The sequence below is a fragment of the Mytilus edulis genome, chromosome 3, assembly GCF_963676685.1.
Source record: "Mytilus edulis chromosome 3, xbMytEdul2.2, whole genome shotgun sequence".
Classification (NCBI taxonomy): Eukaryota; Metazoa; Mollusca; class Bivalvia; order Mytilida; family Mytilidae; genus Mytilus; species Mytilus edulis.
In genome coordinates, this window is record NC_092346.1 from 50,069,089 (window position 1) to 50,213,267 (window position 144,179).

General features: G+C 32.6%; 8 protein-coding genes and 1 long non-coding RNA gene across 12 annotated transcripts in view; 2 read left to right on the plus strand and 7 right to left on the minus strand.

Moving 5' to 3' along the window:
* The window catches only part of LOC139514342 (probable methyltransferase-like protein 24), an 8,716-nt gene extending 2,218 nt beyond the window's left edge, over positions 1-6,498 (minus strand). The window contains exons 1-6 of the mRNA XM_071303449.1: positions 6,105-6,498; positions 4,575-4,690; positions 4,114-4,242; positions 3,037-3,111; positions 1,769-1,892; positions 1-1,179 (exon numbers count right to left, since the gene is read on the minus strand). The exon at positions 1-1,179 is cut by the window's left edge and continues 2,218 nt beyond it. Of these exons, the coding sequence (XP_071159550.1) occupies positions 814-1,179; positions 1,769-1,892; positions 3,037-3,111; positions 4,114-4,242; positions 4,575-4,690; positions 6,105-6,383 (1,089 nt within the window). The 5' untranslated portion in view covers positions 6,384-6,498 and the 3' untranslated portion in view covers positions 1-813. The remainder of the gene's footprint in view (positions 1,180-1,768; positions 1,893-3,036; positions 3,112-4,113; positions 4,243-4,574; positions 4,691-6,104) is intronic.
* A 4,488-nt stretch (positions 6,499-10,986) lies between these two features.
* LOC139514337 (uncharacterized) lies at positions 10,987-24,105 on the minus strand. The gene is made up of 12 exons (XM_071303436.1): positions 23,976-24,105; positions 22,920-22,994; positions 21,778-21,869; positions 21,181-21,448; positions 20,821-20,891; positions 19,875-20,472; positions 18,384-19,412; positions 17,890-18,174; positions 17,037-17,324; positions 16,173-16,463; positions 15,506-15,649; positions 10,987-13,966 (listed from the first exon to the last, which is right to left on the minus strand). Exons 1-12 carry the CDS (start codon positions 23,977-23,979, stop codon positions 12,894-12,896), a joined length of 4,218 nt encoding a protein of 1,405 aa, XP_071159537.1. The 5' UTR covers positions 23,980-24,105; the 3' UTR covers positions 10,987-12,893.
* Positions 24,106-31,395: 7,290 nt separating this feature from the next.
* Positions 31,396-32,242, minus strand: LOC139514347 (uncharacterized). Its single transcript, XR_011662601.1, has 2 exons — positions 32,044-32,242; positions 31,396-31,792 (listed from the first exon to the last, which is right to left on the minus strand). It is a non-coding gene; the product is annotated as an uncharacterized lncRNA (long non-coding RNA).
* Positions 32,243-46,439: 14,197 nt separating this feature from the next.
* Positions 46,440-55,175, minus strand: LOC139514338 (toll-like receptor 5). Of its 2 annotated transcripts, none has more exons than XM_071303437.1 (3): positions 55,036-55,175; positions 49,135-52,832; positions 46,440-48,198 (listed from the first exon to the last, which is right to left on the minus strand). In XM_071303437.1, exon 2 carries the CDS (start codon positions 52,800-52,802, stop codon positions 49,170-49,172), a length of 3,633 nt encoding a protein of 1,210 aa, XP_071159538.1. In that variant the 5' UTR covers positions 52,803-52,832; positions 55,036-55,175; the 3' UTR covers positions 46,440-48,198; positions 49,135-49,169. The 2 variants fall into 2 exon arrangements, with proteins under 2 accessions (XP_071159538.1, XP_071159539.1); XM_071303438.1 differs by having other exon boundaries at positions 46,444-47,197.
* A 4,082-nt stretch (positions 55,176-59,257) lies between these two features.
* On the minus strand, positions 59,258-62,616 carry LOC139515299 (putative leucine-rich repeat-containing protein DDB_G0290503). The gene is made up of 4 exons (XM_071304867.1): positions 62,496-62,616; positions 61,983-62,270; positions 61,177-61,692; positions 59,258-60,330 (listed from the first exon to the last, which is right to left on the minus strand). Exons 1-4 carry the CDS (start codon positions 62,614-62,616, stop codon positions 59,258-59,260), a joined length of 1,998 nt encoding a protein of 665 aa, XP_071160968.1.
* LOC139514340 (uncharacterized) lies at positions 59,749-70,995 on the minus strand. Of its 2 annotated transcripts, XM_071303440.1 has the most exons (10): positions 70,635-70,993; positions 68,861-68,935; positions 67,083-67,174; positions 66,427-66,694; positions 66,067-66,137; positions 65,134-65,731; positions 62,496-63,549; positions 61,983-62,270; positions 61,177-61,692; positions 59,749-60,330 (listed from the first exon to the last, which is right to left on the minus strand). In XM_071303440.1, exons 1-7 carry the CDS (start codon positions 70,636-70,638, stop codon positions 62,933-62,935), a joined length of 1,725 nt encoding a protein of 574 aa, XP_071159541.1. In that variant the 5' UTR covers positions 70,639-70,993; the 3' UTR covers positions 59,749-60,330; positions 61,177-61,692; positions 61,983-62,270; positions 62,496-62,932. The 2 variants fall into 2 exon arrangements, with proteins under 2 accessions (XP_071159541.1, XP_071159542.1); XM_071303441.1 differs by lacking the exons at positions 59,749-60,330; positions 61,177-61,692; positions 61,983-62,270 and having other exon boundaries at positions 62,613-63,510; positions 70,635-70,995.
* A 23,773-nt stretch (positions 70,996-94,768) lies between these two features.
* On the minus strand, positions 94,769-101,245 carry LOC139514346 (ubiquitin-like FUBI-ribosomal protein eS30 fusion protein). 2 transcript variants are annotated; one of them, XM_071303454.1, is made up of 5 exons: positions 101,125-101,245; positions 100,035-100,116; positions 98,871-99,009; positions 98,524-98,579; positions 94,769-94,938 (listed from the first exon to the last, which is right to left on the minus strand). In XM_071303454.1, exons 1-5 carry the CDS (start codon positions 101,175-101,177, stop codon positions 94,813-94,815), a joined length of 456 nt encoding a protein of 151 aa, XP_071159555.1. In that variant the 5' UTR covers positions 101,178-101,245; the 3' UTR covers positions 94,769-94,812. The 2 variants fall into 2 exon arrangements, with proteins under 2 accessions (XP_071159555.1, XP_071159556.1); XM_071303455.1 differs by having other exon boundaries at positions 101,019-101,139.
* LOC139514339 (E3 ubiquitin-protein ligase RNF8-like) lies at positions 101,189-114,641 on the plus strand. Its single transcript, XM_071303439.1, has 7 exons — positions 101,189-101,377; positions 103,460-103,576; positions 105,764-106,270; positions 107,275-107,667; positions 108,366-108,570; positions 109,271-109,642; positions 110,813-114,641. Exons 1-7 carry the CDS (start codon positions 101,261-101,263, stop codon positions 110,851-110,853), a joined length of 1,752 nt encoding a protein of 583 aa, XP_071159540.1. The 5' UTR covers positions 101,189-101,260; the 3' UTR covers positions 110,854-114,641.
* A 4,295-nt stretch (positions 114,642-118,936) lies between these two features.
* LOC139515301 (cartilage matrix protein-like) overlaps positions 118,937-144,179 on the plus strand; it is a 26,024-nt gene continuing 781 nt past the window's right edge. The window contains exons 1-13 of the mRNA XM_071304868.1: positions 118,937-119,117; positions 119,519-119,554; positions 121,362-121,397; positions 122,874-122,915; positions 124,256-124,813; positions 125,855-125,902; positions 126,898-126,924; positions 127,759-127,872; positions 129,791-129,836; positions 133,084-133,097; positions 135,868-136,428; positions 136,674-136,739; positions 143,798-143,911. Of these exons, the coding sequence (XP_071160969.1) occupies positions 119,051-119,117; positions 119,519-119,554; positions 121,362-121,397; positions 122,874-122,915; positions 124,256-124,813; positions 125,855-125,902; positions 126,898-126,924; positions 127,759-127,872; positions 129,791-129,836; positions 133,084-133,097; positions 135,868-136,428; positions 136,674-136,739; positions 143,798-143,911 (1,729 nt within the window). The 5' untranslated portion in view covers positions 118,937-119,050. The remainder of the gene's footprint in view (positions 119,118-119,518; positions 119,555-121,361; positions 121,398-122,873; positions 122,916-124,255; positions 124,814-125,854; positions 125,903-126,897; positions 126,925-127,758; positions 127,873-129,790; positions 129,837-133,083; positions 133,098-135,867; positions 136,429-136,673; positions 136,740-143,797; positions 143,912-144,179) is intronic.

Consider the following 144,179-nt stretch of genomic DNA (forward strand, 5'->3'; position numbering starts at 1 on the left):
AGTTGTAGTGTTTAATTCAATAATTCAAAAGAATCATTTGAATTAAAACTAATTTAAAAGATTAAGACTGAACATTAACCTTTGCAGAGAAAGTAGAATACATTAATCTATCTTGGCTTGTTTCTTTCTTCAGCATGTTATTTCAAAATATATTTTCAACACTATTAATGCAATGCCAATTCATTGAAACAGAAAACAATGTTTTCAACATTAAATATTTCAACATTAAATATACCAGTCTGGCTGAACAAACCTGATATTAACTGTTAATGCAATATTTCACTCTTGAGGTTAGATTAGTCAAACAGTTATGTCAGGTACCTCTGACTTAATGAGTTTCAATTCAAATGTAGTATCTACAATTGTAGCATAGTAACCTGATAACAATTATTTTTCAGATTTAACACCAATATCGTTATTAAAATGTACACCTTAAAATATAAATAGTAAAACAGATTTTCTACACAATCTTTTCTTGAAAAATATATCAAAATAAATTTTTTATGCATCCATAATAATTTCAACCTTTACTCCAATGTCAAAATTATATTCGACACTAGTGACAAATGATAACAAACTTATGATGGGACAAATCTTTCCACGTTTTATCAAGGTGTATCTGAGTATTTTAATTTGCATGACACTGCATTTTAATCTGTGAAAAAACTCAGAAATAAAACCAGTTGCATTAAAAACAAAAAGTGTGTTGTGTCCTTAATTTTCAGTATTCCTTCAGTAAAAAGATATAGAGCAAAAGAAGCCAAACACACAACAGTCCAAACTCTGAAAAATGTGGAAATCATTGCATCTTAATTATACAAAAGTTGTTGTGTAATTTGGTGTCACAAAATTCATGTTCAAAAAATGTAATTCATAACAACAAGACCTTTTCTTCCTAGTGATAGGAGAACCATATTCTCCAAAAGGGTTTAATCTATAATTAAATTGTCTGAAATTATAATCTTCTAACTTTCTTATTGTATGGTACATATAAAGAAAATCATCTTTTCCTGAATTAAATTTTACATCTTTGAGCTTCTTAAAATGTTGATAAAATTCATTTGTATGAATTTCAAAACCAATCTGTTTTACATTCTTAAATGACTTCTCCCTCAGTAGATTTTCTAGTACAGCCCATTCCATGTATTCAATGTCAAACTTCAGGTAGTCAATGACGGTCTACAAAACAAACATTTAATGTATTCAAGTTAGATATGTTAATTATTCTAAATAAAAATAAAATGATAACAAAGACAACAACACCCATCAATTACAGAATTACTGCATGGTAATTGATCGGTGTTGTCTTTATTATAGCAAGGTAAGTTTTTATTCTGGTCGACATGTTTCTCCATCAAGCACAATACATGTATTACATATGAAATCAAACAGTGAAGTATAAATTTCGCAGTTCATGTGGTTGACTTCAGGTGTTGGTTCACCATATATAAATAAATGTAAGTAAGTGAAATGTGTTAACAATTTCATTCAAGGGCTGTAACTCCTAAACAGATTTGATCAACGGTTTCAGCAACATTGACTTTGTTTTTAGATATTTTGCCTTGTGGATGATTTTTGCTATTTAAAGTCTTTATCGTTGATCAATCTATGTCAATGGTAAATAGATCTTTTTGGTTTTTATCATGTAAGCAAAATTATGTGATTATAAGGACTTTTAAAAGTATAATAACATACATATGAAAGTTTGGATGATAAAAAGACAAAGTTCAAAGTTTACAAATAATCTATAAATTGTTTAGTTACTTACGTCAGAATGTCCATGTTCTCTCAGTATAGTTGAAAATGTTTTTAATCCTTTACCATTTCTCCCTGCAATACCAACTTGTGCAAAGTGAATTCTAGGATGTAATTTCTCAGTAGGTATTGGTATACTGCAAACATATTTGTAATCAAGTTATTTTACAAGTCAGAACTAAAACCAGTTGTTCTATCATAATAACAATACAGCTATTTTCCTAATGTGTGTGGTTTAAAGATTTAGTTGGCTTGCTTGCCTTTTTTGTATAAATGTTGGCTCAAGCATCCAAAAGTATTATACAAGCCAAAGCCTACCCTAAATATTGATTGCAATTGTACAACTTAATTACAATGCTTGTGCAAACAGTCATACAACCAAAACAAGCAAGCCAACCAATCCTTTAAACTACATGCATAAGGAAAATAGCTGTAATCTATTTCAAACCTAAAACTGGGTAATACTTTGCCAACCCTGAAGCCAACCAATCCTTTAAACTACATGCATTAGGAAAATAGCTGTAATACAATATATTTTTATAATCTCTTTTATACAAAGTAAGATCTTGAGTATCAGAGAGAAAATGCAACTTTTTTTCTAATGTTCATTCAACATTCATCTTGGAAGTACCAAATGGGCAATCAATAAAGATATGACAAAAGGGTGTGTCTCTAAAATGTTGGTCTATGGAAAAATAAGGATGCAAAGATTTCTATGTTACTGTAGATGTATGTCGCTTGTAATAAAATATTTAGCATTAGGGCCAACCTGTGGTTAAAGCAGTATTCAAGCCCCTATGATTAATTTATTTCTTAATTTTAATCATTATGCAAGTCAAATTCAAAACTTATGGAGAAGACTTTATAAGTATATTTTACTCGTGTCTTATCCATTTTGCTTTAATTCAGCCAAAAAAATCATGAAAATATGTTTAAACTAATACAAAACATTCATGGTTGGATACAGATAGTTTATGAACTTTACAGAATTTTAAAATGTATACTTGAAACAAGTAAGCTATATATATATATATACTTGTCTATATTCTAGAATAATCTGGAAAAATCAAGTACTGTAAATTTACAAATTATTGTGTGCATTTATTGCGATTTTGTCTTTTTAGACTTAAATGCAATTTAAAATTTTCGATTTTGAGAAAAAATTCTGTTTAATTCATATGAAATGTTTCAAAATGCGAGTTCAATTTATTGCGTTTACAACTCTGTCGCATTTTTCGCAATAATAAAAACAAACTTCTGAATTTACAGTAGTTGTCTTACCTAGGATCAAATGAATACACTGTACAATTATATATTCTGGCCGATACTCTGTCAAATCTCCAATCATTACCTATTCTATAAATATATAATATTAAACTTTAATTAATATGGAAGATTTTTCAATTTTTTAATCTCATAAAGGGAGACATTTGTCATTTATAATAGTAGATATTGTTTATTTCAGAATTTTATGTGTATTCTTTACAAATGTAGATATATTTAAAGAATAATCATTCAATAATATTCCAAGAAAAGTCCTGACTGAATGACTATTCAGTCAAGACTTTTCAAGATACAGTGTTAAAATATGCCATGGTGTATGCCACCAGAGCAGTGGGAACTGTTTATTATCAGTGTATCTGCCTTCAATTTTGTTTTTTAGTAGGATTTGTGTTACTTGATATTTCATTTCCATTGTTTATTTCTGTTGACCTTTATCAATGTGTTGGCTTTCCTTGTATTTTTGGGCATCTATTTTCCACTGCATTTGTGGTTATTTTTTATTTTCTCAAATAGACTAAGTTTCTACATCATAATTATAGTGATTTGTTTGGTTAATACATGCAGTAACATGTATCCCCCCCTCCCAGTGGAAAATGTTTGTCTTCTTTTTAAACCACATCAATTGTTATTTAATGAGGGCCCTCATGGGGTTTTTGATTATGTGATTACTTGGCCGTTTTTTTTAATGATTATTTGATTATTAAGCCAAATATTTCATGATTATTTGATTACCTAGGACTGTATTTTTAGTTTATGATTATTTGATTACTAAAGATAAGCAAATATTTAATGATTATGTGATTATATTGATTGATATTGGCAAAAAAATGGTGATTATGTGATTACTAGGACCCCCCCCCCCCATGAGGGGCCTCTTTAATCCTATAATACAAACATTTTGCCACTTGAATCGTTAAAATTTATCTTAAGGAGGTAGACCTAGGTTAAGGGAAATAACTCTTAAAATCATCAGTAGGTTTGTAAGTTTTAAATTACCTAAATTAAAAGTTTAAATAAGATGAATAAGAAATACATTATGATGTTAACATGATACATTGTATAAATAATAATTACCCAAATGAGTAAACAATACATGGTTCATGAAATCCAAATGGAGGAGACATACAAACATTCCATCCACCATCATGTTGAAACCCTACCCTCTCATCATTTTTACATATTACATCTTTTGTTTCTAAGTAACTGTAACAAAAACAACATATAACATGTAGTCTACATCTTTTAAAACTATTCCTTTAAAGTCTTTGAACTTCAAAACATTTTTTGGAAAAATCTGTCACTAAACATGAAAAGTATGTGCTCTTTATAATAATACTGAAAACATGACTGATTTACTTGATGTGTTCTTTAAAAATAACATTTGGATTGGCTAAATTTTGTTTGCAAAGAAGTCAAATTTGAATTAAGCAACTGCTAATAAACTTATAGTCTTGGTCAATGCTTCAAATTTACAGTCAATATTCTTATTGTAGAAGTAAATCTTATTCCAATATTATTAGACATGTATTTCTTACTTAAAAAAATTCTCTTCTACCATGCCATCTGACATATTCTTTGTGAGAAATATTGGAGGATTTTTCATCAACATTAATTCTGGTTTAAATGGTGGTTTAGGTGTTGTGGTAGCTTTCTGAAACATAAAAAAAGACATGAAATTCAATGATCATGTATAAAAATCTGAGTTGCAGCTCTTCACAAATTATAAATTGTGAATGTGAAATTTGCACTGACTTGTACATGACCTTTTAATGAAAAATGAATTAAATGATGATAACATGTACAAAATGTCTATCATACTGATGTACTTATATACATGTACAAAATGTATGTCAGCATCAATATCTATCTTTGAGGTTTTTATAAATATACATTTATAAAAATTTAGTTATGGTGCAGTCTGGTGTACATGTATCTGCACACCTTCACTTCATTCAACTGGTAAAACCAATAATTGGATAATATTGTGTGAATACATGTACATTCATAACATACTTTTATTTCATTAAATCTTGTTTGTATGGTTTCACCCTCAAAATTATGTGTAATATGTGTCCAAAATTAGGGAAACCCCTGTTCTGAGAGTTTCACCAATGTCTGGCAATTTCGTGCATGCCTTCCAAAAATAGCTACATTTAATTTTGATTAAAGGAATGATTTTATAATACTAAATATAGCTGAATTTGAACTAAGCACACTGCCAAGGATGCAGAGCAAATATTATTTCAATCTGATATCAATTTGACTTAAATAAAACAAATTTTATCTAATGAAGTAATTTTTTTAATGGAAATTGACCAAATATTGAAAATCATGGGATTTCAGTTATTATTTAACAGACACTCTTGAACTTATCAATTTTAATCTTTTTTTTATCCCATCAGAAAGCTAAATAAATAACAAGAACCATTTTTTTCGTGTTACTGCGTTGATATGACGAAATCAGCTAATGCACGGTATCACTGGCTGCACGGACACCTGGGACTCCACGTGCACTGTACTCATACTTCACCAAATCTTAACTGATTCAAAAAAAAAATGTACAAGCCCATAAAAACAGTTGTTCGTAAAATTATATAAAATTTTCATGGCTTATTATGCCTCTTATTAGGAAAATTTTACTTGCAGACACCAAATTAAAGTGGGTCTGGTCATAAGGGATGATAGGGCATGTAGAACTTAAATAAATTGATGGTTAAGACCAGAGAGTAATTTAAGGGTATTCAAGATTAAAATTCAAATATGTGTGCTTTTGCTTTGCATTTAAACTTTTATAAATTGTACTCCCAATTTTAAAAGTCAAATGTATTTGTTGGACAAATTCTTGGTAATTATTTTTTTATCAATTTTGGTCTGGGAGTTTAAGGAGTGGGATGCGGGAGCATGGAAGAAGGAATCAGGGACCCCCTGATATATTCAAATCTGTTGTCAACACATATCATAAAGTATTCTAAAGGTTTTGTGACATCCTCCCCTTTCACAGGAAACAAATGCCTTATATATAATAAGGCAGATGATGCAGAGTCAACATCCCTCGTTTCAATCACCTTTTTATTGTGTTCCATGTTTTCTATAAAATTTAGTCCAAGTTCTGGTATATTCAATTTTCCTGTTTTCAACATGTTCCTGTGCTTTTTTTCTTCTTCAGTCAAGTCGTTTTCATCAAAATTTTCTTCAACAAACATAGACTCTACATTGGTTTTACGTGTGTTTTGTTTATTTCCAGTTTGAAATAAAAGAAAAATTCCAACAAATGCTATAATTGTAATTAAAAACACAATCTTCCTAAATCGACCCATTTTAAAATATTCTATCATTGAAGTCATAATCTGCTTTCATCAAAAGTTATATATTTCATGTTTAAAAGTTTAAAAGACTAAAATGTCAGCATGTTTTAAAAGAAAGTTACAGTTTAAAACTTTTTGTTTTGTTTATTCCGGAAGTATGAACGCAAATTGATACAGCATAGGACCCAAAACTATTTACCTATAACCAAAAACAAAAAGAACGGACGTAAATAAAAGTTAGGATTGAGAGAAAAAAAAATCGGGGTTACACCGAGGGAAACACATCAACCAAAAGAGTATGCAATGTGGATTTTGTTTCTAAAAAACAAGGTCAGAGGTGAGTGGTTGAGTTTTTCACTAACTAGTATGGTTCATTTTCACAAGATGTTCATGATATACTGCTACCGGTTTGGCATGACACTGCAGCACACAGGAAATCTAAATCTGTGCAGCTCATTGCTTGTTAAAACGGGTAGAAAAGCACTTTTAAAATAAAAAAATAAAATTGGACCGAATAACCAATGCAAGCTATTAGAAAAATTATTTGACTCCCTAGTTGTGCCTACTGCCGCTCTATACGGTACTGACGGTAGTGAAGTATGGGGAATAGGCAGGCAACACACAGATTCAGATCCCTTTGAACACTTGCAGTATACATTTATTAAAGAAATTCTAGGAATACATTGTAAAGCATCAAATGCTGCATGTTTAGCCGAGCTGAATAGATTGCCTTTATATACCAGAATAGAATTTTCAGCAATAAAATATTGGCTTCATATACTCGAGTCAAATAATTCACTTGCCCTAAAAATATATAAAGCAACTGAAAAAAAATAACTCTTGGATAATAAATATGAAAAATCTTATTTCAAGACTTGAATTTCATTTTATTGATCTAAATCCTATTGATATTAAAAATTTAAAACCCATTCAAGAGAGAAGGTTTTCGTTGACAAGAATTTCACTGGGCAATTGAATTAAATGGGTTAGATAAGGACTGAGGTACCTGGTGATCGTAAATTCTAGCTCTATTTATTTTGAGGCTTTAGGGAATTGTGCCTTACAGAAGCACATACGTTCGAGTTTTCACATTAGGGAATAATCACAAGATTATCATTCTTTGTGGAGGCTTTCAACCTAAGCTTGTTAAGATCATAATTAAGATTCCGAAACTTTCCCCTGGGATCATACAATGATGCGACAAATTCACATTCATTATAAAGACCTCTATTAACGGCGGATTCCTGATAACTCGTTGAAAAACATTACTAAATAGGAAAAGTTTGAAAATTTTCTGTATCTCTCTGCAAAAGCTTATACATCGACTTCTTACCTAGACCGAAAAATGTTGAATTTGTGTCGCAACCTGTTAGGGCATGTGTGAGGGGGGATGTGTAGCTGACAGTATATTCACTTGAAGGTCAAAACGACCGACATATTTCATGGACTAGTACGAAAAGCCTTCCGTCTTCTAACTTTTATGTGGATCCCGTTTTGAACCACAAAGCTTCAGCATTTGCAAGTTAAAAAAAAATAGTGAACACTTAGCACTAATACTTCAGTATCAGAAGATTGTACAATAATATGACCTTTAGTTCTATTTGAGAACAGTTTGTCATCTGTATACGACGAATGTAACAGTATTTTAGTGTCTTCTTCTTCCTGTGTGCTGTATTTATAAATCAACAGAGTTTCACACACCGTCACATGAAAATCTGTTTTAATACGTGTGTGGTATTGGACTCGAGCGTCACTGATGAGTCTTTTGTAGACGAAACGCGCGTGTGGCGTATATACAAATTTAGTCCTGGTATATATGATGAGTTTATTGAAAACACCCGCCACGACAGAAAAAATCACTCAGTCTCCCTCTATTAAAAGGTGAGTCTTCAAAATACCGCTTTATCAAGTAATCTGATATTAAGTGATTATATTTTTTTTCTGCAATACACATAAACATTCTTCAATCTTGAATTGCTCTTTCTTCGATAACGTGATACACTTTTTGAGCTCTAAATGAAAAAGTGCGACGGAGACTTTTCGTAGCTTTTATTGAAGGCTTTATAACATATCGATCAAAAACAGCAATTACTGTTCCAAAATTGAAATGAAATGTCAATAGAATTTTGAGGTAGGTTTTTACAAGCTCACCAAATGTGTTACATTTCTTTGCATGTATACCCTAAATATTTCCAATACCATCGTGTATCAAAACTTTGTTCTTTATGTGCTTTTTAGTTAAATATTTGTTTGTTTTGAGATTGCTACACAATGATGACTGCTCTACCCATATTTTGACTATTTGAACTATTATGTCTGTTTTGTTCACCCATCGTTGTAAATATCATGGAACTTTAAGCAACTGTCATACAAGTGAGAGGTTTAGCGCTATAAAACCAGGTTCAATCCACCATTTTCTACATTTGAAAATGCCTATATCAAGTCAGGAATATGACAGTTGTCCATTCGGTTGATGTGTTTTTGCGATAAGACGTGTCACGGTACTTGTCTATCCCAAATTCATGTATTTGGTTTTGATGTTATATATATATGTTATATTTGTTATTCTCGTGGGATTTTGTCTATGTGTGTTACATTTTAGTGTTATGTCGTTGTTCTCCTCTTATATTTAATGCGTTTCCCTCGGTTTTAGTTTGTTATCCCGATTTTGTTTTTTGTCCATGGATTTATGAGTTTTGAACAGCGGTATACTACTGTTGCCTTTATTTATAATTTTATTTTGCCATTTGATAAGGGACTTTCCATTTTGAATTTTCCTCAGAGTTCAGATTTGTTTTTATTTTACTCTTTTGCTTATCATAATATTGGTATTATAATCATCAAACGACAAATATCTCTTTAGTCTTCGTTTAAAATTAACGGAGGTTATAAGGGCGTTTGATGAATCGTTTTAATACTGAAATACAGCTTTAGCCAAAGAGCTGGAGGTATTTTTAAGCATGAATTCACGGTCTCCGGATTGATGTCAATATCATCAGCTCCATCTTGTATTATACGACCACCTTCTTCGAAAGCAGCAATACCATTTGGTATATAAGACATGTCTTGGATTCTGCCTATTTAAAAATACTTCTTTTATTCCTAAGAACGTCCGTGTAGTATTTTCGGCAAACCACCACCATAATGTTGGCTGTTTTGTCGACCGGTACAAACTCAATCCGCTTTGAAAGTTCTTGAAGTTTATTTCTTATTCTGGAAATAGGCGTATTATGTACCTTTTTACACTATTTTTTTACAAAAAGAGGAGAGAGCGTTTGTGACCTGACAACACTGTTTCGGCTAATCTGTTTTAGATGTCTTTTTTCCATCCATTTTATATATAAAAAAAATATGCACACCAGAAAAAGGTTACGACCGAGCAAAAAAAGAAATCAGATTAAGATATGGTCTTTGCAAAATTCAAAAATCGTTTTAGGCTGCAGTTATCATACCGATCCATTAAAGGAAAAAAATAAGCACCTTTTTTTAATTTGTCGCTACACTTATATCAATACATTCATATCAAATAACTTTCTAGCAATACATTATAATAAAAAACACTAAGTGTATTTCTAACTTTTGAATACAGGCACTTGTCTCAGAATTTTTTTTCTTTATACCTGTTTTATTAAGATTCATAAACAGAAAAATTCTGAGACAATTGCCTTTGCTTTTAATCCAATATATAAAACGAGGAATTGTGAATAGTGGTACATTACAAGAATATATAAGAAGCTTCCCAACGTTGTGCTTATTTCGCTTTCTGTATACGGTTTGATTGCGTGAATATATTTGATTGACTTCAGGAACCTACAATTCAGTCGTTGGTTCCTGTCTTGTTATATATTTTTTTCGTCAATTTTACTGTTATGAATAAAACCGTTAATAGTTAAGAGCACATACATACTTTGAAAACATGTCCCAAAAAGACAGCCGTTATTAGCATCTTGTATTGTAATGTTATACACATAACTATGGATTTTTTTTTAACTCGGACAAGTTCGCATATTTTTCAACAGGCGTTAAATACTATTAGTTATCTTGGTGTAATCTGGGGTGTACAGAATTTTACACCGTTGTTGAAAATTCATACACCCTGAGGCGCAGCCGAATGGGTGTATGAATTTTCAACAACGGTGTAAAATTCCGTACACCCCAGATTACACCAAGATAACGAATTTATTTCTTATGAACATTTCCTTTACTCATTTTGAAACCAGGATGTAAAATTGAAAAAAAGGTAATGAAAAATTTACAGTGTAACGTTTTTTTCAATGTCTATGTTGCTGCGCATTGTAAAATACTTTTTACTTAATTTTTGGAAAAAATCAGAAAAATTTTGGGTTCTTTGAGTTTTCCGGAATTTTTTTTTTTTAAATATATTTTTTTTTTTGAAATTTTTAACATTTTATTTTGATTATTATTTTTTTTTTTTTTTTTTTTTTATTTTTTTTTTCTTGGCAAAAAAAAATAAAAATTCTGAAATTTTTGACAAAATTTTATTTATCCCGGGGTGAACCAGGGTGGGGTGTTATTTACACCGGGGTAATTAACCAATCAGATTGCAGTATTTTTGCTGCATAAGAAATAATAACTTTTCTGAATGCTGTTTCGTTAGTCCAAGGACATATAACACTTTAGAAAAAGTTTATAACAACTATTTATTAAAAACAAATAAAATATACAATAAACAATTGAATTAAATAAATTCTTCATTTCTTTTGCAAACAAATAATAAATACAAAACCAACATTGAAAACAAATAATGTATACCAAAAACAACATTAAAAACAAATGATATATACAAAACAACATTGAAAAAAATATATATACAAAAAACAACATTGAAAACAAATAATTTATGCCAAAAAAAATCAACATTGAAAATAAATAATATATACAATAAAAAACATTGAAAACAAATGATTTATACAAAAAACAACATTGAAAACAAATAATATATACAAAAAACAACATTGAAAACAAATGATATATACAAAAAACAACACTGAAAACAAATAATATATACAAAAATAACACATTATTGAAAACAAATAATATTTACAAAAACCAATATTGAAAACAAAGAATATGTACAAAAAAACAACACTGAAAACAAATGATATACTGTGGATTCATTTATTTTCGTGGGTACCAATTTTCGTGGATTAAGAAAGACTTGCATATTCGTGGATATTTAATTTCGTGGTTTTGCTGAAGTCTGCATACAAACCTATAGAAAATTATCATTCGTTGAATATTTAATTTCGTGGTTTGACTGTGCCCACGAAATCCACGAAAATTGGTATCCAACGAATAATAATGAATCCACAGTATACAAAAACAAATAATATATACAACAAACAACATAATTGAAAACAAATTATATATACAAAAAACAACATTGAAAACAAATGAAATATACAAAAATCAACATTGAAAACAAATAATATATACATAAAACAACATTATTGAAAACAAATAATATATACAAAAAAAAAACCCATTGAAAACAACTAAGATATACAAAAAACAACATTGAAAACAAATATATATACAAAAACAACATTGAAAACAAATGATATTAACAAAAAACAACATTATTGAAAATAAATAATATTGAAAACCAATAATATATACTAAGAACAACATTGAAAATAAATAATATTTACAAAAAAACAACATTGAAAACAAATAATAATTACAAAAAAAATAAAAATTGAAAACAAATAATAATATATACAAAAACAACATTATTGAAAGCAGATAACAATATCTAAAAAACATCATTGAAAACCAATAATATGTTCTAAAAACAACATTAAAAACAAATAATATTTACAAAAAAAAAAAAATGAAAACAAATAATATTTACAAAAACAACATTATTAAACACAAATAATATATACAAAAAAACAACATTACTGAAATCAAATAATATTTACAATAAACAATATTGAAAACAATTAATATATACAAAAAACAACATTTAAATCAAATAAAATCTTCATTTCTTTTATATAACATAAACACAAAATAATAAACCTATACTGGTTTGCTTGCAGAACCTTAAAATACAATTCTGAATATCTATCATTGATCAAGGACAGATAACGCTTTGTTAAAAGTTAGGAACAACAATTTATTAAAAACAAATGTAATATACAAAAATGTTTAAATAAAAATAAAACACTCAATTTCTTTCATTTAATATAAAACATGTAAACAAAAAACATAGAAAAATGTAAACAAAAACATATTTTCTTTTAATAAAATCTTCCTTTTTTCTTTTAATACATAATCACAAGATAATAAATGCATATTTGTTTCTTTGCATCACATTAAGATAGAATTTTTTAATAATATTTTGTTAGCCAAATGACAGATATCACTTTGAAATTTATTTTAGAACAACGTGTAAAAAGTATTAATACATGTATATATACAAAAAATATTTCAATTATTTAAAATTTTCATTTCTTTATACTTCTTTAACATAATAACCAGACAATAATAAGTGCTTTTATTGTTTCCTTGCTATATAATTAGTTAACCTGAGTCGGAGCTTTCATATGAATCTATAATAAAATCGTCATTCATTTTTAAATTCATTTCATTGCGAAAGTTTCTCCCAGCAAAAGAATCGCTTGACATATCATCACTAAAGTCATCATCAGCGTTTCTTTTCCTCTTTTCGTCTGGAGATTGTAATAACTGTTCTGAAATGTGATTTTTACTGTCGACACGATTCTCGGCTGATTGGTCATCGGAACTCTGGTATGGATCTATATAGAATACTTCAGCGTCTTCCCTGAATCGGACATGTTTAAGGCAACTTGAAAATTGGTCGTTTGAATCCGCGTTAAATTTCATATCTGACCCGCTTAAATTCTCATTGCTTAATAATTGTATATCCTCTGCGAGTTCAAATGATGGCATTGAGAACGAACCGGTACTGGAATCACAGTGCGTTTCGGATTCGGCTGGTTTTGGTTCAGGCCATTGCATGGATTCTTTTTTTATGACTTTTGCTTTAATCTTTTTCTTCCTTTTTGATTTCTTCTTGCCTGATTTAGTGCTGCTATCTTTTTTATCAATCGTTTCCTGAATAGGGAAAAGTGGATCCAGCATCCCTCGACGAGGAAGAGAAAAAAGAGGGGCTAATAAAGGTTGTGACGGAGTTTTTAAATGATCGTACGCTTGGTTAAATGGTTCACAAGGATATATTCCAATTTCAGTTTTCTCTAGTCCTATGGCCTTTTTCTCAGCGTATGGTGTACTAGTAATTATATCACCAAGATGTTTGTTACTTTCTATTTGACTAACTTTATTGTTGATTTTGTTCTTAGATGTTTTCCATTTTGTCAGTTCTTCTTCTGGCATATCTATAACTGACCCATCATCAGATATTTCGTCGCCGCCTCCATCCGTAATAACCAATGCCCCATTATATAACACTCTACTACCTGGTGTTCTGAATCCAAAAGATGGATCTGCCTTTATGTCAGACAATGCATTATCATGAAATAAACCAATGTCTTCATTGTGAAAACATTTCCTTGAAATGTCATTTTTCTCTGACAGACTATTTTCTAAAGTGCTCTCAATGTGCATCTTTGTACCTAAAATGAGATCAGACATTTAAGCATGCTTTAAGATATGTGATAACAAAGAACACAAAATGATGTACAGAATTAAGTATTTCAACTGATGCATATATTACAGAATTAGCCAATGTACCATTAGACATACAAGCATATAACAAATAAAAAGTTGTGATTGATAATCGAGAAAAGAATACAAGATAAGGTATACTTCCAAAGGCAATCTAATTAAAATATTGATCTCTGATTACGTTATACTACATATACTACATAACGTAATCAGAGATCAATATTTTAATTAGATTGGTTAAAATATTGATTTCTGATTACGTTATACTACATATGTAGTAGTATAACGTAATCAGAGATCAATATTTTAGTTAGATTAGTCCAAAGGAAAATATATGTCATATAATCCATAACAGTCAAACAATCCATGATAGCGCCCGTAGACTTCCACTTTACCATTAGGAACCCTTGGTCAACTAGCAAGAAGCAGCAAAGATTTATCAGAAATCATAAATTTAGCATTTCTTTAATTAACGAGAGAACTTAATAAATAAAAGTAGTGCAATAATAAGGAAATAAAACAAAAGAGTTATTTAAATCAGAATAGATGCGATATATTCAGGTGTAAATCGCACAGAAAATAGTGATCATTATTTAAATCAGAATAGATGCGATATATTCAGGTGTAAATCGCACAGAAAATAGTGATCATTATTTAAATCAGAACAGATGCGATATATTCAGGTGTAAATCGCACAGAAAATAGTGATCATTATTTAAATCAGAATAGATGCGATATATTCAGGTGTAAATCGCACAGAAAATAGTGATCATTATTTAAATCAGAATAGATGCGATATATTCAGGTGTAAATCGCACAGAAAATAGTGATCATTATTTAAATCAGAACAGATGCGATATATTCAGGTGTAAATCGCACAGAAAATAGTGATCATTATTTAAATCAGAATAGATGCGATATATTCAGGTGTAAATCGCACAGAAAATAGTGATCATTATTTAAATCAGAATAGATGCGATATATTCAGGTGTAAATCGCACAGAAAATAGTGATCATTATTTAAATCAGAACAGATGCGATATATTCAGGTGTAAATCGCACAGAAAATAGTGATCATTATTTAAATCAGAATAGATGCGATATATTCAGGTGTAAATCGCACAGAAAATAGTGATCATTATTTAAATCAGAATAGATGCGATATATTCAGGTGTAAATCGCACAGAAAATAGTGATCATTATTTAAATCAGAATAGATGCGATATATTCAGGTGTAAATCGCACAGAAAATAGTGATCATTATTTAAATCAGAATAGATGAGATATATTAAGTTGTAAATCGTACAGAAAATAGTGATCATTGTGCTCTTTAAACTTTTATAATATTAAGCTTTGAGTTTCGATTACTAGAAAATTTACGATTTGTAATGTGAACGCATGACTGATGCGATTTTGAAAATAGTCCGCAATGTAAGTTGAATATATAGTTCGTCTATATGTAGACGTAAATTTTTTTACTACTATACCTTCTTTCTCTTTCGTCAGGCTATCACTTGCAAATTGTCTTTCCCTTAAAGCACTGCTTACAGTTTCATCATCACTTTTAGTTGTCATGGCTTTCTCAACATTCTTACTTTCTGTGAAGACCATGTCATCCAAGTTGTTTGTACCTTGTTAAGAAAAAAACATGTATCATGATTGCGTTCATTGTTGTTCTGACTCCTACGTTCTATTGGCAGTATTATTTTCCTGTGGATTCATTAATATTCGTTGAATACCAATTTTCGTGGCTTTCGTGTGTACAGAGGAACCACGAAATTAAATGTTCAACGAATTACAAATTTTCTTTGGAAACTAATGTAGACTTTGCCAAAACAACGAAATTAAATATCCACAAGCATGCTAGTTTTCCTGAATCCAAGAAAATTGATACCAACGAAAATAAATGAATCTATAGGAAAATAATACTGTTAGATTGCTCTCGTTATTACACTTTTTAAAAATTTAATTATATAATTAATCAAGAAGCCTGCTTATTCTGAATAAATGTATAAACTACTTTATTGTACTGAACATAGAAAGTCTACTAGACAAGCTCTGTTAGTATAGAAAGACCATGTTCTGGATCAACACAGCAATGAAAGCAATCATCACATGCTAAAATTTATTACATGTTGTAAAAAGTACACCTACCTGTAATGAGTTCCACTGATTTTTTATTCATTTTGAAATTTTGCTGTCTGTTTTCCATTAGGTTTTCGTCCTTTTCGTTTGGCAAATCATCATCGTTTACATCATCTGGATTGTCGTACCCAAAGAAACTGTCAAATGATGCACTGCTAACAGTAAGCGATTCTTCATCATTTGTATTTTGATCTTTTTTCAAATTCACACCATCAGAGGGCAGAGTATTGGTGTCACAGTATAGGTTCACAGCTTTCGAATTATCAATAGGATGCGTTTGTTGTAAGCTTTGCTTTGTCCCTGGAAAATCAAAGACAAAATGTAAAATGTGTCAATTTAACATGTATGCTGGCCTACTGATGTGGTTTGTTGCATGCACTGTTACAATGAGATGACGGCTTCTGAATGAGATAGTGTTTGTCATTGCAAAGGTGGTATATGTCAATTGTAAAGACTGAAAAGCCAAACAGTTGTCTTTTCTATAAAGACTTAAAATTATGTTTTAGATTTCATGTTCATTGATATTTGATATTTGATACGATATATACAATAGCGTTAACACGAATTGTTAAAAACTATAACAAAGTAAAACCGCCAAAAACACCCGTCGACTTTTTTTTGCAATGCAATGGCTGGTGGCTGTCTCATAGTTTCTAAAATTAAAATAGCGAAATAGGGGTATGATTTTCACAGCTATCCACATATAGTCCAAATAAAGATTGCTATACATTTTTTATAAACAACTAAGAATCCGACTTATTCTTTATTAATGTATAAATTACTTGATTGTTCTAGAATTACATAACGCAGCATTGACAGAAATCACCACGTACTAGAAATGATTTTATATTATAGTGTAAAATGTAAACCCACCTGTGGTGAGTTCCGCTGATTTTTCATTCACTTTAAAACTTTGCATGTTTTCCATTACGTTTTCATCCTTTTCGTTTGCCAAATCATCATCGTTTACATCATCTGGATTGTCGTACCCAAAGAAACTGTCAAATGATGCACTGCTAACAATAAACGATTCCTCATCATTTGCATTTTGATCTTTTTTCAAATACACACCATCAGAGGGCAGAGTATTGGTGTCACAGTATAGGTTCACAGCTTTCGAATTATCAATAGGATGCGTTTGTTGTAAGCTTGGCCTTGTCCCTGGAAAATCAAAGACACAATGTAAAATGTGTCAATTTAACTTGTATGCTGGCCTACTGATGTGGTTTGTTGCGTGCACTGTTACAATGAGATGACGGCTTCTGAATGAGATAGTGTTTGTCATTGCAAAGGTAGCATATGTCAATTTTAAAGACTGAAAAGCCAAACAGTTGTCTTTTCTAAAGACTTTTAAAAATTATGTTTTAAATTTCATGTTCATTGATATTTGATACGATATATACAATAACGTTAACACGAATTGTTAAAAACTATAACAAAGTACAACCGCCAAAAAAATCCGTCGACTTTTTTATGCAATGCAATGGCTGGTGGCTGTCTCATAGTTTCTAAAATAAAACTAGCGAAATAGGGGTATGATTTTCACAGCTATCCACATATAGTCCAAATAAAGATTGCTATACATTTTTTATAAACAACTAAGAATCCGACTTATTCTTTATTTAAATGTATGAATTACTTGATTGTTCTAGAATTATATAACGCAGCATTGACAGAAATCACCACATACTAGAAAAATTTTATATAGTGTAAAATGTAAACCCACCTGTTGTGAGTTCCGCTGATTTTTCATTTACTTTAAAACTTTGCAGGTTTTCCATTACGTTTTCATCCTTTTCGTTTGGCAAATCAGTGTCTTCACCATCTGGATTGTCGTACCCAAAGAAACTGTCAAATGATGCACTGCTAACAGTAAGCGATTCTCCATCATTTGTATTTTGATCTTTTTCCAAATACACACCATGAGAGGGCAGATCATCTTTGTTAAAGCATTGGTCCGCAGCTTTCGAATTGTCAATAAAATCTTTCTGTTGTAATCTTTGTCTTGTTCCTGGAAAATAAAAATAAAACACAATATGTAGAATGGTGTCAATTTACCTAGTATGTTGGTTGCGTGCACCGTTACATTTGGATTATTGCTTTTAATGAAGCAGTCTTTGCCATTTCAAAGGGATCATATTTAGATTTCAAAGACTGATTAAATGTAAGGTTCAAATGACTATGGCTAAAACACATAAAATTATTCAAAATTTCTCATACCTAATATACTACATGTATTTCTTGTTTTAGCCTCTCCAGCCTCAATTAAATAAATTATTGAATGGGCATCGTCTGTTGCTCCACTATCGTATTTTATAAGGCTTTCGACCATGACATCTTTCGTCATTTTGGTTCCATTTGATTTGCTTTCTGTATACGTTTCTTGATTATGAATTGGTTCTTGTTTTTCGTCACAAACATCTTTCTGTTCAACAGCTAGTTGAAATCCAGTTACTATGTGTATTTCGGAATCCCCTCCATAAGGTTCTTCGCTGAAATCCGATTCATACGGAGGGTATTCCGAATCAACTGTTTCTGCAACGGAGCTTTCTGATTCCTCCTCACAAGTGTCCTTTCTTTTAGAATCTACATCATTGATATATTCATTTGTTGTCGTTTCTTTGTTTTCCGTATCGTATCGTAAGTCGTTATCACATATAGGTCCAATCTGAAATAAGCCCTTGCTTTCCTTCAGTGCTTTCTTCCGTTTTAAGTATGCACCAACGGCTAGGACCCAATAAGCTGTGTTAAGAGAGCGTCTATCTCTGTCTGCTTCTTCTCTTGCAGTCATTTCATCTGTGTCAGAAGAAGATACTTCGTTTGCAATTGCCAAAAATGTTTGATTCCTAAGTTCACCGTTTACTGCTTTCTGACATTTTGCAATTTCAAGTTCCATGTTGTCTTTATCGCAATCGTCACTTTTGTTTAATTCATCCGGCTTATAACTTTCATCGTTATTAAGCCAATATTCAAAGTCATCATAGGTTTCGCATGAACTTGATTCTGATACTGACCCATGACTATCAAGCACATCAGACTGGTCAGAAAATATTTCCATGCTCCTCTCGATATATATGTTTTCGGTAGTCTCAGCCAATTGTAAGTCTTGTTTCCATTTCTCATTCAGTCTTCCTAAAATGGTACGTTTATAAGCCTGTTCTTTTTCATCTATTTCATTAGTAATATAAACTTTCACTTGAGCTGTACGTTCTGAACCAGGATTAGAAATATCACATTTCTTATTACGTTCTATAAAAAAAATATTAAACGACCGCTATATTTATGAACAAATATTTGAATGTCAAAACAGTTACTTGCTGTTAAAAAAAAAGAAAACTGATTGAAAAAAATTAAGTACATGTAGTTCTTTTTAAATGTTTATTTCAAGTAAAAGATAAGAAAGAATTTGAATAACATAATATACTAGTACCTAAGAACTTACAATAAAAAAAGTATGGATAAAGCGCTTAATTCTGTGTTGCTAATATAAAAGTGTAAGTGTTCAGGAACAGAGAGCTATACTATTTTATAAAAAGTCAAGACTAATTCGTATTTAAAGAAACAGTCCGGTTTTTGCTTAGTATGTTCGGATGTATCGAAATAATTAACTGTTGATAACATAATCAGGATTTAGAAGCAATTTGACAGATAAAACCTGTAGTTATTTCAAATAATGCACTAACTAGTTACTATAATACTGATGTAAATTACCTTTACAGCAAGAGTCAGCAAATAACATTTTATAATCCTCTTCATCAGTTTTATTTTCCCCTATTGGAGCCCCATGAGCTGCCGAGGGTACACTGTCTGTATCTGTTGAATTGTACATATCGTGCTTCTTCAGCCACCTCTTGAAAGCTCTCTCTGACCCACAAGAGCTGATGGACCACATAGAGCTGTCGGTATCAAGATCGGATATTACTGGAGGATTTTCGTTTATATAGCGAAGATCTAATTTGTGCACAATCAGATTTTCTCGAAGATACTCATCATCTGCTAAATCATCATTAGATTCTGGGGCATGGGCTGCCCAGTTGTATGGAATAGCACTAATGGTCGTATAGTAAGACAAGGTCGAGGGATGTGACATGCAGGATTCTGTAGGTGTGAAGTCGCTCCTGTGAAACTCAGACCTATACATTTGGCCTCCTGATAAGGCATATTTGGTTTGATGAGTTTTTGTATCCCGGAGATCTTCCTCAGAAGAAAAATATTCAAAAGTTGTCGGTGGTGATATGCTCTGTATATTGTTGTCCGAGCTATCAATTCTTGGATCTCCGTGATTTTCTTGCTGATCAATCGGATTTGTCTACAATACAACCAACACATGTGTACGAATTAAAGATGCTAATGGGGTAGATGCCAACAAAAACGCGAAAAAAGCTATGCCAAAATTTAAATTGTAAAAAAAAATGGTTCGCTTTCATTTTCTACAATTTTACTGGCGGTTATCGAAGTCAAATATACTTTATAATTGACATTTCCACAAAACATGGTTATAAGACATAATTTCGTATGCAGTGATTTCACACAGATGTCAGATGTTTTAACAGTATATCTTATCTATTCATTATCATTTCTGTAAGGATGTTGGTTTGTTTTAAATAGTTTAGTGTCCTAATCAGGTATTGTTTTTTTATTACTATATCATTCTTACCTTTGTGCTATTATTGACTATTCTATTCAGTGCTGACTGTAAGAAATCTTTGATATAACCAACTGCATGATCTGAAAACCAAAAAAAAGATTACACGGTAAAAAAAAAACTCCACTCAAGTAACAATCAATCTAAAACTTTTGATAGAATAAAATAAGCCACAAAAAACCTAACATATCCAAACCAAATGTTTATAGAAGATAAGCTAATCTCGGTTGCTCTTGGAATGAGGAAATTCTCACAGAAAATAAACGATAACAGCAAAACAAAAATAAAAATCAACTGTTAAAAATACAAGAATGAATTTTTTCTTCACTTATAACACTATAATTGAGGGTGTATTTATTGTATCAATAATACCTGGTACATTAACTAATGCATCTCCCATCAATGTTGTCAACTTGTTGGTACTGACTGTATTATCACTTTCTGTTTGAACAGAGGCATCCACAGTACACGTCTGATAGGTTTGGGTTTCTTTGTTTTCTAATTGACTAACAAAGTATTTCGGAAGGATATCCTGCAAGATGGCTGTTGCTCTCAACAACTTGTCTCCATCTGACTCCTTGGTGGACTCGTACTTCCTATTTGACTGCAACTCAGCCTGTGAACGGTTGTCATTGAAATCCTGAAAAAGAAGTAAAAATAATGAAAACTAGGTGAAAGTACAATGAGCGCACTAAAGGATTAATATCATAGATATTTTTTTCATTTCTAATCAACCTTTGCGCCATATACTAGTAAAGTGTGACCGTTGGATTTGTGTTCATGAAACATAATTCCAAAATTTTAAATGTTGCCTCAAATAACGGATATTGGAACATTAAATGATACCACTGGTATGGTATAAATCTTTTCATTATCCATCTACTATTTAACTTAGTAACTAAACAATTCTTCATTATTTGAATTTTAAGAATAGAAAACATAAATAATGGACGCATTTCCAAAACTTACCAAACTTAAACATTCGTGTGCTATTCTTCTTGCATCTGCAATATTCTGTTTAAACTCCTGGTCCCTGATTAGAACTTGAAACATGTTCAGTTCTGTAAAAACGGAAAATAAATCATTGTGTCAACTCTTATTCTTTGGTGATAATTGTCATTACTTAAAGATGTTTTGTGAAAAGTAATATAAAAAAAATGTTTCTATTAAAAAAAATGTAAGTATGCTATGAACATCAATATTATTCATTTTGTAAAAATAATCCATTTCTCCATTTGAACTGTACACTTAACAACAAAATTATTTTCATTTATCTGTGTACATTACGGTAAATTGCGGATTTTTGTACAAGGTTCTAGATGTTTTTTCTACAATTGTTTTTAAAATATTTAGCAGCAGTGTAATACTATTACTTTAAACATCCACCCTTTATTTTTATTGATTTTGTATTAACATTGTAACATAGATCAAATTTATTCGTTCAGTGTATATTCACTTGTGTTAATATATCTTTTGATTGATTAAAGCCATTTCAATTGATTCTTTATAGTGTGTCTTTCTATGTTGTGATGTCACACTATTGTTTCAGTTAAGGGTGAAGGTTGGCACCTATTTAAACGTTTAAACCCGCTGCAATATGTTTGCACCGGTCCTAAGTTAGGAATCTGATATTCAGTGTTTGTTGTTTGTTGATGTTTTTCATAAGTGTTTCTCGTTTTTATATAAATTATACCGTTTGTTTTCCCGTTTGAATGGTTTTACTCTAGTCATTTTTGTGCCCTTTAATTGCAGCTTGTTGTTTAACTGTGAGCTAAGGCCCCGTATTGAAGACTATACTTTGATCAATTATGGTTTACTTTTATAAATTGTGACATGGATAGAGAGTTTTTTCATCGGCACTCATATCACATATTTTATCTAGATACACTTACTAGAAATGTGCATTTGGGTACAGGTTAGTGTAAAAGTTCGTAATGTGAAGATATAACTGAAGCTTAAAATTTTCATATATTAACATATGAAGCAAGATCTAACTCCAACTTGTCATTTCAAGCTATCCGCTTAGTAAAGCTATGCGTGTTTTGAGAGCATACTAACGATTTGGTGTCATGGAGAAACAATTGCGAACATTGACCCATCTGCATACTTACGTTTTGGTGTCATAGGACCAGTGATTTTCATGATATCTATTAGATATCCAGATAGTTTACAATGCTCATGAATATCTGAAAGATATAATGATACTTGTAAATCGGACATACCCTTGTGTGTGGGTGGTGAAAGAGTAGAGGGATGCAACACAGTTTCTGTCAAATCCCTAAAAAAATTGCAATGAAATTATTGAATGATAAAAAATCGAACTGTTAGCCGTATTTATTTCTCAAAAATAAATATAAAGCAAACAATGACAGTATTTGTCTGTTCAATGAAACTGACTGTTTATCACTTTGTTCATTAAGCTGTATTCAATAACTTAGTCATGATAACTTAACTATAATAGTAGAAAAGATGCTCTGAAAAGTCCGAATATCACACCACTTTAAGGCACTTATGTTATTTCTTTGAGTCTGTACCGTCGAGTCTGTTTGGTACGTGCTGCTTTAATTTCAAATAACAGAATTTGCTTGCGATAGTATTTTACATAAAACTATTCTATATGGAATGAAAGTTATTGATTACGACCTTCTTTTACTTTAGGGGTCCCAACCCATACAGAGCTATACTACTAACACTAGCCCTTACCCTAAAACCTAACCCTAACCTTAAACATCCCGCCGATAACTTCACAGTAAAATCTTCAAACAGAACACTCTAGATTCTAATCTTACCCAAAAATAAAATAAAAAGGAGTACTGAGAAAAGAACGCATTCATATAGGTAACGCATTAGTACCGAGACAATATCAGAAACAGTTTTTTTTTTGTTTTTTTCTAATCTTGTTAGTTCATATTGGCACATAAGCTGCTAAATGTTATATAGATATTAGCATATAGGGATTAAAAAGATATTTGCAGTATTTTTGTGGATTTGTTTTTATAACACAAGCCTGTTATTTGTGATTTTTCTTTAAAACGAAATGAAACCACTCTTTGTATTCAACAGTATATATAATCATCGGATGTCAATGGAAAAATGTATTGAACTAAAAAAAAAAGATAGGGACACGATACTACATGTAAATGAATAAAGAATATATAGTAACTCACCCATTGTTGATTTTCATCCACAATCGGACAGTGTGTCGTACGATAATTAACGATAAACGATAAAAGATCGCAGAGCGGGTTGCTAGAAATCTGTACGCAATGACGAATTTTTCGCAACTGACTTGGGCGGAAGTCGAAATTTACTTGGAAACGTTCTGTGACGTTGCTTCATTGTTAGCAAAAATAATTATGAGAACTCTCTCAATATAAACCTCTGTAGATATAGCATCCTTCAACGTTGCAGAATTGTTCGAGACTGATAAAATTCGTATTAACAAGAAAAACGGGTCGGCATTCGCTAATGTTTCAGAATAATTGTTTGACCATTTCTAGTAATTCTTAAAGGACGGACACAATGACAATGAAGTTACGCACGGCATTGGTGCCACTCAGCGTTACACAAAGTTCCCAATGAATCTCGACTATTTTGACGTTGTTCCAAGACAAGATTCAAAAGTTTACCTTACTTTAGCCTACTCATGTGAAAATGCTGCTTAAAGTGACCGTATAATTTACATTGTCCTAACAAGCATTAATTTTGCACAGATTTTCGATGTTGCTTCTTTATATGCTTTAGTTTTTCAAGATGGGCTATAGATGCAAAGTTATATATATATATGACAAAAAGTTAAAACACAAATTTTAAAAACGCACAATTTTTAATTTTGTAAAATATTGTCTCCAACCAACAATTTGAGGTCTTGTAGTATGATTTAAAATCTATTTTGTATATTTTTAGGCGTCTTTTATCTTCAAAATGTTTTGAAACTTAAAAACTTAGTTTGACAGTATGCGTGAAACAAATGAAGGAAAAATCAAAGGCTAACGCTTATCTCTTAGGACGAGCGTGCTTCCAACATATCACGTTGATTGTGTTTACTGTAACTTTCGATGCCTTATTTTTTAATTCTCTTTTATATTTGTGTATTTTAAGTTTAATCTCTTTTCGTAAAATTTAGCAATGTTCACCTTTGCCAGAGCATGATCTATCTTAGCTATTTTAAAAATTGTTAATATTTCGTTTCTTTTTTCTGTCTCTTTTCTCCAATTACACGTTTCTATTTTTGCTGTAATTTGGTAATTTATCTTCCTTTTTTCAATTTTCTTAAATATTCAAATGCTTATTACATTGATATTGTTTTAGATGTAGGTGTAGTAAATCGCAAGATATTTTTCTTTTCATGATCTCATTTTATCAATAATTTGTCTATAAGTCCGTTTTATTTTATTTTTATGAACATTGGCTTTTACTAACATTATAATTCATGTAATTTAATTATCGTTTAAGTCCGCAATCTTAACATCAATAACAATTTGATGGACAATTTTAAATAGCATATTTTTACATCCCTAACGCACACTGGGTAAGGTTGTCTTGCGAGAAAACGTTCTGTACTGGTGATTCGGCCCTAGCTGACCGGTGCTGGTGATCATCGAAAATATGTAAACAAAGACGAAAATTATGATTTTTGACGTTTTTTCTCAAAAAGAATGGAAGGAAACAGTTGAGATTTTTTAATTTTGTTTCTTATGGGTTCATAGGCAAATTATTAAAAATGTGACCATCTAAACTGTGTCAGTGAGCGTAACACAAAAATGCTCATTTTCAGAAAATCTAGAACTGAAAAAATAAAACAAAAATGCTCCTGGAGTCCGCTTTCTATACCCAAATCCACACGACAAAATTATTTTTTGAAAAACTCGTGCTGATACTGTGCTGGTGGGTCCTGTCATTGTGCTGGTGGGTCCTGATACGGTGCTGGTGAATTGGATAAACAGTTGGTCATATTTGAAACAAATGTTACAAAATCAATAAAATTGGAGAGATAATTGTATTCAATCGGATCTGTGACTTTTATTTTTACTTTTGTGCATCCATTTGGCTGTTTAATAAGCATTTTCAAATAATCGTAACTTATATTACATAAAGACCAACATCTTCCGTCCAATATCAGATGAAGATATATCTAATCAGAATAGTTTTATTCAAGATATTAAAGCCCTTGACTTGATGATTCTCTACATAACATGATATGTTAACTAACACAATTCTAAAATGTGCTTAAAGTATTAAAAGCGACATTTATAACGACAATAACGCTTTAATTTATTTCAGTTAAATATATGAGGTGAGACAATTTAACTACTGGTACCTCTAATTTCTTCTTGTATATAAATACACGGTCTCCAATAAATTTCGACTGGGTTAAAAACCCACCTTGACTTTCTTTTCAAATATTGCTGATATAAAACCAGCTTCTATGGAACAAGATGTGAACAATTGTAATTCAAAGTACGAACTTCAACAACGAGCAAAACCCATAACGTATCTAGCTATAAAAATGTACAGGATTAAAAATAAATACCATCGGCTTGATTTGAACTACAAGTTTAAACAAAATACAAATATGACAGAAAGCAACCATCGACAACCACTTGTTTTTGGAAACTCTTGACAGGCCTTAACATATAAAAAAGAAAATATGGTATGATTGTCAATGATACAACTCTCAATAAAAGACCAAATGACACAGAAATTAACTATTTTAGGCGCCCCACGGCCTTCACTAATGGACAAAGTCTATACCGCATACTCATTAACATGTATGTTTGCGCTCCACACACTCCTCCCTACCTCCACTGACCAAACCAACCCCTCCCCCTTTCCTCCTTTATTGGTATAGTAATATAACAACATAACAATTTAGCACATGAAATAATAACATAAAGGCACATATTATTGAACAACAAATACTCTCAGCTACTAAAAGCTAGTTCTGTAGTAGTTCAAAGCCGGATTTTCACGTCCACTCTGTTTTTTGTTAGATATATTTATATTTGTATCCATCTGATGAGTTAAGCCTTTTTCAACTGATTTTTATAGTTTATTCTTATGTTGTTCTGTTACACCACTGTCCCAGGTTAGAACTTAGATCTACGGTTGGGATCCCCCTAACATGTTTAGCCCACCATATTCTGTATGATTGTGTCTGTACCCTGTCAGGAGCCTGTTTTTCGGTGGTTGACGTTTGTTGATGTGTTACATGTTGTTTTTTTTTTTTGTTCATTTGTTTGTACATAAATTAGGCCGTTAGTTTTCTCGTTTGAAATGTTTAACGTTTGTCATTTCGAGACCTTCTATAGCTGACTATGCGCTTTGGGATTTCCTCATTGTTGAAGGCCATACTGTGACCTATAGTTATTAATTTCTGTGTCATTTGGTCTCTTGTGGAGAGCTGTTTTATTGGCAAGCATACCACTTTATATATGTTCCGGACCATATGAGTATTTGGACCATACGCGTATGGTCATGACCATATGGGTATATACTCATATGGTCCGACCGTACGCGTATGGTCGGGGTAATTAACACTCTGTTACAGTTTACTTTTAATACTTCTAAACTCTTCATATGGTATGACCAATCATTAAAAAGACGCCATCATATAGGTTATTTTATTATTATATAAAATAATTAAACGATTAGCTAAATAAAAATAAAGAAGTTTCACAAAGTTAATTTTACTTACTTGTCAAAACTATAATAAACACATTTTATACCGATGGTCATTACCGATTTGTTATTACGAGTGAATGGCAATATGTCGACTTAAAAAAATAAATTCCAAAAATTTCGTAATGAACTGTTACACAAAAAGTCACTGGAAAGTAACATAGTTTATTCAAGTTATCTTGTGAGTATGGTGTATTGCAGTCATGCTACGATATTTGAGATCTAGAGCTTCTTAAAACCACCGTCGACATATCGGATTAGCCAAAGACCTCGGTATCACTGTACGCAGCTACAAAAAGGCTAGCTTTTCACTCGCAAACAAAAGGTGTAAATGAAAAGGATTGAGCACAACCAAGACTTGCAAATGCAAAACCGTCATGATACCGGTTGGAAATAAATGTCACCCCAAGTCTACATGCAAGAATGTAAACAGCGATGTAAACTAACTATGGCTTCAATATCTAATTTTTACGTAGTATTTGAATTACAAAAATAATACATTGTCATGTAACCATCATTGTTTTTTTAGATTAAGTTTTTGTATTATTGAAACTTTTATAATGTAATTTAAAAAAAAAACATACCTATATGGTCCAAATACTCATATGGTCCAGCCCGTTAATAACCAAACGAGTATTATACTCATATGGTCCGACCATACGCGTACGGTCGGACCATACGCATATGGTCGGACCCGATATGAGTATACGCATATGGTCATGACCATACGCGTATGGTCCAAATACTCATATGGTCCGGAACATAGAGAATAATACATGGCAAAATCCGTATCATATGTCGTATCATCCCGAGACATCAATATCAGCCCAAGGGCCTTTAGGCCCGAGGGATGATATTGGTCGAGGGTGATACGACATGTGATACGGATTTTGCCATGTATTATACACTTTATCATATATTTCAACAGAAGAGTATTATATTATATGAACTGTTTTCTGATCCATAGCACTGGGTTACCTTCAGTTCTACTTTTGTCTTGTTTCAAAGGCCTTAAAAGAACTGATCAATTACTTATCCGAAGCACCTGGGTTACCTTACAATTTGCGTGCTGTTGTTTTAAAAATATTTTGTTTATTATTGTATTAATTTGTTTGTTTTGTATTTTTCATAGTTGCATTTAGTGTGCCAAAAAATATGAAAACTTGACGTTCGTGACGTCACATACAATATGAAAACTCGACGTTCGTGACGTCACAAACCAAACAATGACGTCATTCAAAAAATTTACCTATTTTGAGGAAAATTTTTCTTAAGCCAAAAAAAAACCAAAACTGACTGTAAAAAAAAAAAAAAAAAAAAAAAAGTAGGGGTGTGATAAAGGGTAGGGGTGTGATAAAGGGTATGCGATAAAGGGTAAGGGTGTGATAAAGGGTATGCGATAAAAAGGGTGCGCATCAAAGTTGCGCGATATGGATTAAACAGCAGGCTATTTATCACATATGCAAAACTACTGTATTTACTACTAAACATATGATAAATATATATAAACCATGCATGACAGACTGACGAACAAACGTAGTAAACGTTTTATTATGGCAAGCCGTTCTCGTCAAAACTATGTTTAACCCATTTTTTCGAAAAAAAATACACACCGAGATTTAAAAACCTAAAATAACACACTGAGAAATCGAAATTACACGCTGAGATTTAAAAAACTAAAAAAACACACACTGAGAATTCAAAATTACACACTGAGATTTTAAAAAGACACACTGAGATGAAATAAATTGAAAAACACACACTGAGATTAATATGCAAATTACTAATGAAAATTCATGAGATGAATAATTCAACAGATTAATTATATCTTGACCTCAAGAACTCTTGTCATTATAATGAAATGCAATTCCTTCAACCAACATTCGTAATAAATTTCAAGACTTTTATATGCTATAATAGACACTTGAGTAAAAATTTCACTGCGTTCTTTGTATTTTTGCAGATTGTTCCAATGTTTTCTTACAATTTCAATAATAGTTTTTCACCATTTGGTTATATTTTGTGATAAGAGTAAGTGGGTATTTTTCTTGTTCTTGTATTTCTAAAGTCTTTTTCATAAATAATTTGGAACCAAATCGAAGGACTAACGAGTTCTGTCCCCTAGTTGTTTTAAGCTTGTAATAGATTCAGATTAAGTATGCTAATTAGATATGTGCGCATAAATCTCAGTGTGTAATTTTAAATTCTCAGTGTGTAATTTCAAATCCTCAGTTTATTTATTCTCAGTGTCTTTTTGAAATCTCAGTGTGTAATTTTCAATTCTCAGACGTGTAATTTATAATGTTCAGTGACAGTACACACGTGTTTTTCATTTTTGTAATCTCAGTGCGTCTTTATGAAATCTCAGTGTGTAATTTTTAATTCTCAGTGTGTAATTTTTAATTCTCAGTGTGTAATTTTTAATTCTCAGTGTGTGATTTGAAGTTTTTAAATCTCAGTGTGCTTTGTTGTAATTCTCAGTGTGTAAATTTTTCAAAAAAGGTTTCAAACATAGTTTTGACGAGAACGGCTTGCCATATTTTATCAAGTCTCACAAACTCAGTTTTCCGAAGAAATCATGATACGTATAAATGAAAATGTTAAACTGGGTCTAGCAAGGGTAAATTTTTGTTATATAGGGTTGCTAATTATATTTAGAAGACAAACTGCTTGATGTGTCAAAAAAGCTTATAAAAAAATTGAAGTAATTGATGTACACTGCATTTTTCATATCTGTTAGATACTTAGAAATGCAAATTCTGAAAATCGATACCAAATAAATGATTCTATCATAACATATATAAGCCAGCATAATATGGGACTTAGGTCTTATAGAATATGACTATCTTATATAAAATGTATATAAGCGATTTTAAACTGAGTCCTGACTATAAAGTGGCACCTTGCTAAAGTTCTTTAGTCGGAAATGAACTCGAGGCATATATCATACAAACTTTCCTTCGATATTTTATTAACTTAAATTTTTATTATTTAACTTATATTATGCCATGCATATTTCATACGACGGACAGAACTAGTTCATTCATTCAACTCTTAGTTTCATCATTATCTCAGAATAAACTTCCTATAAATTAATAAAATTATGTCTGTCCAATTTGAAGAAAAAAGTAGACTTTTCTGATAAAGTTTTCAATCGAATTGCCTTGATAACACGACTTCAACAACTGTTTCAATTTGTTTGCGGAGCAGTATCAATTATGACTGTATTCGGTAATTTCCGATAAAAAAATTACCGAATCTGAACCACCACCATCACATACATCAATCATCATCATCACCATCACCTTCATCAACAAAAAACGTATAATATTGTGACCACTGCATATAATGTTGGGACCACTATATAATGGTGTGACAACTGCATATAATGTTGTGACCACTGCATATAATGCTGATAATCAACACAAGGCAGTCATGGCGTCGTTCCATAATTTAACCTTGATCAATGATCCATGTAATGAGATTGACATTGAGTCAATCATGGCTAAAAGACATGTAGACTGGCAAGGGATATTGGATTTAGACCTGACAAGTCAACTGTTGGCACTATTTTTAATTTTACTTGGAATAATTTCGCATACACTTTAAAATAAACAAAAACTGTATTGTTCGTTTGTGGACTTTCGTAAAGCGCTCTCATTTATAAACTATTGTAACTTGAATCTTCTTTTTTCCTTTGATCTTTTTATGGAATAACAGAGAGACGACAAGCACGTACCAAAATGTATGCTCTTAATTGAAAATATTATTGCATGAAAGGTCACATGGGCCTATACAACTCAATGGGAAAACTGCCATGAAATAACCAACAACACTTTAACCAATATTGCACGAGTAAGCTCCGCCTCCTTATGAAACGATTACGCCTACAAAAAAGCACATACACAAATGTCAATTTTATTAGAATTCTTATAATAAAATACAAATCTTTAAATCTGTGTAGGTTTTCTCCGCCAGACAGACAACCAAAAAAAAAAATGTAACGTCTACGAATTAATTTCAAGATAGAACCGAAAAAAAATTACAAATTTTCTATGTACTGTTGAAACATAAAATCCCCAAAATTGAACATAACATATTGAAATGAAGTTTTGTTCAAATGCAGAGCTGTAAGTAAATCTCCTAGGTCAAATGTTCCCAAGTGGTAACGATCCACAGCTTGAGAAACACTCATGTTATAAAATGGTTCCATATTTGGATGAATTTGCGACAATCTTATATTCTCCTCTATTTTTGACGACGCGTTGGCTAACGACATGTCTTCCTCGACTTCTTGATGAACCTGCAAAACAGTAAAACTCGTTTTAAGAGAAAGAAATAACTATATTTTCAAAAATAAAGGTCCAATTTAATGGGGCATATAAATGACATTACATCACAGTAAAAAATTACCGACTCCCGATTAAAAGCACATGTAATTTGAACATGGACTCCCCTTTTTGGGGCCCAAGGTAAAGACAACTATTTTCGATTGGGGATCGTGTAGATAGTAGAAAAGGTATTGTTATTCAATTTAAAAAAAATAATACACACCTGAGAGAGAACCAAATCATCGCTATGTTCATGTTCAATTTCAAGCCAATCTGGTAGAGACTCTAAGGGTAGAGAGAATGCGTCTGCCATCATCGCTTCCTTCAGAATCATGCTGTTTGTTAAATTTTCGCGCCAAACGTGATTTTTTTTTCTGCACGGACTGTCATGGGCGTGTCATTCATGTCACAAATCATTTATAGCAACACCTTCCTCTTTAGCCAAATAAACTTCTCACGCTACGCGTTCGAAAGTTTATTTGTCTAACTTGGAATACTATGCTATAAATATAACTTACACGGCCGACACTCGGCTAACCGAGGGATTGGTCGGTTAATCTAGATTGAGTATACGGCTATATGGGCGATTGGTCTGTTAATCGAGTTGATTATACGTCTGTTAAGAGTAAAACGCTTAATTTAATGTTAAACTCTATTAAATATACAGATTTTTGGCATGTTATAAGAACCAAATCAAAAAAAGAAAAGTGTCTGACAAAATGATATCTATCAAAGAACATTTTGCACTTGTAAAAACATTCTTAGTCTGCGCAGTTTTCAGTAAAACTAAAAGGCGTCGCGCAAGTATGTAGTATTTATGCTTATACGCATAGCAATTTTTTTTTAATAAAAGGCGAAACAAACAAATTTAGATATCATTTAAAGGACAAAAAATAGTACTGTGGTTCTAAAAAATAAATTGACATTAGTAAATATTTCATAATTGTAAAATAACGTGAATAATACCACGTTTTAGTGAAAATTATGGGAATAAACTATGTTAATGGGTTGGACAATTGAAATTGTGTCAGTTAAGAGTTATTTAGCCACGACAATAATTTTGCTACCTTTATATTTTCCCCTTGAAAAATTTAAGAATGAGATGTTCCTGAGTAAACAAAAATGACAATTAATACGGTGCCACAGTATCCTAGAAAGAGCATTTTTATTTTGACTTTCTTTGCATTCTATTGAAGGGTGTGTCACTTCAATACAGCGTGATATGGATTGGCCTCTGGAATTTGCATGAATTTTTTATTGACGTTTTCAATCAGCCTTAATTTTTGTGTCTGTTCGAAATAGCACGTTCTCAATTCCGACTGAAAGTGTCTTTCTAATACAACACAGGGTACATATAACGTGTTCTCGTTCTCATATGAACATAATATTTGTCACTGGACGTTAAACCCTAATACGCCAGTATCATCCAATTGGTTCTTTTCTTCTATTACTTAATCATATGTTGTTTACAAATCATTCTAAAGAAGTCGGAAAGGAGCGAATGCAGCTACATTTGATTATTTTAAGATTCAATTCATTTTATTACGTTTAGTTCCTTTTTTCATAAGTGCAGAGGAGAACTACAGTTGTCTATGGTGGCCGGTGAATTCCATTCGCGTTTTCGCGTTTTCGCGTTTTCACTTTTCATATTCTATAGGGCGAAAACACAAAAACACGACATCGCGAAGTGGAAAAGGCGAAAACGCGAAAATGCGAAATCGCAAAAAGGCGAAATCAGTTTCGTGTTTTCGACTTCGCAATTTCGCCATATAGAATATGAAAGGCGAAAACGCAAAATGGCATTAACCTGCCACCATAGTTGTCCGCATGTAAACTTCTAGAATTTGTCACTAATATAAGTACATCGCAATCCGTTACTGTATCAACAGCCATCGGTGTTTAATGTGTGTATTCTTAAACAAGTATCATTTTTCTCTGGTTTTTAGCAATGTATCACTCTCTACTGTCCTTATCTATTATTCTATATTCTGCGTTTCCATCCAGATTCTCGTGTATACCAAGAGGGTCCGGATTGGGGGTATTGTTTATTTCTGTATTCATTAAATTGTTATGTCATGTTTTTCTACATGTTATTTATCTTACTCATTATTCTTTCTTTATTTTACATATTTTGTCATCCCAATATATTTTACTTACTTATGTTTAATTACATTACGACGTTTATCTCTGATTTATATACTGGTTACCAATGTAGGTTACAAATTTGTGTCATTCATGACAATTAAACAGAATCAACATGATATATGCGATCATTCTTGGATGAAATTAATAGTACTTTAATATTAAACTTTTTGAAACCATTTTTATCAATTTTCAATTTTATGTGTTGTTTCCGTATATGTTATGTTTCGTTGCTCATGTGTTGTTTTCGTATATTTTAGCCGCTTGTCTTGAGCCTACCCATTTGATCCGATAACACCCCATATAGCAATAAAATTATACTTTCATTAACTTTTAATATGCCATTCATAACTCTTAACAGACCAATTAACAGACCGGGTTTTATACATCCGACCCATTAACAGACCAGGTTTTAAATAAAGATTGATTTATGTTACCAAAATACAGTTTTCGTGTAGATTTTTCACACAATGATATCAATATGGTTAACAAACATAATGCCTTTCTTTTTTTCGATGTTCAAAATATTGAATGCAAGTACATTTAACCAATGTGTCATTTTGTGTATATTTTATGTGTGTAAAATGTGTATAAATTTATTGATGAGTGACCCGCCTTTTCATTTTATAGATCGTACATCGAAGCTAGAAAAATAATAATGACACCACTGAATTCAGTACATTGAATTTTTTTGTTAGATTTTCTCGATAACACCTGATTAACAGACTTTAGCCAACCCGAATAACAGACCAACTGCCGATATAGCCGCATACTCAATATAGATTAACCGACCAATCTCTCGGTTAGCCGAGTGTCGGCCGTGTATTACGGAGTGGTGTTAGCACAAAGTTGGTAAATATGGTAAGATCAGTATTTTCATCTGTAAAAATGCGTGTCAAAGCTGCCGATTAACTGTCCGACTCGTTCGAAAAATTTCTAGGAGTAAAACAAGGGGAACCCTTATCACCTCTACTTTGTTTTATTTTCTATAAATGACTTGATTGAAAACATGAATAAAAGTCCTTCAGCTGACATATTTAAAATTAATGAAGTTTTGGTATACTTAATACTATTTGTAGACGATACCATATTTTATCTTACAACCTATACATTTCTGGGAATAAGATTGGTTAAAAGCGTCCGCGTGGAAACCGTGTATATTCCATATCAGGGTAGTAGGGAGGCGGGGTTTATTTCATACACGGTTAGTAGTGATGTTACGTCCCTTTATAAAAACAAAACATAACTGAGATTTTTTTCTTCTTCAAGGTTTCAACAGACCAAGAAATTGATGATGAAGATTGAAATAAATACATAAAACACATTTTAACCAAACAAGTTGTTATTGTTGGCATATCTTTTTGCGGGATCGTAAGGGAAGTTGTTTCTTAATGCTTACGGTATTGAAGACTTGCATCATTTTGATAGGTCACTAGTCTAAATTTCACACGTTAAGATAGTCGGTAAGATAAATTCGTTACATAGTGGGCTAGTGACGTAAAGCAGTCATTCCCAAAAAATGGGTACAATTCGAATGAAGACACTGTTAAAAAATAAATTTCAACTGAGCAGAGAGAGAGTGTTGTTTTCTTCTGTGTCTATATCTAGTCTGTCATTTTTTTAATTTTTACTTACACCATTTTAGTTGTTTTCTAGTTTTAGCATTTTTTTGTAAGACAAGGTAAGTATGAACGTATTGGAGGTTAGTGTTGTATAAAGTCATCGTAAAAATTGCATTAGAGAAAAACACAAGATTTAAATCCAGGCTCATGTGAAATGGATTACATTTACCACCATAGCAAACTGATTTATACGTATTATTCTGTATATATTGAAAGCAAATGCCAATTTTAAGGTCTGAATTAATATAGTGTTTAAAAAATAATTCAAATAAGTAGTTTTCACAACTTATTTAGTAATAAATTTAAACTAATGAAATGTTATGCTGTATAATATTTTAGTTTCATAATACAGCTTTCCCGGAAAAACCCTATTATTTATGTTTTGAATCACTTGTATGTATTTTTTATGCTTGTATTAGTCCACACCCCCATCTTTGTTACGGAGGATGATATCCAACCAGTATCTGAATGCTGATACATAGTAACACTTAACTCTTTAATCCTAGCTTTTCTAAACAATTTATTGACATTACAAACTAAAAAACTGTTTTCTATCAAGTTATATGTTTCTTTTAGTGAAATGGACTTGTTCTTGTCAAAATCTCCGTAACGATTCATGAACTTTCACTCAAAAATATGTTTTACCTAAACCGAATACTGTTCAACTTAATTTTATTAGCTCTATACAGATAATGTCATCTTCCTTCACACAATAATGTATGTATTATACTCAACTATGAAGTTTTGGAGTCAAAATAGATTCTTTTCGAAAATTTCTATCCTCCGTAACGACATTTAAAACCTCCATAACGGACAATTCCAGTTCTTACCAACAGCAAACATATAAATGAATGTAAATATTGGAATTAAATGACAAACAAGACAACAGAATTAAACATTTTTCTTAGTAAATCGTTATCTAAAAAGAGTAAAGTCCTGTTAGAGAAAAAAAACCTTTTTTTCCTTAAATTTCTATCCTCCGTAACGTAAATCAATGATGTCGTCTATGATTGACATCACCTTTTGATTTTTATTAGTGATAATGGATGAACTGATTTGGTATCTATAACAATGTACAAGAATTTCAATTGGTATGATCGTGTTTTCATGCATCTTTAGATTTTTGTTATTTGCATAACCTCCGTTACATTGATGAGTCCTAAATAATCTTGAAAATGTTTGCCATAAACCGCTGTTAAAGTTATGATTGTCGTCGCAATTACACAAGTTGTGTTGTAGACTATTTCAAATCTAAGAAAATGGCTGATATATCGTTTATTAAAAGTTATAATGTTGCTCACATAATAGGGAAAAAACAAGTTAACATACCTTTCTCAAAACAACATTTTTTTTCTTAAAATCTGTATTTTGTTTGTCTGTTTCCTTTATAATAAACGATGTCTGCTACAAAAATGACTTTCGGCAGTGTCGGCAGCCGCTAATACTGATAAAAAAGTCTCACAACTTAACTGTAAATAACTGCGTCACGGAGGTTATTTAAACGGAGGTTAGTTTTATTTACATTATACATGGAAATATGTAACAATATTGTTGAGTTGCTTTCTCAAAACTGATTATTGAGAAGCTTTATGGGTGCTTTCAATGAAATAATCATCATTTTGATTTGTTCTTGGTTAGTGCGTTCCAAAATACGCGTTACGTAGGTTGGATTCTTATATGCGACAATTGAAAAAAAGAGAAAGAGAAGATTTTTTTTATTTTTCGTTTCATTGCAATAAAAGTTAAAGGCAGAATTTTAAAATTTGATGTATCAACTTTGCTTAAAGTCACTTTGGGCATGATTTCCAATCATATAAATATGTTTTGACTGTACCTAAAGATACGTTACGGTAGGTTATACGTTTATCGGCGACATTGGTTTAATGGGTAAATCAAAGTGTATATTATAACTTTTGATTCTAAAATATTTTTGTGGATAAAAATCAATATATAGTGTCAAATAAAAAAGCAAATATAATCATGGTTTAGATGAAATAAAGTATTTTAATTCACACCGATATTTGGAGTTTTTCTTGGCGACATTCGGAATTCGTGTCATTTCCGTATATTGAATAGAAAATCACACAAATATATTTACGATATACATCACAAAAGAATATAATTTTATTTTAGTATACATATTAATCACTTAGAACACGAAAAAGATTATCTGTGACATATGTTAAGCTTGCATTTTGTGGTTATTTGCCGGCGACACTGAAATTTTGTAATTGTACCCATTTTTTGGGAATGACTGAATACAGTATATTTTATAGGATATGGGGTCAGTAAATTTCATATGGGGATTCGAGCATCGCTCTCACCTCATATGGATTTTATTGACCCCAAACTACCGTATTAGAGGGGGGACAAGGGGGGTCCCAATAACAGCAAAACAGCAAATTGATTTGGCTCATAACAGATAACAAGGAATTAAAATGGACAAAAACAGATAACAGTAAATGAAATATTAAAATAATTCGGTCTTTGACAAATCAGTATTTCTTATTACGGATATAATCCTTTTTATCACACATTTTGTACTGATATGTACGTTTTTGCATGGCCAATAATAGCCGGAAGTCAAGGTTGGTTATCAGCCCTCAGGGCCGATATCGATATCAGCCCTCGAAATCCATATCAAGCCCCCGAGTTTAACTTCCGGTAACCTGTCAATCAAAGGCTATTTGTAAACAAGTTGAACACAATGAAAAGAAATTTAAAAAGTTACAAATGTGCTGTAGAAGAAAAAAGTAGAAATCAACAGTGAAAATCACAAAAGTTCCCGTAAAATTTTGACGTCATGAGGAATTTAGAACAATATATGACGCCACATTGGAATGAGTAGCGATATAGGATTCTTCCTAAGCATTTTTTAACATTTGTAATGTAACACTTTAAAGTCGTTTAATTTTTGCAATTCTTAGAATTAGTATATTTATTGTTAATTATTTCTGAAACTTTTCACAAAACGTTGTTAACCTACTGTGATACGAACTTTTTTTTAACTCACAGTGATACATTTATCTTTTTTTTTTGTTAAATATCTTTTTGATTTTTGATGAAATATCAAACATAATTAGGTGTAAGCTATTTGTTTTCTCCTGCTTGAAAATATGTGATAAATAGATTATGACATGTCATTTTCCATATGGTCCATGGTATCAGCCCACGACCCATATCAAGCCCTCGGGCTAAAGCCCTCTGGCTTGATATGGGAGTCTAGGGCTGATACCAGGGCCATATGGAAAATGCCATGTAATAATCTATAAGTAATGCATTCCATTTTCTAAAACTTTGTTTTTAGTATTAATTTATGTATCTAGAATGTGTTTAAATTACTACTCAATATATTATAAAATTTTTTATACGCTCGTTTACGGAACGTATTATGGTATACTGTTGTCCGTCTGTTGTCAACATGTCGGACATTAACTCAAAAACTCTTAAACCAATTTGCATTAAACTTTGGGAAATTGTTTATATCTATTGACGTGAGCTCCCTTTCTGGTTTTTTTTTTTTTTTTTTTTTTTTTTTTTTTATAAATTTTAGATTTTAAGTTTCTGGGTAATGGGTTTTTATTCAATAAAATTGGTGGTTTTTTTTTCAGTTTTCTAATAATATCTCAAAAATGCTTTCACAAAGCAAGGAATTTTGGTGAATTGTTTATATCTATTAACATGAGGTCACTTTCAAGTTTTATAAATTTTAGATTTTACGTTTCCAAGTTAACGGGTTATATTAATTAAAAAGGGGGGATTTTACAGTTTTCAGACATTAACACAAAAAATGTTTTCAGCAGTTCTCATGAAACTTTGCTAAAATGTTGTTGTAAACTTCCTTTCGATTTTTATTAATTTTAGATTTTATGTTATTGAGTTAAGGGATTTTATTCATTAGAAAAAGGTGGTATTTTGTAGTTTTCAAAAATAACTCAAAAATGCTTTCAGCAGTTCTCATGAAACGTTGGTGTATTGTTTATATATATTGACTGAAGCTCTCTTTGTTGCTAATAAAAAATGACCTAAAAGAGTTTGAATATTCTGACTTTTTCTAAATGACCATTTAATGAGGTGTGTGAATTTTTCTTAATAAGACTGTGAGGCAAAGTGGTATATAGGGTAAAAAAATCAAAAGCACCAATTATAAGCATGCAATTTATACATAGTTTAGTAGGGAAACAATTGCTTGAAACGAAATAAATCTTTGTTTGTAATGAGTTATGTGCAGCTTCGGACCCAAGTACATGGTTGGAACTTTCATTGTACAATGCATTTGGTTCTGCTTTGAAAAGAATCACAGAGCTGAGTCTATGTACCATGTTATATAAAAGGTTAAGTGGTTGTTAGGACCTAGTCCTTAATTGAGATCCTTGTCAGATATTCCTGGCCATATGTTTTCTTATTTGTCATATTAAGAATTGTTTTAATTTAATATGCTCGTACGGGAAACAAGGAACATTATTCTCATACAAAAAATTAAGATAATTCTAAATACACGTTCATAAAAAAAAGGAATTTATTACAAAGGATAATCATAAGATATACTTGAATTGTCCTGGACCTCACTTCTGAGATGGGTATATGTTAATGAAATCCTTCTCTGAATACGGGACAAACATATTAGAAGTATTAGACCCCAAAGTCCAATGATCTTCAATTTTTACCGAATATTGACTGTCAAAAACAAAAAGGCTAACATTCCAATTTTCAATAACAGTTAACAGCAAATACATTATCACAATAACAGATAACAAAACAAGAGTGCACACACTGAAATGTCTCGCCTTCTTTACTAATCATTGATATTATGTTGATAGTCCTAAGTATTAAGCTTTATTACAACTGTCACATAAACGTTACATTAACCAAGATAACTAAACAAAGACCAATGAACCATGAAAATGAGGTCAAGGTCAGATGAACCATGTCAGGCTGACATGTACAGCTAACAATGCTTCCATAAAACAAATATAGTTGACCTAATACTTATAGTTTAAGAAAAATAGACCAAAACACAAAAACTTAAGACTGAGCAATGAACCGTGAAAATGAGGTCAAGGTCAAATAAAACCTGCGCGACTAATATATAAATCATAAAATATTTCCATACACTAAATATAGTTGACCTATAACTAAACAAAGACCAATGAACCATGAACCATGAAAATGAGGTCAAGGTCAGATGAACCATGTCAGGCTGACACGTACAGCTAACAATAATTCCATAAAACAAATATAGTTGACCTAATACTTATAGTATCAGATAAAAAGACCAAAACTCAAAAAACTTAACTTTGACCACTGAACCATGAAAATGAGGTCAAGGTCAGATGACATCTGTCCGCTAGACATGTTCACCTTACAATTATTCCATACAACAAATATAGTAGACCTATTGCATAAAGTATGAGAAAAACAGATCAAAACACAAAAACTTAACTATAACCACTGAACCATGAAAATGAGGTCAAGGTCATATGACACCTGCCAGTTGGACATGTACACCTTACCGTCCTTCCATACACCGAATATACTAGCCCTATTGCTTATAGTATCTGAGATATGGACTTGACCACCAAAACTTAACCTTGTTCACTGATCCATGAAATGAGGTCGAGGTCAAGTGAAAACTGTCTGACGGGCATGAGGACCTTGCAAGGTACGCACATACCAAATATAGTTATCCTATTACTTATAATAAGAGAGAATTCAACATTACAAAAAATCTGAACTTTTTTTTCAAGTGGTCACTGAACCATGAAAATGAGGTCAAGGACATTGGACATGTGACTGACGGAAACTTCGTAACATGAGGCATCTATATACAAAGTATGAAGCATCCAGGTCTTCCATCTTCTAAAATATAAAGCTTTTAAGAAATGAGCTAACACCGCCGCCGCCGCCGCCGCCAGAGCACTATCCCTATGTCGAGCTTTCTGCAACAAAAGTTGCAGGCTCGACAAAAACTAAAAGCCCAATAACAGCTAACAAAGAATAAGACAATAACAGCTAACAGCAAATATATTTTCAAAATAACAGATAACAAAGAATTAAATTGCCCCATAACAGCATAACAGTTAAACCCCTTGCCCCCCCCCCCCCCCCCCCTCGTATTAGGTCACTTGCGCACTATGTAACTAATAATGTGGGAAATCTCCTGAAATTCTACAGGAACTACTTGATAAACTTCTTTTTTACTGTAATAAATGAAATACATAGAAGTGAATACTAACAAAACTAAAGTTGTGATATTCAAAAATGGCTAGCAACCAGTAACTGCAAAAATTTCTACAACAACGCAGAACTGAAACATTGGTATGCTGATTCACTCTAATGGAAACAAATTATAAACATAGAAGCGATAAGCTTTACAAGGTTCACGATCTTTGGCAGCTCTGAATAATTCTACAAATGGTTTATACTTGACGAAGAAAAAGAAATGTGATTTGTTCGATAGTATGGTTGCGTTTGTGATCAAATAGGCTTCGGAAATTTGGGGTTTTCATCATGGAAATGATGTTGAAATTATCCATAACTGTTTTTGTCGATCTATTTTGAAACTGGGTAAAAGTACGTCAAATTGTTTTTATATGGCGAGCTAGGGCGATTGCCAATGTAAATAGTTAGAAAAGAAAAATTTGTAAAATACTGCTTAAAAATTTTAACTAACAAATCACAAAGTATGTATGCTATCTATATATTTTTACTCACAGATGCAAATAATGTTAAAAATAATTGTATCTCTAATGTTCGTAACCTATTGTTTAGTATTGGTTTAAATTTTGTATGGTATCAGCAGTCTGGTATAAACATATCTTTAGATGTAATAAAAACTAGAATAAAAGATTATCATATTCATAGCTGGTTTGCATCTATCTATACAGGATTGTGATAAGCTTACTATGTACAGAATTGTAAAATTAGATGTTTGTTTTGAAGCCTACGTAGATTATAATTATAACTCACATTTTTTCACAAATCTACGTAGTGGTATTATGAAGTTTAATGTTGAGGTTAGGCGATATACAATATACCTAGAGAAAATAGATTATCTACTTGCTGTAATATGAAATTTTTTGAAGATGAGTACCATTTTAACTTAGAATGAAATTCAAAACAGTGTGGCTGTGGCCAAAGATTGACACATTAAATTCATCCATTGACTGGGATAATTTACGTGAACGTTTGTCTGTAACGACCACTGTTCACGACGTACCTACGATAGACATTTAAACTGTGGGGTCACTAAAGGTTTCTTAACACCTTTAATTATAAAATAATTCGAAAAATTAATCAGGAATAACCTTTATGTTTTGATTTATATAATTGATATAAATCAAAACCTCGTGTTATTTCTGATTAATTTTTCGAATTACTTTATTAAGGTGTTGAGAACCTTTGGTGACCCCATAGTTTAAGTGTCTTTAAAAGGTACATAGTGAGCAGTGGTCGTTACATACAAACGTTCACCTAAATTGTCCCAGTCAATGGATGAATTTAATGTGTCAATCAATGGCCACAGCCACATTGTTTTGAATTTCATTCTAGTGTGTCTTGTATATAGATTTGTACGGCTGCAATTTTTACCAAACTACTTACTGTTCGTCGCCAAATGTGACAAAACTTAGGTATTTGTATCAAACAAAATCTAGATCTTTAGTTGGAAAATTGTGTAATTATTTGAAATTAGCCTGGCAGATTAGACCAAATCTAATTAGTTGATTATTCGTCTATTGTATTATCCTATAATATTGTTCTCTGCTGTTTATTTTTTGTCACAATTTAAACATGGTCATGTTGCTATAGCAGGTAGCTACTGCTTTGCAAATGAAGAATTAATTCAATATGCTAAGTTGAAATATAATGATAAAGGCTTCATTTTGCACCCAATCATATTATCTTAAAAAAGAGGCACCTAATATAGTGTATCATTATCAGATTGGTTTAAATGTTTTGTAGTAAGGGAGCTACCATTTGATTTTTATGGGGGGGCTAGGATGAAATTTGAAAAAAATAGGCAGGACAGGAGTTTTGAGTAAAAAAAAAGGCAGGATGAGCAACTTGGTAAAAAAAAAGGCAGGATGACAATTTGTGTAAAAAAAGTCAGGATAACTAGTAAAAAAAAAGGCAGGACCGATTAGAGTAAAAAATAAAAAGGCAGGACAGAGATTTCAACTAAAAAAAAAAGCAGGACAAAATTTTTCATCCTAGCCCCCCCATAAAAATCAAATGGTAGCTCCCTAATTGCTTTTTTCTTATTCTGTTTGTAAGGTATGAGGATTGTGACGACCATTACTCAAAGGTTAAATGTCGGTTCTAAGAAAACGAAGAAACATAATCTTACGACAAATGAAGACACACGAAATTATGTAAGAAAATTAATAAGAAATGTCGAATTGCTAAACGTTTGAGTAAACACATAATAAAGTATAGTTGACCTTTATCTAGCGAGATGCAAATAAAAGCAACAGTAGTATACCGCTGTTCAAAACTCGTAAATCCATGGACAAAAACAAAATCGGGGTAACAAACTAAAACTGAGGGAAACGCATTAAATATAAGAGAACAACGACACAACATTAAAATGTAACACACACAGAAACGGACAGAGTATTAGTCAAAATCTTATGAGAATAACAAATATAACATCAAAACCAAATACATGAATTTGGGATAGATAAGTACCGTGACACGTCTTATAGTAATGTGAATTCACACTAAAAAATTAGAGAAAACAAACGACACAACGGAAACACAACGTTAAAATGTAACACACACAAAAACGAACTATAATATAACAATGGCCATATTCCTGACTTGGTAGAGGATATTTTTAGAGGACAAATGGTGGGTTGAACCTGGTTTTGTGGCATGTCAAACCTCCCTCTTTTATGGCCATGTGAAATATAACATTAAAATGACAACCCAACATTACAGGACTACAATATAAATAAATAGGAGAACTCAATTGACAAAGAAACACACGAATAATAGCTAACAATAGGCAACAAGTTTAAAATTTTAATACGCCAGAAGTGCATTTTGCCCACACAAGACTCACTAGTGACGCATAACGTTAGATACAAAAGTTTGAAAGCCGAAACAAGTACAATAAGCCGAAACAAGTACAAAGACCAAAAGTTCAAAAAAGTTGTGCCAAAAACGGCCAGGGTTTTCTGTTAGGTACCAGAACATTCCTATTAATTGAGAATAATTTATACTTTTGCAAACAGTAAATTTTATGAAATGACTATACAAAAGATATACATGATAAAATTGAAGTATTAACTAATTACAGGAAACAACCGAAATACATTACTTAACCCGACAAAATGCAACACAAGAAATAGATACAGCCGAATAAGTCAAAACCTCAACGCCAAGTAACGTCATATTTGAAATTGTAAAAAATGACAAAAAAATGACGTCACATTTGAATTTGTAAAACAGATCATCAAAAAATGAAAAATGACGTCACATTTGAATGATTAAGATAGAATTAGGATTGATTTAAGATTATATTTGAACTAAATACTGATATTACATTTAATAACAATGCACATTTCAATACTTATTTATAGCAAACTAAGGTAGCAATTAACTATATTATATAGCTATGTTTTAAATCTAACTTCAAACGTAAAACATCGTACATATTACGTTGAACAAAATCAAATCTAATAAATGAAGGCGGTGATTAATTTTCTTTACCATAAAACAAACCAAACAATACCAAACCTTATCCCTTTTCTACCACATAACACGTAAAACACATAATAAAACAGCAAAAATAGATAAAAGGGAAGGAAGATAAAAAAAAATTCAAATGTGTCCTAAGTTTGGAATATGCAGTAGTTGTCGTTTGTTGATATGGTTCATAAATGTTTCTCGTTTTTTCTTTTTTTAAATAGATTAAATCGTTGTTTTCCCCGTTTGAATGGTTTAACACTAAATATTTGTGGAGCCCTTTATAGCTTACTGTTCGGTGTGAGCCAAGGTTCCGTGTTGAAGACCGTCTTTTGACCTATAATGGTTGACTTTTACAAATTGTGACTTTGATGGAGAATTGTCTCATTGGAACTCATATCATATCGTATATCTATGTATAAGTGGTAGAGTGACGTCTTTGGGAATAAATGGTGTAACTTTGTAATTTTTCAAACCATAACGACTGCATAACTCGCTTGCTATATGGAACCGTTCACCGAAGAAACTCATCTACAAAACATATACATAGTTACGTCACTGCTCCATTCATAACTACAACGATATCATTTAGCAATCGTACAGTTTACCAAAAAATGGAACGACTGAAGATGACGTAATTAAACTCAATTGTTCTTATTTTCGATTTTTCTGCTATAGGCTATAGTTGGTATTCACGTTATTACCACTTTATAGTTTGGTCGTGCAAAAACTACATACAACAATTTCAAGGATAACATTATTTCCTTTGTCTTAGGACATGTGAAAACATTTGCAGTGAGATTAAACGTTTTAAAGGTACCAAACCTTATCCCTTTTCTAACACAATAGTATAACATCACAACATAGTACCAAACCTTCTCCCTTTTTTGACAACATCATGCCAACCTGTGTTGCTTTAGCACATCACATAACCTGTTGTCAAAATGTTACCACATTTGATTTATAAGGGGACACTTGACAGTTTGAGTTGGTATTTCTATCGGAATAGACGAATAGGTTAATCACAATGATTCAATGTCGTACTCCAAAGAAGAGTTTTTTGTATAAAATGTTAACACGTGCATTTGAATTCAAAATGAGACGTTTCACTACAATTATCAAAAAGAAAGGTTCAGGTGTCCTGGATGGTTATATAAAACTTAAAGTCACCAGCAGCACATTTCTTTATTTTTATTGTTATTTATCGTTTTGATGTTCAAACTACAATACATTGCTACAAAACATGAATTAAATATTGTTATCATGCGATTAATATATACTGTGGAATCATTTACATTCATTGGATACCAATTTGCATGCATTTCGTGGGAACAGACGTAGGGAACCACGAATTCAAATTTCAGCGAAATACAAAATTCTAAAAGGAATGTTTAATATAAAAAAGAAAATGTGGTATGATTGCCAATAAGACAACTATCCACAAAAGACCAAAAATGACACAGAAATTAGCAACTATAGGTCACCGTACGGCTTTCAACAATGAGAAAAGCCCATACCGCATAGTCAGCTATAAAAGGCCCCGATAAGACAATGTAAAACAATTCAAACGAGAAAACTAACGGCCTTATTTATTTAAAAAAAAAAATTAACGAAAAACAAATATGTAACACATAAACAAACGACAACCACTGAATTACAGGCTCCTGACTTTGCCAAAACAGAGAAATTAAATATCCACGAAATGTCGTATCCACGAAAATAAATGATTCCACAGTTATAAGGATTTATAAGTTTTCAATGACAATATACAATATTTGATCTTATAAATACACTGGACTTCATTTTATATAAAATCATATTCAAAACAAGTTGAATTAACTCAATAATCCACCACCACATCAACTCCGCCTTCCAAACTATCTATAAATAACTTGCGCTTGTCTTTAGAAAGACATCAGTATTCTAAAAAAAAATAAAAAAACTTACGGAAGGCTTGCACAAATATTAACAGTCTGTCTAATTATATGATCGGAACATAGTTTATACAATACTTTGCCCGTAGAATACATTAATTATAATCTTAGTTATCATAATTCAAAGATCTCAAAAGTCACATTGTCTTTATTCAAAAATATTCTTCAAAAAACAAAATACTACCAATTTTAAAAGAAATTGATTTATTTACGTGCATCAAAAAAAATATCCTCCATAGTTTTTATAACAAGCACATTCATTAGCATCTAGTTAATAGATCAAATACATCAAACGAATCTATATCTTTTACAAGACAACACTTATGTTAGACCAATCTATGTACAAATTTGCATACGGAAGTTTGTAGTTTACATTTGATATTACATTTAAAAGCCAGTGCACACATATTCTGTCAGTTTTTACAATAATTTTCATATACTGTGGATTCACTTATTTTTGTGGGTAACAATTATCGTGGATGAAGGAAAACTTGCATATTCGTAGATATTTAATTTCATGATTTTGCTTAAGTCTGCATATCAGCCTGAAGAACATTTAATTTCGTAGTTCAACTGTACCCACGAAAGCCACGAAAATTGGTATCCAACGAATAATAATGAATTCACAGTATAAGCCCACTGTTCTGAAAAGGGAGGAACATGTCACTGGTCGAGAAATATAGAGGCGAAAGATACTAAATGGTCATTCAAACTCATAAGTCGAAAATAATCTGACAACGCCAATACTACACGAAACACACCATAGAAAACTTTGAAAGAGCAGCTATACAAACCCCACCAAAAACTGGGGTTGACCTCAGGTACTTTTGTAAGATAAAAATATTTTTCAAACAATTTACTTATCGACATTTGTTCTTTCTCATGTTCAAAAACTAATCCAAATGAGCTGTTATTAGGTGACATTATGTTGCTGTATTTACAACTCTTTCCAGTTTCATGGTATTGCAAGTTCTATACTGAATAAAATGTCTACAAAATTAAAATTTCGGTTATTTTCTAAAAAAAAAAGAAGCATCATATATCAATCTTATGTTCCAAGATCCGTAAAAAAAACTACTCGTAGTGTCAACATTGGTAAAAAGGTTCAATCAAATAAATAATAATCCTGTAAAGCTAATAGAGAGAAGAAAGCATTGAAAATACGTTTCAGATTCAGACCATCCTCGTTAGAAGATGTTTGAATTACTTTGGATTTTATTTCATAGTAGTTGTTTTCCAAGTTTGTTTTCTTGGCAAAGTGACAAATACATGTTTTTATTTTAACTGATTTAGATATAATTAAGGAAAGAAAAAACAATAAAACAATAATGAGACATAAATGAATAATTATTTCAATCCTGGTATGATGAGCTCATTTATTTATTATTATAGTGTTTGAGCTTTTGATGAGATACTTTCCGTTGAATTTTTTGAATATTCCTCGGAGTTTGGTATTTTTGTGAATTTAATTTCATTCAATTATTTAAATAACTTTTTTAAATATCTGAACTTAATTGATCGCCTGAAATTATTTTCACCAACGTATTTCAAGACATTTAACTATTGGTTTTTTTCCTGGTATTATTTACACCTGCTTCGTTTTGTAAACCGACTTTTTTTCAAGGCGTTTGCTTTTTGAGCCCTAGTTTGTGAAAACGCTTTTTTTCTTTTTTTCTTAAATATCTCGTTTATACTTCTGCTCTATTTGGATTTCGTTTACGCAATTCAATTAGTGTTCAATTGTCTTCCAGCAAAACGGTTTATGAGATTTACATTGGTCAATTACTTTTGCCTAAATTTATATGTTGCTCATGGTGTTCATTTTTTACGAAATAAGGTAAGAAACGATTCTGAAACTTATAACCTTCTTTGAAATTGCAAGCATTACTATATTTGGATATACCTTTTCTTTTGTTTTTGTTTTACCTGATTGATTGGAGACTTTTCCTATCTATTCATATTTAGATTAATTGTGCAATGTCGGTTGAGCCATTAGAATTAGTAATGGTTTGTTCGTATTGGTTGTCGATTTTAGCCTCTTCATCTATGTTGTCCTCAAGCACAATATCTATCGGATCACAATTAGTAATCGGCCTTGAATCAAGAGCCATTTGCAATCTTTTCCAAAATTCATTGTCTTCTTTTTCATCATCTTCTACGTGTTCCAAAACTATGTATTTTTGAAAATAACTTTCAAATTCCCTTTCTATTCGCAAGTTAGTTTGCAACCCTCGACATACAACAATAAGATGATTGTAAGCTTTTTCGTCAGTCTTTAGTCGTGCTGTTCTAAATACATATTTTCTTTCCTCGGGAAGATTAACTGTAAGTGACTGCTCGCTTTCTAGTTCTTCATTTGTGATTGATTGCCGTTGTTTGACCAATCTTTTCACCGATAAAGGTTGTTGTTGTGTTGGTTCATCATTAGATTCTTTATGTAGTTCTAGTTTGACATTGCTATGATTTGATACAACAAAAATAGTATGTCTAGCTTTATCTACACATGTTTCTATGCCACACCAGACCGATGTCCCTGGGTGAATTTGATCAGCAGAAATAATCTTATATTTTTCCATGTCTCTTAATTTCTTTACCAATTTGTTTTCAGAATAATCTTGATCTTCATCAGAATAGCTAACAAAAACATCAAAACTGCTTTCTGTATCACTTACATTGCTTGTACCAAATATGCTCTCTTTAATGTTCGATCTTAATTCAATATTGTTATTTCTATGGTTTGGAGTTTTGTACGAAGATAATCTATATCTAAGGTTCTCCCAAAACAATAAGCTATCAGATTTTAACTTCTGATGCAATTTGTGGTACCTTTTGAAATCTTCGATGATTGCTATTCCGTCTACTTTTGTATCTCCCATTGTAAACCCTATCAAAAAATCTAATCTACTTTTCAGTTTATGTTCGCTTGCCGCATAAGTGGAATTTATGATATTAACATCAAGGTCCTTTGTCAGTAAAATAAATACGCATTTACTATGATATACTGCGTTTCTTATATTAGCTTCCCATGAATATCCAGGGATGAAATCTATATTTGAATAACAAATATTACATTCTTGGAGAATTTTGGAGTTCTCCAATATGAAGTGTTCAAACTTCTTCGAATAGATGAAGGTAATATCAATTGTTTCGTAGTCTTTGCAAGTTTTCCGATCAAATGGATGAAAGCCAAACTTAACATACAATAAAACTTTAATTGTCTGCCTAAAGATGATTGTTAAAGTAAGCAAACACATTGCTGCCATACCAAGTACTGCTCCTATAATTTCCGATATGAAACTCTCTACATCGTTTTTTGTGCATATAAATCTCTTGTCTGCAACTTTCAAAAATCTTTCTATTCCATTCGAACTTCTACATGTTATATCTTTGAGTCTTCGGAGTGTTAGAATATTTTCCAACATCCAGTGCTTGAACCATAGTGAGTTGCAGTCACAGAGTAAAGGGTTATGGTCTACATATATCATATCTAAATCAAGATTGTCAGTATTTTGCGGTAGATAACTAAGTAAATTGTGGTCCACTCTCAAATATTCTAATATTTTCATTTCACTGAATACACTATCTTTTATCTCTGTTAAACTGTTATTGGAAATTAACAGTTGCCTCACATCTTTGAAATATTGTCTGAAATCTATAATTGAAATACTATTGTTTTGTAGCCATATATCAATAACACCTGGAGGTACAATTGATGGAATCGATGACAAATTGGCGTTTCGACAGTCAACTATTGTAACACTTTGGTTGTATCGCAAAAAGCATTCACACTGAGCTGGACATTTACTATACGGTTTCTTAAAGTACGATTCCTCTAGTTTGATATCAAAAATTAATCTTCCTCGAAACTCAATAGGATATTCACACACCCATTCATTTAGAAAGTTTCGATTAACAGACCCAGCACCGTTATCATGATAAACTTTTATAACCGATAAAAGTATAACAATATCATTAGAAAAACATGATATTGGATTATCTGTTAAAACAAAGCGAAAGTAAGATAACACTATTATTAGATTTTTCGTTTTACGAAAACGAGTTGTATCGTTATCTCTCGCCAGCTCTTCTACCCAATCAAAACCTGAAACTTTAGATCCTGTTAAATCGACTATTTTCAATACATATTCTGAGGTTATCTGTGGAGTTGACTGTAAGTTTACACCAAATGAATATTCTGTTCCTGCTGTTATACTCGGTACTAGAGAATAGTCATCAATACTTTCCAAAATTTGCAAAAATCTAGAGAAAGTAATGTTGGTATATTTTAAATCCACTTTCTTTAATCCTCTGATATAAAATATTACGACAGGTAATTCAATAAAAGGATTGTAATTCAGATTTATATAACTTAAAGTATAGCTGTACATCGGAAGATGAGATTCCCTGATATTAGTTATTCTGTTTCCTTCCAAATCTAGAGTTTCCAGTTGATTAAGTGTAGAAAAGATATGTTTTGGTAAAGTTTCTAGATTGTTATAAGCAAGACTCAGAAACTTCAATTTTCGCATGTCATTAAACATGTTATTTGTTAATAGCTGTAGCCGATTTTTGCTCATATCAAGATGCTCAACATTAAATTGGCCGCTAAATGTCCCATTTTCGATTTCAATGATGTTGTTTTGGCTTAAAATTATAATTTGTATTTTATTAGCAGCAGATAACATATATGATGTTATCTTAGGCAAATGATTACCTGTTACTTTTACATAGTGAATATGACCAGAAATTCTAATATGTTCAGAACCTTGGAAATAACATGATTGCAGTTCAACTCCTCTGGTATCTCCATAATCTGGAATCGTTGCGTGATAAATCGTCAAATAGTAGTACGCCGCATTACTTATCAAGTCAAGATCTATCTTTGATGTGGTATTACTTTTTGAAAAACTCAATTCTACATGGGCTTCTAAACTACAATTAGTAATGGACATAAATGTTAAATTTGGACATTTGTTCTGTAGAAATGTAGTATTAACAGTTCCGTTTCTACACGTGGATAGAAACATTTCCTTCATTTCAGGAAACATAGCTTGATAACTTAAAAGGTAATCCAAGTTGTTCTGTATATTTCCCTTCATATCGAAAATCAAAAGACCTTTCAATTTATGGAAAGCAAACAAATTTGATGGAATTTTCGGGTTCAAACTTGGAATTGTAAGGTTTTGGAGTAACAGATATCTAGCGTTTGTTAATTCCAGGAGCAAATTTATTTGGCGTCCATCAAGCTGACAACCTAATATAAAAACACTGCCAAAAATGTTAAGAGGAACAATCGGTTCTGAAGGAAAAACAAAATATACTTTTGTTTTACCATCACAAGCAAAAATCAATGTAACACCTTGGAAACTATCCTTTCTAATATATTTATCTGTAATAACCTTAGGATTTAAAATACAGTCCTGATAAGTCGGAAATACTTGTACAGTGATGAATTTCAATGGTCCATTCTGGGAACTATTCTGAGTCATCCAATAATCTGAGTGTTTGGTCTGTAGACCAGTTGTGTAGTTGCATGTTAAATAGCTTTCTGACTCCACAAAAAGAGAGAGGATAATTGACGTTGTCAGTATCATTGTAGCGTGTTTGCTTTTATTCCTAAATATCTGAAAATGAAAAGTAAAATTGAGAATGGAAATGGGGAATGTGTCAAAGAGACAACAACCCGACCATGGAACAGACAACAGCAGAAGGTCACCAATAGGTCTTCAATGCAGAAATTCCTGCAACCAGAGGCATCCTTCAGCTTGCCCCTAAACAAATATATATATATATACTAGTTCAGTGATAATGAACGCCATACTTAACTCCGAATTATACACAAGAAACTAAAATTAAAAATAATACAAGACTAACAAAGGCCAGAGGTTCCCGACTTGGGACAGGCGCAAAAATACGGCGGGGTTAACATGTCATGATCTCAACCCTCCCCTATACCTCTAGCCAATGTAGAAAAGTAAATGCATAACAATTCGCACATTTAAATTCAGTTCAAGAGAAGTCAGAGTCTGATGTCAGAAGATGGTACAAAAAAAAATAAACAATTGACAATAATACATAAATAACAACAGACTACTGGCAGTTAACTGACATGTCAGCTCCAGACTTCAATTAAACTGATTGAAAGATTATGTCTACATCATATGAATATCAGGCACAATCCCTCCCGTTAGGGGTTTAGTATCATACCATCATAACATATATGAGATGAACATAACCCGTGTCATGCCAATAATTGGTTTAAAAAAAAATGTGTTTGTTCCAATGCAAAGACCCTATAAGTGAAACAATATTAAAGCCAAAATATGCAATTTTTAATGACCTGACAACAGGATCGTAACTATATCCCTTCTTAATAAGTCTATTTAAAGGTTTTATTAGCTTCTGAAGTGAATACTGACATTTTTATGCTTTATAAAGAATACTTCCATATAAGATTGGATGTGAAATACCTGAACGTATAAGAAGTCTTCATGTTGAGCTACATTTACGAATGATGTCCTTATACCGATGATAAAATTTAGTAAATGTTTTGACTAGTTTGTGAGTTCGAAAACCCTGGTGTAATAATTTTTCAGTATTTCATAAATTTCTCTCATTACAATCTAAAACGTTGTTACATACACGAGCGAATCGTACAAGTTGAGATATATAAACACCGTAAGATGGTAACAAGTGAACGCCACCATCTAAAAATGGATACTTAAAGATAGAAAATGAAAAATCATCTTTGTTTCGTAAATTTTAGTATTAAGCTTTCCGTTAATGATATAGATATCAAGATCGAGGAAAGGCAGTGGTCATTGTTAGTATTAGCTTTATTTAAAGTAAGTGCACATTTTAGAAATAATTTTGTTTTCATTTCGTTTGAATACGGTCATACTGACTTCTACCCATAGTCTCTTTAATTCACACTTAATGCAGGGACATTTATGTAGGACAATCAAATGTGCAGTAACAGGTTCTTAAACTGAGTAGGTTGACTTAATGATAATAATAAACAAATTCAGCTGCAGGCCTTAATTTTAATTCATTTTTTCAAGATGACCACCGCTCATTTTGCAAATGTGTCATATCGAATTGGCTACATTTCGTGAATCCTTTGAAAGCTATGTTAAATGTATTATCCAATATAAGTTTTTGATAAAGCTTTAATAACAGATCATAACGTACAAAAATACAATACATACAGGAAGAAAAAATCGAATCCCGGTTAAAAAATGGCGACACAAAAACTTAAAAAATGTCAATTTTATCATTCTATCAAATTAACAAGGGATATCATTGCTTTGTTAAGTTCAAATGCATATATAATTTGTTTAAAGACAGGTTGCTTATCTGATTATTACCAATACACAAACGTGTACAAGGAAGACCAATAAAGTAGCATTTACAGTTACCAAAAAGTGGGATTTCTTGCATCCACATTTCAAAAAATCCTGACACGAGGATGCAACGGCAGCCAAACAAGTCCATTTTAGAAATCTTGAATCAAAGCGCTTCTATTCGGAAACCTTGAAATGCTAAAAATGATTCCTTGTTTTCTGGAAATCTAAAACTAGTATAATATGGAGCGCATAAATCCTCTATCGTAATGCAAACTCATGGACAAGTAAATATAGGCTCAAAATGGTCTAAATATATTTCTCTTTAATCTTCCTTTGATGTCAATACAAAAGGAAAGAAGGGCGAATTTGTAAACTTTCTTCAATTTCTTTTTCATTGACGCTGTAGATAATAAGTATGACAAGAACTGCAAGGCTTATACTCGATTACAAGTTAATTACAACATAAACATTGTATACTCACGAACAAATCTTTTGATAAGTTAATAAATACTTCGCTATGTACGTCTGAGTGCTATTGCCGCTATTGCATACATCTGCAGTGCATATGGGATGTGAACAATGTTTAAATAATAACACTTTGTAAGTCTTACTGATTCTTTTGTACTTAGTCTAAAAATATAATACACTCATAATAGAGTTTAAAAATAAAATGCGATCATCAAAAGACATAGTGTTTTTTACTATTTATAATTGAAGTGGAAAACCTAGTGACATGACCCACAATACCTCCCCTGCAAACATTGAGAAAAGAAGGCTCTTCAATATTTTCACAGTTTATTGGGTGTGAACAATGTTAGATTAACAACACCTTGTTAGTCTTACTGATATTTCTTTGTACGTTGTCTAAAAATATAATACACTCATGATAGATTTTAAAAATAAAATCATGATCCTTAAATGACTTTACTTTTTTACTGTTAATATAATTGCAGCGGAAAACCTAGTAATATGAGTCCCAAAAAAGTCCCCTGCAAACATTGAGCGAAGAAAGCTCATTCTGCAATATACGTACACAGGTAAACGTCTTGATAAGCCATGAAAATTTAGGGTGACCGTAGATTTAAGCTCTACTTATTTGAGGTTTTACAAGGTTGCGCCTTACAGAAGCATATATGGACGAGTTTTCACATTGGAGAATTATAACAAGATAAGCATCCTTTGTGGAGGCAAATTTCACCCTTAGCTTGTATAGCGCATAGTAAAGATCCCGAACGTTCCCTTGGGAGCATACAATAATGCGACAAATTCATATTCATTATTAAGACCTTTACTAAGTTAACGGCGGTTTCCTGTACATCCGTTGAAAAACATTATAGGAATAGTTTGAAAATTTTCTGCTTCTCTCTGCAAAAGCTGATCGTCAACTTCTTACCTAGACCAAAAAAGGATAAATGTGTGTCGCAACCTGACAGGACATGTGTAGCTAGCAGTATATTACAGATTGAAGGTCAAAACGACCGACATATTTCATATACTAGTACGAAAAGCCTACCGTCTTCTTACTTTGATGCGGATCCCGTTTTGAACCACAAAGCTTCAGTATTTGCAAGTTTGAAAAAAAATAAAACCAGGTTAAATCCACCATTTTCTACATTTGAAAATGCCTATACCAAGTCAGGAATATGACAGTTGTTGTCCATTCGTTTGGTGTGTTTTATAATTTGATTTTGCCATTTGATTAGGGGCTTTCCGTTTTGAATTTTCCGCAGAGTTCAGTTTTTTTGTGATTTTACTTTTTTGATTATAATAATATTGGTATTATAATCATCCAACGACAAATATCTCTTTAGTCTTCGTTTTTTAACATTAATGGAGGTTATGAGGGTGTTCGGTGAATCGTTGTAATACTGAAGTACAGCTTTAGCCAAAGAGCTGAAGGTTTTTCTAACCATGAATTTGCTGTCTCCGCATTAATGTCAATATCATCAGGTCCATTTTGTATTATACGACCACATTCTTCGAAAGCAGCAATACCATTTGGTATATAAGACATGTCTTGGATTCTGCCTATTTAAAAAAAGCTTCTTTTATTCCTAAGAACGTCCGTGTAGTATTTTCGGCAAACCACCACCATATTGTTGGCTGTTTTGTCGACCGGTACAAACTCAATCAGTTCTTGAAGTTTATTTCTTATTCTGGAAATAGGCGTATTATGTACCTTTTTACACCATTTTTTACAAAACGAGGAGAGTGCGTTTGTGACCTGACAACACCATTTCGGCTAATCTGTTTTAGATGTCTTTTTCCATCCATTTTATATATATATAAAAAAATATGCACACCAGAAAAAGGTTACGACCGAGCAAAAAAAGAAATTGGATTAAGATATGGTCTTTGCAAAATTCAAAAATCGTTTTAGGCTGCAGTTATCATACCGATCCATTAAAGGAAAAAAATAGGAACCTATCTTTTATTTGTCGCTACACTTATATCAATACATTTATATCAAATAACTTTCTAACAATACATTATAATAAAAAAACACTAAGTATATTTCTAACTCTTGTCTCAGAATTATTTTTCTTTATACCTGTGTTTTATTAAGATACATAAACAGAAAAGTTCTGAGACAATTGCCTTTGCTCTTAATCAAATATATAAAACGAGGAATTGTGAACAGTGGTACATTACAAGAATATATAAGAAGCTTCCCTACGTTGTGCTTATTTCACTTTCTGTACGGTTTGATTGCGTGAATATATTTGATTGACTTCAGAAACCTACAATTCAGTCGTTGGTAATTCCTGTCTTGTAATGTATATCTTTTCGTCAATTTTACTGTTATGAATAAAACCGTTAATAGTTTTCTCGTTTGAATTGTTTCATGTGAGGGACTTTACGAAAGAATATACGGAGAATAAATTATAGGTGAAGGCCAAACGGTGACATAGAATTGCTTATATCCACTTCACTTGAACTCTTGTAGATAGCTGTCTCAATGGTAATCATACCTCATCTCCTTATTTTTCTATTTATTGGGCGTAATCTTGAATTGACAAATAATCCCATAAGTTAACAAAGAGCACATACTTTGAAAACATGTCCCAAAACGACAGCCGTTCTCAGCATCTTGTATTGTAATGTTTTACACATAACTATGTTTTTTTTAACTCGGGGACAAGTTCGCATATTTTTCAACAGGCGTTAAATACTAACTTTTATTCAGTTAAAATTGTTATTCCGAGATTCTCTCATTTATAAAGATTAACAATTATGTCATGTGGTTGCCTTAAAACCTGACTGTGTTTTTCATCGTCAAGGTCGCATGCTGACCAATAGTTGCTGACATCCATGTCGTTTGGACTCTTGTGGATATTTGCCTTATAATGAATCTCCCAATTCTTTAATATTTCTTTTGTCAAATGTCCAATTCCTAAATCATGCATCTATAAATTCATGTCTTGGTTAACTTCTTTTAATGCCTGAATGCTGTTTCCTTAGTCCAATAAAACACTTTGGAAAAAGTTTATAATAATTATTTATAAAAAAAACCAAATCAAATATACTATAAACAATTTAATTGAATAAAATCATCTTTTCTTTTGAAAACAAATAATATATACAAAAGGCAACATTGAAAACAAATAATATATACAAAAAACAACATTGAAAACAAATGATATAGACATAAAACAATATTGAAGACAAATAATAAATACAAAAAACAACATTGAAAACAAATAATATATACAAAAAAATAACATTATTGAAAACAAGTAATATATACAAAAAACAACATTGACAACAAACAAATATATATACAAAAAAAACCCATTGAAAACAAATAATATATATGAAAAACAACATTTAAAACAAATATATACAAAAAAACAACATTGAAAATAATAATATATACACAAAAAATAACATTATTGAAAACAAATAATATCTACCAAAAACAACATTGAAAACAAATAATATCTACAAAAAACAGCATTGAAAACAAATAACAATACAAAACAACATTGAAAACAAATCATATATACAATAAACAACATTGAAAACAAAGGATATATACAAAAAAAAAAACATTTAAAACAAATATTATATACAAAAAAACAATAATAAATACAAAATACAACATTGAAAACAAATAATGTTAACAAAAAAGAAAACAACATTGAAAACAAATAATATATACAAAAAAACAACATTATTGAAAACAATTAATATATACAAAAAAAAACCAACATTATTGAAAAAAATTGATATATGCCAAAACAAAAACCATTAAAAACAAATAATATATAAAATAAACAACATTAAAAACAAATAACATATACAGAAATCAACATTGAAAACAAATAGTATACACAAAAAAAAACAATATTGAAACAAATGATATATACATAAAACAACATTGAAAACAAATTATTTTTACAAAAACAACATTGAAAACAAATGATATATACAAAAAAAAACAACATTTAAAACAAATATTATATACAAAAACAAATATTATAGAAAACAAATAGCAATACAAAACAACATTGAAAACAAATGATATATACAAAAAACAACATTGAGAACAAAATTAATAATATGTAATTATACACAAAAAGAACAATATTGAAAACAAATAATATATTAAAAAAACAACATTGAAAACAAATAATATTAATAAAAAAACAACACAAAAAACAACATTATTGAAAACAAATAATATAATTATATACAAAAAGTTAACCTGAATCGGAGCTTTCGTATGAATCTATAATAAAATCGTCATTCATCTTTCTATCCATTTCATTGCGAAAGTTACTCCGAGCAAAAGAATCGCTTGACATATCACTGCAGTCATCATCATCGTTTCTTTTCCTCTTTTCGTCTGGAGATTGTAATGGCTGTTCTGAGATATGATCTTTATTGTTGACACGATTCTCGGCTGATTGGATATCGGAACTCTGGTATGGATCTATATAGAATACTTCAACATCTTCCTTGAATCGAACATGTTTAAGGGAAGTACTTGATAAGTGGTCGTTTGAATCCACGTTAAATTTCTTATCTGACCCGTTTAAATTCTCATTGCTTGATAATTGTATATCCTCTGCCAATTCAAATGATGGCATTGAGAACGAACCGGTACTGGAATCACAGTGCGTTTCGGTTTCGGCTGGTTTTGGTTCTGGCCATTGCATTGATTCTTTTTTTATGACATTTGCTTTAATCCTTTTCTTCTTTTTTGATTTCTTCTTGCCCGATTTAGTGTTGCTATCTTTTTTATCAATCGTTTCCTGAATAGGGAAGAGTGGATCCAGCATCCCTCGACGAGGAAGAGAAAAAAGAGGGGCTAATAAAGGTTGTGACGGAGTTTTTAAATGATCGTACGCTTGGTTAAATGGTTCACATGGATATATTCCAATTTCAGTTTTCTCTAGTCCTATGGCCTTTTTCTCAGCGTATGGTGTACTAGTAATTATATCACCAAGATGTTTGTTACTTTCTATTTGACTAACTTTATTGTTGATTTTGTTCTTAGATGTTTTCCATTTTGTCAGTTCTTCTTCTGGCATATCTATAACTGACCCATCATCAGATATTGCGTCGCCGCCTCCATCCGAAATAACCAATGCCCCATTAAATAACACTCTACTACCTGGTGTTTTGCTTGTAAAATATGGATCTGCCTTTTTGTTAAACAGTGCATTATCATGAAATAAACCAATTGCTTCATTGTGAAAACATTTCTTCGAAATGTCATTTCTTTCTGACAGGCTATTTTCTAAATTGCTCTCAACTTGCATCTCTGTTCCTACAATGATACTAGAGATTTAAGCATGCTCTAAGTTGTTTGATAACAAAGAAAAGAAAAACGAAGAACAGAATGAACAGAATGAATTAATTCAACTGAAGGATTATAACAGGAATATTCAATGTATCATAAGCCATACAAGCATTTGATACATCATTTTCTACATTTGAAAATGCCTGTACCAAGCCAGGAATATGACAGTTGTCGCCTATTCGTTTGATGTCATTTGGTTTTATCATTTGATTTTGGACTTTCCGTTTTGAATTTTCATCAGAGTTAGTGTTTAAGTGATTTTCATTTTACTTTTTTTTACAAATAAAATATTGTGATGCATAATCGAGAAATAAAGACAAGGCTGTGTTTAATATCAACAGGAATATATCTATAGTTATTAGTGACACATATATTTTATGACAGAGCGCCCGTAGACTTCCACTTTACCACTATAGTTATTAGTGACACATATATTTTATGACAGATAGCGCCCGTAGACTTCCATTTTACCACTAGAATCTCTTGGTTCAATAGCTTCAATGGAAACGTTAACAATATAAGAGCTCAACTTTACCTAACGAATCAACTTAACAAATAAAGGTTTTGCAATGATTAGGAAACAAAATTAAAGAGTTATTGAAGTGAGAAAATATGTAATATATCCAGAGACGTAATCGCAAAAATAATATTGACCCATATGCTCTTTGAAATTTCATAATATCTAGTTTTGAGAATCGATTACAATATTTACGATTCTTAATGTGTGTGCATGAGATGCAATTTTGAAAATAGTCCACAATGTTAGTAGAATACATATACTAATAGTTCCTTTAAATGAAATTGTTACCATACCTTCTTTTTCTTTCATCAGGTTTTCACTTTCAAATTGTCTTTCTCTTAAAGCGCTGCTTACAGTTGTAACATCATCACTATTAGTTACTATAGATTTCTCAACATTCTGTTTGCTTGATTGTAGTTGATCCTCACTTTCAGTATTGCTGTGCTGTTTCATTAATCTGGATATCTTACTTACATTGGAAACCAACTCATTCAAATTGTTTATATCCTGTTCAGAAAAGCATGTATCATGATGGCGTTCGTTGTCGTTCTGACTCCTACTTCTTTTGGGCATTATTATTTTTCTGCTATTCAATCCTGTAAGTTCACTGTTATCAATGGTGCTATACAATTCCGTTTCTTCAGAAACCAAAGGAATTTGTAAGATTGATCCTTTAATATGACGATTTATTGTATTGTCTTTACTGTTGGTTTCCATTGACATTATTGAAGTAGAATCTTTAGATACATTCTGTCTCAATGATCCGCCTTCATCAGCAACACTTTCTGTATCAATTTTGCACTTAGTTTCTGAAAAAATAAATAAATAACCAGCTAGAGTATGATTTCGCAAGAGACAGCTATCACCCAGAGTCTAAATAAAGATTGCTCTCTTTATTACTCTTTTTTAAAAATTATATATACAATTAAAAAAGCCTGCTTATTCTGAATAAATGTATAAACTACTTGATTGTACTGAACACAGAAAGTCTTCTAGACAAGCTCCGTTAGTATAGATAGACCATGTTCTGGATCAACACAACAATAAAAGAAATCACCACATGCTAGAAATCATTATATTTTGTGAAATGTTAACCCACCTGTGATGACTTCCACTGATTTTTCATTCATTTTGAAACTTTGCGGTCTGTTTTCCATTAGGTTTTCATCATTTTCGTTTGACAAATGATCTTCTTCACTATCTGGATTATCATAACCAAAGAAACTGTCAAATGATGCACTGCTAACAGTAAACGATTCGTCTTCATTTGCATTTTGATCTTTTTTCAAATACACACCATCAGAGGGCAGATCATCGTCGTCAAAGCATTGGTTCTCAGCTTTCGAATTATCAATAGAATCTATTTGTTGTAAGTTTTGTCCTTTTCCTGGAAAATCAAAAAAACAATATGCAAAATTGTGTCAATTAAGTATGCTGGTCTACTGAGGTGTTGTTTTTTTGTTGTTGCGTGAACTGTTACAATGGGATTATTGCTTTTAATGAAGCAGTCTTTGCCATTTCTAAGGAAGCAAAGTTTTCAAAGACTAAATTAAATGTAAAGTTCAAATGACTAGGGCTAAAAAATATAAATTTATTAAAAAATGTCTCATACCTAATATACTATTTCTTGTTTTAGCCTCTCTATCATCAATTAAATCAACTCTGGTATAGGCATTGTCTGTTGCTCCACCATCGTCTTTTTTAAGGCTTTCAACCACAACATCTTTCATCATTTTGGTTCCATTTGATTTGCTTTCTGTTTCTTGATTATAAATCGGTTCTTGCTTCTGGTCACAAACATCTTTCTGTTCAACAGCTAGTTGACATCTAGTTACTATGTGTATTTCGGAATCCCCTCCATATAGTTCTTCGCTGAAATCTGATTCATACGAAGGGTATTCCGAATCAACTGTTTCTGCAACAGAACTTTCTGAATTGTCGTCATTATATTTCTCCTCATAAGTTTCGTTTCGTTTAGAGTCAACATCATTGATATGTTCATTTGTTGTCGTTTCTTTGTTTTTAGTATCCTGGTTATCCTTTGATATATCATTTTTCTCTAAGAATATCACATATAGGTCCAATCTGAAATAAGCCCTCGCTATCCTTCAGTGCTTTCTTCCGTTTTAAGTATACATCAACGGCTAGGACCCAATAAGCGGATTTGAGTGTGCGCCTCTTTTTATCTGCCTCTTCTCTTGCAGTCATTTCATCTGTGTCAGAAGAAGATACTTCGTTTGCAATTGCCAAAAATGTTTGATTCCTAAGTTCACCATTTACTGCTTTCTGACAGTTAGCAATTTCAAGTTCCATGTTGTCTTTATCGCATGCGTCACTATTGTTTAGTTCATCCTGCTTATAACTTTCTTCGGTATTAAGCCAATATTCAAAGTCATCATAGATTTGGCATGAACTTAATTCTGATACTGACCTGTCAGTATCAAGTACATCAGACTTGTCAGAAAATATTTCCATGCTCCTTTCGTTAAATATGTTTCCGGGAGTCTTAGCCAATTGTAAGTCTTGTTTCCATTTCTCATTCAGTCTTCCTAAAATGGTACGTTTATAAGCCTGTTCTTTTTCATCTATTTCATTCGTTATATAAACTTTCTCTTGAGCTGTACGTTCTGAACCAGGATTAGAAATATCACATTTCTTATTATGTTCTATAAAATAATATTAAACGACCGCTATATTTATGAATAAATATTTGAATGTCAAAACAGTTACTGAAGGACGCCTCCGGGTGCGGGAATTTCTCGCTACATTGAAGACCTGTTGGTGACCCTCTGCTGTTGTTTTTTATTTGGTCGAGTTGTTGTCTCTTTGACACATTCCCCATTTCCATTCTCAATTTTACTTGCTGTAGAAAAAGAGACGGAAAACTGATTGAAAAATATAAGTAGATGTAATTTTTTATCTTTTAAATTTTTATATCAAGTAAAAGATAAGAAAGAATAGAAATAACATAATAGACTAGTATCTAAGAACTAAGATAAAATCAGTATCAATAAAGCGCTTAAATCTGTGTCGGTACAACAGTGTTGGATTTCAGCAACAGAGAGTTATACAATTATAGTGCCTAACAAGATTTTGTGAGGTAGACGAAATTGACTTTAAAACGATCGTATTGACTTTTGATGTCCAAAAATAGGCAGATCGGACATATTTTCACTTCATATACCTACTACTTAAGTTTGGGAGTTATTGTAATTAACATATTCCAATGAGACTGAATAATGCTTTTTTTTGTTATGATAACTAATAACTTTACCTGCCGTAGCTGTGCGTAAAATGTATTTCGGCATTTCTCTTAAGAAAATGACTTGTTTAATGGAACAAAACGTCTTATTTGTAAACTTTCTCTTTTATCTCCACAATAGGCTTTTAAAAAATAATCTATCAACTGTGTAGTCGGAAAATTTTGTGAAAATAGAAGAAGTGGCAATTCTTACCTTTCATACCTTAACTTTCATTGATAAAACATAATATTGACTCGTCCAGTGTCCAGTTTGAAGGTCATTTTAGTTACCGTACACATACATGCACGTTCTTATTATCAATAGTCATGTATGAAAAGCATAAACAAGTTTGAAGGTAAACTAATTACAAGTTAATCCAATCAAATTGCGTACGAATTAATAACAATGACCAGTCCACATCATAAAAAATATTAGGGGTAAACTGGGTAGGGAGAAAATGTCAGATATTTTAAGTTCATTATTTTGCAATAACGAATAAAAATTTGTAAACCAAAAGATTTGCTATAATTCCATAAACATGTCGTTCTGTATTGGTATAGTTTTTGGATCTTTTATTTGCGTATTTAAGGCTGTAGAAAGTTTGGGCTTCAAAAGTCAACATAATTATTGACTTTATACAGAAAATTCGCCTTTTTAAAACATTGAATGTTTCAAAAATAATACGCGACAACAAAGTAAAATCATTTTTTAAAACACTGCAAAAATAATCATACAGATTGATGCAGTGGTATTGTCATAAATTGCGTTGGAGTGAACAGTGGTACAGCAAACGTCGAATTCCCTCACACAATGTTATCACACACTATAAATTCAATTATGTTTTTTTCTTATTTAAAGAAACAGCCCGGTTTTTGCTAAGTATGTTCGAATGTATCAAATAATTAACTGTTAATAACATAACCAGGCTTTTGAAGCAATTGGTAGATAAAACCTGTGATTGTTTTAAATAACGCACAAACTAGTTAATATAATACTGATGTAAATTACCTTTAGAGTAAGCGTCATCAAATGACATTTTATAATCCTCTTTGTCAGTTTTATTTTCCCCTACTGGAGCTCTTAGAATGGCCGAGGGAACACTGTCTGAATCTGTTGAATTGTACATGTCATGCTTCTTCAGCCAATTCTTGAAAGCTCTCTCTGACCCACAAGAGCTGATGGACCACATAGAGCTGTCGGTATCAAGATCGGATATCACTGGAGGATTTTCGTTTATATAGCGAAGATCTAACTTAGGCACAACCAGATTTGTTTGAAGATACTCATCATCTGCTAAATCATCATAAGAGTCTGTCGCATGGGCTGCCCAGTTGTATGGAATAGCACTAATGGTCGTATAGTAAGACAAGGTGGAAGGATGAGACATGCAGGATCCGGTAGGTGTGAAGTCGCCTCTCTGTATCTCAGACCTATACATTTGGCTTCCTGATGAGGCATATTTGGTTTGATGTGTGTCTGTATCCCGAAGATCTTCCTCAGAAGAAAAATATTCAAAAGTGGTGGGTGGTGATATGCTCTGTATATTGTCATCCGAGCTATCAATTCCTGGATCTCCGTGATTTTCTTGCTGATCAATCAGATTTGTCTATAATACAACCAACATATTTGTACGAATTAATGGTGGTTTTGGGGTAGAAGAAAAAAATCTATGCCAACATTTTGAAAAGTAAAAAAACGAATTGTTTTCATATTAAACAATTTTCCTGGCTATTATCGATGTCAAATAGACTGTTTAAACGACATTTCCATAAAACATGTTTACAAGACATAATTACGTATACCGTGATTTCACATAGATGTCAGATGTTTAAGCAGTATATCTTATCTAGTCATTATCATTTCTGTAATGATGTTGGTTCGTTTTAAATAGTTTAGTGTCCTAATCAGGTATTGTTTTTTTTATTACTATATTATTCTTACCATTGTGCTATTATTGACTATTCCATTCAGTGCTGACTGTAAGAAATTCTTGATATAAACAACTGCATGATCTGAAAACCAAAAAAAAAAAAGATTACACGGTAAAAAAAAAAACTCCACTCAAGTAACAATCTAAAACTTTTGATAGAATAAAATAAGCCACAAAAAAACTAACATATCCAAACCAAATGTTTATAGAAAATAAGCTTGTCTCGGTTGCTCTTGGAATAAGGAAATTATCACAGAAAATAAACGATAACAGCAAACAAAAATAAAAATCAACTGTTAAAAATACAAGAATGAAATTTTTCTTCACTAATAACAATAGAATGGAGGGTGTATTTATTGTATCAATAATACCTGGTACATTAACTAATGCATCTCCCATCAATGTTGTCAACTTGTTGGTACTGACTGTATTATCACTTTCTGTTTGTACAGAGGCATCCACAGTACACGTCTGATAGGTTTGGATTTCTTTGTTTTCTGATTGACTAACAAAGTATTTCGGAAGGATATCCTGCAAGATGGCTGTTGCTCTCAACAACTTGTCTCCATCTGACTCCTTGGTGGACTCGTACTTCCTACTGGACTTAAACTCAGCCTGTGAACGGTTGTCATTGAAATCCTGAAAAAAGGAATAAAAATATTGAAAACTAGGTTAAAGTACAATGAGCGCACTAAAGGATTAATATTATAGATATTTTTTTTTCATTTCTAATCAACCTTTGCGCCATATACTAGTAAAGTGTGACCGTTGGATTTGTGTTCATGAAACATAATTCCAAAATTTGAAAATGTTGCCTCAAATATAGTGTTATTTAACTTAAAACATTAAATGATACCACTGTCATGGTATAAATCATTTTATTATCCATGTACTGTTTAACTTAGTAACTAAACATTTCTTCATTATTTGAATTTTAAGAATAGAAAACATAAATAATGGACGTATTTCGTAGCATAACAGCCTTGGAGATGTACAGTATTATATCGTTCACCATACCAAAACTTACCAAACTTAAACATTCGTGTGCTATTCTTCTTGCATCTGCAATATTCTGTTTAAACTCCTGGTCCCTGATTAGAACTTGAAACATGTTCAGTTCTGTAAAAACGGAAAATAAATCATTCTGTCAACTCTTATTCTTTGGTGATTGTTGTCATAAATTAAAGATGCACAGTGAAAAGTTATGAAACAATGTTGCCTTTTTCAAAAAATAAAATGTAAGTATGCTATGAACATCAATATCATTTATTATGTAAAAATAATTCATTTCTCCATTTAAACTGTAGACTTAAAAACAAAATTATTTTCATTTATCTGTGTATATTTCTGTAAATTGCGGATTTTTGTACAAGGTTATAGATGTTTTTTTCTGAAATTGTTTTTAAAATATTTAACAGCAGTGAGTGTAATACTATTACTTTAAATATTCACCCCTTATTTGATTTTGTATTTACATTGTAACATAGATTAAATTTATTCGTTCAGTGTATATTCACTTGTGTTAATATGTCTTTAATAGTTATCCCACAAGGACGCAGTGTGTCAGTGTAACACTGACACACCAAGTCCGAATGGGATAACTATTTTACATCCCAGATGTTTTGGATTGGACGAAAAACCGTCTACAATTCATAAAATCGAATTTAGAACGCGCACACAACCATAATAATATACTTTATATATTACTATATGATGTATACCCTTTTTGACCCCCGAACACAATGAGTAGATATCAAACAATGTCAACTCTCCCCACTTGCCAATCGGCCCACACTATATCGCCACTTTATAAAAAATATCGCCCCACTCTTGTTTACCGACTCTTCCCACTTTTGAAAAAGTGTAAAATCAAATTGAACAATTAGTCTGACAACTCATTTATTAACGAAAAAGGTTTAAACCCCACTGAATAAAGGTCTACCCCACTTATAAAAAGATCTTGCTTCCTTTAAGTATGTTAAATTACTGTAAGTTCGTATGCAGTCGTCCTGGTGTAGTGGTATGTGTCGTGGCTTGATGTGCTAAAGGTCTTGAGTTCGAATCCCTGCATATACACTGGATTTTTTCTACGTGAATTTTGATTGATAGTCTTTTCCGTATACAATTATAAGTTTTATAGTGGATTTGACATTCCCGCCAAAATGTTACAGGACAAAGGAAAGCATGCATAACAAAGAAACTCAAACTGGGGTGATCTGGTTGGGGTGATCCGACTCAGATCACCCCTGTTAGAACAAAGGAGCTGGGATATAATTTGATTGATTTAAGCCATTTCAATACTTTATAGTGTGTCTTTCTATGTTGTGATTTTACACTATTGATTCAGTTAAAACGTTTAAATCCGCTTCAATATGTTTGCATCGGTCCTAAGTTAGGAATCTGATGTTCAGTGGTTGTTTCTCGTTTTTTATGTAAATTATACCGTTTGTTTTCCCGTTTGAATGGTTTTACACTAGCCATTGTTTGGGCCCTTTAATTGTAGATTGTTGTTTAACTTTGAGCTAAGGCTCCGTATTGAAGACCATACTTTGACCTATTATAGTTTACTTTTATAAATTGTGATTTGGATGGAGAGTTGTCTCATTAGCACTCATACCACATATTTTATCTAGATACACTTACTAGAAATGTGCATTCGGGCACAGGTTAGTGTAAAAGTTCGCAATGTGAAGATATGACTGAAGGTTTGAATTTTCATATATCAACATATGAAGCAAGATCTAACTCAAACTTGTCATTTCTATCCGCTTGGTAAAGCTATACGTGTTTTTACTAAATACTTACGTTTTGGTGTCATAGGACCAGTGATTTTCATGATATCTATTAGATATCCAGATAGTTTACAATGCTCATGAATATCTGAAAGATATAATGATACTTGGAAATCGGAGACACCCTTGTGTGTGGTCGGTGAAAGAGTAGAGGGATGCAACACAATTTTTTTTCAAATCCTTCAAAAATTGAAACAAAATTATGGAATGATAATAAAAAAAAGGTTACACGGTGTGTAGCGTTGTTATGCAATGTATCCAACAATTCTGTTAACAGCATAATATAGTTACAAAATTCATTATCCCAACATAGAATTAGTGCTTTTGTAGTAAAAGAAGTTATTTCAACAATTTGACTAAGAAGGGACTATATATAAATATCACTATTGAAAAAAAGGATTAATACTATATATTTTTGTATTATTACATTTTGTTCAAAGTCGGAAAATACATGGGTATGCATTATGGAATTTAAAATATATCAAACTATATCGAACTGTCGCAAAAATTAATAATGAAAAATAAATGTCTGTGCTATGAATCTGACTGTTGATCGCTCTGTTCATCAAGCTGTATAACTTAGTCATGATAACTACAAAACTATAGTAGAAAAAGCAGCTCCGAAAATCCGAATATCACACCACTTGTATTTTTTGCGTCTGTATCAAGTCTTGTTGATGCTGTTCTAATTTGGTGATTTCAAATAATAGAATTTGCTGACAATAGCATTTCCTATACAACTATTCTATACAGAATAAAAATATATTGATACCTTCATAACAAAATCATAAAGAGAAAGCTCAAGTTTCTTATAGATAGATCTCTATTCTCATTAACTAAATAACAAAGTTACAGAGATGATAATATATACAATACAACATATTTTGCATGTGTGAAATATACATAAATAAATGTAGTTTAACCAGGAGGACAGACTTTCACTGATATATAGTTTACAAATCTACCCATTTTTTCTAGTAATACAATATTGACTGTAGTGAATTCATTTTTAAATTTAAGAATATTAACAATAGTCTGGTCGTTCTTTTTGAAAAAAAGGACAAGACATTAAATAATGGAGTTCGTCGCCGATATTAGCAGATTCACAAAGGTGACATAGCCTCTCTGGTCTTTGAACATTTTGCCACCTCCCTGTCTCCACTGCATGGCAAACGGTGATTGCCACATCTAAATTTACATAGTTTCAGTGTTTTTTAACGATAAAACTGAAATATAATTTTCAAATTTAAGTTCTGTTTTAATAATTTATAACTTATCGTACCCAGGCATTAAATAAAAGGAGTACTGAAAAAAAGACCGCCTTTATAGGTAAAGCATTTTAAATATCGAGAAAATATTAAAAACAGTTTTGTTTTTTTCTAACCTTGTTTGTTCATATTGGCACATGAACTGATTAATGGTATGCAGGCATTAACCAGAGGCGGATTGAGGGGGCAGGCCCCCCCCTTTTTGAGAAAATAATTTGGTTGATTATATAGGGGAATCACTGGAGACTGTAGGGAGCGGGCCCCCTCTTAGGCAGCCAGTGGGTCCCCAATTATGAAAATTTCTAGAGCCGCCACTGTTAACAAGAAGTTTAAAAAAAGCTCATTGCGTTATTTTTTGTGGATTTGTTTTTGTAACATATAGATTTTTCTTTTAAAGAATTAAAAACCAATTTCGGTATTCAACAATATACAAGCATTGGATTATTGTATAACTATAAAATAAAGAAGATACGGATAAGATATTGCATGTAAATGAATAATGTATATATAGCAACTCACCCATTGTTGATTTTCATCCACAATCGGACAGTCTGTCATACGATAATTAACGATAAACGGTAAAAGATCGCAGAACGGGTTGCTAGAAATCTGTACGCAATGACGAATTTTTCGCAACTGACTTGGGCGGAAGTCGATGTTAACTCGGAAACGTTCTATGACGTTGCTTCATTGTTTGCAAAAACACCTAAGCCGCGTCAAAATTCCTTGAACTTATAGATGTCTCTCTGTCCCTAAACCTCGGTAGATACCGCATCCTTTAACGTTGCGGAATGGTTCTAGAAACGGATTGACATTCATAAATGTTTCGAAATACGTTTAACAATTTCAAAGAATTCTTTATATATATTATTTTTATTTGTTTTTACTTTTAGCTCATGAACAGTCGAAGATTCAATTCAGGAGTAGGTAAATATGTTTTGTTTTTTTTTTGAAAAGGGGGGGGGGGGATAAAATACATACAGTATATATGTGACAGTGAATGAATTAAAATCAGGAATAGGTATTTTTTTTAATAATGCCTGAATTAATAAGTGATAAGGAAGTATAAGGAATTTTATACAATCGCTAAGAATTTTGTAAAATCCCTTATTACAAGTTCAAACTTGATATCAGAAATGTACATTTTTTTTAAAATATTTATAAACCATTAGTTAATAGAATATAGGATGGACATGGGGAATGCTCAAAGAGACAACAACCCGATTATAGAGTAAAAGTACATCCGAAGTCCATCAATGGGTCTTCAACACAGCGAGAAATCCCACATCAGGAGGCGGATCTCTAAATAAAAATGTGTACTAGTTCAGTGAATATGAACGTCATACTAAACTCCTAAACATATAAATAATCTAAAATAAAAAAAAAAAAAAATAGGCAGAGTTGGATTTTGAAGTTAGAATTTTCAAAATGGCCGCCGTAACCATGGAAACAGCAAAAATATCAAAAATTCAAAATGTTCAAACTTAATTAATCTTTGCAAAAATGTTACTAGACATCTGTAGATGCTCTCTTTGACTTTGGAATTGTCAAAATGGCTGTCGCTCACCTGGTAATAGGGGGAAGGGGTGCCTTCCGTTATTGCTAGCAATTACAAATCTAGTTGTTAATAGTCTTACATATGGTAATAGTTCTGAATTGGTTGAGGTAAAATGATCTTTTTATGACCTATTTATATGTGTTTGTGCTCAACCGATCCTTTTACTTCATGTTCGATACGCATTTGTTCCTTACTTGTTTTTTATACGTTCTACCTTTTAACTGCTTTATGTCCGTATGTTTGAAGATGGATCTTGGTTCGACGGGATGAAATCACCGTGTTAGCGCTTGCGTAAAAACGAAGATGTGGTATGATTACCAATGAGACAACACTCCACATTAGACCAAAATGACACAGAAATTATCAACTATAGTTCACTGTACGGCCTTCAACAATGAGCATAGCCCAAACCGTGTAGTCACCTATAAAAGGCCCAGACATGACAACCTCATACAATTCAAACAACAAAACTGACGGCCGTATTTCATATACAAAAAAATAAACGGAAATATGTAACACAAAAACAAACGATAACTACTTAATTTCAGGCTCTTGTCTAGGGACAGGCACATACTTACATAATGTGGTAGAGTTAAACATGTAAGCAGGGTGTACATCGTTTCGGAGCATGCTATTACCTTGTTTAATTCGTTCCATCACTCGCTTATAATTCGCTTATAATACGTGTATCTTATGTTGCACCTTTTAAAACATGATTTTCAATTGTTTTGTTGTCTCTGGTGGAAGATTTTTGGGCTCTTAGAGGTGATATAACTCTATAAGTGCATTTGTATCCGTTCCAGCGATCGGATAATACCCTGTTAAATATTCGTTACTAATTCGCTTTTAAAAAGTTTGTTTTAGAAAAGGATTTCCAATTGTGTTCATATCTCTGGTGGTAATAATGTGTTCTTATAGATGAAATACCCCTATAAGCGCATATGTACTCGTTCCAACGATCGGTTAATACCCTGTTACCTATTCGTTACCTATTCGTTACCTATTCACTTATAGTACGTTTGTTGTACGTTGCACCTTTTAGAAAAGGTTTTTTAATTAAATTCATATCTCTGATGGTAACAATGTGTTCTTAGAGATGAAATGACCCCATTAGAGCGCATGTACCCGTTCCAGCGCTCGGTAAATAACCTGTTACCTATTCGTTACTTATTCGCTTTTAATGCGCGGGGTATACGGTGCACCTTGAAATAAATCGTTTTTTAATTGTGTTCAGGTCTCTGGTGGTAAGAATGTGTTCTTAGAGATGAAATTACCCTATTAGCGCGCATGTACCCGTTCCAGCGCTCGGTTAATACCCTGTTACCTATTCGTTACCTATTCGTTACCTATTCGCTTATAATACATTTTTTTATACGTTTCACCTGTTAGAAAAGGATTTTCAATTATGTCCAGGTCTCAGAAGGTAACAATGTGTTCTTAGAGATGAAATGACCCCATTAGAGCGCATGTACCCGTTCCAGCGCTCGGTAAATCGCCTGTTACCTATTCGTTACCTATTCGCTTTTAATGCGCGGGGTATACGGTGCACCTTGAAATAAATCGTTTTTTAATTGTGTTCAGGTCTCTGGTGGTAAGAATGTGTTCTTAGAGATGAAATGACCCTATTAGCGCGCATGTACCCGTTCCAGCGCTCGGTTAATACCCTGTTATCCATTCGTTACCTATTCGTTACCTATTCGCTTATAATACATTTTTTTATACGTTTCACCTGTTAGAAAAGGATTTTCAATTATGTCCATGTCTCAGGTGGTAACAATGTGTTCTTAGAGATGAAATTACCCTATTAGCGCTCATGTACCCGTTCCAGTGCTCGGTAAATAATCTTGTTACCTATTCGTTACCTATTCGCTTTTAATGCGCGGGGTATACGCTGCAACTTGAAATAAATCGTGTTTTAATTGTGTTCATGTCTCAGGTGGTAACAATGTGTTCTTAGAGATGAAATGACCCCATTAGAGCGCATGTACCAGTTCCAGCGCTCGGTAAATAACCTGTTACCTATTCGTTACCTATTCGCTTTTAATGCGCGGGGTATATGATGCACCTTGAAATAAATCGTTTTTTAATTGTGTTCAGGTCTCTGGTGGTAAGAATGTGTTCTTAGAGATGAAATGACCCTATTAGCGCGCATGTACCCGTTCCAGCGCTCGGTTAATACCCTGTTACCTATTCGTTACCTATTCGCTTAAAATACATTTTTTTTATACGTTTCACCTGTTAGAAAAGGATTTTCAATTATGTCCATGTCTCAGGTGGTAACAATGTGTTCTTAGAGATGAAATAACCCCATTAGAGCGCATGTACCCGTTCCAGCGCTCGGTAAATAACCTGTTACCTATTCGTTACCTATTCGCTTTTAATGCGCGGGGTATACGCTGCACCTTGAAATAAATCGTGTTTTAATTGTGTTCATGTCTGGTAGTAACAATGTGTTCTTAGAGATGAAATGACCCCATTAGAGCGCATGTACCCGTTCCAGCGCTCGGTAAATAACCTGTTACCTATTCGTTACTTATTCGCTTTTAATGCGCGGGGTATACGCTGCACCTTGAAATAAATCGTGTTTTAATTGTGTTCATGTCTGGTAGTAAAAATGTGTTCTTAGAGATGAAATGACCCCATTAGAGCGCAATTACCCGTTCCAGCGCTCGGTAAATAACCTGTTACCTATTCGTTACATATTCGCTTTTAATGCGCGGGGTATACGCTGCAACTTGAAATAAATCGTGTTTTAATTGTGTTCATGTCTGGTGGTAACAATGTGTTCTTAGAGATGAAATGACCCCATTAGAGCGCATGTACCCGTTCCAGCGCTCGGTAAATAACCTGTTACCTATTCGTTACTTATTCGCTTTTAATGCGCGGGGTATACGGTGCTCCTTGAAATAAATCGTTTTTTAATTGTGTTCAGGTCTCAGGTGGTAAGAATGTGTTCTTAGAGATGAAATGACCCCATTAGAGCGCATGTACCCGTTCCAGCGCTCGGTAAATAACCTGTTACCTATTCGTTACCTATTCGCTTTTAATGCGCGGGGTATACGGTGCACCTTGAAATAAATCGTTTTTTAATTGTGTTAAGGTCTCTGGTGGTAAGAATGTGTTCTTAGAGATGAAATGACCCTATTAGCGCGCATGTACCCGTTCCAGCGCTCGGTTAATACCCTGTTACCTATTCGTTACCTATTCGTTACCTATTCGCTTAAAATACATTTTTTTATACGTTTCACCTGTTAGAAAACGATTTTCAATTATGTCCATGTCTCAGGTGGTAACAATGTGTTCTTAGAGATGAAATGACCCCATTAGAGCGCATGTACCCGTTCCAGCGCTCGGTAAATAACCTGTTACCTATTCGTTACCTATTCGCTTTTAATGCGCGGGGTATACGGTGCACCTTGAAATAAATCGTTTTTTAATTGTGTTAAGGTCTCTGGTGGTAAGAATGTGTTCTTAGAGATGAAATGACCCTATTAGCGCGCATGTACCCGTTCCAGCGCTCGGTTAATACCCTGTTACCTATTCGTTACCTATTCGCTTAAAATACATTTTTTTTATACGTTTCACCTGTTAGAAAAGGATTTTCAATTATGTCCATGTCTCAGTTGGTAACAATGTGTTCTTAGAGATGAAATAACCCCATTAGAGCGCATGTACCCGTTCCAGCGCTCGGTAAATAACCTGTTACCTATTCGTTACCTATTCGCTTTTAATGCGCGGGGTATACGCTGCACCTTGAAATAAATCGTGTTTTAATTGTGTTCATGTCTGGTAGTAACAATGTGTTCTTAGAGATGAAATGACCCCATTAGAGCGCATGTACCCGTTCCAGCGCTCGGTAAATAACCTGTTACCTATTCGTTACTTATTCGCTTTTAATGCGCGGGGTATACGCTGCACCTTGAAATAAATCGTGTTTTAATTGTGTTCATGTCTGGTAGTAAAAATGTGTTCTTAGAGATGAAATGACCCCATTAGAGCGCATGTACCCGTTCCAGCGCTCGGTAAATAACCTGTTACCTATTCGTTACTTATTCGCTTTTAATGCGCGGGGTATACGGTGCACCTTGAAATAAATCGTTTTTTAATTGTGTTCAGGTCTCTGGTGGTAAGAATGTGTTCTTAGAGATGAAATTACCCTATTAGCGCGCATGTACCCGTTCCAGCGCTCGGTTAATACCCTGTTACCTTTTCGTTACCTATTCGTTACCTATTCGCTTATAATACATTTTTTTATACGTTTCACCTGTTAGAAAAGGATTTTCAATTATGTCCAGGTCTCAGACGGTAACAATGTGTTCTTAGAGATGAAATGACCCCATTAGAGCGCATGTACCCGTTCCAGCGCTCGGTAAATAACCTGTTACCTATTCGTTACCTATTCGCTTTTAATGCGCGGGGTATACGCTGCAACTTGAAATAAATCGTGTTTTAATTGTGTTCATGTCTGGTGGTAACAATGTGTTCTTAGAGATGAAATGACCCCATTAGAGCGCATGTACCCGTTCCAGCGCTCGGTAAATAACCTGTTACCTATTCGTTACTTATTCGCTTTTAATGCGCGGGGTATACGGTGCTCCTTGAAATAAATCGTTTTTTAATTGTGTTCAGGTCTCAGGTGGTAAGAATGTGTTCTTAGAGATGAAATGACCCCATTAGAGCGCATGTACCCGTTCCAGCGCTCGGTAAATAACCTGTTACCTATTCGTTACCTATTCGCTTTTAATGCGCGGGGTATACGGTGCACCTTGAAATAAATCGTTTTTTAATTGTGTTAAGGTCTCTGGTGGTAAGAATGTGTTCTTAGAGATGAAATGACCCTATTAGCGCGCATGTACCCGTTCCAGCGCTCGGTTAATACCCTGTTACCTATTCGTTACCTATTCGTTACCTATTCGCTTAAAATACATTTTTTTATACGTTTCACCTGTTAGAAAACGATTTTCAATTATGTCCATGTCTCAGGTGGTAACAATGTGTTCTTAGAGATGAAATGACCCTATTAGAGCGCATGTACCCGTTCCAGCGCTCGGTAAATAACCTGTTACCTATTCGTTACCTATTCGCTTTTAATGCGCGGGGTATACGCTGCACCTTGAAATAAATCGTGTTTTAATTGTGTTCATGTCTGGTAGTAACAATGTGTTTTTAGAGATGAAATGACCCCATTAGAGCGCATGTACCCGTTCCAGCGCTCGGTAAATAACCTGTTACCTATTCGTTTCTTATTCGCTTTTAATGCGCGGGGTATACAGCGCACCCTGAAATAAATCGTTTTTTAATTGTGTTCAGGTCTCTGGTGGTAAGAATGTGTTCTTAGAGATGAAATTACCCTATTAGCGTGCATGTACCCGTTCCAGCGCTCGGTTAATACCCTGTTACCTTTTCGTTACCTATTCGTTACCTATTCGCTTATAATACATTTTTTTATACGTTTCACCTGTTAGAAAAGGATTTTCAATTATGTCCAGGTCTCAGACGGTAACAATGTGTTCTTAGAGATGAAATGACCCCATTAGAGCGCATGTACCCGTTCCAGCGCTCGGTAAATAACCTGTTACCTATTCGTTACCTATTCGCTTTTAATGCGCGGGGTATACGCTGCAACTTGAAATAAATCGTGTTTTAATTGTGTTCATGTCTGGTGGTAACAATGTGTTCTTAGAGATGAAATGACCCCATTAGAGCGCATGTACCCGTTCCAGCGCTCGGTAAATAACCTGTTACCTATTCGTTACTTATTCGCTTTTAATGCGCGGGGTATACGGTGCTCCTTGAAATAAATCGTTTTTTAATTGTGTTCAGGTCTCAGGTGGTAAGAATGTGTTCTTAGAGATGAAATGACCCCATTAGAGCGCATGTACCCGTTCCAGCGCTCGGTAAATAACCTGTTACCTATTCGTTACTTATTCGCTTTTAATGCGCGGGGTATACGGTGCACCTTGAAATAAATCGTTTTTTAATTGTGTTCAGGTCTCTGGTGGTAAGAATGTGTTCTTAGAGATGAAATGACCCTATTAGCGGGCATGTGCCCGTTCCAACGCTCGGTTAATACCCTGTTACCTATTCGTTACCTATTCGTTACCTATTCGCTTATAATACATTTTTTTATACGTTTCACCTGTTAGAAAGGGATTTTCAATTATGTCCATGTCTCAGGTGGTAACAATGTGTTCTTAGAGATGAAATTACCCTATTAGCGCTCATGTACCTGTTCCAGCGCTCGGTTAATACCCTGTTACCTATTCGTTACCTATTCGCTTATAATACATTTTTTTATACGTTGCACCTGTTAGAAAAGGATTTTTAATTCAGTTCATATCTCTGGTGGTAATAATGTATTCTTTTACATGAAATACCCCTATTAGCGCGTATGCACTCGTTCCAGCGCTCGGATAATACCCTGTTACTGATTCGTTCCCTATTCGCTTTTAATGCGCGGGTTATACGCTGCACCTTGAAATAAATCGTTTTTCAATTGTACCCATGTCTCTGGTGGTAACAATGTGTTCTTAGAGATGAAATGACTCTATTAGCACGCATGTACCCGTTCCAGCGCTCGCTTTATACCCTGTTACCTATTCGTTACCTATTCACTTATAATACGTTTGTTGTACGTTGCACCTTTCAGAAAAAGGATTTTCAATGGTGTCCGTGTCTCTGGTGGTAACAATGTGTTCTTAGAGATGAAATGATCCTATTAGCGCGTATGTACCCGTTCCAGCGCTCGATAAATACCCTGTTACCTATTCGTTACCTATTCACTTATAATACGTTTGTTGTACGTTGCACCTTTTAGAATAGGATTTTTAATTCAGTTCATATCTCTGGTGGTAATAATATGTTCTTTTAGATGAAATACCACTATTAGCGCGTATGTACTCGTTCCAGCGCTCAGTTAATACCCTGCTACTTATTCGTTCCTTATTTGCTTTTAATGCACGAGGTATACGTTGCACCTTGAAATAAATCGTTTTTTTAATTGTGTTCATGTCTCTGGTGGTAACAATGTGTTCTTAGAGATGAAATGACCCTATTAGAGCGCATGAACCCGTTCCAGCGCTCGCTTAATACCCTGTTACCTATTCGTTACCTATTCACTTATAATACGTTTGTTGTATGTTGCACCTTTTAGAAAAGGATTTTTAATTGTCTCCATGTCTTTTGTGGTAACAATGTGTTCTTAGAGATGAAATTACCCTATTAGCGCGCATGTACCCGTTCCAGCGCTCGGTTAATACCCTGTTACCTATTCGTTACCTATTCGTTACCTATTCACTTATAATACGTTTGTTGTACGTTGCACCTTTCAAAAAAGGATTTTCAATGGTGTCCGTGTCTCTGGTGGTAACAATGTGTTCTTAGAGATGAAATGATCCTATTAGCGCGTATGTACCCGTTCCAGCGCTCGATAAATACCCTGTTACCTATTCGTTACCTATTCACTTATAATACGTTTGTTGTACGTTGCACCTTTTAGAAAAGGATTTTTAATTCAGTTCATATCTCTGGTGGTAATAATGTGTTCTTTTAGATGAAATACCACTATTAGCGCGTATGTACTCGTTCCAGCGCTCAGTTAATACCCTGCTACTTATTCGTTCCTTATTTGCTTTTAATGCACGAGGTATACGTTGCACCTTGAAATAAATAATTTTTTTAATTGTGTTCATGTCTCTGGTGGTAACAATGTGTTCTTAGAGATGAAATGACCCTATTAGAGCGCATGAACCCGTTCCAGCGCTCGCTTAATACCCTGTTACCTATTCGTTACCTATTCACTTATAATACGTTTGTTGTCTGTTGCACCTTTTAGAAAAGGATTTTTAATTGTCTCCATGTCTTTTGTGGTAACAATGTGTTCTTAGAGATGAAATTACCCTATTAGCGCGCATGTACCCGTTCCAGCGCTCGGTTAATACCCTGTTACCTATTCGTTACCTATTCGTTACCTATTCACTTATAATACGTTTGTTGTACGTTGCACCTTTCAAAAAAGGATTTTCAATGGTGTCCGTGTCTCTGGTGGTAACAATGTGTTCTTAGAGATGAAATGACCCTATAAGCGCATGTACCCGTTCCAGCGCTCGATAAATACCCTGTTACCTATTCGTTACCTATTCACTTATAATACGTTTGTTGTACGTTGCACCTTTTAGAAAAGGATTTTTAATTCAGTTCATATCTCTGGTGGTAATAATGTGTTCTTTTAGATGAAATACCCCTATTAGCGCATATGTACTCGTTCCAGCGCTCAGTTAATACCCTGCTACTTATTCGTTCCTTATTTGCTTTTAATGCACGAGGTATACGTTGCACCTTGAAATAAATCGTTTTTTTAATTGTGTTCAGGTCTCTGGTGGTAACAATGTGTTCTTACAGATGAAATGACCCTATTAGAGCGCATGAACCCGTTCCAGCTCTCGTTTAATACCCTGTTACTTTTTCGTTACCTATTCACTTATAATACGTTTGTTGTATGTTGCACCTTTTAGAAAAGGATTTTTAATTGTCTCCATGTCTTTTGTGGTAACAATGTGTTCTTAGAGATGAAATTACCCTATTAGCGCGCATGTACCCGTTCCAGCGCTCGGTTAATACCCTGTTACCTATTCGTTACCTATTCGTTACCTATTCACTTATAATACGTTTGTTGTACGTTGCACCTTTCAAAAAAGGATTTTCAATGGTGTCCGTGTCTCTGGTGGTAACAATGTGTTCTTAGAGATGAAATGACCCTATAAGCGCATGTACCCGTTCCAGCGCTCGATAAATACCCTGTTACCTATTCGTTACCTATTCACTTATAATACGTTTGTTGTACGTTGCACCTTTTAGAAAAGGATTTTTAATTCAGTTCATATCTCTGGTGGTAATAATGTGTTCTTTTAGATGAAATACCCCTATTAGCGCATATGTACTCGTTCCAGCGCTCAGTTAATACCCTGCTACTTATTCGTTCCTTATTTGCTTTTAATGCACGAGGTATACGTTGCACCTTGAAATAAATCGTTTTTTTAATTGTGTTCAGGTCTCTGGTGGTAACAATGTGTTCTTACAGATGAAATGACCCTATTAGAGCGCATGAACCCGTTCCAGCTCTCGTTTAATACCCTGTTACTTTTTCGTTACCTATTCACTTATAATACGTTTGTTGTATGTTGCACCTTTTAGAAAAGGATTTTTAATTGTCTCCATGTCTTTTGTGGTAACAATGTGTTCTTAGAGATGAAATTACCCTATTAGCGCGCATGTAACCGTTCCAGCGCTCGGTAAATACCCTGTTACCTTTTCGTTACCTATTCACTTGTAATACGTTTGTTGTACGTTGCACCTTTCAGAAAAGGATTTTCAATGGTGTCCGTGTCTCTGGTGGTAACAATGTGTTCTTAGAGATGAAATGACCCTATTAGCGCGCATGTACCCGTTCCAGTGCTCGATAAATACCATGTTACCTATTCGTTACCTATTCACTTATAATACCTTTGTTGTACGTTGCACCTTTTAGAAAAGGATTTTTAATTCAGTTCATATCTCTGGTGGTAATAATGTGTTCTTTTAGATGAAATACCCCTATTAGCGCGTATGTACTCGTTCCAGCGCTCAGTTAATACCCTGCTTCTTATTCGTTCCTTATTTGCTTTTAATGCACGAGGTATACGTTGCACCTTGAAATAAATCGTTTTTTAATTGTGTTCATGTCTCTGGTGGTAACAATGTGTTCTTAGAGATGAAATGACCCTATTAGAGCGCATGAACCCGTTCGAGCGCTCGTTTAATACCCTATTACCTATTCGTTACCTATTCGTTACCTATTCACTTATAATACGTTTGTTGTATGTTGCACCTTTTAGAAACGGATTTTTAATTGTCTCCATGTCTCTTGTGGTAACAATATGTTCTTAGAGATGAAATTACCCTATTAGCGCGCATGTACCCGTTCCAGCGCTCGGTGAATACCCTGTTACCTATTCGTTACCTATTCACTTATAATACTTTTGTTGTATGTTGCACCTTTTAGAAAAGGATTTTTAATTGTCTCTATGTCTCTGGTGGTAACAATGTGTTCTTAGAGATGAAATGACCCTATTAGCGTGCATGTACCCGTTCCAGCGCTCGATAAATACCCTGTTACCTATTCGTTACCTATTCACTTATATTACGTTTGTTGTACGTTGCATCTTTTAGAAAAGGATTTTTAATTCAGTTCATATCTCTGGTGGTAATAATGTGTTCTTTTAGATGAAATACCCCTATTAGCGCATATGTACTCGTTCCAGCGCTCAGTTAATACCCTGCTTCTTATTCGTTCCTTATTTGCTTTGAATGCACGAGGTATACGTTGCACCTTGAAATAAATCGTTTTTTAATTGTGTTCATGTCTCTGGTGGAACGGGTACATGAGCGCTAATATGGTAATTTCATCTCTAAGAACACATTGTTACCACCTGAGACATGGACATAATTGAAAATCCTTTTCTAACAGTTGAAACGTATAAAAAAATGTATTATATGCGAATAGGTAACGAATAGGTAACGAATAGGTAACAGGGTATTAACCGAGCGCTGGAACGGGTACATGCGCGCTAATAGGGTAATTTCATCTCTAATAACACATTCTTACCACCAGAGACCTGAACACAATTAAAAAACGATTTATTTCAAGGTGCACCGTATACCCCGCGCATTAAAAGCGAATAGGTAACGAATAGGTAACAGGTTATTTACCGAGCGCTGGAACGGGTACATGCGCTCTAATGGGGTCATTTCATCTCTAAGAACACATTGTTACCGTCTGAGACCTGGACATAATTGAAAATCCTTTTCTAACAGGTGAAACGTATAAAAAAATGTATTATAAGCGAATAGGTAACGAATAGGTAACGAATAGGTAACAGGGTATTAACCGAGCGCTGGAACGGGTACATGCGCGCTAATAGGGTAATTTCATCTCTAAGAACACAGTGTTACCACCTGAGACATGAACACAATTAAAACACGATTTATTTCAAGTTGCAGCGTATACCCCGCGCATTAAAAGCGAATAGGTAACGAATAGGTAACAGGTTATTTACCGAGCGCTGGAACGGGTACATGCGCTCTAATGGGGTCATTTCATCTCTAAGAACACATTGTTACCGTCTGAGACCTGGACATAATTGAAAATCCTTTTCTAACAGGTGAAACGTATAAAAAAAATGTATTATAAGCGAATAGGTAACGAATAGGTAACGAATAGGTAACAGGGTATTAACCGAGCGCTGGAACGGGTACATGCGCGCTAATAGGGTAATTTCATCTCTAAGAACACATTCTTACCACCAGAGACCTGAACACAATTAAAAAACGATTTATTTCAAGGTGCACCGTATACCCCGCGCATTAAAAGCGAATAAGTAACGAATAGGTAACAGGTTACTTACCGAGCGCTGGAACGGGTTCATGCGCTCTAATGGGGTCATTTCATCTCTAAGAACACATTGTTACCACCAGACATGAACACAATTAAAACACGATTTATTTCAAGTTGCAGCGTATACCCCGCGCATTTAAAGCGAATAGGTAACGAATAGGTAACAGGTTATTTACCGAGCGCTGGAACGGGTACATGCGCTCTAATGGGGTCATTTCATCTCTAAGAACACATTGTTACCGTCTGAGACCTGGACATAATTGAAAATCCTTTTCTAACAGGTGAAACGTATAAAAAAATGTATTATAAGCGAATAGGTAACGAATAGGTAACAGGGTATTAACCGAGCGCTGGAACGGGTACATGCGCGCTAATAGGGTAATTTCATCTCTAAGAACACATTGTTACCACCAGACATGAACACAATTAAAAAACGATTTATTTCAAGGTGCACCGTATACCCCGCGCATTAAAAGCGAATAGGTAACGAATAGGTAACAGGTTATTTACCGAGCACTGGAACGGGTACATGCGCTCTAATGGGGTCATTTCATCTCTAAGAACACATTGTTACCACCTGAGACATGGACATAAATGAAAATCCTTTTCTAACAGGTGAAACGTATAAAAAAAATGTATTATAAGCGAATAGGTAACGAATAGGTAACGAATAGGTAACAGGGTATTAACCGAGCGCTGGAACGGGTACATGCGCGCTAATAGGGTAATTTCATCTCTAAGAACACATTCTTACCACCAGAGACCTGAACACAATTAAAAAACGATTTATTTCAAGGTGCACCGTATACCCCGCGCATTAAAAGCGAATAAGTAACGAATAGGTAACAGGTTATTTACCGAGCGCTGGAACGGGTATATGCGCTCTAATGGGGTCATTTCATCTCTAAGAACACATTGTTACCACCAGACATGAACACAATTAAAACACGATTTATTTCAAGGTGCAGCGTATACCCCGCGCATTAAAAGCGAATAGGTAACGAATAGGTAACAGGTTATTTACCGAGCGCTGGAACGGGTACATGCGCTCTAATGGGGTCATTTCATCTCTAAGAACACATTGTTACCACCTGAGACATGGACATAATTGAAAATCCTTTTCTAACAGGTGAAACGTATAAAAAAATGTATTATAAGCGAATAGGTAACGAATAGGTAACAGGGTATTAACCGAGCGCTGGAACGGGTACATGCGCGCTAATAGGGTCATTTCATCTCTAAGAACACATTCTTACCACCAGAGACCTGAACACAATTAAAAAACGATTTATTTCAAGGTGCACCGTATACCCCGCGCATTAAAAGCGAATAGGTAACAGGTTATTTACCGAGCGCTGGAACGGGTACATGCGCTCTAATGGGGTCATTTCATCTCTAAGAACACATTGTTGCCACCTGAGACATGAACACAATTAAAACACGATTTATTTCAAGTTGCAGCGTATACCCCGCGCATTAAAAGCGAATAGGTAACGAATAGGTAACAAGATTATTTACCGAGCACTGGAACGGGTACATGAGCGCTAATAGGGTAATTTCATCTCTAAGAACACATTGTTACCACCTGAGACATGGACATAATTGAAAATCGTTTTCTAACAGGTGAAACGTATAAAATAATGTATTATAAGCGAATAGGTAACGAATAGGTAACGAATGGATAACAGGGTATTAACCGAGCGCTGGAACGGGTACATGCGCGCTAATAGGGTCATTTCATTTTTAAGAACACATTCTTACCACCAGAGACCTGAACACAATTAAAAAACGATTTATTTCAAGGTGCACCGTATACCCCGCGCATTAAAAGCGAATAGGTAACGAATAGGTAACAGGTTATTTACCGAGCGCTGGAACGGGTACGTGCGCTCTAATGGGGTCATTTCATCTCTAAGAACACATTGTTACCGTCTGAGACCTGGACATAATTGAAAATCCTTTTCTAACAGGTGAAACGTATAAAAAAATGTATTATAAGCGAATAGGTAACGAATAGGTAACGAATAGGTAACAGGGTATTAACCGAGCGCTGGAACGGGTACATGCGCGCTAATAGGGTAATTTCATCTCTAAGAACACATTCTTACCACCAGAGACCTGAACACAATTAAAAAACGATTTATTTCAAGTTGCACCGTATACCCCGCGCATTAAAAGCGAATAAGTAACGAATAGGTAACAGGTTATTTACCGAGCGCTGGAACGTGTACATGCGCTCTAATGGGGTCATTTCATCTCTAAGAACACATTGTTACCATCAGAGATATGAATTTAATTGAAAATCCTTTTCTAAAAGGTGCAACGTACAACAAACGTACTATAAGTGAATAGGTAACGAATAGGTAACGAATAGGTAACAGGGTATTAACCGATCGTTGGAACGAGTACATATGCGCTTATAGGGGTATTTCATCTATAAGAACACATTATTACCACCAGAGATATGAACACAATTGGAAATCCTTTTCTAAAAGGTGCAACGTACAACAAACTTTTTAAAAGCGAATTAGTAACGAATATTTAACAGGGTATTATCCGACCGCTGGAACGGATACAAATGCACTTATAGAGTTATATCACCTCTAAGAGCCCAAATCTTCCACCAGAGACAACAAAACAATTGAAAATCATGTTTTAAAAGGTGCAACGTAAGATACACGTATTATAAGCGAATTATAAGCGAGTGATGGAACGAATTAAACAAGGTAATAGCATGCTCCGAAACGATGTACACCCTGCTTACATGTTTAACTCTACCACATTATGTAAGTATGTGCCTGTCCCTAGACAAGAGCCTGAAATTAAGTAGTTATCGTTTGTTTTTGTGTTACATATTTCCGTTTATTTTTTTGTATATGAAATACGGCCGTCAGTTTTGTTGTTTGAATTGTATGAGGTTGTCATGTCTGGGCCTTTTATAGGTGACTACACGGTTTGGGCTATGCTCATTGTTGAAGGCCGTACAGTGAACTATAGTTGATAATTTCTGTGTCATTTTGGTCTAATGTGGAGTGTTGTCTCATTGGTAATCATACCACATCTCCGTTTTTACGGCTAACACGGTGATTTCATCCCGTCGAACCAAGATCCATCTTCAAACATACGGACATAAAGCAGTTAAAAGGTAGAACGTATAAAAAACAAGTAAGGAACAAATGCGTATCGAACATGAAGTAAAAGGATCGGTTGAGCACAAACACATATAAATAGGTCATAAAAAGATCATTTTACCTCAACCAATTCAGAACTATTACCATATGTAAGACTATTAACAACTAGATTTGTAATTGCTAGCAATAACGGAAGGCACCCCTTCCCCCTATTACCAGGTGAGCGACAGCCATTTTGACAATTCCAAAGTCAAAGAGAGCATCTACAGATGTCTAGTAACATTTTTGCAAAGTTTCATTAAGTTTGAACATTTTGAATTTTTGATATTTTTGCTGTTTCCATGGTTACGGCGGCCATTTTGAAAATTTTAACTTCAAAATCCAACTCTGCCTATGCCAGTTACCATTCCTGTAAAGTTTCATCCAGTTTGCGGAAAATTCTTATTTTTTAAATTTTTGACCTTTTTGCATTGTTTCCATGGTAACAAGACCTATTTTGGAAATTCCAACTCCAATGTTGCTCATCATTACTGAGAAGTTTCATGAAGTTTTGAGCATTTTGAGAATTTTGAAAATTTTGGTGTAGTTTCCATGGCAACATAGTAGTTCCAATGATCGCCAAAATCATCCAACACCTGTATATAGTGGGCACCTACATTGTTTTAAAATATGATGATTCTGAGTTGAAGCATATCCAAACAGTTCACCAAAAACCAAAAACTCATTTTTTTCACAATTGTGCCGTTTCCATGGTAACGGCAGCCATATTAAACTATTCCATGCCATAATTAAAAAGGGGGAAGGATATTAAAAATCAAATAAGTAACGAATAGGTAACGAATAGGGAATAGGGAATAGGTAACGAATAGGTAACGAATAGGGAATAGGGAATAGGTAACGAATAGGCAACGAATAGGGAATAGGGAATAGGTAACGAATAGGTAACGAATAGGGAATAGGGAATAGGTAACGAATAGGTAACGAATAGGGAATAGGGAATAGGTAACGAATAGGCAACGAATAGGGAATAGGGAATAGGTAACGAATAGGGAATAGGGAATAGGTAACCAACTTGACGCCCATTTTACCAACTTGACGCCCATGATATATTGGATAAAATTAATATGTGTATAGATAATATACAATGTTCTAAAGGGAGACAATTTGAGGTTGATAAATTATATAATAACTTTGTGGAAATTCTTCACTCTGAAATGAATGATAAATTAGAAACTAAGGTCAAAGTTCTGAACAGTACAAGCAATCGAAAAAGACGAATAAAGAAACCATGGTGGAATGACAAACTAACAAATAAATGGAACATTGTTTGCACGGCAGAAAGAGACTATGTAACTTGTAAACAGGGTAGCTTAAAACAACAATTACGCAAAGACTTTGTTGATAAACGCAAAGACTTTGACAAGCTTACACAAAAATATAAACGTCAGTACTGGTACCGCTGCCAGGAAGAGCTGGTTAATTTTAGTGACAATGATACTAATCAGTTTTGGCGTAGAATTGGTCAAATTGGTATTGGTAACGAGAGACAGATGCGTATTCCGAATGAAGTTACTTTGGATGATGGAACTATATCTAACAATTTAGAAACTGTTTTAAATAAATGGAAAAGTAGTTTTCATAGTTTATTAAACCCAAATGTAGATGCAACAGATTATAATAAGGTTGAAAATTGTATTCTAAAAGAAAATATTATTTGTATTGATTTAGATAAGGAAATTACTATTGATGAGGTTCATAAAGTTGCATTAGTGCAGGAATTGACCTTATTCAAGCTGAATTTTGTAAAAATATCTCTATTATTTCTATTTTACATAAATTATTTAACTTATGTTTCAGTTCTGGTAATGTACCAAATATATGGAATAAGGGAATTATAACCCCAATACCAAAATGTTCTACATCAGATCCTAGAGACCCCTTATCTTATAGGGGCATAACTCTAGCCCCATTCACATACAAGATGTATTGTAGTATTTTAAATGAAAGATTAGTCAAATGGTTAGATGAAAGGGAAATAATTAACGACGAGCAAAACGGTTTTATGAAAGGCAAAAGTACAATTGATCATATAAGCACTATAACATCAATAATAGAAACCAGGAAAAAGTGTAAATTGTCAACATATGTAGCTTTTATAGACTTTAAGAAAGCATATGACTCAATTAATAGAGTTTTTTTGTTTAACAAACTGGAAAATTTAGGTATTAGTTCAAAATTTATGTATTCTTTAAAAGCTTTATACTCTAATGTAGAATGTAGTGTACGTATTAATTGTAATATGACTGAATGGTTTAATGTTGATTCTGGATTGAAACAAGGTTGTGTTTTATCATCTATAATGTTTAATATATATATAAATAATTTGGTTGAGGATATTAATGCTTTGAATATTGGTATTAACATAGATGAAGAAAAATTAGCTATATTGTTATATGCTGATGATGTTATTTTAATGGCAGAGAATGAAGAAGATTTGCAAAAAATGTTGAATGTGCTTAATACATGGTGTCTCAACAATGAGCTGAGAGTTAATATAAATAAATCTAAGATCATGCATTTTAGAAATCCAGCTGTTTTACAAACTAATGTACTTTTTCTATTGGTGGTAATGGTTTGGAATGTGTAACAAGTTACCAATATTTAGGCTTATTACTGACTGAATTTTTAGATTATCAGTTAATGGCTAAGGCAGTAGCGAAGTCAGCCAGTAGAGCATTAGGATTATTAATTGTAAAGAGTAAAACGCATGGTGGTTTCCAGCACAAATTTTTTTCAAAGATGTATGATACAATGGTATGGTCAGTTATTAGTTATGGTGCAGGTATTTGGGGAACCAGAGACTTTTCCTGCATAAATGCAGTCCAAAACAGGGCCGTGAGATTTTTCATGGGGGTTGGCAAATACACTCCAAATGATGCCATAGCAGGTGATATGGGCTGGAAACCTCCATGCGTTAAACAATGGTCAAGTGTCTTGAGACATTGGGCTAGGTGTTCCATAATGGACCCACACAGGATAAATTTTAAAATTTTTAAGTGGTCTATACGAAAGTGTAATACTAGAATTAAAAACTGGAGTTTTAGAGTTATAGAAATGTTAAAATTGTATAATTATGAGCAATATTGTAATTTTGAATTAAATGTATTGAACAAAAATTGTATTAAACAAATTGAAGAAGATGTATTTGATAATTTTATATCAAATTGGTGTACAAGAGTTGCTGCATATGCAGAGGGAAGTAAATTGAGGACTTACAAATTGTTTAAAAATAACTATTGTACTGAAAATTATTTGCAAAATATTTTGTCATTAAAAAACAGAAGTTCATTTGCTAAATTTAGATGTGGGGTAGCTCCACTAAAAATAGAAACTGGAAGATATGAAAGGAAAGAAGTCCACGAGAGGACATGTTTCAACTGTAGCTCTATTGTTGAAGATGAACTACATGTCATTTTAAAATGCCCATTGTATGTGGATCTAAGACAAATCATGATACATGAAGCGATACATTTTAATGAACATTTTAACCTTTTATCAGATAATGAAAAATTTATATTTTTATTTAGTAATGGCAATGTTGCTGCTATAGTTGCCAAAACCTGCAACAATATTTTATTAAGAAGAAATAGTATTTTATTTCACTAGTTCTTAATGAAACAAATGTTTTACTATCTTTTAGTAAAAATGTATATTGTGAATTTTAATTATAAATTGTAAAAATATGTTTATATGTATATAATACAATGTATATCTTAAAAGTCTCTCATAAATCTTTTTAAGATTGGTACATGCAATGCAAATGTTTTAATGTTTTAAATCTATGTATGTGAATCTCATTTTATGTTTGTATGTGGTGAGACTATAATAAAATATTGAATCTGAATCTGCAAATGAGACAATTATATCTACCAAAGTTTAAATGAAGTTGCTGTAGGCAATTATATACAACAATACGGTCTTCGACAATGAGAAAACGCAATCCCTATATAGTACGTCTGCTATAACCCCCCCCCCCCCCCCCCAACATGAAAAATATGAAACAATTCAATTGATACAATTTACGGCCTAGTTTATAACAAAGTAATTTACGAAAAACAAATATCAGACATGAACCAACTGGTTAACGGATTTTTATAAATTCGCGTTAGCTGTATGGTGTTCCATTGCATGTTTAATGTGGTACGGTCATAGGGTGTCCTCAATTATATATATATCCTGGTAAATTAATAAGAGTGCTCTATTACGTAAGACTCACTTTAAAAGATAGAAAAATATGTATTTATAATAAAAGCATTGTACTAGATGCAAACCAGATGCTCCACAGGGCGCAGCTTTATACGACCGCAGAGGTTGAACCCTGAACGGTTGGGGCAAGTATGGACACAACATTCAAGATGGATTCAGCTCTAAATTTGGATTGTGATTAAATAGTTGACACCGCATATGTTTCTGACACAGAATGAATGTGGTCTAATGAACTTAATTTTTTTTTGCCTTTGAACAATTCACTATGCTGTTGAATATTAATCCTCTCAAAAAAATGTTTGAAGAAATTTTCTTTTTATTTATGAAATCTGAAATGAGAAAAATTGAACCCCCCCCCCCCCCACCCCCTAATATTTTTTTAACATCCCCCTTTCCCTTTGGACTTTAATGTAGACCAATTTGAAAACGGGAGCAAAAATTAAGAATCTACATACACAGTTAGATATGGCATATCAAAGAACCCCATTTATTCAATTTTTTATGAAATCAAACAAAGTTTAATTTTGGACCCCAATTTGGACCAACTTGAAAACTGGGCCAATAATCAAAAATCTAAGTACATTTTTAGATTCAGCATATCAAAGAACCCCAAGGATTCAATTTTTGTTATAATCAAACTAAGTATAATTTTGGACCCCTTGGACCTTAATGTAGACCAATTTGAAAACGGGACCAAAAATTAAGAATCTACATACACAGTTAGATTCGGCATATCAAAGAACCCCAATTATTCAATTTTTGATGAAATCAAACAAAGTTTAATATGGACCCTTTGGGCCCTTATTCCTAAACTGTTTGGGACCAAAACTTCCAAAATCAATCCAAACCTTCCTTTTATGGTCATAAACCTTGTGTTTAAATTTCATAGATTTCTATTTACTTATACTAAAGTTATGATGCGAAAACCAAGAAAAATGCTTATTTGTGCCCCTTTTTGGCCCCTAATTCCTAAACTGTTCGGACCTCAACTCCCAAAATCAATCCCAACCTTCCTTTTGTGGTCATAAACCTTGTGTTTAAATTTCATTGATTTCTATTTACTTATACTAAAGTTATTGGACGAAGACCAAGAATAATGCTTATTTGGGCCCTTTTTTGGCCCCCAATTCCTAAGCTGTTGAAACCAAAACTCCCAAAATCAATCCCAACCTTTCTTTTGGGGTCATAAACCTTGTGTCAAAATTTCATAGATTTCTATTTACTTAAACTAAAGTTATAGTGCGAAAACCAAGAAAATACTTATTTGGGCCCTTTTTGGTCCCTAATTCCTAAAATGTTCCAAAATCAATCCTAACCTTCCTTTAGTGGTCATAAACCTTGTGTTAAAATTTCATAGATTTCTATTTACTTTTACTAAAGTTAGAGTGCGAAAACTAAAAAGTATCCGGACGACGACGCCAACTTGATACCAATATACGACCAAAAAATTTTCAATTTTTGTGGTCGTATAAGAACTTGGCGGTATAATGAAAACCATGAAATTTTTGTTTTAGATGTCATTTGGATATTTCAGTTTTAGTTCAAGCTGTTCATTGGAACTTGTTTCAAATTTGTGATTTCAAATGTGATTTCGTGGGCCTTTTATTTTCGGTAATTGTTGAAGGTTGTACGGTGATCTTCACTTTCATTTACAGCTTATAATCCTTCCTTTTAAAGAAATCAGACAAACACACTAACAAAACTTAACTGAGCAAAGAGCCGTGAAAATGAAGTCAAGGTCAAATAAAACACGCGAGACTGACACATACAACATAAAACATTTCATTACACCAACTTTGACCACTGCACCATGAAAATGAGGCCAAGGTAAGAAAACACCTGCCAGTTGGATATGTACACTTTACCATCATTGCATACATCAAATATACTAGACCTATTGCTTATGGACTTGACCACCAAAACTTCACTTTGTTCACTGATCAGGAAAGCACATACCAAATATGGTTATTCTTTTACTCATAAGAGAGAAATTAACATTACTTTTTTGCAAGTAGTCACTGAACCATGAAAATGAAGTCAAGGACAACGATCATGTGACAGACGGAAACTTTGCAACATACTTAAGGCATATGTATACAAAGTATGAAGCATTCAGGTCTTCCACCTTTTAAAATAGAAAGCTTATTAGAAGTTAGCTAACGCCACCGCTGCTCACTTTTTCTATGTCGAGCTTTCTGCATGCTCGACAAAAAACCTTGACCATTGGTCATTCTTATGCATGTGACTCGAGTCTTGATGAACCATGCAATACAATATTTTTCTGATATATTACGAAACGCAGAAAAAATTTCCTAGATTCCTATTTACTTAAACTAAAGTTATGGTGCGAAGACCAAAAGTCTTCGAACGACGACGCCAACGTGATACCAATATACGACCAAAATTTTTTCAATTGTTGCGGTCCTATAAAAATGATTTATACCCGCGAACCCCCTTAATCTAAAGTTATTGTCCAGAAACCAAATGTGTCTTTGGACAACGACATCATACTATTTGTTGTAAATGTGTGTATTTGTTATTTCCAAGTACAGAAATATCATTATTATTGTATTAAGAGTGTATATAAGTTATCAGAAGTTATTTCTAGTGTATATTGAATGAGTAATTAACGTACGTTTTACTTTGTTATTAGCTGTATTGATAACGTCATATATTGCGCATTTTTGTCATGTATTGTTCAGAATGTTACCGTTGGGTCAATATTTTAAGCGTGAACCCAAAAGTGTTCATTTGTGAGCTCTTAACTGGAAGAATTAATATGTCTAGATTTGTTTATTCATAAGATTGTATTATTATAAGCATTTTGAGTCGAGGACTCGTATATTTTATGTAAGCGTTTTACGTTATGTTTTTCTTCCTGCTTAGAATATTTACTTCCGGTAATTTGAAATAAATACCAGTGCAACGTCACGTTCGTCAGTCTTTGCTGTGTTTACGTTTGGCTTGCAGCAAGGCTAATCCTGGGGGTTCCTAGAGGTAAGAAGCAGTGCATTTAGCTGGATGCCTCACAGTTTATATTATTTATAAGGGTCGTAGTTTAGAGGTAAGAAGAAGCGCAGATGCCTTGCATTTTATGGCATTGTAATATTTAAGATAATCCCATTTGGTCTGTACGAATTCAAATAAGACTATTATTTTAGTAGCTCCGCCCCGTATATAAATTATATATTATGGTTGGAATATTGTACTTGTATGGAAATATATCAGCTGTTTAATAAAAGTATCATTTTACTATTTATCATTTACTCACGCTACCAATGACGAGAGAGAACAGACAAAAGATTTGACGTCCGTATTTATTTATTATCCCTTGTATTTACTAAAAATAATGAGCCTTTTCTAGCTGGGGTAGGTAAGATATCACTCCTCCATGCCATCTGCCCCCAAACTTCAATACATTTGGATCAGCATCAATTCAACTAATTTGCATATTTTCCACACGTCCCATTTTACACATATCTCTTGGGGTTGAATCAGTTATACATTTTCTGCTTTTTGTTCTTTCAAGAATAATTGAGAAACAGAGAAAACATGAACTCCTACTTTCATGAAAACTAATTACCACTTTAGTGGAAAAGTTATATTGTGTACATGAACAAATGAGATCACCTTTTATTGACAAAATATTTTATACACCTTTATTGATTGTGTAGTGATCCCCTAATTTATATCAGAAAAGTGACAATGTTGAGAAAAATTGGCTGCATAAAAGATGAACTACATTTGTACCAGCTATTGTGCACAAATGATGCTCTTGCTTAGTTATAGTTAATAAGGAAATTGATCAGCAAAGAATGTAAACCCACTCAACACAGTTTGGCATTATTGCATGTAGCTTGATATAATTTCAGAAAGATTTTTATTTATTTTGTTTTTGAGAAAAAATGTGTTGAGAATTATGTGCATAGCTTTTAAGTGCCCATCTGGCAGCGGTGAAAACATGACAGACAAATCCACTCAAGTTCACATTGATTTTCAATAATACATCTGCACTGATTTATGAAATCTTCAAATACATTGATAATATAAACCTACATATAAATTTCATTTTAAAGAGAGCCCTGATAAGACAATTTTCAATATCAGTGATATTTTCAAGGAGCATAATCTTTTAAAATTAATTGATTGTCAAAATTGTCAAAGACCTTGCTAATTAAAACATTATATACAAGTTTCATGATAATCTGACAAGAATTAAGTTTTCATTTCAAATCAATTAATTCAAATACATAAGAATAACAGGTAGTTATTTACAATTTTTTTTATTTCTGTATCATGTTCATACAAAGTTTAGGAATTGGCATTAGGTCCCTTCCTTCGTCCAAATGTGGATACAACAACACCAAATCTTCTGTTGTATTGCATACGTCTCTTGGCACGGCCAGTCTTCTTCTTCTTGACCTCTCCCTTTTCAACCTTAATAACAGAACAAATACATGTTGATTTTTTTTCTTAAAATAAAAAAAATACATTCATAAACACTACTGGCTTCAGCAAACTGACCAGATTCATCATGCTTATCTTTCTTAGAATCTGGATTTTCCTTAATTTATACATTGTTATTATTAAAGTTATCAACTTGGCTTACATTTAATTAAAGCTGCATTAATGAAATCTTACTTTTACCCTAGACTTTTTAAACAATTTTACCCATATGTGATTCTTAAATATCCCATTGAATATGTGATAAAACTGATTACTTTTTTTAATTTCAAATAATTTAAAAGCAGATGTCAACAGACCTTGACAACTATTTACCACAAGGAAAACCCGGGTTTTCCCGGGCTGGGCAATACTCTTAGAAATGGGTGATAGTGGGCATTACTGGGCAATATGATTTTTTAAGCTTATTTTAACACAAAATAGTAAAGACTTGTTATAGTTTCATAGTATAACAGCTAAATATATACTTTTTATACAGATAAAATTCAATTTCATTCTCTTCTCTATTAATTTTATATATAGGCAGAATACAAGATTTGCACATTTAAAGATACCTTTTAATTACCAAGTATTGTTTCAATAATCCAAACTTTGAAAAATGCATTATATTGCAGTGTTTACGTGAATTGTTAATTCTAATTATTATACATTCATATCGCTAAATAAACACCCTACAGGGTCATGCCATTAACACTTATAAAATTGAAAGGACTGATTATTGTTACATAAACAAATCTGTGTTCTAATCTGAATAATTCCTTATTAATTAGTGACAGTACATTTGTACATATACATTATTTAAATGTGATGTTTCTTTAATACATGTAATTGTTCATTCTTAATAGGAGCTATATTCATTTGAAAAAAAATTATTTGCTTTCTATTTACAGTTTGCCAATCTAAACAAATGCTAAACAACAAAATAGGGTATAAATATCTTATTAAATGTATTGCCTTTGTATTTATCACTGAATCCTCTTTAAAATTAAGACAAATATTTTATATAACCCAGTATTGCCCAGTATTACCCACTAAAACCTGGGTTTTCCCAGTATTTCCCACTGGGCTGGGCAATACTCATAAAACCCGGGTGTTTGCCAACCCTGTATTAAAGGTTACATTGGCATTTCTATACTAACACTTCTATACATGTATCTGGTTCTTTAACTTTCTCCGAATATCACATATATAATTCATTAAATATTAGCAGCCAGTGTAATTTACATGTAATATATTAATAACCATTCTATCCTATCTTTAATAATTCAATTGTAAATATGTGTTTTCTAGCTTGATGGAGTCAGATTCTCCAGTGGTTCAATATTGTTTGGTTGTTTATTTAACATGTTACACACAAATTTCAACTACTAATGACCATAGATAACACAACTATATGTACACATAACCAGTCTGTTAAATGCTTTTAAAAACTAAGTTTCAAATTGAAAACCTACTTGACAGTGTCATGTGCTGAGTGTAATTGGACATCCTGATATGACAGGGTTCGACACTAACGGTAGTCCGGTGCCCCCCTAAAATCTAGGAGGACTACCAAAACATGGTTAATCAGTAGTCCTGTGGACCACCTGGAAATTTGTATATGGTCTAGCTATTTCAATGCTAAAAATTGGCATAAAAGTCCTCCCAATTATGTTTACATTTTTCAAAGACAGTGATGGCATTTGGAAGAACTTAAATTTTATATTGTTATTATGAAAGCACTTTTAAGATCCAGATTAGTGATCAGAATCTTCACAGTGTTTGTAACACATGGGATTTTCAATGTAAAATGAAAATGTCTAATAACCAAAATGTGAAGAAACTGCAGATTAGACAGCAAAGGTCAGCAATAAAAACGTAGGTGTCAGAGAAAAAAATACTTCCCAAATTTGGAAAAAAAAATTATTACCCCTAAAAAAAGAAACAGGAAGAGGTAGTTTGAAAAAAAATCCAACAATATTTTTTGGTGGCTTTCTTATTAAAAAAAACCATATAATGCATGTCATTCAAAATGGTATTAAAGACATTTTGTTTTAATAATAATGATAATAATAATAATTCTTTATTTAAAGAGGGTTACACAGTTAGCTGTAATCTTCCCTGAGGCCCTCATGAAATACAATGAAATATAACAAACAATTACAAAATATCAAACAGACACACATACATGAATAATGAAATAAAAAATTGTTATGAAATATACAATTTTCAAAACAGGTAAAAGTTACAAATTCATATATGACATGTATAGTATTGGCATCAACAATATCATAAGTTTGAGTAAATGTGTGAAAATTATTATGCATATAAAAAATGCATAGCTTCTTAATGTTCCATCAAGTAATTTTTTTAAATCTTTTTTGAATGAGCTTGTACTTGAGGTTGATTTTTTCAGGGATATTGGTAAGTTATTCCATAAAATAGATCCTGAATATATAAAAGATTTCTTATAAAGCTCTGTTTTGGCTTTTGGAACTTGTTAATTTTTGCAAGAGGCATTTCTCAAACAATATTGGTTTATTTCTGGCATTTAAACTTTTCAGGGAGATATAAAGGGGCTTCATTCTTAAGGCATTTATGCATCAAAACTGATTTGTGGTATGAGATTCTGTTCTCTACTGTCATCCATTCAAGCTGTTTAAACAGTAGAGCTGGTGATGAAAGTGGATCAGCATCTAAAATAAGTCTTGCAGCCCTTTTCTGCAATTTTATTATTCTGACTAGCTCATTTTTAGCACAACCACTCCAAATAATACAACAATAATCTATCAGTGGGAGAATATAACCATTATAAAATAATAGCAACATATCCACTGAATTGCTTTCAACAGTGATGATGAAGTTGACCTCTAGTTCACAAACAAAGACATTAATATATTGTATCACTACAAGAAAAATCTTATAAACTGTTTGAAGAATTAATGAAAACTTTGACTTATTTTTATCCTTTTTTTCTAAATAATTCTGGAATAAAAGGTCAAATAACTCCACCTAACAAGGCCTTAGAAATTGTCTCAGATTGCAGATTTTGCATTTCATTTTTCAAAATTTTCTGACGGTAAAAGTTCAGGAGTAATAAAATTTATTCACTGAATGTCAACTTTATTTTATCTGAAAAAAAAACAAAATATTTTCAAAACTCGAATGAATATTTGTGTGCTTTTGAGGTGCTCAGATGGCAGGAAATTGCATCTTATTTCGAAAAATTTTCTTGGGGGGGCATGCCCCCAAACCCCCCTAGCTAGTTCGGGCCGCGTTGTGGCCCTCACCGGTGATGGAGGTGGACTACCAGGACTACCCAAAATTTTTCTTGGTAGTCCTGTGGACTACATCACCTCTAATGTTAGTGTCAAACCCTGGCATATGTAATATGATGTCAACAAAAACATTTCAGCTGTGAAACAAGTCTATTATAGTCGGCCCTGTCTAGCCGAATGGTAATATACAATGAAGTGACGAAAAACAAATAACGATCTATGGACACTAAACTAGAAGAAATTCAATCTAATTCAGTGTATAATAATCTGAGTTTTGTATTATCATACAGAATAATCTTACCTTAGGTGTCTGTCCCTTGACCTTTCCTGCACGAGCAAGAGAACCGTGAACTTTACCTGTTGATAAAAAAAAATATTTTTAAATAAAGTTCAGGTAGGAATAGTCTAAAAGATTTGTATTGGCATTGGAAAGAAAGGAAGAAGATTCAAACAAAGACTCATATTTGTTGTATTATGTAAATTAGACTGCTAGTTTTTTCAGATGAATTAGTGTTTCATATTTTTCGTGTCAGGACTTTTGAACTGCTGACTATATGGTATACAAGTAGTTTATGCTCAAAGTTGAAGGCTGTAAGGTTGCTAATAAATATTTGATGAAAAAGTGGCCAAATTAAAAAAAAATATTACCTCCAAGCATTCTGAGGTCAACATCAAGAGTTGAAAGTTCATCGACGCTAGTTAGCTGAAAATCATCTTGTAAGGGTTTTCCTCCAAACATAATAACCTGTTCTTCAACTGGAAATCCATCCTTTGCTAGTAAAAAGCTCTAAAATCATAAAATTACAGGTTCACTTAAAATAATTACAAATCTATTAAAATGTCATAAATATGTTAATGATACTTGATAGTGATCAATCTCATTTTTGTTTGTTTTAATCATGTAATTAGGTTCTTGTTGTCCTGTTCTTAGATTGTATGTTTTGTTTTGTATACCATTGGTCTTTGTTTTGTGCCTGGCATCTTCCACAGCTTTTTTCAATATATCTTTCTTCATATTTCATGACTTTCATGTCATAAGTTATCTGATCACTGAGGAAAATGTGGAAACCAGTTTACTCAGAGAGCAGACCAGTGGGTTCTCAAGTGGTAGAAACAGGATGCTCTTGTTGTGGCTTTATATATAGTGTAATAATAATAAAAGATGGCCTTGTACAAAAAGGGTTGATACATCATTTACATGTACATGTATGTGGTCAGCCCAAGCTTTACATTAATTTATAACGGTATAGGCAATATTTAATCTTTCTATTCAAATCTAAATGTTTCTTGTGAAAGTCGACATTTGTTTCGTTTTCACAATACTTTTCCACTTTTAATCTTGTTTAACTTAACTTATCTATTCCAGTTGAATGCAATTGTCTTGACATACCCTACAAATCCAGTCCACTAGTGTGGAGCAGACAGTGAGAATCACAGGCTATAATCCAACTGAACACCATGTATACATATCAAATTACATGCTAAGACTAAAACTTACAGCAATTTGAATAGATACATTTTGTATTAAAATAAACAGCAATTTTCATATTCTGACAGGTACAATTAAATCATATTTTTGAAACATTCAGTCTGCATGGTTAGCCACTAGTCCAATGCCCCAGACTAGTCAAATTTCATTGGGACTAATAAGTTTTTGCAACTTTGTTTGGCCCAATAAGAAAAATGTCAGAATGTTGGTCTTCGGAGTTGAAAACATTTCTGATGCAGACGGAACATTAACAATAATCTGGATGTAAATTTTAAAATCTTATTGTGACAAAAAACATCTTTTTTTTTAATTTCTCTATTCACCTTGATATCTGCAATGGTTTCTGTTCCTGACACCTCAAAGGTGTGGGTTTGGCTACCCCGTACAAAAAGCTGCATGTTTAACCTAGAGATAAAAATAAAATAAACATGATAATTATGTTTCAGTAGGTCGAGTTGTATTCTTCATACACTAAATGCATTTCAATATCAATGAGAACAATATTCCGTCAAAACTACATGTAGTCGTGTAGATGTGACAATTTTAATTATATAGTTTTCTACAATACTTTTGTAAACCTACATCATCATCATCACCAACCTGACCAATCGTCAATGCTGTTTTAACTTTTTTGTTTGTTTGTTTTTTTAATTATTTTTCCTCCGATCCTGTAGGATGAATTTTCACTATTTTTTTCATGAGTTATAAACGTATTTACACTTTTGGTATTTAGCTGTATTGTGCCTCTGAATGACCTTATATCACCTCCGAATAACCTTTTGACGTCAAGCAACAATAACCTTTTAGTTGTGACGTCAAATGTTTTGAATTATGATGTCAAATTTACGGGAACCTGTGTGATTTTATGTAATGGCGGACAAATTTGCAAACAAGTGTAAATACGTCTATTGATGAGATGCGTCACAAAATCCTCCAATTTTAAAGAAATTATTCATTTTTCTAATTTTGGCTGGACAAGTTGGAACAGATTTGAAACAGACTGATACCAGGTTTTAAGATTAATATGATTTTATGAAAAATTTGTTTAGTAGGAGTCATCTTTTGAAGACAGTAGCCAGTGATCTCTCTCCTTAGTCTTGGTACCAATTCTTTCTGATATGATGTGGAGCGATTATCTGATTTGGTCATACACTGAATAAGAAAATTTCTAGCACTAACTTCATATGATATGTGTTCCAAATTAATTATTAATATTATATATTTATGGATATCCCGTCTTCAGCATGGGTGAGATTTACAGTTTATCAACATATGAAAAGCTGGAGTGAAATTAGCCGAGCACATACCTGTCTGTTCGTCAAAAAGTGGTCTGAGGAACGTGCAATATTTTATCAACTTTTAATATAGTGAAAATACATTAAAATAGGACAATAATCATCTAACAAGACTTACACGTGCTGGTGCAATGCAAAATCAGTCCAAAAAGGAAGTATATTTGTACGCATGCGTGGAAATACTACCCCGAAATCTATGACGTAAAGCACAAACGACTAGCGCAGAGCGCTCTCATCTAAATCGAGAAGCAAAAATGTCTCAGCAACTGAGCCAAACCAAAGACCAAGAAACAACATACATCCCTTGTCTTCATCGCATTGGCGATAATGTTAAGAAGCACAAGCTTATTAGCCTTGAAAAGAAAACCGAAGTATGCTATTTACATAAATTGTCCTTTCAAAAATATATTATAACCATGATATAAATACGTAATACAAATAAATCTTATGAGGTCCAGAAAAGTTATAGATACCCCTCTCTCTGTAGACAATAAACATAGTTGAGGTTCATCAATACACTTTAACAAAATGACTGTGTTTACACCATGAAATTTTCTCTGAGTACAGACAAAACTGATTTGAAAAGTTTTTTAGCCTGGCAGCATCTATGGTCTAGCTGCGAATGAAGTTCTTTTGATGATTTTGATATTTGCGGACAGTAAATTATGCCAAAAAAAAATTTATAAGACAATAGAGCTACGTTTTCTCAGCTAGGCAGCACATAGATAGTGGGTCTCATTAGGGTCTAAGCGTGATGCGGGATTGCCGTTTTTTTTAATAAGCGTGACACGTGAAATTCTGTATTCTGTAGGTGTCGCTGTTGACACTGGATTGTCCCTCTTTTAATTGTTCAAGTCTCGCGTGTAAATATTTCACTCTGGTAAACAACTCACTTGTACTTTAAAATATATACTTTTAGGTGGCAACTGTCAATGACTGTGCTTAACATATTTTGACAAAAATCAGTGATATTGTTGGCTTTTTTCAAAACTACCTGTACCCTTTTTTATTGGGAAAATATGCGTAATTTTCATCAAATTGGGAAATTTAGATTAAACAATGAATTTGACTGAAACTTCAATTTACAGACCCGCTTTCAAGAGTCAAACCCTGTTTAAAAATAAGACTGCTTTTGTCAATGATGATACATAAATAGACCCTCAAATCTGCACATATAGTAATTTTAGGCTTGTAAAATGTATACACTAGTGTTTTTCAGTTTGTATTCATGCAAAATAACTACTGAGACTGCACTGTTTGGGAAAAAGTTGTCTTTTTGGGAATAATTTTAAGCCATTTTTTTTTCAAATTGGGATTCTTCTCCAGGGGAAAAAGCCTTTATTCTCCATTAATTTAAGGCAAACAATTACACTGAAAATTAAAAACATAATACATTTATTAATTAACATGAAAATTTAAAGGAAAAAAAAAAGAAATAATAATTAATATTTCATTAATCAAACCGGCGTGACTCGCAAATAAAGCCACCCAACAATCGCATTAGTGTTTCATTAGAGATGGAGACATTGTCGTTTTTTTCCATCATGACAATAAAAGTTCCAAATCAATATGCAACGATCCTGTGTTTAAGTATATCTCATGTATAAGTTTCTGTCTAGCCTCTTCATAATTTTCACAAAATAGTAAATAATGTAATTTTTTAGATGGTATCCGGATCTTAAAATTCTAATAATTTTTGCTGTTTTATGATCTGGATAATCAAATGTTGATTTTTTGCTGACAATCTGATGAAAATTGTAATAAAATCTTCCTGTATCACTATTATCCCATCTATGTTGCCACTTTTTCACTAAAATTCTTGCTGCTGTTTTAATATCTTGTTTAGTTACTGTAATATGAGCTTCTTTTTTAATTTGATTTGCCTCTTTAGCTGCATGTCCTGGGGTCCATTCAAAATTAATTTTTATTCCACGATGTTTTTGGATAGATTTAATAAGGGAGTTGGGTTGGCAAGAACCTTCTGTAAAAGCAACAACTGTTGCAGGAGATACTGTGTTAAGTTTGTTTAATATTACATTTTTTCCTGTGATTTCTTGTTTCTTTTAGTAGGCAGGACTTTGACACTCAAAAACATATCCATTATATTGTAGAGTCATTTAATTACTGATATGGTACAGAAACAAAGATGTTCTCTATTGTACATGTAACATGTAACCAGTAGGGCTTTTATATCTTAAAAATGTTTCATCCCAGTAAATCCTTTTTTTTCAGTTTTCAGAACTTTTTCAATCCAAGGTCGGTGGTTTTCTCAGTAAATGAAGATTATTGGACTCAACTTACATGATTTTGATACATTGTACATCTTTGGATTCACTTATTTGGAAAATTAAATAATAGTCCTTGCAGATTTTCATGACTGCAGAATTCAATGGAGTTGTCATGGTGAGACTCCTGCTGTATTTTATTAAAATATCTGTTTATTTATCTTGTAGGTTACTGTAGGGAGAGCGCCAGATGTCACAGTTTGTCTCTTGTCTAACATGATATCAAGATGTCATGCCATATTCAAATGTAATGACGAGGGACAGTGGACTGTGAGAGACAATAAGGTACGTAATAGCCACATACAATCTTATTTAATTCAATCCTTTGTCTGAAGTTATTGTTTGAGAAATAAATAAAGATGTTTTGATCATACATGTACATGTATATTGATTTATCCTGCAATTGGGTGTTGTACTATACAGATAAAGCCCTACAGATATTGCTATGCTGTATCTGTATACTATACAGATAATGCTTTAAAGCTCCGCCCACTGCCAGACTGAGTATTATATGAACCTGTGTGACCTCAGAATGTGTATTGCAGTTGCATTCCAATGACGTATCAATTGCGAATTAACGATTACTTTTATACGTTCTGTTTGTTTTCAAACATTTCTTTAGAGCAATAAGAAACACCAATTTTCTGATAACATACACACATGAACAGCAGTCTTTTCTACGATGACAACTATCGATTTCAAAACTTGAATGTGTATGATTGTGTAACAAAAACAACCATGTCAATTTCAGCATGCATGTTTAGTGAATGTCGAGTCTGAAGCATAGGACAACTCGTACACTCCTGTTTCAAATTGGACAATGTTTTGTTATTTGTTTTTACTGTTGAAATTAGTTGTTATGTTAAAATAGATAATTATTCACCTTGAGTGATGTATTATTGTTGACCATTCAAGATTCTTTCTTTGCGAACCCGTCTTCAGCTGAATGTGTGATTACTGTATTGTATTATTACACGGGCCTCAAGAGATTTCAAATTGAAAATAAATGCAAAACATGTGTTTTTGTGTCTTTCAAAACACAAATATATATACAGAATTAATAACTTGCCTCGAAACAGGTGTAATAGCTCGCTAAAAGCTCGCATACACCTTGTTTCCTAGCCTCGTACAAATACAGCTGATATTTAAAGGCACTAAACAGTTATTGTCTATGTATCAGTGAAGTGGAGACAACACAAGCAATGACAAGTACATTTATTTATAGGGCAGTTAAATCTTAAGGTCAGTTGTTCCCAGTCAACAAAATGTCTAAAGTAATCTGATCTAAGAACAAAATTTAAGTATAAAAAATGTATAAAGCATATCCTGATATCTTATAAGTCACCTGCCGAATAAGGTTCAACAATGAAAAACAAATATTGTTTTGTCTGAACTGTTATGGTCAGTTACATTGTAGAAACCCTTTCCGCCATTGATTTATTTTTTTGCGTACTTGATTCGCATAGGATTTTTCAATAAAATGCTGAAAATATGCTTTAAAGTATTAATGCATTACAAAAAAACAAATATTTCATCAAATGAATGTAAGTTGGATATTCCTTTGATATTCCTTTTCATATTGGATACAAATTTTATTAAGTCTACTACAGACACTTTGTAGTCATAGTGTTTGAACTGAGGTACTACGCAGGCGTCAAAAGGCGTCATTATGGAGAAAAGCGGGTGGCGTCAAAAGGAGGAAAGAGTTAACCATACATGTGAAATAAGCCTGTAGTGTATAAAGTGTTAAACAACAATAAATAATCTGGAATAATTCTGGAACCAAGTTTTCATGAATATTTAAAAAAATCCTTTAAAATAGATTCTGCTAAACGTGTCTTTAATTTTTTTATTCCATGGCCACTTTAAAAAGATATGAAAAACTACAAAATCAGAATTCGCTGTTTAAGAATTCACTGGTGTATTAGTATTCATTGTTTGTTCTTCTAATGAAAACATCATCAATCATGCCGTTGAATTTCATTGTTTAGGTATTTAGAACTTAGATAACATTTGGTATATATTTTTGAAAATATTATCTAGAATCATGCATTAGATTCTAACACTTTCTATTACTTAAAGTGATTATAAAAAGAGTCCAATTTGGTAATTTATTAGATAGATTTTGTTGTTGTGTGTTTAAAATTTGAAACAGCTGGAGATGTGCCTAAAATTTATCAATATGGCAAGCAGCCTGTGCTTAATGGAAACACTACATTGATAGAAAAGTGTAATATTTTATACCTGTTAAAATAAAGATAAGAATATGTGGTATGATTGCCAATGAGACAACTCTCTACCAGAGACCAAATGACATAACAATAAATAACATTGAAGGCCTTCAACAATGACCAAAACCTTTACTATAAAAGGCCTCAAAATGACAAATGTAAAACAATCCAAACAAAAACCATTGTATAGGTTCAAAGCCTGAGTTTGTCATTTGAAAAGTTTCTATTTCTATATTTTTAGAGCCTGAATGGAGTTTTTGTCAATAAAAAGAAACTAGAACCAATGTGTCTTCAAAAGCTGGTTGATGGGGACACAGTTCAGTTTGGAGTTACTAAAAATAGTGAAGAACCTCCAGAATTCCTGTATAGATTTCACACCAATCTAAAAATCAAGAGAGCAAGACCAAAGTCTCTAGATGAAGTTGACTGTGCCACACCAAAGCGACAGAAACCCATGCCAGTCGCATGTCAAGGACCTAGCAACCAAAAAAATCCTGAGTGGTCACCTTATCAGGAATATAAAGACAAATTAAAACAGCAAGAAGAAGAAATGGCAAGAAAGATGAAGGAATATGAACAAAAGTTATCTGAAATGAATAGTGTTTTGAAGGACAAAGAAGAAACACAGGCAGCTATGAAAAATGAGCTGGAAGAGGAAAAGAAGAGGAGAGAAGAAAACATGAAGAAAATGGAGGAAACAATGAAGAAAAAGCAAGAGGAAATGGAAGATGAACTTAGAAGAAAAGAGGTAAGACTAAAAAGAATAGGGACTTTCTGATATCTGACGTACATTTTAATTTTCCCCTGATCATATTCTTATCTTTTAAAGATAATTTAATATTTTGCTCGATTCTTTATGAGTTATAAATGCTTAACTTGCTGATAATTGTATGACAACACAATTATTAAACAAAGAAAGAACTTTTGAAATTTTTGATAATATTTTGTTTTTATTCCATATCTTCTCAAATATATTTCTATCTCCTGGCACTCCTGCTTCCTCCACCAATGAAAATAGGCCACCATGAAATGGCCAACTGCGCTGAAACATCATGCAATCAATATATATATTAAAAAATGTATATGAAAGGCCTGAAAAAAATACATGTGTTTTTGAACCTCATTTTAGTGCCTTGCCCAAGGATGACTGGGGATACGAAATATGGTCACTTGGTCTTCTTCCTACTGACACTAAAACACTTGCCAAAGTGGGGCGTCCCTTTGGCTGTGCAGGATGTATCAAGTTTGCAGCTGCGTCTGTTCAGAATGGGGAAGATAAATCTGATGCCTCGTGTCACCCTCTTTGCATGTTAGGAACCCTTGCAACAACTCTTTGAGGGGTCCTAGGTGGCCTGTCAGTTGCAAGGAAAAGTTTCAGATAAAACTTTGATTTTTTTTTTACTTTCTGACTTAATATCATATTATATTTCCAGTAGATGTTTTTAAAATATATTAACATCATAAGTATTTATACATTTTGTTTGAGTTCATAGATGAATGTAAAAGTAAGTACATACAGGCCTGACATCGTACATGTAGTTCAGTATATTATACTTTACCTTTGGTTAATTAATTTCTGTAACATTGCTTGTTATTTTACAAGAAACTTGTTTCATATGCCCCTAAGGCCCTAGCTAACTATCAATAATTTCAATACGTATTTCAAAATTTTACATTGAGGAATTTACAAATAATTAATTTACTAATATTCTTCAGCAAACAAGTTCTCATGAATTTTAATTCTTAATTCAGGAAGCAGAACAACAGATGAAAGAAGAACTGGAAAATAGATTGTTAGAGAAAGAAGCTACACTGCTTGAACAGTTGCAGGTGCAGAAAGAAGGATTAATTGAAGAAAAGGAGAAAGTAGAACAAAGTTTACGTGTAGCTATGGAAAAAGCTTTGGAAGAAAAAAATAAAACTTTAGAAGAAGAATTAATTAAGCAAAAAGAGAAACTAGAAACAGTCATTTTAAAGAAAGAAACTGAACAAAAAATGTTAGAAGCACAATTAAATGAAGTGAAAGAAGAAAAAGACAAACAGACAGAGGCAGTGTTACATGCCAAACAAGACATTTTAACTAACTTTGCAGATTTAATGGAAACTGAGTTACAGTGTAGTATTTGTAACGAACTTTTTGTACAGGTAGGCTCGAATTTGTTATGGAAGTATACATGTATGAAGTCTAGTCATTGTTATATATGTGATTATATTCTAAGACCTACATGTAAGTAAGTACTTAAGTACATGATGCAAACAGGTTTCATATAGCAACATTGATTTGTATATTTCATGGACTTCTGGTGACTATAATCAGTAGTTCTAGTCCTATCTGATCTCTTGTTTTCACTGTCTTGTCAGAAGATGGGGTTAATGCAATTACAGAAAACATTGCAACATTTAAAATGAAGTTTTAATTAATGTGAAAAATGCTATATCAGGTTCACAATTATAAGCACTCACATTCATCATTTTAGCAGTATAAATTTTCCTGTATGAACATTTGCACTTCCATAAGTTATTTTTACCAATAAACTGGGAATAACATATACACTTCACAATAATCATTATAACAAATGCTCATTAACTTCTGAATTTAGCAAGTAATTTAAAGTAACATCAAAGGAAAATTTCTAATCTTTTCAAAATAAAAAGCCATGTTTTGAGATTAATTTTCATAGCCTTTTAATACTCTTGTTTATTTATTTTTATTCTTTCAGTATATGTTCTTGCTTAAAGTATAATGATTATAAGTCGATACCAGAAAAGTAAAACTTATGCTGTTTGGTCAAAATGAATCTCATTTTCTCGGACATGTTTTTTATTGCTTTTGACTTTTGTAGGCGACATCATTGAATTGTTCTCATTCATTTTGTGCATTGTGTATACAACAATGGATGAAAATCAAGAAGGAATGTGCTGTGTGTCGAGCTCCTGTAACAACAACAATGAGGGCAATTTCTCTAGATAATTACATAGATACTATGGTTTCACATCTTAGTGATGAGCTTAAGGAAAGAAGAAAACAGTTGGTGGAAAGCAGAAAAGGTAACAAAAGAAAGTATGTTGGAATAGAATCAATAAAATGTCTTTACTAGCATATCTTTTAAAGACATTCTTTTTCTCAGCTGGTGGTTAGCTAACTAGTGTGTGGTAATTATCTTATCAAACCTAGTGGATGAGATGGCATGTTCATGTTTTGAATAATCTATAATCCATTTTAACATTGGATGAGTAAAAAAAAAAATTAAGCACCACAAATCATGCAAGACTTAGAAGTCTCAGACACCTTGATTCACCTGACAGGTAAACAAATACATGACATCAATCAATCTTTCTGAAGTTGTGTTTAATATCTGAGTGATCTGCAATTAGAGAAATATAACTTATAGTAATAATTGGATTAGTTTGTTGTAAAAATTACAGTTAAACTGTTTTAATTAAGAAGAATTTTGAGTGAAATCTACATACAGTTTTTTATATACGAACCTATGAGTTTCAAGTACAAAAACCTTTCAAAATAGGTTGTTTATATTTGAAGGAAAAAAAACTATCAGAGCTAGCAAAACATGTGGATGCTTGACAGAAATATCCACAGATGAATATTAGTATTCATCAAATAACAATGAATCCACAGTATACCCCATATCTTCTTTTATTTAACATAAAAAATGCTTGATATTATTTAATATTATATGCACTTATTTTTGAATGAATTGTAATTCATTATTTATATATTAAATTTTAGGTGAACAACAAAAGTTTAATGAAGAAAACAAACCAAAACCTCAAGTACCTGCAGCACGAGGGCGTGGCCGAGGTGGAAGACGAGGACGTGGTGCAAGAGGAGGAAGAGGTGGTGGGGCCAACAACCCAATAGTGGTACCTGCTGCTAATCCATTAACCAATGCTGCAGGACATCATCCTATTATTGTTGAGGATGATTTAGAGATAGATGGTGTTGAAATCACAATCGGAGATGACGATGTAGAGGAGAGCAGTAACCCATATGCAGATTCTGATGACTCTATGGAGATTTCTAATTCATCCGATGATTCCGATTATGTACGAGGGGACGAGGATGCTTATTATGGTGGTTATGGAACTTGTTACAGATGTGGTATGTTATCATACATGAACATTAAAAACTATTAAAAAACAGATGTGATTTAAACCTTAATGAGACATAACACAATTAAGCCTACAAATAAAAGTAAAATAACAAAAATACCAAACTCTGAGGATTTTAAAGTCCCTTAACAAATGGCAAACTCAAAAGCGGAAACGCATCAACGGAATGGATAACAAATGTTATATCCTTGATTTGGTACAGGCATTTCCTACACAAAAATAGACTTTTGAGAGGTTATAAAAAAAATCAAAGACCTTCAAGTATCCAAACTTTTTGCATGTGCATAGAAGTGAAAGAATCTGTTTGATAAAACATATTTGCTATTTGCAGTTTGTAAAGACACTTAGAAATAACTGTATTGACAAAATCCTAAGAAAAATAAATCTACAAGAATCACATGAATGTAAAAGATATTGTTGTATGTCTTGTTAAATGTATGATGATTTCTTGTGTTTAGATATAATGAAATTTAGTCCTGTGATTTTTTAAGGGCCGAATGCCCTAATTGTATACATTAAATACAGAAGACTTTGCTTTCCTTTATTATTGCAGCAGACCTTATTCCTATTTGGGACACTTGACTAAAGAATCACTGAAACTTGAACTTGAAGTCATCCAACAATCACTTTTGCTTTGTAGTGTCTGACGTGAATCTTTGTGATGTCCAGTAATGGCGAACAAATAGCATTAAAGTGTATTGATAAACATTAAGCTTACTGTAAACCAACTTAATTTCTCGAGCGATTAATTTTGCGACTTTCGCGAGTAGAAAAATAACGCGAAATTAAATCGTCGCGAATATGTTTAACTTGGATCTTTCCTCATTAAACTACATCAAGTTAATTAGAAAATCGCAAAATTAAATCGCCTTGAAGTAGACTAGCTGGAGATAAACGCAAAATAAAGTATCCACGAAAATAAGTTGGTTTACAGTATTCATTTGGATTACAGGAAATGCTGCATGGAAAGGCAAGATTTATTTTTTTGGGGAAATCATACCAGAGAACTCTAAAAACATCACAAAAATTTCTGAAATTAAAGTACTGTAGTAATCCTAGTTTGATGAATTCATACTTTCCAACTTATCAAAAGGAATAATTTTTATGTTATCAAGAAATCTTCCTAACAATATTATTGTGATATTTGTTTTATTTGTAGGTTCACGTGGTCATTGGGCAAATGGATGTCCTTTTGGATGAAAAGGTTGTACAAAAACTATATGTGCTTGGAAGTTACCAAAGAGTGTTCAAGACAGAAAACTTTATACTCAGTATTACCAGATGTGTTCATTATTAACATTACATATATTTACAATGTGAAATGATAACAGATAGTTGTAGATTTATTATCAAATGATTGTTAGTATGTGCCTAAACTAAATTCTTTAGTATAACACCAAAAAGACCAAAACATATATATGAAATTGATTAAAAGTTTTTTGTGTTTGGCTTACCCAATGTGTTCATAGTTAGTATTGGAAAGGGTAGTAAGTGGAAAACCACTACTATTTTGGTACAGTACACTCCGGCAAATCGGATACCCAAAATGTCTGCTAAAAATATCCGATTATCTGATATATTCGATTAGGCAATGAATGTTTATTCATTGAATATTCTGTGATAATGAGTTGATCTAATCCTGAAATGTTTAACACCCTGACAATTTCTACATGTGTGAAAGGCTGGAGGGTTAATGAAGTGATTTTCATCAGTTACATCAACACAGTGTTTTAGTAAAAAAAAATATCAGCTGATTATGTAATCAGTAATGTTTAAATTTGTTTGCAGTTTTTAAATCCTATATTTATTAAAACAAATTAAATATCCTAAAATATTCATGTGAATTATCATCTACCATCCATAGTTAGTGTCTTTATTTGTTTTGTAAACAAATTAGTATCCATTATTTACATTATCTCACAGGTAAACTAATTTGGCTATAAATAGATCAAAGCATTTGTGGATAATCTCCAAACTAAAATTGTATTTGTTATAATTTTATTTCTTTGAATAATCAAATTTGAATTTATGAAAAATAATCATTATTGTTAAAATATAATTGCATCAAGTTTATGTTTTCTGAAGACTATTTATTTATTTATCATGGTTCTAGAGGCTTCCTCACAAATTTGTTAAAAATCCAATATGGCGTCCATGACATGTGTTTACTTTTGCACATGTGAAAAAAATATTTCTGACAAAAGTCAGATTTCTCTGGTCAAAAGGGATATATATTTAACAAGAAATAGTTCCTTTTAATTCAGTAAAAACAAAATCTTCTTGTCTGCAAGATTGTAAATTTGCAACTTCCAGGTCCATTTCCTGTCAGAAAAGCATTGAAAATATCTGATTGGGCATGGTTTTGAACAAATTTACCTGAATATTCTTATCCGATTTGCCGATATATTCTTTTATCCAATATTCGATTACACAATGAAATTAACATTAAACATATAGGGAAGGGTTTGGTGTTTTGAAATAATATTACAATAGCTGATATATTCATTTAGCTGATATCCGATTAGGTGGAGTCTACTGTATTGGTTTATAGTGCAAAATATATTCAGATTGCATATTAATCAAATTCTAAATACTTTTCTTTGTTACTTTGAGAATGCCTCATATTGGAATGCTGAATAAAAATTGATACATAAAACAAACAATATTCATCCACTGTAGAAGGAAAGTTTCAAATTTATTTGTACTCTACTGTTTGGCAAGCCTAATTCTTTTCTGTTTCTAAAGCTTGTATACATTTTTAACTCACCTGACCTGAAAGGTCAAGTGAGCTTTTCTCATCACTTGGCGTCTGTTATCCGTCGTCCGTAAACTTTTACAAAAATCTTCTCCTCTGAAACTACTGGGTCAAATTTAACCAAACTTGGCCACAATCATCATTGGGGTATCTAGTTTAAAAAATGTGTGGCGTGACCCTGCCAACCAACCAAGATGGCTCCCATGGCTAAAAATAGAACATAGGGGTAAAATGTAGATTTTGGCTTATAACTCTAAAACCAAAGCATTTAGAGCAAATCTGACATGGGATAAAATTGTATATAAGGTCAAGATCTATCTGCCCTGAAATTTTCAGACAAATCGGACAACCGGTTATTGGGTTGCTGCCCCCGAATTAGTAATTTTAAGGAAATTTTGCAGTTTTTGGTTATTATGTTGAATATTATTATAGATAGAGATAAATTGTAAACAGCAATAATGTTCAGCAAAGTAAGATCTACAAATAAGTCAACATGACTAAAATTGTCAATTTACCCCTTTAGGAGTTATTGCCCTTTATAGTAATTTATTAACAATTTTCATAAATTTTTGTAAATGTTTAGAAAATATTTTCCACTGTAATTACTGAGCCAAGTTCATTATAGATAGAGATAATTGTAGCAACAAGAATGTTCTGTAAAGTAAGATTTACAAACCCATCATGATCGCCAAAACACAATTTTGTCATGAATTTATCTGTGTCCATTGTTTAATATGCACATAGACCAAGGTGAGTGACACAGGCTCTTGAGAGCCTCTAGTTTATATTTTTTCTTCAAATGTATGAATATTGTATTTGTATTCAGTGAGATTGATGTTTTGATTGGAAGATAAAAATACCAGTGCTTTTATTTTGCATTTACATAGATACAAGTGTTTCAGTATGAAGAACTCAAATTTCTTTTTCAAATCTTGTTGCTTTTGGATTAATATTTCAACACCTTGTGCACAGATGTAAAAGGTCTAGACTTATGTTTGTGAGTGTTTTGATGACTCCTGTTTAAAAGGAGCAAGTTGAACAATGTGACAAGGTTTTAAACAGAAACCAAAGATTTAGTTTTGTTATTTTTCTAAAGAAAAAAAAACAATGTCTTCTTTATTTTATTCTCACTTTTTACTCTTATATAAATGTTTGATTTATTGGTAGTGCTATTTACAATGCATCAGCATACATACATTTTGTAAGTAATGATAGAAGTATCCTTCTAATGGCATTTTGCTATAAATAGCTACCAGTAATTTTTGTTGTTTTATTTACATTGGCAGTTGATTACTATGCAATATAACATTTTTATATTTTTTTTCAACATGATACACTAAATATTAAATTTTGATGTATGGAATATGGTAAATGCTGTTTTGAGACTGAAATAAAAGAAAAAGAAATTGAATTAATAATGAAAAAAATAGGAAATTAAATAAATACGAAATTTAGACAGGTTTTACTCAAGAAAAAAGATAAATAAGTCAAATGGTAACATGGTTACAATTCTTGCCAGCAATTTCATTTGACCTTTAAGATGCATTATTCACAGACCTATCAAAATGATGAGAAAAAAGGACTTGACTAGATATTATTATATGTGAACATGATTTTCATATTGTTTTATAACACAAATTGACTTAAATATTTTGTAATGAGGATTGTATCAAATATGTACTTATATTGTTTACTTTTTTTTTAAATGCCTGTCATATGAATTTTTGTCTATTGAACTACATCTAAGGATAACTATACCGATAGTTTAGAAAAAAACTGCAATATTCAGCATAATTTTAGATTCTGTGAAGTCTAAAAAAAAAGAATCCTGTAACTTAATATAGCACATGGTACTTAAATTGATTTATCTACAAAATGGTGTATAACACTGCTCCCTTTCTTTTTGTAATCATTTGCCAAGTTTGTCAATTGCAATTATTTTGTCTTCCAATTTTTTTTTTGGGGGGGAGGGGGGATATCTTCCTATATTTATAAATGTAAACACATTGCCGGTAAAAATTACTAAAATTTCATTTATCAGATCTTCAAAGAATTTTAAGACATGTTCGTTTCTTTTTTGTATGTGTTTAAAGGATGGGGACAAACACATATCATGCTTTTTTTTTTTAAAGCAGCTGTTTATTTGATATATAAAAATGAGACTTAAGATTTGTTTTAATTGTTACAAAATAAACAAATAAACTGGAGAGTTCCATGCTCCTGTAGTACAGTTTTCAGTGTTATTGATTAAGAATTTCTTAAAAACTTTGCATGACAGACTGAAAATATTTTGCAAGAAAATCCATTATATGTTCATGAATTTCTATTGACTTTGTCCTCAGTAATAGAGTTGTCTTTCCATCTCATAGTTCCAGGATTTCAACTGACAAGACATTGTAAACTTCTCTTGAACTGAATTTTAATGTGCGTATTGTTATGCGTTTACTTTTCTACATTGGCTAGAGGTATAGGGGGAGGGTTGAGATCTCACAAACATGTTTAACCCCGCCGCATTTTTGCGCCTGTCCCAAGTCAGAAGCCTCTGGCCTTTGTTAGTCTTGTATTATTTTAATTTTAGTTTCTTGTGTACAATTTGGAAATTAGTATGGCGTTCATTATCACTGAATTAGTATATATTTGTTTAGGGGCCAGTTGAAGGACGCCTCCAGGTGCGAGAATTTCTCGCTACATTGAAGACCTGTTGGTGACTTTCTGCTGTTGTTTTTTTCTATGGGCGGGTTATGTCTCTTTGGCACATTCCCCATTTCCATTCTCAATTTTATATCTGATAAAGTGAAGTGTTTGAAGCTACAGACAGTTTGATTTGATATATTATAAAACTCTGAAATCATTTTTATACGATCGCACACATTTTTGCGGTTGTATATTGGTATCACGTTGTCGGCGTTGGCGGCTGCGTTGTCAGCGTCTTCTGAAGACGGATGGTTTCCGGATTATAACTTTAGTATAAGAAAATAGAAATCAATAAAATTTTAGGACAATGTTTATAACCACAAAAGGAAGGTTAGGATTGCTTTTGGGGGTTTTGGTCCCATTGGTTTAGTAATAAGGGGTCCAAAACTTACATTTATCGAGTTTTAGGACAATAAATTTTGTACAAGTATTTCAATTACTCTGAAATTATACCACAATGTTCATACTATTAAGTAGAAGGTTGGGATTTATTTTAAGGGTTATGGGGCAAACACTCTAGGAATTAAGGGCCAAAAAGGGGCCAGAAACAAGCATTTTTAGCTCACCTGGCCCGAAGATTTTTCTTCAAATATTTCTTTTGAGGAAATTTATATTCAACAGCATAGAGTATTACTCAAAAGCAAAAAAAAAAAATTATAGTTCATTAGACCACATTCATTCTGTGTCAGAAACCTTTGCCGTGTCAACTATTTAATCACAATCCAAATTCAGAGGTATATCAAGCTTGAATGTTGTGTCCATACTTGCCCCAACTGTTCAGGATTCGAACTCTGCGGTCGTAAAAAGCTGCACCCTGCAGAGCATCTGGTAAAGCTTATAATTATCTGACAAAGTCAGTCTGTCAGAGTGCAATACAAATGGTTTCCAGATGATAACTTGATGATCCCACACTTCATTGGATGAAACTTATGCCTATGGAATACATACGATTTCAGGGTCCAAGGTTAGGATTAAATGGTACTAAAATAGGAAAAATAATAACTTGTTTGATTGGAATGAAAAAATGGAAAGGAGAAGATGTCTATTATTTCCTGATCAACTGGTCATATATCAAGGTCAACTGTTATATGAAATGAAAACAAATGTTCCTGGATGATAACTATAGAGTTTCCCCTAATTAATTTGAAAGAAGGGTCAACAGGTGAAAGATAAAAGAGAGGATTTGATTTAGATTTTTAGTGTTTTAACGCCACTTTTAAGCACCGCATTTAGGCTATTTCATGGCAACCAGTTTTTATTGGTGGAGGAAGCCGGAGTGCCCGGAGAAAACCACCAACCTTCGATAGGAAAACTTACAATCCTAGTCAATTAAGATTAAAGACGAAGCATTATGAATTCAGGGTTAAATGGTCTGTTGATAAAATTAGATTTTTAATCGGATATCAAAAAGAAAAAATATCTGTTATTAGTTGGGAGATGTACGGAGGATGTGTCATAATGTATGTACAATTTCCTTGGTCAGAGATTGAGGTAAAAGACTTTGGTTTCAGTTGACAACCCTTTATCCTGTGGTAAAGATGCAAAGTTTTATCACACGTAATCAGAGAGATTGCTCCCATCTCCATGATGTCTTGTTTTCACGACTTTAAGCTTTGTTGTTTTTGAGCTGCTGACCATAAAGTTCTAATAGCAAAAAGGTACCAGGATTATAATGTAATATGCAAACCACGCGTTTCGTCTACATAAGACTCATGAGTGACGCTCAAATCAAAATAGTTAGAAAGCCAAACAAGTACAAAGTTGAAGAGCATTGGAGACCCAACATTCCAAAAAGTTGTGCCAGATACGACTAAGGTCATCTTTGTCTGGGATAAGAAAATAATGATGCTTAGATTAGTTTTGTCCTTGCAATTTCAGAATCCTACAAAATGTTTTGCTTATTTGACTTGTTTTGGATTCTTGATTAGCAAATATTATTTTATGCAGGAAAATCCGGTTTATAGAAAAACTTGTATAGATGAAAAATATTAAGAAGAAAACTTATCCTTTTGATTTTTGAGGTGAGGGTAAGGTTAGCTGATAAAAATTGACTTAAAATGAGAAAAACTTTTGAAATTGCAATTTTAAATTTGTGGCTGATAGATATTTTGATGTACACTTGTTGGATTTTGATCAAATTTAATACGGTTTAAGAAGGTAGGTAAAGATTAAAAAAAGTGTTACGTTTTACTGGCTATTTGCTTCCAGACATTTCTGGTTAACCGAGGTCACTAGAACAACATGTGCATCTCTTGTAAGTTTCTATATTTTTACTGTATTATTAGTCTGACACTAAAGTATATAGTTATTTTTCTTAATTGATAAGTCTTGTGATTAGTACGCCTGACAAAGAAGGACACAGAGGGTTTATGTTTATCGACTTTTTCAAGGAAATTTTATAATATTACCACTATTTCAAGATTGAACAACAATCTTTAATCCGAATTTCGAAAGAAAGTCCAGTTCATTTAAAATAGGTTGAGGGTATGTGTTTGACCAAAAAGAAACATCACCCTTATCAGACATTGCTGTAAATATGCCTTATAAATGGGAGTAGCTACTTATTATTCAGACAGGGCATTAGATACAATTCTGACACCAGAAGCTGATCATTTTCAGTAGCAGATTCACAACGAGATAGGGTAAAAAAGAAATAACAAAAAACGATAACGAATCTATGATAATCAATAAATAAATGGCGACGAATAACAAAAACCAACACTGTACGACCCTTGAATTATCAAGTCTTTTTGTTTGCTTTAATAGTGTTTAATTAAGATATAAATTTATAATATCTTCCATTTTTGCTAATGTACTTTGTCTATATGCATGTTTTAATGCTTTCTTGTGACATATGACGTGACTCTGTACATCCCGTCATCGTGTTTTTGTGCTATGGTTAATTTATGTATTCTTGTCTTTTATTTTTGTTAATATGATTTGTCTATATATAAAGGCAACAGTAGTATACCGCTGTTCGAAATTCATAAATCGATTGAGAAAAAAAACCAAATCCGGGTTACAAACTAAAACTGTGGGAAACATCAAATACAAGAGAACTACGAGACAACAGATTCACAACAATAAAATGTAACACACACAGAAATGCGTTTTTGTGTAACATATTTGTTTGTTTTATAGGGATGAAGACTTATAACACAATGTTGACAGCTATTCAGCTGTTCCTGTATTTTAGACATTTCTTCCTATAATGTCCGTTAGTTTTGTTCACACATTGTTGTCAATAAAAGAAATTTAAAATTAACTGTCATAGAAGTGAGAATTTTTAGCAAGTAAGGAATATGACCGTTGCTATCCATTCGTTTGATGTATTTGAATACTTGGTTTTGCGATTTTAGTTAGGGAGTTTCCGCTTGGAATTTTAGTTCGGTATATCTGTTGTTCTACTTTTTGCATGATGCGATTTCATTAGGCTGAACTGGTCATTTTCACTTGATCTTGACCTTATTTTCAAATTTTAAGTTAAAGTTTGTGCATGATTAAAGCTATGATTCAATATTAAATATGATATTTAAACAGTATGTGTTATGAAGATGAGTTGTTTGACATAATTCGTATTTTCTTATCAAAATTGATATGCGAATTGTTGTAAGAAGTATAGATCTACGTCTTCCACTTCTTTTGCTTCATTGATCATCTTCCAATTGTCAATCTATTCATAAATGGTAAAAAAAAAACCAAAGGAATTATGTCAAGCAGCTCATACCTGTTTGATTTTAATCGATTGTTTCCTATTCCCTATTAATACATTTTAGGGAGTCGATTGTCATGGCGGATATGAAATCCTCAAAATATATTTACATTTTATATTTCAGATTAAAAATCTTAGACACAGTCATATACACATTTGAATTACTATCAATAACATGTAGTGCTTATCTTGGTAAATATGTATGACTAAACGATAGATAAATCATACCTCAAAGAATGGCCGAAGGGATCATGGTTTTGATATTTATCCATGCGCTCATACTTTTACACACAACCGAAGCAGGTAAGATTTATTTCACTACTTAAGTTATTGTCATCAAAATATTTGTTAAATGTAGGGTTCCTAAACATTGACCAAAGTCGTGCAGTTTGGATGAAATAGAAACTACAAAAAGTAACTTATTACTTTGTTCTTATGTTGTTATCTTGGTATGCAGTATTATTTGAAATGGCACACCATATTTCAATACAGATTTTTTGGCCCTACCTCTACTTCATGATTTATTGACTTTGTAACTTTAGCTTAGTTTAAGATGTGAACGTTAGTGATAAGATCATGGTACGTAATGCGCTTTAATGAACAATATATATATATATATATATATATATAATATCGATTTAATGAATTAAAGTATATATAGCACTTCATATAAAACATAATTATATTTTCACTTTAAATTTCAGCCACTACGTACAGGACATCGGAAACAAGAGACGCAAGTATGATTTGTTCTGTTTATTTGGTATGCATTTGTATCAACATTGGCTTATATCATATCCATGGAAATTAAATCGCTCAGGCTACTTATTCATGTTTCATTGGTTCATCGATTTTACTGAAAACGTTTGCTTAGCTTACATGCATGTTAAAGTAAGGGAAACCACTTATGTTTAGTGAATACATTTGGTTAACAAAGACATAAGCAATTACAGCTTTCATATCCATAGAGACTAACTGGTCGTACACATTTGGTCATGGTTTGTTGACTTTAAGGGTGTCAAAAGTTTGCATGTTTTAAGTTTTGACATTTTCATTCCAATATTTGCGTTATACTATGGGAGGGAATTATTTCCTTGTCAACAGTTCCTGAATACTAGCACTAGATATGAATCTGAAAGAACCATACAGAAATACTTTGATACTCTTTATTTGCTATATATGATTGTGTTATGTTTGCTTCAACTACTTTTTTTTGTCAGAGATACATTCATTTGGAGAGCCATGTCTTAAATTTAGCTCATTGCCTTAAAACATAATATAGTATATGAGGGATGAATGATACCAGAGGGACATTCAAACTCATTGAAAGTCGAAAATAAACCGACAACGCCATGGCTTCAAAAGGAAAAAGACAAAAAGACAAACAATTGTACACAAAACATAACACCATTACCAAAAGGTTCAGCAACACGAACCCCACCAAAACTTGGGTCTGTTCTCAGGTAAACAAAACATATGTTAAGCGCTTTATAAAAACATATAGCGCTTTAATGAAACAAAACATATATAGCTCTTTAATGAAACAAAACATATATAGAGCTTTATTGAAACAAAACATGTATAGTGATTTAATGAAACAAAGCATAAATAACGCTTTGATATAAAACATAATATATATAGCGCTTTATTGAAACGAAACATATATAGAGCTTAAATAAGACATAACATATATATAGTGCTTTAATGAAACAAATCATATAAAGCGATTTAATGAAACAGAACATATATAGCGCTTTAATGAAACAAAACTTAGAGCGCTTTTATTAAACAAAACAAAAATAGCGCTTTAATGAAACAAAACATATATAGCACTATAAAACATATCCAACAATAGATACAATTGGTTTTTTTTTTTACCAATTGATTTTTCCAGAAAACAATCTAAATGTTAAAGTTTATTACATATAGAGTCTACCACTGTATCGAGTGTGATACCACCGTATCGAGAACAATACGATATTTACCCACTCGAGAGCGTTAAAATGTCAAATCAAAAAACGCTAGACCCACCGACTGTTTTTAATATTTAAAATTTAACCGTCGAGAGTTGATATATCGTTTTACACAAAATGGAGTGATGAATTCTGTTTCTCTAATCATTTTTTAACAATATGCATACAGATTAATCCTTCCTTTCAAATAATCATTCAATTTGTTCTTTCTATGTGACTTCATCAGGTAAGTCATATGTTTGCCTTTTTTTAAGACGTCATCATAGACAATTCAGAGAAAAGCAGGAAAACTTGACGTCATTATTTATTTTGACCAATGAAGAACTGAGATCAAACGAACCACATGTTGATTGAATAGAATTAATCAACAGTTCAAAGAAAAGGATAGATCGTGAAGAACTTTTCGTTGCTTCGTTTCAGTCCTATTTATTCATCATGTTTCAAAGATAGAAATTATTCGTAGATATGCATTCATTTGTTGAGTCATTTTGTTCAATTAAGATCATTGCCCAAAAACATGAGTCAATGGATATTGCTTACAAAACAAATGAAAATATTTTCATTTTATTTTCAGCCACCTTTCCAACAACAGAAATTAACGGAGAAACACGTATGTTTTTGTTTATCTTTACAACAGAAATGTATGAAAAGGCAATTTAAATGTATAATATCATTACAATAAATTGCGTAAATTATTTATTAACACTTACGTACACATACCCAGTTTAGGTCAATATATACATTATGAAGAACAACACCTTATTTATCCTCGGAAATTTTGTTTAAGGTTTTCTATACCGTGACAGCCATGTTTTAATAGTTTAGCATATTTACATGAACTAATGAATAATGAATTTGTTAATGTCATAAAGAGGCTGGAAATGAGACACATACAAACTTATGGTATGGAGCATGGTCAACGACTTTCACTTAATGTGTGAATCAACGTTTTATCTGCAACTCCTATTTTTTTCTGGACCGAAGCAGTTTTTAAAAAAAACCATGCTGATTACACGCATAACCAAACTCCATCTAATGGTGTTAAAGCAAATATGACATAAAGCAACACACATCAACTGCTTTCTGATAATATCAGATTATTACATGGCATTTTTCATATCGCATGTATTATCAGTCCTAGTTTCAATATCAGCCCAAGAGCCGCATGGCTGGAGGGCTGATATTGACCGAGGACTGATAATACATGCGATATGAAAAATAACATGTTATGATCTTTTTATCATATGCTTCAACAATGGAGAAAAATAACAGATTCATATATTGATCCTTTTACGTGGTTCCCAAATAGAAGTTCAAAGAGTGAAAAATTCATGGACATCGGATCCCAAATTTTAGTACATTCGATATGAAGTCTTTCTATCATATGCCTCAACAGAGAAGAAAAATATTTTAATATGGACGAATCGACAAAAATATACATAATGAACACTGTTTGGAAAAGTTAACTTTAAGTTTGAATTGTAGTTTTGTACACTACTTTGTAATGTTTTCACTGAAAACGTAGCATTGATGTGTATTTTCCGGAATTTGCCGAGTATTAATTTACCGGAATTCCATGCGATAACGTTACGGAAAGGCATGTGATAACAATCGAAGCATGTCAGCCCGCTAAGCACCAATTCGAAAAATATGGAATTTACGTTAATCTAATGCAATTATCTAACAGTAAAAATCATATGTTATTTAGTCTAAGTATATGATAATATTTCTTATTTCCGCAATGACAGTATGGCTTCCATATGCTCATGTTTTTTGAAAAATCTCATACAAATCCATGACTAGCTACTTTAGATCTTTATTTTGTTTGTACATAGACAAACGAACGCGTATTTGGCGTATTAAATAATAAGCCCAGTACCTTTCATAAATATTGTGTTGAACTGATATCAATATTTGCCTTTTAAATGGTAAATGAAATGAATTCATCAGAGTTTTTATTTCTCATTTATAATTTCCATTTGAAATTCCTTTATATCCTTGTCATTATTTTATATTTGGTAAAAAGTATTTGTGCAGAATGAATATACATTGCAGCTTCCTCTTATTATATTTTTTTAACTTCCAGCCTTAATTAACATAGCATCAAGTACCTCAACAGTCTTGCCTAGTAAGTGTTTTTAAGCATATTACAAAAAAGGGAATCTTATTATTTCACATTAGTGTTGTAAACATCGTCACATTTGTAGTTTCACAAATAGAAAAAAATACAAATAAAAGGTGATAAAAAACATGTCGACATAATTTGAAAATCTGCTTAATTATTTCACATATTAACAAATTGAGTTGTAAACTTAAGAAATAATTCATGGGGGCTTGAATATATCGTGATTTTACCACGGGTTGGCCCTTTATGACAAATATTTTACCCCTGAGCGATAGCGAGGGGTAAAATATCGGCATAAAGGGACAACCCGTGGTAAAATCTAGATATATTCAAGCCCCCATGAATTATTTCGATTCTGATAGGACACATACGGCAATTCTTTTGGAACGAAGCGCTCTAGGTGTAGGCAAATATTTGCCGTTCCCATAAATAAACGCACTAATAAACTAGCGTAAAAGAACGGAGCAAACTGCATTAGTGACATGCTTAAACTATTTAAAATAATGTATTTAGACAGTTTTGGATGAATTTGAATGATAATTTATTTATATGTCTTATATGATGTACAATAAAGGGCTTTTGCCACATTTTAGCATCATTTGTGTATGTTTCCTTGTGATGATTTTCGGATTCACAAGCGTGTATTTTCCCGTAAAATGCTTACATTCTAACGTCATTGTTCTATGACGTCGGGTATCTCATTCATAAAAAAGCATATGACGTGGGAGTACAATCGGAACAGCACTGGCAATATATTCATATTTTACCACGGGTGTGTACTCAAAGCGTTTGAAGGACGTCATGTTAGAATAAGAAATAGATCATGAATATGATAACTTGTATGTTAACTGATGTCACAGATGAAGCATGAACTTCCATATGTCAAAGACCTTATTTTTTTTTAACTTAATTTAAGATAAACATTGCCAAATTTTATATGAGTAAATGTAATCGGTCAAAAACGACAGAAAACATCATGATCTATGGGTAAAGACCCACAGACAATTAACCGTATAACATTAGAGTTGAAACCCAAAAACCGAGCTAATGTCAGGGCTCTCCGTTGGTCCCCATATCACTAAGTCATTTTGTGGATGATTTTAAAAACTAAAAGTTGGAAGAACATCAAATGTTCGAATCGAAATTTTGATGCGCTATAATACTAAGGATTGGAAACAACTGTTCTTATATTGTTTGAAAAAATAATATGATTAAACCGTTAACCGTAGTTAATATTGAAAATTATCACAGTGGACAAGAGTTTACGATATTGTAGTACAAATTTCAAAGTGATTTTATGTGTTTATATGATTATTTTTCTAATAATCATTTGAATATTACAGAGTGCCATGACAAAATAGATTTAGTTTTCATGATTGATGCCTCCGGATCTGTTGGATCTGCCAATTTTAGAAAAATGAAGAGTTTCGTTTCGAATTCCGTCTCCCACTTTACAATTGGACCTAACGATGCACGAGTTGGAGCTATTACATTTTCTTCTCAACCTCATTTTCAATTTGCATTAAACAAGTACACAGATAAGAGTTCTCTGAGCAATGCCATTCAGAAAATCCCCTATCAGTCAGGTGGTACAAACACTGATATAGCACTGACTTATGTTGAGAAAAACACTTTCACCGCTGCTTCTGGGGACAGAATTGATGCTCGAGACATTCTAGTGATTATTACTGATGGTAAATCGTCACACCCTCCGCAAACTGCTTTAGAGGCAAATCGACTTAAACAAAGGAACGTTGAGATCATTGTAGTTGGAATTGGTCATGCAGACAAAGCTGAACTAAACAAGATGGCTTCAGATCCAGCCTATGTTTTGTATGCTACTGATTTTGACTCGTTGAGTCATATATATGACGCAATACATTCAATCGCCTGTAATTTAGGTAAGTTTTTTTAGGTCATTTTTTGTAAAACTTTATTAGAACATTTTCGACTTGTAATAACAGTGAAAGTATATCTTACAGTTGCCGCAAGAAAAGAATGCTTTGAATGTGTATTACTATGATAGAAGATTAGGTTCTTATATACCATCCCATTGTTAAGATACTTGTGCTTCAACCACAGATTAACCCAACGAAGAATTGCATTAATCATTTATACCTATTTGACGAGGATTCCGGGGGCGACGGACACTGATGTTGTCACAGTCACGCCCCAATATCTTCTGGTATTTGAATCTAAAATATTGTTTTTCTTGGGACAACTTTTATCAAAATGTTCTACTTCGACATGAGAAGTCAATCCGAAATATTTTCCATATCTATTCTTATTTCGAGGACATAGTTATTTAACAAATAACTTGATGTATCCCATCGTTGCGTAATGTTAGTTTTATTTTATACAAAACGAAATTATAGATCTCTGTCTGTCAAATTATCTAAATATTGACATTACTCGCATCCGTTTTGATCTATATTCCGAAATATCGACATCAAGCAAAGATTCCCTCTCAAACAGTCGATAAGATTTCGAACTTGCAATTACTAGCATGTGTTATCTTTCCTTCTGTGTTGAAGGCATGTGCATCTCTGTAACGTTGTGACATGCAAGACAACAATTTAACTGAAATGATTTTTACACTTAGAAGTCCGAAGGAAATGAAATATTGACATGTAAAACATGTTCGAAAAATGTAAGTCATGATCTTAATTACAATACGATTTTTTTCTCGAAAATAATACACATGCATTTTGTCTCCAGACCTTTTTGATCAATTTCGTAATTTCAGTTTCTCAAATGATGTACTTCTCTGATTTTAAAAAAGTGAACGATTTACTAAAGATATAGCATTATTCATTCGGCATTTCTATTTATCACAAATGCCATAAATATCTGCATGTTTTTGTTCTAAAATTTTAATACAATTTTGAGCACAATTCCATCAGGCCTAATTTATATCTGTACTTATCTATTAATCTTTGAAGTTTTTACAACACAAACACCGCCAACGACAACAGCATCAACAACAACATGTAAGTTATAAATTGATTAGATTTTTTTTTTCGAATCATGACCAACATGACGGATGTCACTCCACTTGTAGAGCGCGGTCTACCTTTTCTTTCTTAGAACCTGCAACCACTTTCGGTATATGTGTTTGGTTTGGTGCTTGTTGCCCAATCTTTATTTTTATGTATCGTGTGGTGGATTTATTTGTCGTTTTGTCGTCTTTTGTTGTCTGTTATGGAGTTGTTAGTACCTCTTCGACTCATTGGTTTTAATGCATGCTTAGTTTCGTAAACATAAAAAATGAAATCAAACTATTTCGTCAAAATAGTCATAAACACTTCAACAGTTATAAAATCGAAACATAAAGGGTCCATTCATTACCAAAAAAAGAAGGACCATCGCTCTCTTCTACAGAAATACAAACAAACCTAAAGTTTATTTTTTGTTAAATTTTTAAATCTAAATGTTCTGATGTTCATCATACGCTGTCTCGTTGCATACAACTGCCTCAAAATTGAGTCTGCCTGTATGGTTATAAAATCAATATTTCTGCCTTAAATCTTATAAGGTATGGTGGAGTTTTTCTTCCCCCAGTGTATCACAAGCCCAATTCAAACGTCACTATTGAGTCTTTTGAAGAATAAACGCGCATCCGGTGTAATTACAAAATTTCAATCCTTTTCACATGCTTTTCTGTATCGCCGTCATGAGCTGATTGACCATTATTACAAAAGTGTGTCAGAAATAATATCTGATACTCTTCTTCAGTCATAATAACCTTCCATCATTACCGAACTGAACAAAACAAATAACACGACGGGTGCCATATACGGTGCAGAAAATGCTTACCCTTCCGGAGCACCTGATTTCACTCCCGATTTTGAGTGGAGTTTGTGTTGTTTCTTATTTATTATTTATATCTGTTGATGTAAATGTCTTTTGGATTTGTGAGTCTTTGTTTACTCCTTGGTTTTGATTGTTATTGTCTTCTGTATTGTTAAAAAATATTGTATTTCAGTATTGACGCCACCGTTCATTCCAGCAGGTAAGTACATAGTTTTATTTGAATTCTAACTAATCATTTGTCCACCGCAATTCAATATTAAGAGTTTTACGAGCACAAAAGAAGAGAAAATAGAGAACAACTATTAAGAAAAGCGAATAATGTTCGAAAGGTAAGGAGTTGAAAAAAGACTAAAAGAACAACGAGAAACAAGTTTCATAAAAATTAAAGATGAAACAGAAATGAAAACATCATCCTTACTCAACTCTCAAAGAAGGAACCGATGTTTTCTAAATGCAATCCGAGATGCTACCTCATAGACAATACACACATAAAATGCTGATCATGAATTGTATACACCATAAAGATTTAGCCCTTTATTGAATTTCTTTGTATTTATAAATGGTTTGATACTCAATTCACAGTCAATTTTGGTAGAACATTCACAAAACCTTATTCATAGTATGATTGCATTTCTTAAATTTTGAATTAATACTTCTGTAGTATATGTTATTATATATAAATCGAGAAATAACAGTCCATAACACTACAAAGAAATCATTCTGCTAGAACTATTACTTGCTTTTGAATTCCGTTAAAGTGAGACTAGTCTTATATTTGCAAGCCAAACCAATTTTTTATAACCATACATACAATGATTATCCATTTGTGTAGAATGATACGATATAAAATAATTTTTTTTTTTTAAATATTCTCATGTCTTTTTATCAATCCAGGTAAACACAATTTACTTAAAATAGATAAACTAATTATAAATAAAAAATATCATCCAGTAAATTTTTGAATCATAAGACAACCTTATAAATCTTTTATTCGTGCATATATAATAAATTTTCTATCATGTTCTTCACACAGGCCCTTGCATTGACGAAATTGCAAACTGTAACCAATATGGGGTAACAATTTGTCACGGAGCTTACAAGCCATGGGCATCGGCAAACTGTGCACATTACTGTGAATTCTGTCATGGTAAGTACAAATCAAACATCCAGTTTGCTCTTCAACTTCGTACTTTATACGGCCTTTTTAACTTTTTTTTAAGATTCCAGCGTCACCTATGAGTCTTTTGAAGACGAAACGCGCGTCTAGCGCAAATATAAAATTCCAATCCTGGTATATATGGTGAATTTATTTACTCACATTTTCATTGATTTTATCATTTTCGCTCAATAGAAAAGAGACAGACTGAAATAATAAAGTAAATATTATACAGACAACAAACAAAGATAAAATTAATATTAAAATCAAAATTAAAGTACAAATCCAAATAACCAACACCAACTGAGTAAAACAGGAAAGATAATAATCTTTTCGTTTAGTATTGGAAGAAAGAAAAAGTCATGTTTTGATTGTATTTAAGCATCTTTCTTGTATAAAGAAACTTTGCTCCATAGAAATGAGTATTTACATCGGAAAATTTAAATCATTGTAAAAAAAAAACAAAAAAAAAAAACAGGCACCATTGTTATACATAACAAAACGTAAAATACCTACCTGATATCTGGATTGGGTTAATTTTAAAGGTACTTAGAACACTATCGTTTAGTATTGATGTCTGATATTACTAGTGGTTCGTTATGGTCAATGCTTTGGCACTTGATATTGGACATGATTTCAAGATATTTAGATGGATGATGCCTGCTTAACAAGAAAATTATGTTTATCCTGTCAATGCAACAGTCATTCTTAGAATTCTTTCAAATTTGATTAGATTGGTTCTCATGTTTCAAATTTTACCTTCAAATTTTTGATTATTCAAATAACAGTAATTTTTACAGATTTTTTAATTATGTGTTAAAGATGAAATTGCAACCATCATGACCTACATTATTGTAATTATCAACTTCTACTGGTATCAATTTGTAATATTTCCGAAGTGGAAGTTTTGTTTTCTGGTCTGACAAAAACCAACAAATCATTCCAAAAAATCTTTACAAAAGGATTTTTACGCGACATTGAACATGAGTCATAGCAATCATTTATTGGTTCAAAATAAAATTATCATACTTTAATGAAAACTTTTCTAGATGATGTTTATTTCATCAATGATAATTTTGGTGTTCATGAAAGAAGTTTTCTTTAATTTTAGCTGGAAGGTTGTGGTTTGGCGAAATGAAATATTAAAAAAACCCACATACAGTATGAATTTTTTTAATGGAACGGATGAGATGTACCTTTGACCCCAATGCCTTTAACTTTTGATTCAAACTTCAAGTCAAATTCACGAATTGTTATCATTCAAATCTTTTTTACTGCTACTTGCAACTTTTTACAGGAATACTGTAGCAGTGATCTTTTTAATCCTGTTTTAATCTTTAAAGGCAACAGTAGTATACCGCTGTTCGAAATTCATAAATCGATTGAGAAAAAAAACAAATCCGGATTACAAACTAAAACACCTCAAATATAAAAGGAGAACTACGACACGACAGAAACACAACACTAATATGTAACACATACAGAAACGAACTATAATATAACAATGGCCATTTTCCTAACTTGGTACAGGACAACATTGCAGATTTTGAAGTTTGATATTTGTGATTGTTACTTGTCTCATGATTAAATGTCTGATGGTAATACTAGCAATTATGTTGTTCGTACAGGATTTAATCTTGTGAAATTCCTGTCGATTTCACTTTCATATAAATGTTTAGCTCTTTCTTAATTGTATAAGGTCAGCTAATTTTGAGAGAGTAATGCAAACTAAAAGATCATAATACCTTGTTGATTAGATATAGGAGGGTGTGGTATAAGTGTCAATGAGACAACTCTCCATCCAAATCACTATTTATAAAAGCAGGTCAAGATACGGTCTTCAACACGGAGCCTAGGCTTACACCGAACATAATGTTATAATATGAAATGTTTCTTTATTGTTTTTCAGAGTCAGGTGGTGCCACTCTACCCACATTTGCACCTATCATTGGAAAGTAGAATATTCAGTAAAGTCAAAATAAGATATGGAAATTTTCAAATAAATAGTTTCGATTACTTTTTCATATTTATTTTAAACATATTGAAACCTAAACATCAACTACAGCTGTTTGTTAAGGTTGATCTTCCAGACATGGCTCTATTAATGATTTAGTGCATTCCCTATCATATTTACAATCAATCGGTATATCTTTTGGTTATCAACTATTAATGTTTATGAGCCACTCTTTGCGAAAGGATACAACAAGTTTTTTTTATAAACTCAACAGGACACGTTGTTAAAGTTCATTAAAATAATTTTGAATAACTATTTAATCCGTAAAAATGAATATAATACAAACATTCTTAAAATGGCCAATGTTGTCCCGATTTTCTCATTAAGAACGAAAAAGACGCAGAATTATATGAATTTATAATTAAGCAAGAGGAAAATCATTTCTTTATTAGACAATGTGATACAGAGCAGAAACGAAACCAGTTGCGACACTAAAATAAAAGAAGGAGAAAACAACAATCACTAATTGTTACCATCTATGCCTTAAGAAATGAATACAACAGTTAAACGTAAGACACAATACAAGAATGATGTTATCATGTGTTTTTGAAATTGAAGTTTTTTTTTAATTGTCAAATATTAATCATATAAACCAACATTCATTGGGGCATTCAATATGTTCAGTAAATCGAAAACTAACTGACAATGCCATGGCTAAAATGAAAAAGACAAACAGACAAAAATAATATACAAAACACAACATTAAAAAATAAAGACTTAGCAACACGAACCCCACAAAACTGGGGGTGATCTCTGGTTATTAAGTGATATGTTTTGACAATAACAATATGCACGGACAAGTGAATACAACATTTGAAATAATTCGAACGAAATTTATAAAAAGAAGGAGGGTTTGTATAGCTCACTATCTGTTCTATTCTATAACGTGCAAATACCATACACGTAATAACACGATGTTCTCGTGAATATTCACAATATACGAACTATCTTAGCAGGTAGCGTTGTGTCCATAAATTGCTTCAACGAAGTTATGAGGAAGAAAGACTGAAATCGACAGTGTTGACGAAGGGTTGAACATTTCTATCCAACTAAGTGTGTGTGTGACAGTATTTCATATCTGTCAATTGGACCCATCATACACAATATGATATATTTTTTAACATTAAGTTTCTACACTATACATACATAATCGGTACAATATATATTTTTTTTTCAATTTTTATGTAAATGAGGATGTCGGAATCTATTATTGAGTACATCTAAAAGTAAAGATATCATTATAATACAATATTCTTTTGAAATTAAAATTAAGAATGGAAATGGGAAATATAACAAAGAGACAACAACCCGATCAAAGAGTAAAAAACAGCCGAAGTCAACTAAGGGGGTTTCAATGCAGCAAGAAAATCCCGCACCAGGAAGCAGGCATCAGTTGACCCCTTGATAAAAATGTATACCAGTTCACTGAAAATGGAGGTCATACTAAACTCCAAAACATATAAATGAACTAGAATTAAAAAAGACATACTAGACCAAAGAAAGCCAGAGGCTCCTGACTTGGGACGGGCTAAAAAAAGTGGCGGGGGTAAACGTGTTTTGTGAGATCTCAACCCTCCTCCTATACCTCTACCCAAGGTAGAATAAAGAAACGCACATCAACACGCACAGTAAAACTAAGTTTAAAAGAAGTCCGAATAGGTACCGAAAGAAACTATGCAAAATGACAATGATACATAAACTAACAAATGACTACTAGCAGTTTACGTCGTAACTACAACCCCTTTCCGTTTTCATGAATGTGACCTACCGAATTAGACTATTTACCGGGTCTGTAATAACATGAGCAACACGACGGGTGCTACATGTGGAGCAGGATCTGCTTACCCTTTCGGAGCATCTGATATCACCCCCAGTTTTTGATGGGGTTCGTGTTGCTTAGTCTTTAGATTTCTATGTTGTATCTTGTGTACTATTATATGTCTGATTATCTTTTTCATTTTTAGCCATTGCGTTGTCAGTTTATTTTCGTTCTATGAGACTCAGTTTGACTGTCCCACTGGTATCTCTTGTCCCCTTTTTATACTGACATACTAGTTCCAAACACCAACGTATAAAGATGTCTGCATGTTGATGTCCTTGTACCGATTAGTAAATGTTATGAATAGTTTTTTTTTATATCGAAAACCCTTTTTCAGTAATACAGAGATTTCTTTCGCTGAAATCAAATTCGTTGTAACATATCAAACAAGTTTAGATATATATAAACACCAGAATATGGTAAAAAGGGAACGTCACAATCTCGAAATGGATAATCATAGTCACAATAGGAAATAAAAAATCATCTCTTTCATCATACATTTTGGTATTAATTTTCTCGTTAGAGTTGTAGGTTTAGGTGTAGGGCAATGTTCATTGCTAGTATGAGCTATATTCAAAGTAATTACAGAAGGATGAATTATCATATATAATGGAGTTTCCCCATGCTATTACCAGAAAATGTGAAATGCAGGATATCGAAAAAATGTATTTAATTTTCCCATATCCACGCTATGGTTTTTTTCTCAGATGAATGGAAGTGAAATGGGTACTGGGAATTTTTATGGGAAAATGCCTTAAAAAAGGTTAACTTCTAAATGGTCCATACACATTATTTAAATGTCTAGGTAAGTTGTATTGATATCCACGCTTTGACTTCTGACCTTATGCTGACCAATTTTACTGCATCCGATAATTAAGGTCTTTTCAATAATTTGTAAGGTCAAGTATGTTTGAATATATAAAAACAAAAACAAAAACAAATACACACTTTGATGAGCTAATAAAAGTTTAAAGGATCTAAAGTATAGCCAAATCCTGCAATAGATGAACATTTCGACAATAACTGTCTCCGCTGGTTTTCGAGGCAAATATTTGAATATACAAAAACTAATACAACAGTGGATGAGCTTATCAAACCAATTTGTTTTTAAATTATATGAAGAGGCAAAAATGTATCGCATATCATTTCTACTTCAACAAAAAATAATCAATTGAAAGTATTTTGTCATAGTAAAATTTGAATACACATTGAATCGGCAAGTTTGTATTCTGCTTTTGACCTCAATACACTAATAGTAAACACTGATTATTTCAAGAATAACTAGGTCATTCTAGTTGAGATAAAAGTTCCCCTCTGAAATGGCCGGAAAATTGTTTCTTTTGGTGTTCCATTTGTTTCTTTATTTTAGCTCCTGCACGTGTGGTGAGTATATTTTAAGATGGGGGATAAAGTATTGTAAATTAAGACTAAAAAAAAAAAAAAAAAAAGAAAGTATGTGAAAAAGTTAATAGTTTTCTCTTTAGATCTTGAGTTTCTTTTGTTATTAATATGGACGGCCGACGAATTAAGTCCTACCGAATTAACACAAACTATTTAATTTGTTTTAAGACATTCCACAGTTTCAGTTTTGGCTTGAGGTAGGCATTTATCGATTTAACCAAAAGGTTGAACTGTTGTCCAAAACCAAAGACTGACGGCAATAATTCAGTCTTAGGTCATCTTTAAACGGTTTTTGACCGATAATTCAGTGTATAAGTTTTGTCGTATCATTTTTTTTATTTTTCACTCGTTTATCGTCAATCACACAAGAAGCATGTGTGTACAGTGAATTAAGAATCCAATACAGAAGTAGTTAGTAGTTAGTTCGTGACACTTTATATATAAATAAAACTCTTCATGTCAACTTTAAACGTGGGCAGGTGCAAGAAATCATATTTGAATAAAATATTATCTAATCGACGATATACTACTTTTATCTAATAATAAAAAGATACAAACACAAAATCACAAGGAACAACGGCATTTTGGCCTTGATGCACTTATAAGGCACTCACACGGTCGGTTTTAATACATGACGGAAACTTTTCTGTAAGTAATTGCAGTGGGTCGGGTCTTTATTAAAGTAAGTTGAAGCTAGTTGCATCGTTACTATTCTTTGGCACAACATGCAGCTATATAACACATGCAAAATTCTTTAAATTGGTATATATATATAACAGCTTAATAATTCTTTGTAATTGAATTTTATTATGTATTGTAGAAATCCTTGTCTTTAAAAGATGGAATTGTTTTCTATTTGAAAGGATTACAATTCTTGGTTTCAGTTATGATTTACAGTATTGTAATTACACTAGAATATTATGAATGGAACTCTAAACTATTTTCCAAGCAATATTGAACCTTGATTTTGATAATAATTTAATTTAAAAGTAAAAAAAAATTAAACCTACCATAGTTGCTGTCTCCCATTGAATTCTTCTTCTTCTTCTTCTTCTTCTTCTTCTTCTTCTTCTTCTTCTTCTTCTTCTTCTTCTTCTTCTTCTTCTTCTTCTTCTTCTTCTTCTTCTTCTTCTTCTTCTTCTTTTTCATTAATAATCAATCATGACTAATAGACTGTATCACACTGTATAAACTTTCTACATATTATTTGAAATTTGCTATTGTCTTTTATAAATTGCATATTTATATTGATAAACTCAAACAAAGGAATACATGAAAAACTAGATGACTCATTTACAATGTTGTGTATTGAAAGATTTATTTGAAATATTTAGTGTATAACGTCAGGGTACCCAAATTGCACCTATTTTGACAGTATTTTAACGTTCGTTTATTTATACTTCAGACAAAAGTTTTCATTATATTTTTATTTTGTAGATGTATCATTATTTATTCTATGGTTTCACCAATTTAATTTTGAATCCATATGGAATCATAGAAAAATTGGTCTAAACTGACCGCCAAACCATCAATGATTCTGAAATGAAGAGTACCCAAATTGCATCCATGCTTAAATTCGCATCTTCAAAAGTCTAATAACAGAGCTTTTGTTTAATTTTTTCAAATATTTTGAACAATTGGATATTAGTCCATGCTTACTCTTCATTTTGTAAGAAAAAGATGCTTGTAACATATTGCATTTGCTCATTTTAAAAAGATGACGTTTTGATGACGTCGCATGGTGACGTTTCAGTACATTTTGCTTTTTCAGTAAACACTTCATCTGTTGATAAATACTGTGAACGTTTTGTGCATATCTAAATATTTTTACCTATGTTGAAAGATGTGCATAGTATCAAATCATAAAAATACAAATTGTTTAGTCTCTAGGAAATCTTGTAAGATTTCCGCTGCTATTTTTGCTAAATAGGTGCAATTTGGGTACTCGTTGCAATTTGGGTACCGTTGCGTTACAGATAGTAAAAATACCAACAGTAGCAGAATCTCATGTTATCAGATTATGGTGACAGATTTATTGTTTTAGTTAATTTGTGAAATGAGAGATGCTACATAGGTAACGCCTACAGTTTAAAAACAAGACAGTTTGTCGCTGGAGTAGACTGTATGAACGTTTATTCCTAGAATAGCTTTCCTATCAATCTTGCAATTAAGGACCGCTCAACAAACCAGTTTGTTAAAATCGCATATACACCGGTATGTTGCATATCGTGAATAAAAACATATCGGATATACTATCTCATTAACATACAGATCATATGTTCACGCTCTGCTTAAAAGGGTACATTTCATATCAATCAATGAAATATCGCTTCTATCAACGTGAATACAAATATTCGGGTATACAAACTGAATAAGATACAGATCACGTGTCCATGTATCGCTTAAAAGGATACATTTTATATATCAACCAATGCAATTTCTGCATCCTAATTTTTAAAAGTAAAAAATCACAAAATGCCCTTATCAAATGACAAAATCAGCAGCCCAAACACATCAATAAATCGAAAAACAGCTGTTATATTCTTGACTTGGTAAAGGCAATACTATAATGTATTGTATCAGTACGATAAAACCACAGTATCAAAAAAAGAAGAAGAAAAAAACAGATAGTAGAAAGGAGCATTTTCAGAACTTTGTAAGAGAAGCATGAACTGTATGTAAATAAAATTGTCAGGAATACATCGGTATATTATGAAAACTGATGAAATCACTTACCAATTGTACATTTCAGCTTGTCATGACAAAGTGGATTTGGCGTTTCTGGTTGATTCGTCGGGTTCTGTTGGATTGCCCAATTTCGTCAAAGTGAAGAATTTTGTTGCAAGTTCCGTAAATAGGTTTATCATAGGAAATAGAGATACACTCGCCAGTGTAGCAACATTTTCATCTAAACCACATGAAGAGTTTAATTTAAATTCTTTCGATGATAAGTTGTCATTGATAAATGCTATTCAAGGAATCAAATACATCAGTGGTGGTACAAATACTGGCGAGGCTCTTAAATTTGTTGGCAGCCATATTTTTCAACCTTCCTCTGGAGATAGAATCCATGCCAGGAACATACTTGTGGTTATCACAGATGGACGATCAAATGACCATGCAGCCACTATTGCACAAGCCAATAATTTAAAGCACAACAATATACTGATAATAGCAGTTGGAATCGGCAGCGGTATTTCAAAATCTGAACTTGCAGGAATAGCATCCCGTCCGTCACACGTTCTACATGTTGAAGATTTCAACGCATTAAGTCATATTTACGATTCAATCCACTCGATTGCTTGCATTTCTGGTGAGACTTTTTTAAATTATATAAACTTAAATTAGTAGTTCAAAGATAGAGTCAAATATAGCGCAAAACAAATTACATTCGTCAGTGTCGTTCTTTTGAAATTATGTAATAAAATAATCCTTACTTTACATTTATTTTAAAAGTTTAGCACAGTCGAGACGAGATTAAAAATGTAAGACACTAATTATTTTCTTGAAATACTTGTTTTCTTTCTTATTAACGATTTCTCTCCATTTGTTCTCAAGTAACCACCATACATCCTACGTTAAAAGTAACAACAACTACAGCTGCCCCAACTACAACGACAAAAAGTAAGTTGTGATTAGTAATAAACTGTATATTATTATTACCGTTTGCTGTTTCCGGAATTGGCAGAGTAATCGAGTCCCTTCAGTGTCATCATAAATTATGGTATGAATTCATAAACATCCTTTTGATGAATAAATTAAGACAACAGTAGTATATCGGTGTTTAAAAGTAAATATCCTGTAAGAGAAAATAAATACGGGTAACAAACCAAAACCGAGGGAAACACATCAACTATAAGAGGAACACAAAGGAACAACAGGAACACCCAAGTGCAAAAAAAAAAAAAAAAAAACAAACGCTAACACACATAGAAACAAGCTGTTAGATAACAACCGTCATATTCCTGATTTGGTAAAAGACATTTTTAGAAAAAAAAATAATGGGTTGAATCTGGTTTAGTGGCATTAACAACCTCCCGCTTGAACAATGTCGCTTAAACACTACGCAAACACATACAAGCATGCAAGAGCATTCATAACATTGAAACACACAAACAAAAATATTTAAAAAAAAAATACATGGCCCACAGTTATTTCGTAGTGCATTTCTTTTAGACAATAAATTCAAATTAAAAAAATCGCATCTGCTCTTTCTCAAAAAGATTTTTACAGTGTAGTGTACTACTAGTGGGACAAATAATATCAAACTTATAGAAACTTCTACCAGCTCTAACTCAAAATTTGACAATTCTGTGTTCAAGGGGTCTAAAATTCAGTTTGACAGCTTCAGACGTAATAGAATTTGACCTTTTTGAACTAGACCAAATCACTACTTAACATAAAGTTTCAGCACCTAAATATTTTCAACATGTAATTTCATTCCCCTACTTAATATGTCATGTATTAAATATCAAGAAATAAATTGGGAAAGTGTATCAAATTAAAAATCCAAGTTATACACTGTTCACATTAGGGACTATAGACAACGAAAACCAAATGACGCTCACTGTGTCCTTTGCCTACATGCATGTCGAATGTACATAATACCTAGACACACCGCATAGCAATGCAAATTCACATTCAGTAAAACAGTCATATTCGGAATTATGACAATGATGGTATTGAAAGGCAGTTTTATAATTATTTGGACCACAAGCGATCAGACATTACACATTATTTCACCGTAACCATAACAAAGACATCAAAAAGGTTATGATGAACCTTAAAGCTTTCCGTACGTGCATTATTTTCGTTTTTTCCGTATTAAGGTTCATCATAACCTTTTTGGCTAAAATGGCCGTATTTACACCCCAAATTTTACTCTGAGTACAGACTAACCTATACACCTGCAACAGTTTTAAGGGATGGCAGGAACTAGATATATAAATTTTAAATGCATTTTATGTTTCAGAAAATTATAAACTTTTCTAGATTTTGCTATCCATTTTTTTTCGTTCCTGCAGAAGGTGCAAAATTAACTAAGTAGTGAAAACGATTGAGAAGCTCCCCTCATATAATCATTGTTGTGAGTAGTATTGATTTAAATGGACAATAGATGGACAATAGACACCTGTAAACAATAGGTGATTTAACAGGTTTAAACTGTGTAACTGAGTGGACCGTATCAAATGAAACTCGGGTGTTTGTTTATTTTGCTATCTTCTGCAGACTGAAAAAAAATGAACATCAAAATCCAGGTAAGTTTTTAATTTTCTGAAACGTAGACTTCATATAACTTTTATATATCTAGTTCCTGCCATGCCTTAAAACTTTCCTGGATGTACCAGTTTGTCTGTACTCATAGTAATTTTGGAGGTGTAAACACGGCCATATTTTTCAATTCCTTATGATGAACCTTAACCTCAAATCGCCATATCTTTGACCAATTGGTTACACAATGAAGTAATGATTGTAATCCATCTACTGTATCTGAGATCAGTACAATGTCGTCGGCGTAGAGAAGACAGCTTAATGAATCTGTTCCAATGTTAAGGTTCATCATAAGGAATTAAAAAAAATTGGCCGTGTTTACACCTCCAAAATTACTATGAGTACAGACAAACTGGTACATCCAGGAAAGTTTTAAGGCATGGCAGGAACTAGATATATAAAAGTTATATGAAGTCTATGTTTCAGAAAATTAAAAACTTACCTGGATTTTGATGTTCATTTTTTTCCAGTCTGCAGAAGATTGCAAAATAAACAAACACCCGAGTTTCATATGATACGGTCCACTCAGTTACACAATTTAATAATGTTAAATCACCTATTGTTTAAAGGTGTCTATTGTCCATCTATTGTCCATTCAAATCAATACTACTCACAAAATTGATTATATGAGGGGAGCTTCTCAATCGTTTTCACTACTTAGTTAATTTTTGCACCTTCTGCAGGAACGAAAAAAAATGGATAGCAAAATCTAGAAAAGTTTATAATTTTCTGAAACATAAAATGCATTTAAAATTTATATATCTAGTTCCTGCCAGCCCTTAAAACTGTCGCAAGTGTATAGGTTAGTCTGTACTCAGAGTAAAATTTGGGGTGTAAATACGGCCATTTTAGCCAAAAGGTTATGATGAACCTTAATTCCTTTACCCATGCGGTTTATTTCCGTCACTAGATCTTCAACAAACATTGCGAACAGGTTCGGTGCTAAATTGTCACCTTGACGGACGCCTGCTTCTACTAAAAACAGTCTGTTAGAGATCCGTTTAAGCGTACCGCTGCTTGAAGCTTTTCATAAGTTGACTTGATCGCCTTGTACATATTTCCATGAATTCGAATCGACAAGAGTTTGTGAAAAAGTAGGCTGTGATCTACGGAGTTGAACGCCTTTTTAAAATCGACGAAACAAAGAAAAGTGTCTTTATTCGCCAGTTTTCGATTTCGGAGAATAGTGAACAAACTGTATATATGGTCCAAGCATGATCGGAGTTTCCAAAATCTATTCTGTTCCTCGCTGAGTAAACTATTGTCCTCTAGATATTCAAGAAGTCGAGTGTTAAGAATATTGCTGTACGTTTTCGCTATTGTTGAGATCAGGCTAATACATCGATATCCTAAAGGATCTCTATAGTCTTTTCCCTTCTTCAAAAGCGGATAAATGATACTCTTGGCCCAGTAATCCGGAACTATTCCATTGGCAAAACAAGTGTTAAAAAGGCGACGTAGGACCGTTAGCAGTTTATCGTTCTTCAATATTTCTTTCGGAATATTGTCCAGTCCTACGGCTTACTCGTTTTACGCTTTTCGAATCGCGCGCTTTGTTTCTTCTATCTTAATCTCATCGTTCATGCTACTTATGTGTTGAGATTCATTATCATCTACATTTACTCGCAATTGTTCGAATTCTAACTCCCATTGACTGTTAAGTGCCTTAATTCTCTCCATGAACTCATTATTGACGTTTGTAGTGTTTTCGAAGAAAAGTTCTGAGTATTCTTCTTTCCATCTTTCTCGGATTACATTCGGGTCGTTAGAATAAGTTCCATCATCCATCACTATTTTATCGATGATTGTATTTTTTCCTACCAGGTCCTAATTTCCTGATCTCATTCTAGAATTCCTTTGGGTTTGATGTATTCAGCGTTCGTATCTTTTCTCTACTTTCCTTCGTGAATTTTCGTTCTTCCTGTCTCAGTGTCTTATCGAATGTTTTTCTTGCCGTCTTAAATTCCATTTTCAATGTAAGTTTCCTGCGATGATCACCTTTGAACCCAAGATTTTTTTTTGCGTTTCACGCTCGTTTGAACAGGTTCTTCTATTCATTATTCCAATAGGGTTTGCCTCTATTTTTCACCTTTTTAGTCAATGACCTGATATCTTTGTACAATATATGTTCGCTCATTTCATAGTGGAGTGTGTTAATAAGGGGATCGTTAATCGCGTCGATTTCACTTTTGATGTTCTGTACTCTAAGCAGTGAGTCTATTATGACGTTAAGTGCTACGACGTACCGTTCGCTCGAGAAAATGTTCGTAGAGATACTTTTGACGTTGTTTTTTTCTTTTGAAAAAATTGTGTGAATTATCCGTATTCCCTAATGTTTGATCTTCTTTATCAAAGTTTATTTCATTCAGTTTTGAATATCCAGATAGTTGAACAGAGTACTGTTAAAACGAATGATCCGGAGGATTTGAATTCGATGCCAATGAAAGATCGTGATCAAAAATGACATCAGAAACGAGTTTCACTTCAAAGTTTTCATACTGCGTCAACAAGTTGTACGATACGATCATATAATTCACGACCGATTTACCGATATTTGATACGTATGTGAAATTGTTTTTATCTTCTTTCCCCCGACCGTTTAACATACAACATCTACTGTCTTTCAGGAAATTCACCAAATGATCACCAAACGCGTTTCTCGTATCGTCAATCCATTTCGTTCTGGAACTAAGTCCATCATACGTCAAAATCTTTAATAGATCCGACACGTCCGTTAAAATTGTCACAAAGGAATATTGGAACATCATTACTGTATAAAAAGATTTGTGACAGTAAACTGTTGTAGAAGTCTTGCGCTATATTTCCCCTACATGAACGTTCAGGCTGTAAACAGCATACACAAAAGTACATTTTCATGTCTTGATCTACCTTTGTTGTAAGTTGTATCCATAAGATGTCATCTCAATTATTGTCTAAAATGTCCACCTCAAAATGTTGTAGCCAACTCGATTGTCGGTATAATGAAATTTGATGTGACTGTTGTACACATGAGAGGTTAGGCTAGTTATAAAATCATGATTAATCCACCATTTTCTACATTAGAAAATGCTTGTACCAAGTCAGGATTATGACAGTTGTTATCCATTCTTTTGAATTGTTTGTACTTTTGATTTTATGCCCTACCTACGATAGAAGAGGGGCATTATGTTTTCTGGTCTGTGCTCCGTTCGTCCGTTCGTCCGGCCGTTCGTTCCACCCGCTTCAGGTTAAAGTTTTTGGTCAAGGTAGTTTTTGATGAAGTTGAAGTCCAATCAACTGGAAACTTATTACACATGTTTCCCATGATATGATCTTTCTAATTTTAATAGCAAATTATAGTTTTGGCCCCAATTTCATGGTCCACTGAACATAGAAAATGATAGTGCGAAGTTTAGGTTAAAGTTTCTGGTCAAGGTAGTTTTTGATGAAGTTAAAGTCACGTCAACTTGAAACTTAGTACACATGTTCCTTATTATATGATCTTTCTAATTTTAATTCCACAATAAAGTTTTGACCCCAATTTCACGGTCCACTGAACATGGAAAATTATAGTGCAAGTGTGGCATCCGTGGACTATGGACACATTCTTGTTGTTTAGTATTTTTGTGATGCTACTTTTTAGCTCACCTGGCCCGAAGGGCCAAGTGAGCTTTTCCCATCACTTTGCGTCCGGCGTCCGTCGTCGTCTGTCGTCCGTCGTCGTTAACTTTCACAAAAATCTTCTCCTCTGAAACTGCTGGGCCAAATTAAACCAAACTTGGCCACAATCATCAGTGGGGTATCTAGTTTAAAAAATGTGTGGCGTGACCCCGCAAACCAACCAAGATGGCCGCCATGGCTAAAAATAGAACATAGGGGTAAAATGCAGTTTTTGGCTTATAACTCAAAAACCAAAGCATTTAGAGCAAATCTGACATGGGGTAAAATTGTTTATCAGGTCAAGATCTATCTGCCCTGAAATTTTCAGATGAATCAGACAACCAGTTGTTGGGTTGCTGCCCCTGAATATGTAATTTTAAGGAAATTTTGCTGTTTTTGGTTATTATCTTGAATATTATTATAGATAAAGATAAACTGTAAACAGCAATAATGTTCAGCAAAGTAAGATTTACAAATAAGTCAACATGACCGAAATGGTCAGTTGACCCCTTTAGGAGTTATTGCCCTTTATAGTCAATTTTTAACCATTTTTCGTAAATCTTAGTAATCTATTACAAAAATCTTCTCCTCTGAAACTACATGGCCAAATTAATCCAAACTTGGCCACAATTATCTTTGGGGTATCTAGTTTAAAAAATGTGTGGTGTGACCCAGCCAACAAACCAAGATGGCCGCCATGGCTAAAAATAGAACATAGGGGTGAAATGTAGATTTTGGCTTATAACTCTGAAACGAAAGCATTTAGAGCAAATCTGACATGGGGTAAAATTGTTCATCAATTGAAAATCTATCAGCCCTGAAACTTTCAAATGAATAGGACAACCGGTTATTGGGTTGCTGCCCCGAAAAAAGTAATTTGAAGGAAATTTTGCAGATTTTGGTTATTATCTTGAATATTATTATAGAAAGAGATAAACTGTAAACAGCAATAATATTCAGCAAAGTAAGATCTACAAATAAGTCAACATGACCAAAATTATCAGTTGACCCCTTAAGGAGGTATTGCCCTTTTATATAGTCCATTTTGACCAATCTTCTCCTCTGAAACTCCTGGGCCAAATTTAACCAAACTTGGCCACAATCATTATTGGGGTATTTAGTTTTTAAATTGTGTGGCGTGACCCGTCCAACCAACCAAGATTGCTGCCATGGCTAAAAATAGAACATAGAGGGGAAATGTAGATTTTGGCTTATATCTCTGACACCAAAGCATTTAGAGCAAATCTGACTAGGTAAAGTTGTTTATCAGGTCAAGATCTATCTGCCCTGAAATTTTCAGACAAATCAGACAACCTGTTGTTGGGTTGTTGCCCCCAAATTAGTAATTTTAAGGAATTTTGCAGATTTTGGTTATTATCTTGAATATTATTATAGATAGAGATAAACTGTAAACAGCAATAATGTTCAGCAAAGTAAGATTTACAAATAAGTCAACATGACCGAAATGGTCAATTGACCCCCTAAGGAGTTATTGTCCTTTATAGTCAATTTTCAACAATTTTTATAAAATTTGTAATTTTTACTAACATTTTCCACTGAAACTACTGGGCCAAGTTCATTATAGATAGAGATAATTGTAAGCAGCAAGGATGTTCAGTAAAGTAAGATGTACAAACACATCACCATCACCAAATTACAATTTTGTCATGAATCCATCTGCTTCCTTTGTTTAATAGTCACATAGACCAAGGTGAGCGACACAGGCTCTTTAGAGCCTCTAGTTAATACTGTCAGGATATTTATACTTTTAGGACCTTGCAATGATGTCATACCGAATTGTAAAGAGTATGGTTCAACAGTATGTGAAGGAACTTACAAACCATGGGCGTCCAGAAATTGTGCATACTATTGTAACTTATGTAATGGTAACTATTGAAAAAAAAGTGTGCTGCACACGAACGTATCGTTATATTTGGTTGATATAAGTACGCATAAACTCAAACATCATACATTGATATAAAAATGATCAATCATACATATAGCCAGTACAGCTAAACAGACGACCGACAATTCCAAGGGTTTTTCTGTATGACAGTTTTCATCCGTTCGTTTGCTTGTTTTAATGTTTTTATTTGACAATTTGCTAAGAGACTTAATTTGCATTCAGAATTTTCCAATGAGTTTGATATTTTT

What these genes read in the sequence shown, in the direction of transcription:
- LOC139514340 (XM_071303440.1), bottom strand. An exon ending in TGCATTAGTTAATGTACCAG is followed by an intron (nt 66,138 to 66,426) that starts GTATTATTGATA and finishes TTTGGTTTTCAG; the next exon opens with ATCATGCAGTTGTTTATATC. An exon ending in TGATGACGCTTACTCTAAAG is followed by an intron (nt 63,550 to 65,133) that starts GTAATTTACATC and finishes ATTATTTTATAG; the next exon opens with AACATAATAAGAAATGTGAT.
- LOC139514337 (XM_071303436.1), bottom strand. An exon ending in TGCTGACTCTTGCTGTAAAG is followed by an intron (nt 19,413 to 19,874) that starts GTAATTTACATC and finishes TTTTTTTTATAG; the next exon opens with AACGTAATAAGAAATGTGAT. An exon ending in ATCAGTGGAACTCATTACAG is followed by an intron (nt 15,650 to 16,172) that starts GTAGGTGTACTT and finishes TTTCTTAACAAG; the next exon opens with GTACAAACAACTTGGATGAC.
- LOC139514346 (XM_071303454.1), bottom strand. Translation starts at nt 101,177, where the DNA reads ATGCGTACAAATATACTTCCTTTTTGGACTGATTTTGCATTGCACCAG. An exon ending in TGACCTCAGAATGCTTGGAG is followed by an intron (nt 98,580 to 98,870) that starts GTAATATTTTTT and finishes TTTTATCAACAG; the next exon opens with GTAAAGTTCACGGTTCTCTT. An exon ending in TCAAGGGACAGACACCTAAG is followed by an intron (nt 94,939 to 98,523) that starts GTAAGATTATTC and finishes TCTGTTATTAAG; the next exon opens with GTTGAAAAGGGAGAGGTCAA.
- LOC139514338 (XM_071303437.1), bottom strand. Translation starts at nt 52,802, where the DNA reads ATGATACTGACAACGTCAATTATCCTCTCTCTTTTTGTGGAGTCAGAA.
- LOC139515299 (XM_071304867.1), bottom strand. Translation starts at nt 62,616, where the DNA reads ATGATGAAAGATGTTGTGGTTGAAAGCCTTAAAAAAGACGATGGTGGA. An exon ending in ATCAGTGGAAGTCATCACAG is followed by an intron (nt 61,693 to 61,982) that starts GTGGGTTAACAT and finishes TTATTTTTTCAG; the next exon opens with AAACTAAGTGCAAAATTGAT. An exon ending in CCTGATGAAAGAAAAAGAAG is followed by an intron (nt 60,331 to 61,176) that starts GTATGGTAACAA and finishes GTATCATTGTAG; the next exon opens with GAACAGAGATGCAAGTTGAG.
- LOC139514339 (XM_071303439.1), top strand. Translation starts at nt 101,261, where the DNA reads ATGTCTCAGCAACTGAGCCAAACCAAAGACCAAGAAACAACATACATC. An exon ending in GCCTTGAAAAGAAAACCGAA is followed by an intron (nt 101,378 to 103,459) that starts GTATGCTATTTA and finishes TTTATCTTGTAG; the next exon opens with GTTACTGTAGGGAGAGCGCC. An exon ending in GTAACGAACTTTTTGTACAG is followed by an intron (nt 107,668 to 108,365) that starts GTAGGCTCGAAT and finishes TGACTTTTGTAG; the next exon opens with GCGACATCATTGAATTGTTC.